The sequence below is a fragment of the Staurois parvus genome, unplaced genomic scaffold, assembly GCF_062004578.1.
Source record: "Staurois parvus isolate SC_StPar_1 unplaced genomic scaffold, SC_StPar_1.0 ptg000832l, whole genome shotgun sequence".
In the NCBI taxonomy this organism is placed as follows: domain Eukaryota; kingdom Metazoa; phylum Chordata; class Amphibia; order Anura; family Ranidae; genus Staurois; species Staurois parvus.
Genome location: NW_028318628.1, coordinates 2,337,304 through 2,481,482, shown reverse-complemented (window position 1 = coordinate 2,481,482; position 144,179 = coordinate 2,337,304). Strand labels below are relative to the sequence as shown.

The 144,179-nt window shown below is 42.1% G+C and overlaps 1 protein-coding gene across 2 annotated transcripts; it reads left to right on the top strand.

Moving 5' to 3' along the window:
* Window positions 1-52,181: 52,181 nt before the first annotated feature.
* UBE2Q2 (ubiquitin conjugating enzyme E2 Q2) lies at window positions 52,182-122,073 on the top strand. 2 transcript variants are annotated; one of them, XM_089655301.1, is made up of 13 exons: window positions 52,182-52,566; window positions 80,584-80,688; window positions 81,298-81,402; window positions 101,907-101,963; window positions 106,675-106,815; window positions 107,745-107,829; window positions 112,267-112,327; window positions 113,309-113,399; window positions 114,224-114,282; window positions 115,089-115,137; window positions 115,632-115,727; window positions 115,813-115,873; window positions 119,793-122,073. In XM_089655301.1, exons 1-13 carry the CDS (start codon window positions 52,408-52,410, stop codon window positions 119,822-119,824), a joined length of 1,101 nt encoding a protein of 366 aa, XP_089511427.1. In that variant the 5' UTR covers window positions 52,182-52,407; the 3' UTR covers window positions 119,825-122,073. The 2 variants fall into 2 exon arrangements, with proteins under 2 accessions (XP_089511427.1, XP_089511426.1); XM_089655300.1 differs by having other exon boundaries at window positions 52,184-52,566; window positions 115,807-115,873.
* The last annotated feature ends 22,106 nt before the right edge of the window (window positions 122,074-144,179 follow it).

The following is a 144,179-nucleotide window of genomic DNA, read 5'->3' as shown; positions in this document are numbered from 1 at the left end:
ATTTATCTCTCCACCCCCCACCTCACCCCCTCACTCTCCGCCCGCATCGCCCACCTCCTGAATGACATATCAGACTGGATGTCGCTCCATTTCCTCAAATTAAACCTGTCCAAAACCGAGCTCCTGGTCTTCCCCCCCAGCCTGCGTCCCCCCCCATCCTCTCCATCACTACTAGCAATGCGACCATCACTCCCACCCCACATGCCAAAGTCCTGGGTGTCACCCTGGACTCAAACCTTTCCTTCCAACCTCATGTCCAATCACTATCAAGGTCATGCAGGCTCCACCTCCACAACATCTCCAAGATACATACATTCCTCACCACAGACACTACTAAACAACTCGTACACTCCCTCATCATCTCACGCCTGGACTACTGCAACTCCCTTCTCACTGGCCTACCCAAACAAACGCTATCCCCACTCCAGTCGATCCTGAACTCTGCTGCGAGACTTATCCACCTCACCAACCGCTCCACATCCGCCACCCCCCTCTGCCAATCCCTTCACTGGCTCCCAATTGCCCAGCGCATCAAATTCAAATTGCTAACTCTGACCTACAAAGCCATTCACAACGCCGCCCCAAACTACCTAACCGACCTGATACCCAAATACTACCCTACCCGTGCCCTTTGCTCCTCACAGGACCTCCTACTCTCTAGCTCCCTAATCTCCTCCTTCCACGCCCGATTGCAGGACTTCTCCGGGACTTCCCCCATCCTCTGGAACTCCCTACCCCAATCCATCAGACTGTCACCTACCCTCCTCACCTTCAGGCGCACCCTGAAAACCCATCTCTTCAGGGAAGCCTACCCCACCCTCACCTAACAACTGATCTCCTCCACTTCTCCCACCACTCCATCCCCCACAGCCACTTCCTCCTGCACCACTTTCCCCTCCCTCCTAGATTGTAAGCTCAAAAGAGCAGGGCCCTCGAACCCCTCGTGTATTGTATTGTTACCGTCTTGTCTCATGTTCTGTCCCCCTTGCTACTGTACAGCGCTGAGCAAACCCTTTGGCGCTATTTAAATACTGTATAATAATAATAATAATCGTCTCTTCTCGTTGGCTCATTTGCTGTGATTCACAGCAATGGGAGCCAATGTCTCCCGCTGCTGTCTCAGCCAATGAATAAAGGAAGTCCCGGGACAGCCGAGGCACCCATGCACATCACTGGATCGAGAGGGGGCTCAGGTGAGCATTAAGGGGGGCTGTAGGGGAAGCAGCAGAAGGTTTTTTTTACCTTTATTCTTGGAATGCATGAAGGTAAAAAAACTTTCAACCTTTACAACCACTTTAAAAATAGGTCCCCAGCTATGCCACAGTTGGGGCTTGATGAACATCAGCTTGAATCAGAAGAACTGCTGTGGGGAGGGGGGGAGTAAAGTAGCCACCAACCCTCTGGGCAGGAGGAATCCCTTCAACAGGAAGACCCTGCTGGTCTAAAGAGCAGATTGTTTATGTGCCCCACAGCCATCTACTGGGTCACTGGGTCTTCCTCCCCAGAGATTGGCTGCAGTACAATAAAATTTCACGTTGCCCATTTGACTTGCTCAACCTTCTATGTTCTAGAAACCTCTAAAAGGCAGAGGAGAGCACTCAAACATGTAGCCTGTGAAATCCAGAACAGCCAAAAGAAATCAAAAGATGCTCCAATGATTACAGAGGAGCCAAAAAGAACTAAATTTACACAAAGTCCTAGCAACCTGTCTAGTAGGGTGCTACAAATGGTTTGTCTCATCTCTGTAACTGATACATTCTGCTGGAGAACTTGTTCTTTTGAAAAACAATGGACTTACTGGATTATCAGATGAAAATAGGAGAAAAAAGCCTAAAAAATAAAACCAATAAAGCAATCACATCTAAGAATTGGTAAGTGCATTATAGTAAATGTGTTTGCTTTTGGGTTTATTGCCACTGTAAGGTATTCAGGTCAAGTTTACTGTTTGAGAATTTGAGGTTTTGATCCCTGCATATTCTTTAAAGAGGAATAAAGGGAGCTAGAAAACCTTGTAATGGTTTTGCTATGGGATCCAGTTATTTATGGCTGCTCCTCTGATGTGTTTAATGTTATCCACAAAGGCAGTGCAGCACATGAAATAAATTATCTTTTGTATTCAATTCTCCAGATTAGATTGTGACTCAACTAAATCCAATACAAACCAGGCACTTGGACAGCTCCACTAAATCTTGCATGCTGTGTTCAGTGGGATGAGCACTAAATCACAAGAACAAGATGTTGTTATTCCTGTGTTCTAGGCATATTTTAATATGCAAATAATGTGTAAACATTAATTTAAAAATTAAAAAAAAAGGAATCATTTCTACACATGTGTATATACTAACACAGTAACAAGACATTGTCATTAAATTATTCAATCATAGGGCACTTTTATTAAATCAGATTCTTGTATTGTTGGTGTGCTGTTTCATTTGTTATGTTAAAACTGTCCTGGAAGAGCAGTTTGTGACTGTGCCAGATTTAATTCATGCCTGGTTTACTATCGGCTACTGAACCATTAGTGCTTGCAAACATCAGCACTTCCACAGCATCCATTAAATGCTCCACTGGTTTTAGCTTAGGTAAGGATGCATTGTTTGGGTACTGCCATTCACTGAGGTTATCAACATGTGGTATGCATGTCTCTAGGGGTACATGACACTCCGCTGGCGGTACACAGCACCACTAGAAAGTACTGAAGCTGAATAATAAGCAGAAAGCTGACAGCTGCAAGTGTCGCATTGTACCACTGTATTGTGTAGCCAGATACTGTAAGTAGCTTCCAGGGTGACTCCATAGGATGCTGCAAGAGAAAGGAGCCACCCTGAAGCAGAAACCTGAGACAGTGGGCATAACGCCTGCTTCAACTGGAACTGCATTCTCTGTAAATGATTAAAGGGTAACTCCACTTTCATGGGGAAATATATATGCAAATAAAAAAAATAATATACAGTTGCGACTCAAGTCCTATTGTAATTGAATATTAAAAATTACTTTTCCTTTTCAATTCTGCAGTGCTGTAATATTCTGTAAAATACAATGAAATATGGGTACCTGGAGAAGTTCCGTACACAGATGGTTTACAGAACACCCCCTGAAAATGTAGTTTCCTGCTTTAGGGATTGGCTTATTGATTTTCCCAGAAGTCTGCACTTAGAAAGTCAGTTTTTTTGCATCCTCTGTAAGAAAAATATTATTTTTGATGGGATACTCCCAAAGAGAAATCACATCTAAAGAGATGCAGACCCAGCAATGTTCCTTATTAGAGCCCTGCAGGTGCAGCAGCTGATACATAATTAAGTCACTCCCATACAGATTCATTTTGCACATGGACACAGACAGACAAACAACTATTTCTTCGGAATAACAAAAGGTAGGAATCTGCAACAACATTTTTTAAAATCCCTGCAATGTACATAGATCACCCAGAAGAATGTTTTTTTCCCAACAAAAGTGGAGTTAATCTTTAAAGCAGCTGCTGAAAGTGCTTAAAGCTTCATTTGTCTGTATTATTATTATACAGTATTTATATAGCGCCAACAGTTTGCTCAGCACTGTACATTATAATGGGAGACAATACATGAGACAGTACAATAACAATACAGTGCGATACACAAGGGGTTCAAGGGCCCTGCTCCTTGGAGCTTACAATCTAGGAGGGAGGGGATAGTGGTACGGGAGGAATAGCTTTGGGGGATGGAGTGCTAGGAAGAGTGGAGGAGATCGGCAATTAGCAGAGGGCGGGGTGGGCTTCCCTAAAGAGGTGGGTTTTCAGGGTGCGCCTAAAGGAGAGGAGAGTAGGTGATAGTCTGATGGATTGGGGTAGGGAGTTCCAGAGGATGGGTGAAGCCTTGGAGAAGTCCTGGAGGTGGGCATGGGAGGAGGTGAGCAGGGAACTAGAGAGAAGGAGGTCTTGTGAGGAGAGGAGAGTACGTTTTGGGTGGTATTTGGATATCAGGTCGGTGATGTAGTTTGGGGCAGTGTTATGGACAGCTTTGTACGTCAGTGTTAGCAATTTGAATTTGATCCGTTGGGGAATTGGTTTTAGGCTCCATTCACATTTCTGAGACTTGTCATGCCATTTTGAACATGACAAGTCGCATGACAAATCACAGCCCAGCTCTTTTAAATGGCACCTGTTCAGATTTATGGGATGCAGCAAGTCGAAGCAATTTTGAAAAGGTGCCTGCACTACTTTGATGCAATATTTGATGCAACTTAGGTCCAGAAAGTGTCAAATTGGTACAAAGTCGCACTCAAAGTCGAACTCCAAAGTCACACAAAGAAATTGTGTGACTTTGGAGTCGCACAAATGTGAATGGAACCTTAAAGCTACTTTGGGTATCTTTATGTTACTTAGCACACCTGCTGGCTTAAGGCAAATGTAGGGTAGGTATACTATCAAATAGGTATGTGCACACCGGATATTTTTGGTTCATTTCTTTTCAGATGCATTTGTTCATTGAAGAATTTCATTTTGTCATAGTTGTTACGTTGACCCAATTTGTTTTCGGATTTCATTTTGTATCTTCGGCATTCATTTTGTATATATTCATTGCTCCTGGTGGATTTGAAAAATGTAGCAGTTTTTTTTGGAAGATTGCTATATATTCAATATATTATTGATTCAAAACAGACAAATTCAATATTTTTTGCTGCTAGTCCCACCCACCAAGAGAAATGGCATGAGCTGATTGGACAATATCAACTAGCGTCATGAATGAAATTTGGATACATTTGTTTTCCGAACCCAAATTCTCGAACAAATTAAAAAATTGAATATGTTTCCCCATGGTTTGAACTACTATTGCATCATGTGACATCCTCCAAATGAAACAAATGCATTCATTAATTTCGTTATAACTTTTTTTTGGATTCGTTGCCATACATTTCTGTGTCCATTCAGAGATTCGGATACATCCAAATCTCTAATAATGAAATTTTCGTCCGAAAAATGAATCAAAACCAAATGATTCACACATGTCTACTATCAAATGATTGTCTATGTCTAAGCAACTTAGAGATAAAAAAGAATTCTTTATAAACCCAAGCAATAAGCAGCATCCCTCACCACACACTAGGCAGTGCTGCAATTAGACAGAAGCCGCAGTCTGCTTAGTATGGGTAAAGGGGGTGTATGCCATTGGCTTATGCTATGTATGACACTGCTAAGACATAATGTTAAGATCAACACTTGATGCCTACAGAAGTGACACTTGCAGCTTTACCCAGAGGTGCAGCACAGACACGTAGGTGCAGCACAGACACGTTGGAAAAGGCAGTACTAGGAAGAAAAATGTTAAAATATTAATATTTTAATTAATATTTATACTACTATAATACAATATTAATAAAAAGCAAGGATGTTATAAGGTACAAAAGCTATTGTGTGTACACGTGTTGTCTGACACAAGTGCAACTTACAACATGCATCAGACAACAGATATACTCACACTAGTTTTAATACAACAGTGATGTCTGAACCCCAACACATTGAGCACATAAAATATATATTCTCCACTAAACTATTTGTTAAAATTCTTATCTCAGCGCTTGCAGTTTACATATTTCAGTGCTGCTGGCTCCTGCTCTCTCAGTGCTGCTGGCTTCTGCTCTCAGTGCTGCTTCCCTGAACATCCAGTCTTCACAGGAAACAGTTAACAGTGGATAGATGGTTAGCACTTCTGCCTGGCAATACTAGGGTCATTGGTTCAAATCCCAACCATGGCACCACTAGCCTCAAATTTGCATGTTACCCCTATGCATGTGTGTTGTTTCCTCCAACACTCCAAAGACATGCTGGTAGGTTAATTGGACTCTGTCTAAATTGGCCCTAGCCCATGTATGTATGAATGTAAGTTAGGGACCTTAGATTGTACGCCCCTGCAGGGTTAGGGACTGATGTGAATGTACAATATACATGTAAAAGCGCTGTGTAAATTGATGGCTCTATATAAGTACCTGAAATAAATAAACAGTGGACAGTACAGTTTGGAGCTAGTCTGTTATCTTGAAGAAGGAAAGGGAAGGAGACTGGAGCAGGGTAATGCCTTGCCCTCCTAGGAGGCTATGGGGCTGTGTGTTTCTTTAAGTCATTCTCCCAGTGTGATACGCAGTGAGTTTCTGAGTATAGGGTAGAAAGTGCTATTTCCCACTAGGGGCTGTGAGTTTCTATTGATGCACACAGTGTAGGGACACAACTCTAGTCCCTGCATTCAAGGTGGCAACAAGAGAAAGGAGCTAGCCTGAAACAGGTAACCTGGGGCAATGGGCAATGGGCACAGCACCAGCTTAAACTGGACCATAGGTAAGGATTAAAAGCTAAAGAAACTGCATACAACTGCTGAAAGTGCATAAAAAAGATTAGCTAAAAAACATTTTTTCCTCTACAGCTTTAGTTACATTACATACCTGTGATGAAGGATGTCCTATAATGTACAGGCTGCTGGATCCTGGAGAAATCTTCACTGGAGGGTTGCCCTGTCCTCTTCCTCATGCTGACTGTCTAGCGCTGGGGGGGCTAACAGCATTGGGTCTTTGGGCTCAGCTGCACTAAAGATGATCCTACAGTGACCTGCCCCCTCTTGCCTTTTCTCCATTGGAAAACGTTCTTTCACTGATTACACAGCCTATAACACAATCTGTGAGTGGGGAAGAGTCTGATCAGTTTGAGGATTTTCTCCTCTAGTCAAGTCAATGAAATCCCATAAAGTCCTCATGCAAACCAAATTTGTGCCACAAAAACAGTCCAATATTCTCACCCCAGTGCAATATGTGCACAGATGCTGTTCTGTCCATCACTGCCAGAGATTCCTTATTGATACGGAAACAGACTCACTAACTTCCATTGACCCCCTATGTAAAATAAGCAGCCCATTTGATATCATGAAAGGATTGGTTCACTTTCTCTTCCTCACACCAGTTATAAACTCCCCATTATACAAGTACATGCACAAGAGAGTGATTCAAATAGTGAAGCTCCTTTTTAATAAAATTACTAATAACAAGACCTATAAAAATCACAGCATAGGAGTGCTCAGCCTAGCACTAACAATTAGACAGCAGATTCCTTTGTGAATAGTGTGCACTGCCAGCTCTGCTGAAGTCACGTCATTTTGCTCTGCTGACACATTACATCATAGGAAGACTTCATCAGGAACAGTCAATGTATTGTATACACTGTTTCCCGTAAGTACAACAATTAAAGTGCAATGCCACTTTTGTTGACAAAAAAGCAAGGATTTTAACAAACGTTGTTGTAGATTCCTACATGTTTCTGCTCTGAAGAAAAAGCTGTTTGTTAGACCATTTCCTTTGGATACTGATTGTGAATAGAAAGGTCTGTGTTCATTATAATCAGCTGTTGCGTTACAGTGTTTTGATGAGAAAAGTTGCAGTGTCCGCATCCCTTCAGACGTTATTAACCCTTAGGAAGTATCTCACCAGAAGTAAAATTTCTGTTACAGAGGATGCCTAAAATCTGACTTCTATCTTCAAGCACAAAATTACATTTTTGAAGGTTTTCTATACAATGAGGACATGCCAGATGCCAAGTAAAACACAATGGCAGTCCTACATGTCCCCACATGAATTCTAGCAGAGCTATAAAAAATGGCAACTGCTCCAACTTATAGCTAGCTTTTAAAGCAATGTTCCTATAGAAGGGATTTGCATAAACAAAACAAATGTGTTCCCAGCGCACTTACCAGCTAGCCAGTAAGAAAAAAAAACAAACTAATTAACAATTTGGGACTTTCCACTGTCAGAACAAACAGATTGGTGGCTTCAGCCAATTGGCAGCAGTGGAGCCGCTCATTGCCAAAAATCTTCCAACTTGTTCATTCAACAGAAATCACTCAAATGCTGGACACGATGGTAACACACTGTATGAAATTCATCCAGTACCTAGTGGACCAGCCAAATCCTAATCAATGTATGATCAGCTTAACTCTAACCGCCAGCCACTGCGTCCTTTACAACCACGACTCATCTGCTGTTAATGGGAATGTAAACAAAAGAAGTGCTGGTGAAAACAAATGAAGTGCCGGTGAAAACATTTTCTTTTAAAAACAGCGTGAAGGTCCTCCATCAATCCATAGCAGGCCCTTTGGGTCTGGTATTTATTTTGCAGGGAACCCCCCTCCAAAATCCATACCAGACCCACTCCATTTTTGCTTAATTTTGGTGTAGGGTCCCCCCAAAATCGTACGCTTATCTGAGCATGCTGTCTGGCAGGCCAGGAAAAGGGGGGGCATGGGGACAGGGTGCTTTGGCCTGACGTTCCTGGTATGGATTAAGGAGGACTCCCACACTGTTTAATTTTAATTTTTTTAACAGAATTTTTTTTGTTTACATTCTGCTGTCAGTAGGATGAGTCATGGTTGCTCAGGATGCGGCGGGCTGCCCGCTCCTTAACAACTGGCTATTAACAAATCAATTTGGATTATTCGTTATTTTATATGCTTCAGCCATCCAAATGAAACAAATGAATTTTGTTGTTTCGTTACAATCTTTTTCTGATTCGTTGAAATTTGCTGCTGTTGTTATTTGAAGATTCGGATACATCTGAATAACAAAACATTTGTCCGAATATAGACTTGTAACAAAAAGAATCACACATGTCTAAGGCCAAGTACTGGAACTTCCTGACAGCCGTGATTAGTCTTTCAAGTACGAAGGCTGCTCACACTCAATCACTTATGAATTGGTGATGTGGGATGCACAGAGATTGATAGTCAAGTACAAAAATTAAACTGCGGCACTGGATGGAGTTTATGTAGAGGCTTTCAAAAGTAGTTAACATCTTCAAGTAAACGTCATATTTAATAAGACTGATGAGCTGCTGCCTCTGCTGGAATTATCCAAATTATTCCACATCTGGAATATTACAGTTTTTTTTTTCAAATTAGCAAAACAATAATTTCCTATAAGGGATAGCAAATGAAACACTTTAGTGAAGTGGTGAAGGAAAGGAGATTTTTAACTCCTGGAGAAAGTCAAGATGTATGCTGTAGATGGATTTACTGGAGATATGGGGAAATCTAGTATATTTTACACAATCTCACAATATGTTTTCTGAAATACCTATAACACTCTAAAGGAGAGGTGCATATTATGTAATCAATAGATATTCTGTAACTATTAGGCATGTAATGCCCACACTGGAATATCAAGGAGGTACAAAGATAGTCGTTGACATATCTGGGGAGACTGATGTTTTTTATATTAGAAAATAATATTAATCTTTGGTTTTATGCTTAAACATCTAAAGTTTGGAAATTCTCTAATTTACATATATGATCATGCATTGCAAAACTCTAAAAAGATTTGATATTATGGGAACAAAATGGACTCAAAAATACCATAACTGTTTGGATACAGAAGACATCTTAATGGAATGAATATGTTGTAGAAGTTCCAGGAATCCAGAAGTACCTAAATATTCAAGTGTACTAGTCAGGGGCGGACTGACCATTGGGGAACTTGGGGACTGCCCAAGAGTAGGGGGCCCCATGAGATGTCCCTGGTACCTTTCATAGGCTTTTTTGGGTGTGGTTTGAGTGTGGGCGAGGACACAGGGGCCCCATGACCCCCTATTGACCGGGGGCCCCATGAGTTGTCAGTACGCCCCTGGTACTAGTATATCATTTTAAAGAAAGTTCTTTTTAATCAAACACATAGTTTGGTCCAATAAAAAAACAGTTCAGTGGAGGTTTTATCAGTCACTTAATAAATGTGTATAAACCCAATCATTACATTTCATATAAAATTAAACATGTTAATGAAACTTCAAAAGTAATTTGGAATATTTTTTAAAATCCGCATCTTTCAATAAAATAGTACTGACTGTCAGTAAAATAGACTGCGACAAAGATCCTTTTTAAGGCACTGCCGGTTGTGGGGTAATGTGCTCATGTGTCCTTGTCCTGTCACATGGGCTTTTGATGAAGACCATAAGTGACCATTTCTAGTTACAAAAATTTTTAGTGGTTTTCCACAAACGCAAAGTATAAACATAAAAGTACCATGAATATGGGGTACACAAGCAAAGTTGTAATCTTACCGAACTTGGTCTAGACAGAGAGGATTCAAGCTAATATTTAGGGAGTTAGATTTATATTCTTTGATGGTCAATCCTGATATCTTTGAAAACATTTTGAGTATACAAAGAAGGTTAGGGACGGAGGTTTGTGGGGAGGAGATATGGAGAAGATTATCATCTGCAAAGAGCATTATGTTGTGGTGTTAATTTGCGATTTGGAGACCTCGAATGGAAGAGTTAATGAGAATAGCAATCGTTAGAGGTTCCAATGCCAATATAAAGAGGAATCGGAGATAGGGGACACCCCTGTGTCATACCCAGGAGGATTGGGAAGGGTTTAGAGGAGAAACTTGCATATTTAAAGTGGTTGTAAAGGCTCAGGGTTTTCTACCTTCATGCATTCTATGCAAGGTAAAAAACCTTCCATGTGCAGCAGTGCCCTCAACCCCCCCCCCAATACTTACCTGAGCCCCGCCGAGATCCAGCAATGTGCACAACAGCCTCTGTTTCTGCCTCCTCATTGGCCAATGGCTCCCGCTGCTGTCAATCACAGCCAGTCAGCCAATGAGGAGAGAGGGAGCATGGCCAAGCCACAGCTCCGTATGTGAATGGACACACAAAGCAGCGGGTGTGGCAGGCGCAGCACCCTTTGGCGCCTAGTGCACTGTGGCATTAGAAAAATTATGCAATTGCTGTTTCTTTGTTTGATTAGACTGACTTTACTCTTTAATTCCTCCAATGCCGCTCTATGGATGCAGTAGGTTTAAAGAGCACACCGAATACTTTAGTTAACTTCTTTAATAACTTCAATCTTCTTCATATAACTGCTTACAATGGCTTGTTTTGTTTATCATACAGTGGTTTGATTCGATAGCTTATCTCGATAGGTTCAATAGATTCGATAAATTCGTTCTGTATATTTCAAAAGATTGATAAATTCACTTGGATTTATAAATTCGATTATGATTACTCTACAGTGATGATTCGTAAATTCGATAAGTTCGTAAGTTCGTAAATTCAATAAGTTCGGTAGAACTAAAGTAAACACATACAACATTTTTAGACACAGATCTGCCTGCACTGTTAAACAATAGAGGAACACACAAGTGCATTAAATACCTATTTGGCCTTCTCTGCTTCCATAAAGCTTTTCTGATTGGAACTGTCTGTTTCCTCTTCTGTCTGGTGAGCATGTGTCTCTAGAAAATCCTAGCAGGGAGTTTTACACAGGCATAAATGTGAAACTGGCTGGGATTGGTTAAGGCTCTGTACAGTGTGAGGCTGTCTGTGATTGTTTGGTGATAAGTGGACCGAAGCAATCCATTCCGCTATAAAGAAATGGTGTTGATGGGTTTACACGATCAGCTGGTAGATCAGCCATTCTTTGTTCTTCTGTAGGTCTACGTGCCTTTCTACAGATTACACATTTGCTTATGTACTTTGCTATAACTTTGCTTCCTTTCACTATCCAGTAACCACCTTCTCTCAAACAGCTTTGAGTAAAGCTTCTTCCTTGATGCAAGGATTTGTTGTGGTAGTGATTGATAATCAATCTTGTGAAGGTAGAATTTTTGGGTAGAATTGCTGGATGCTTAACTCTGTTAGGTAGCGATGCATTTTCCAGCCTCCCTCCCACCTTCAGTATACCATCCTGCAGAATAAGATTAGGCTTGTACAATGGGTGGTTGTTTGGAAGTCTCTTAGGTTCTTGACTAAGTCTCTTCAATTCTTCACTGTAGAATCTTTGATGAATGAGTCTTATAAACGTTTCTTCAGCTTTCACTCTTTCCTCTACATTCAACGATTCTTTCTTTCTGATTCCTTTTGCTAAGCGTTGAATTCGAGCTACTATGTTTATGACTGTATTCCACTTTGAACATCTGGCTAGTCGTTCAAGTATGTCATCTTGACACTTGGCGGCAGTGCTCAATGTTTGAACTACCTTTACTTCTGGATCACCCATAGACAGTTCTGTATAACCTTCACTGGGTTTGATTTCCCTTTCCCAAAGGCACTCTGGACCGGTGAACCAGTTTGAATTCTTCAATTCTGTAACATTTAGGCCTCTTGACGCATGATCTGCCGGGTTTTGCTTTGTGTCAACATAGTGCCAATGTTCTGGATTTGTTGCTTTTCGAATTTTTTGAACTCTGTTAGCGACAAAGGTGTGGAATCTTCGAGCTTCATTGTTTATGTAACCTAGGACAACTTGTGAGTTTGTCCAAAAATGCTCTTCATCTATTTTCAATTCCAATTCTTCTCTCAGAAACTGACTTACTGATGCTGAAACGACGGCTGCCGTTAGTTCGAGTCTTGGTATTGTCTGAATATTGTTGGGTGCGACTCTGGCCTTTCCCATAACCAGGGCACAGTGTATCTTTCCTTCTCCTATTGCTCTGATGTAGGAGCACTGACCATAACCATGACTACTGGCATCTGAAAAGTGATGAAGTTCTATTTTCTTGTACTTTCCGAAATCAGGAGGTACAAAACATCTGGGTATCCGAATTTCTTTCAAATTTTGTAAGTCTCTTATCCAACTCTCCCACCTTGGCCTCAAGCCTGCAGGTATGGGTTCGTCCCATCCCAACTTCTGTCTGCATAATTTTTGTAGTATTTCTTTTGCTCTGAGGATTATTGGTGCCAAGAATCCCAACGGATCATATATTGAGGCTACTGTGGAAAGAATGGTACGTCTAGTTAGAACTTTCTCTTCCATGGATATTTCAAAGTAAAAATTGTCATTTTCTACATTCCATCCCAATCCGAGTACATTCTGAACTGGAAGAGGATCATAGTTAAGATCCACATTCTTTATTGTTGATGCACGTTCGGAGTCACTGATGGATTCTAGTACCTCTCTGTCGTTTGAGATGAATTTGTGAAGACGCAGGTTTGCCTTTGCGCATAACTTTGGCTCTCTCTCACCAACTGAGGATTCTAGGCTTATAAGACCATCATCTACATAAAAGTTTTTCTTCAAAAAATTTGCTGCTGATGGACAATCCTTTTCATTCTGATTGGCCAGATACTTCATACCATAATTGGCACAACCTGGGGATGATGCTGCTCCAAACAAGTGTACTTTCATCCTGTATTCTGCTGGCTCTGTATCTGTATCTCCGTCTTCCCACCATAGGAACCTCAGGAAGTCTCTATCTTCTTCCTTCACATGAAATTGGTGGAACATCTTTTCAATGTCGCACATGACTGCTATGGGATACTTTCTGAATCTACAGAGTACTCCAGGTACAGTGTTTGTAAGATCTGGTCCCTTTAGTAGATGATCGTTCAATGCAACATCATTGTACCTTGCTGAGCAATCAAAAACTACTCTGATCTTATCTGGTTTCTTTGGGTGATAGACACCTTGATGTGGGATGTACCACACTTCTCCATTTTTAGGCTGACCATCAACTTTCTCTGCGTGCCCTTCTTTGAGGATTTCTTTCATGAATTTCAAATAATCGTCTTTGAATTTGGGATCTCTTCCCATCCTTTTCTTTAAGCTTTTCAATCTTGCCAGGGCAAGATCTCTGTTATTTGGCAGATGAGGTCGTTCTCTAAAAGGTAGGGGCATTTCAAGATGACCTTGTTGATTTTGCTGAATATTATCTTCTAAAACTTGTACAAACTTTATGTCCTCTTGGGATACGCTCTTTTCATTAGAACTTATGTCTGTAAAGTCGGATTCTAGGATTTTGAGTACTTTCGCTGGACTTACAGTTGGTAACTCTTGGACAGATATTCTATGACACAATCCTGTCAACTGTCCTGAATCTGCAATCTGTCATTTTCCTCCAACAACACCCCATCCTAGATCAGTTTGGACTGCATAGGGTTCACCCTTTCCTCCTGCGATTATCTTTCGTGGTACCAACGCCTCGGGACAGTCATAGCCTATCAAAAGTCCAACACCAAATTCCTTCAGCGGGGACATTTCATGAGATATGACAGATAGGTGTTCCCATTTGTTGGCTGTTTCACAGGTAGGTATGCGATCTCGATCCAGAGGTATGTCGTCTTTTGTATAAGCTGGAGGTAGATCTAATATGCAGTTTGAGTGGAGTCCTCTAACTCTCAGTCCTTTGACTCTTTGACTGTTCACCAATGTGTCTCTTCCTATCATTGTGGTGAGTTTGAGCTTCACTGGTTCTGTGGCCACTTGTAATTTCTTGCAGATTTCTTGATCAATGAAGGTGACGTCACTCTGGGCATCCAGTAGCGCATACCTTCTTGTTCTTCCTTTTAGGATTTGAAATACACACTGGTACAACCATTGACGTGCCATTGATTTCTCTTTCTCTCACTCTGCAAGAGAATACTGTTGCTTTATTTTCTTCCTCGGTGTCCTTGGGCATTAAGGGTTTCTCTTTCTTTGGACGTTCTTCATGTAGTGGTGTAGGATGACGTCCTTTACAAACGCTGCAAGTGCCCTTTTTCTTGCATTCTTTAGTAATATGGCCTTTTCTTAAACATCCAAAACACAGCTGATTATCAAACACAAACTTCTTCTTTTCATCTGGAGACCTTTCCTTCAATTGTTGGCACTTATGTATGGAGTGATTCTCTTCACAGAACATACACTTGAAGGTAGTCTGAAGACTTGTCGGTTCAAACTCTTTACTGATCCCAGTAGTGATGTTTAACTTGCTCTCCTGGGCATCTGGACCTTTAGTAGCTGTGTTGGTTGCAAAGCTAGTTGCTCTTGCACGTCTTATCTCTCTTGTAGGCCTTTCTTCTAAGGGTTTTAAGACATGAGATGCTGTTACTGGATTACACGCTATTCGTGTTTCCTCATTGACAAATTCAGAGAACTCTTTGAAACTTGGGAAGTTTTTGCCTTGATCTAACTGTTTAGTCACATAGCGATTCCATCCAGAAGCCACTTGTTCTGGTAGCTTGGCTAGCATCCTGTGGTTTTCTAGATAGTCGTTCAATACTTCTAGTCCTTGAACATGTGGGATAGCATTGCTGCATGCTTGCAGGAAGTCGCCATACTCTTGGAGCTTGAAGTGTTCTTTAGGACCTATTTTAGGCCAGTTTATCAACTTCTCTCTGAAAGCTCTTTGTACTAAGAAAGGATGACCATATCTTGCATTTAATTTTTCCCAAGCTTGCTTGTAGGCTTCTTCATCTTTCCTATAGAAGTTACCTTCAAGAACCTTTTTTGCTTCTCCGCCAGTATACCGCTGGAGGTAGAATAACATGTCCACTGGACGAGAGCAATGATGTTCAATGATCATTTCAAAACTTGCCTTCCACTCTATAAACTTCAGTATGTCTCCAGAGAATACAGTAGGTTCCGGAACAGGAAGTCTAGTGAGAAATATTCTCTGAAGTTTCGCCGGGTCAACAGTTGTAACATCCTTGTGACCACTGCCATGACATATGGGAGTTGAATTATCTGGTTCTCCTTTTCCACTTTGTCCTGAATCAAGTAAGTCTCTCTTCTTTTCTCTCTGAGCAGGGATGGAAGGACTATGACTTATTTCTTCACTAGATGCTGGAGATTTCCTTCCATTTTCCTGGGCGTATGAAAGAACGTAGGAGTCAGCTTCTCCACTTAGTACTGATTTGGATCTATGACTACCCTGATTCGTATCCTCTTCGTGCACCTTGAGTCTGGCTTCTATAATCTTAACTTCCTTCTGCCTTTCCAGACTTTCCATTTTATGGCGTTGAGCTTCCAGTTCGACTTCCATTTTATGGCTCTGAGCTGCCATTTTATGTCGCTGAGCTTCCATTTCGGATTCCATTTTATGACGCTGGGCCTCCATTTCGGCTTCCATTTTATGGCGCTGAGCATCCATTTCCTGGCGCTGAGCTTCTATTTCCTGGCGCTGAGCCTCAAGGGCAGATTCCATCTCATAATGGTAATGGTAAATAGTTAAAAAACTCCAACACAAGTGTTCTTGCGGTGCATCATGCAAAAATTGGAAGGCAAGGTGGTACACAAATTGTATTAGTGACTTCTGTGACCGTATTCCTCCCACGGAAATAAGTGTAGATTGCACTAACCAGAAAGCGCAATGGTAATGCGCATTTGAGTGTTAACCAACTCCTGGTCATCCGTCTATTGACACTGGATCACAGAGAGGGTCGTCAGGCCTACGTCAGCTGCGCAAGTTTTGCAACCTCATGGTCTCCAGATATCAGGGGATATACAATCGTCCCATCAGCAGGGGGGGTATAACCATTCCTTGTGTGGCCACCAGATCATCCTAAGTAAGCTTTGAAGGGGGGGGGGCTCGGAAGTGACGAGCCAGAACAACAGAAAGGTCTGATAGTGTAGTACTTTATTATCCACAGTGGTAAAAACATACAGAGTACTAGAACTAGGTACTCACATGCAGTAGTAGGCAATTAGTTTTGTGGAATTCCAAAATGGCCGACTAACGCGTTTCGTGCTCTTGCACGTTATCAAAGGGCTTGAGAGAGGTGCCCTACATCCTGTGACGTCACACCGCACGGCTCTTGTGGACGGACGGCGGCCATTTTGGAATTCCCCAACACTAATTGCCTACTACTGCATGTGAGTACCTAGTTCTAGTACTCTGTATGTTTTTACCACTGTGGATAATAAAGTACTACACTATCAGACCTTTCTGTTCTGGCTCGTCACTTCCGAACCCCCCCCCCTTCAAAGCTTACTTAGGATGATCTGGTGGCCACACAAGGCATGGTTATACCCCCCCTGCTGATGGGATGATTGTATATCCCCTGATATCTGGAGACCCTGAGGTTGCGAAACTTGCCCAGCTGACGTAGGCCTGACGACCCTCTCTGTGATCCAGTGTCAATAGACGGATGACCAGGAGTTGGTTAACACTCAAATGCGCATTACCATTGCGCTTTCTGGTTAGTGCAATCTACACTTATTTCCGTGGGAGGAATACGGTCACAGAAGTCACTAATACAATTTGTGTACCACCTTGCCTTCCAATTTTTGCACGATGCACCGCAAGAACACTTGTGTTGGAGTTTTTTAACCATTTACCATTACCATTATGTCTGGACGTTTAGATATGTTTAGATCAACCTTATGATTAGGTGGTGCTCACAATACCATCGTTTGATAATATGCAATATCAGTATATATGCATGTAAGATTGTATCTATTAGCGCTGCATGTTCTTTTGATTTATGTACTTTGGAGGCTCCAGGTGTTCGCCTTTTCATGCTAGTCGCTTTTTCATTTTCATCCAGCGCTTGTAGCATTTTTTCTTTTTAGATTCCATCTCAACTTCTGCTCTTTTGGCAGCGAGTTGTTCAGCTAATTCCTTTCTTTTGGCTGACGTACTTGAGAAGTCTGTTATGTGGCTGGCGCTTCTGCTAGTGATGGAAGTCAGACTTGAGATTGGGGTTCCTCCTAAGGACCTAGCATAGTCTTTCATGAAGAGCTCATTCATTCTCTTTCGTGCCTTGACTTCATCATAATTTGCTGCAGATGATAGTTCTCTCAAAAGCATCACTAAATCCCTAGTGACTGCGGTACATGTATCCATGTTCCTTACAATATCCTGGGAGGGTGTCAAGGACGACCGCAAGTTGACATATGCTGTCATAAGCTCTGACTCAGAATCTTCTACCGTCTCTATTATTTCACTCAAATTCTCCTTTATGCTTTCTTGTTTTAGCTTTCTGCGAATGCCTATAATGTATACTTTCCACCTCTCATACATTCGGGTGAACTTTTTTCCTTTCAGTGCTGCCTCTTGCTCCAAATTTTCTAGCACCTTTTGGGTTGGTTTTCTGTCCCGTGATGAATGTCTTAGTTCACCTGTTTCAGCTATATTTGTTTGGGGCGAGACTACCGTTACATTGCACCTTTCAGATTCAGACAGGTTCTCTTGCTCTTCTCCTTCTACCATATCTATCATTGCATCCGCTAACAGTGGGGTGGCAATGCTATGCTCAGCCATTTCTGAATGCTATAACAATTAATATGAATAATAAGGACCTGTCACTTTAAATGCAATACTAACAAATGCAAGAATAAATGACTTTCGCTTTACATGTGTCTTGGAAATTCGCTTTAACGAATTTCTCCTTACCGTGAGTACTCGCAGTTGGATGCGCAGAAATCCCCCATAAAGCTGTGCGAATCTCGCTTACCACGACTGCAGCTAAACTACACGATTCCTGCCCATCCAAATACTTTGGTTCTGTTGAAATGTGGGTGATTGGAGCTCCGTTACCCTAGAATGATCACACGACACTCTAAGGCTGGTGTTGCAACTCACATAAGGGCTGATTTTAGACCCAGCTCTCTGTTTTATTAAAAATACACACATGCCCCCCACATGAATAAAGTCAATCCCCTCCCACCAAACAATGCAATGGGGAGTACCTATACACAGGATGTACATTCCAATTGGAGCATAGCCTTTCCTATTATCTATCACTGGTCCTCCCCCATGAGTCTTCTGAGGTCAGCAGACTTCCTCCCCTTCCCCCCCATGAGCCATCTGAGGTCATATTTCCTGTCCTACTAGCTTCTATTGGTATGTAAATTCTCTGCACAAGCATCTCCTAAAAATATCAGTCTGTACCTGGATGGGCCCGATATGATCTTTATTAAAACACATCCATCCAAGATACAGTTCAGATTAGTAATGGGTTGTAAGATATGCATAAGCCTACACGCGGAGTTCACACCGCTTGCGCATTGCGTTATGAAGCCCATGTGGTACCATGCTGCTGATATGTGGATACAGGCCCACGGTCTACTGACAGCAGCATTCGCATCGAATGCCGTGGTGGTATACACGCCGGTCTATAAGCGCAGATCTGCCATCTCATCCATTACCAAGCTGAGTACTGTAATACATACATTGTACATGCGCATGGCCCAATTGCAGCCTTCAGAGCTTTAATTAAGCCACACGAGAGACATATGAATAACACGAATATATGACACATTTAAAGTTCGACCAACAATACAAAATTTCCATGACACATGTAATAGCACCAAAACACAGGCAATAAATGACTTTCACTTTAAATACATCAGAATTATATACTATAACTGTCTCTTTATTAAAAGTCTGTATTCTCTTGAGCACAAAAATGTCTCTTGCAGAAACCTATGTGCGTAAGTGAGTAATAAAGGAAAGCTCTGACCTTAATTGAAGAACAGGATACCGTGATCTGAAGGTTGCAGAAACAAATGTCAGTCTTAAAGGAGCCTTTTCTTGATGCGGTGACTTGCGATGTTCTGCGGTGACTTTGCGATGCTCTGCGGTAACTTGCGATGTTCTGCGGTGACTTGCGATGCTCTGCGGTGACTTTGCGATGCTCTGAGGTGACTTGCGATGCTCTGTGGTAACTTTGCGATGCTCTGCGGTGACTTTGCGATGCTCTGCGGTAACTTGCGATGCTCTGCGGTGACTTTGCGATGCTCTGCGTGAACTCTCTGGATGCAACACGTGGGCTCTTGATGGATAGCGGTGCGGGCACTCTAGCTCTAGACTCTGGCCCTCCCCCCATGCATCTCTTTCTCTCTCTAGGGGTGCAGGAGGTTTGGCGCTCTTTCTCTGACTGTCTTGCCTTTGCCGTTATGCCACTTTGAGAGTCGGCTGCAGTCTTACTAATGCGCACGTGCTATGGCCTGTACTGTTGTTCCGCTGAGGTGTCTCCGCGTGGCGGTATATGCTGGCGCTCTGTTTCTCTAGTGTACTCTTTACTGTGCAAGTTGAGGAGCGCTGTTGCTTGACCTCTGAGGGTAATAGTTCCACTGTGGCAGGCGCAGCACCCTTTGGTGCCTAGTGCACTGTGGCATTAGAAAAATTATGCAATTGCTGTTTCTTTGTTTGATTAGACTGACTTTACACTTTAATTCCTCCAATGCCGCTCTATGGATGCAGTAGGTTTAAAGAGCACACCGAATACTTTAGTTAACTTCTTTAATAACTTCAATCTTCTTCATATAACTGCTTACAATGGCTTGTTTTGTTTATCATACAGTGGTTTGATTCGATAGCTTATCTCGATAGGTTCAATAGATTCGATAAATTCGTTCTGTATATTTCGATAGATTGATAAATTCACTTGGATTTATAAATTCGATTATGATTACTCTACAGTGACGATTCGTAAATTCGATAAGTTCGTAAGTTCGTAAATTCGATAAGTTCGGTGGAACTAAAGTAAACACATACAACATTTTTAGACACAGATCTACCTGCACTGTTAAACAATAGAGGAACACACAAGTGCATTAAATACCTATTTGGCCTTCTCTGCTTCCATAAAGCTTTTCTGATTGGAACTGTCTGTTTCCTCTTCTGTCTGGTGAGCATGTGTCTCTAGAAAATCCTAGCAGGGAGTTTTACACAGGCATAAATGTGAAACTGGCTGGGATTGGTTAAGGCTCTGTACAGTATGAGGCTATCTGTGATTGGCTCAGCTTTAACTTTCTCTTATATTTTCCTTTTCTGCTTCTGCTAACACAATGAATATATAAATGTCATATAACAATCAAAGACATAAATTACAGCAATGATTTTGCTTTTGGCTTTAACATATGCACATATATACTGTACTGAAGTTATTGGCAGGTTTGGTATACACATATATGTGAACCATATTAACAACCTAGGACTGGTCTTAGCTGGCCAGCTACAGCGGGTGTCCCCATAACAAACTGTTTGATGTAGGGGGCACCCAACAGAAAGGAGGAGCCAGGAGAGCCTGCGGGGGACCCAAGAATGGGAGGATCCAGGCTGTTCTGTGCAAAACAACTACACACAGCAAGTAAGTATAGACATGTTTTTTTTAACGACAAAAAATTAACCTTTAGTATCGCTTTAACTGAGGTGGTTGGATTCATATATACAGCATTATTCTATGCAAGAAAATCTTCCCCAAAACCCCATTTGCAAAGTACAAAGAATAGGTAGGGCCAGGATAATGAGTGAATGCTTTACGGATATCGAAGGATAAAAACATTGATTCAAATGATTCGTTTTTGAAAGATGTATGAGTTGTACTCGACCTATATTATCACTAGCTTGTCTATTAGTTACGAATACCAAATACTATTTTAAAGTACATAATGTAGGCATGGTCCAATGTTAACACATCAGGTAACTTGCCCTCAAAAATGCTAGTCATTGCTGTAGTGTATGTATTTAGATTACAAGAGGCTGCACTGAAATGTAACAAAGGATGAAAAATGGCAAAACAAGTATTTTATTTATTTATTTAAAAAATTACAACTACAAAATGTTTTAGCAAACTAATTGTTATTCATTTATGGATTACTTTAACCATGTGGTTAGAGGCCTGGGAAAATATAGGGAGTAGGACATAAAGGCCACATAATTTGTGATGGGTATAATCCACCTCGATACACTGAAAGGAACTAATTACAATGGCTGAAGATTCAATGGATAACACATTAAATACAAGGGATAGAGGACATTCATGGCATGTTCCCATCTTAGTAGGGAAAGCTTTAGAATGAAAATCCATATATCAAACCTTGGCTGCAGAATGTAATCATATATATTATCTACATTGGAAAGAGAAGTCACATGACAAATGTCAGCATGAATTGTTCATTTAGTATATGGGGCAGGGTAGACATACAAGCTGGTGATCCCTTTAAGGAGGACCAATATGATCCCTTTTTCTTTTTCCTTTTTTTTGCACAGGGTGCTTTGGAATCTCAAGTGCATGTCAACAATTTACCAACATTATACTACAATGTTAAGTTTATGCTGTGATTACAGCTATATTACCATTTGCTGTGAAGAGAATTTACAGTAAACAACAAACCCACTCTTATGTAAACTTTAATTATTCATATTACTGTATAGACAGTTTAATTACATGCAGAATGTCCATGTAAAACCTCATCAACACACTTTCATTTCTCAGAGTCGGTCACCCGTGTCAATTGATTTCCCTACATTGACACATCCTCTGTTTAACACAATACCAAAGCTGCATGTGGTTTCAGGTAAAAGCAGTAGTTTGCATTAAGGAGCAGAATATAGAAGTTACCAACATTCAGTTAGTATAAGGTAGCAGAGCCTACCTTCAAGTAAAGTAGAAAAATTAGGAATGACAAGTGCCATCAAAGAAGTAGAAGGATGTACAGCTAAACTATACAGCATTGGAAAGGCTTCTGTAATGTTATTATATACAAATGACCTAGGCTAGCATGACTACCTCTTTTTATATGACAGTAGGTTTATGGGATTGCATTTCACTGGCCAAATTATGAAAAGTCAGAGACTGATGTCTAAGGTCTGTACTTCTATTACTCTTATGCCACCTGCTGACAGATTACTGTATACCATGAAGAAAATATATTTAAAATGAATGCAATAGTCAATTTAGACACTTGCATTTAAATCACACATGACCCAAAAAATAATCAGTAGCTAAACTTTAGCAATGATTCAGATGCTCAAAAGTTAGATTTTATTAGCGTATGATTGCAGAAGCCTGTCGAGTTCACACCACCCACATTCAGCGTCAGGAATTACCTGTGGTTTGTAGCACACAGGTAGCTTTTTTTTTGTATTCTTTATTTAGAAGAATAGGCTGTTTTCACACTGATCCATTTTTTTTCTGCTTTTGCGTTAAGTAAAGTGGAAGAAAAATGTGTGACCATGTAATCCTATGGAACTCTTCACAATGATACGTGTAGGTCCGCTGTGTTTAGTAAAATCCTGCTTGCTGCATTTTTGGTAAGCAGAAGAAAAGGAGGGCGCAAAGTCAGGAGGAGCAAATTCAGTGAAAAACTGTACAACAGAAGACTTACATCTGGGATTCCTTCAGTCAGCATGTAGAGTGGAAGGACCAGCAGAGGAGCGGGATGGTGGTGTAGTCAGGTGGATGGATAGGTGTCAGCAGTGGGACCATGCAGGGAGCTGCTCACAACTTGGCGATGTGTGTTTAAGGTTTCCGCCTGGCAGGGAAGAAGATGACAGGTGCCATGACAGGTGCCGTTGAAAGCAGAGGAAAGGAGGCACCAGGTGATAATTGTGTAAAAACAGTAAAGGCTTTAATGCAGAAGACTTACATATAAAAAGAACAGGCGGAGGAGTAGGATCATGGTCACTCAAGTGGATGGATCAGTAGTTGCAGGGGGACCAAGCAGGGAGCCGCTCGCTGGCTCAGTGGTGTCCATTCAAAATTCCCGCCAAGCGGTGGAGAGGTTGACAGGTAGCGTGACAGGTGCAGTGAATGGCCGGTGGGCAGGGCTGCAGTGTGTTTCAGAAGCTCCACCTCCTTTGTCAAGCAACTTCCCCACATCCTTGACAAGGAGCTGCTGGTCCCTTCCCAGGCGGCTGTCTTCTGGCCCATCCCTTCTTCTATCATCAGCCTCAGGACGCACTACCTGTGTTCACACTGCCACCACTTTGGTCACATAGGATCTCCACCATCCCCAACGAGGCTTGCCGGCTCCCATTCAGGTGCCCTGGTTCCTTGGTCTGCCTTCTCCTCCTATTGCCTGTCCTATGGACCATTCCACCCAGTGACTCTTCTCCATTATATTCTGTGTTCAGTCAGTTCCCAATTTTCCTTCCATTACACCCTATGTCACCATCCCATTCTATATCATGTGAGTGCTGAATTTTTGTTCATTATTTAATGATCATTGCATGTACCACTGCTGCATTTTTGGTGCATGTTTGTTGCGGTAAAAAAAGGCACCTCCCCATTGCAATTCATTAAAAACGTGGCAAAAAGGCATCAAAAATGCACTTGTTACATGTCATGTGTAAATGCACCGCAAGCACGGTAAAACTGTAGCAAAATCAAGGTAAAAACACGTTAAAACAGCATATGCATTTTTACCACCTTTTTTTGTTATGGATCGGTGTGAAAGTAGCCTAGCAGTTAGTTCACATATCTGATTCTACGAACATAACATACATATATGAAAGAGTAATAGAAACTAAAATAACTGGATCTCACATACCTTATGCATTTTCTGCAGGTATTCAACAATCTATCAAGTTGTCTATATCTACAGTAATAAACCTGTGTACAGGACTATATCTCTGAGCAGATTGATTAAAAATGGAATGCTACTTCCATTCCAGCTGTTCTTTTCACTGTATTTTTTTGGGAGAGGGGGGAATTAAGAAGTACATTTTTACAGTGTGATATTAAAGCGGAGTTCCAGTCAACCTATCAAAAAATAAAAGTCAGCAGCTACAAAAACTGTAGCTGCTGACCTTTAAAAAACAGCCACTTACCTGTCTCTGTCCCTCGCAGCTCGTTTCACCGTCTGTCCTGTATTCCAGGAGGCCAGCATCTTCAGACTGGGTACCCGGCTGTGATTTCTTGCGGCTTCACAGCCGAGTACCCACTGCGCATGCGCGAGTAGCACTGCGCTTCATGAATGGTCCTGTAGTCTTCTGGGACCTGTCATGTGTCCCAAAAGACTACAGGGAGGGAGGACACCTTCCGCTTCTGATTGCCTAGGCGATAGTACCGGAAGAGGGAGCAGGTACCTGTCAAATTTGGGTACCCGCTGCCCCCCCACTCCCCAAAGGTGCCAATCCTTAATGGGGAGCGGGGGAGCAGTCCTTAAAGTGGAACTTCCCTTTTTGGGTGGAGCTCCGCTTTAACATGGTTTAGCATGCAGTTTCCTGCCTGTGAAAATCTTAACTCCTTGCTGCAGTGCTTCTGCTAGACATGTTTTTATGCACACCTGTGTTTACCTATGGGTGATGCCTGCTCTACTGTGGATTTATATGCCTTTCCCTTCTATAAGTTCCTGTCCCCCTTCCAGTCTGCTTCCCTATATAAGACATGCTCAGAGAAGTCAACACTGCCAGAGCAACTTCCTAGTTTCTCTGAGCACCTGACAATGTTAATTTTGACATCAAATTTCTATTTAGTCATACTCTTTTGACTAAAATATCATTTTAGTTTTAATCATATTTTAGTCATCTGAATTGTTTTAGTTGTATTTTAGTCGACTAAATTTTCCAGTACATTTTAGTTGACTAAAATCTCCAGCAATCTTGGCAAGCTGTAGAGACGCAGGCTCCCTCCATCTGTCTGCTGCCTGGGAGTTCTGGAACAATGCCCTGAAAACCATAAAAGAGGAACCCCTCTATAGGATTTGTGTCACCTGGATGTGACGTGGTAAGTGTTTCCCCTTCAAGCAAGGTAGCAGTGCTTAGGATTGTGTAAAATAACAGCCTCCCCAGACCATCCAGTTCTCTGCCCTGCGCACTCCCTCACTCCCATTTACTTCTCCATCCCCACTTGCAGGTCAGCTCCCCATCCACAAAGTATAATGCACCCTGCTCTGTGCACTCACTCGCTCCCAATTACTTCCCCATCCCAACTTGCAGCCAGGCATTACAGCGAATAAAGTTTACAGGATTTTTTTTTTTAATTTTAAAGTTGCACTTCTTTTTGTCAAAAAGCAATGTTTTCGTTTGTTTATGAAACTTCATTTTATTTATAAAGATGTTATATATCACAAAGGCCAAATCTGTGTCAATAGTGAATGTTCAAACCTTAATACCATAAATAACAACATTTTACTAGATTCTTACTCCAGGAGTATATATTGATTTTGGACATTCTACAGAAATGCTTAAATAATGCATTACAATTTAACTAAACCCATTAGATTTTAATCAATTAAAATGTATTGGAAATTTTAGTCAACTAACTAAAAATTGGAATTGATTTTCGTCATTATGATGAAAATATTTTCCATGATGAAATTAACACTGAATCCTGGTTGGCTTGTAATCTGTGTCTGACTTCCCTTGTACTGACCCTGGCTTCATCCACTGATTTTGCTTGCCTGTCGCCTGCCTTGACCTTGACTCACTTCTTGGATCCTCTTCTGTCTCCTGAGATCAGTACGCTGCACACGCAAGTGGTCTGTGCATCGTTAGCTGGGTGTACCATGGGGCTGTGATTTGGTGCAAGCTTGCTGCAATTCCATTCCTGTCATGAGGGGCTCCTGGTTAAGAGGCAGACTTGGCTTAGACTCCATGCCTTGGGGAACCCCAAGCCGGTGATCTAGCAGGGCTCACTACCACAGAAACCTGACAGATATTGGGGGTATGATAATTTGTGGAAAAAGAGAGAGGAAAAATAGGGAGGGTGGGGGTTGGGCAGGATGGGAGTCTCTGTGTCACATACCTGATGGGAGACTGAGTTGACGAGGTCGGCCTCACTTGTGTCCCTTGCCCTGACCCCATTGAGGTTGGAACAGGGGGAATCTAGGGACCAGGGGGACAAGAGCGCCAGGAGTTGTTGCTTGTGGCTCTTGCAGATGATGGCCTTGGTAGACTGAGTATCCACTGATTTGGGGCACAGTAGCAATAGAGCAGGCAGCTTCCGTGGATTGCTGGATGTGCAGCAGAGCAAGGTAGGTAGCCAGGAACAGGGTCAGACAAGCCAGGGTCATAAACAGTTGGGCAGCGCAGTACCAAATCAGAAGAGAAAGCCAAGGTCAGGAACCAGGAGCAGGAGAGCAATCGGAGTCGGGTGAGGAACAAGCCGGGTCAGCAACAAAGGGAACATCAAGAAATAGCAGGACACGGGGGGAGCTAAAAGACCAGTCAGCACTGAATCAGCACCAAGGTGCTCTTTAAATAGCCCGCCCAGCGCCGACAGGCGCACCTGGGTCCTAGTGCCTGCCCGGCGCCGTCATCGGTGACAGGTGCACCTGGGTCCTAGTGCCCGCCTGCCTGTATGCCTTGTTGGAATCCAGCGCATGCGCAGATTCATGCGCTGTGGCGATCTTCTCGTTCCCTGATACTCTGCTTCTCCCTGGCTTGTCCCTGGAACCATTGTCTTTGTTGGTATGTTTTAGCCCATAGGAGTTTAGAGGCTGGGTAATTGGGTGTTCCTGTTGAGTTGGAGTTCGGGTGTCTTTGGATCCAAACCAAGGCGTCCATGTCCAAAAGAATTTTTCTTCCTGATTTCTCATGGTCAGTGTAAGGTTTCCTTTCAGTCAATTTTCACATACTATTGCGTCTTAGTGGGAGATGTCATTTGTTCCCACATTGCAGGTACACATTCCACATTTTGTATTTCTTTATCGCTAAGGGCGTGTCTTGAAATAGATAGGCTGAGGGTTTGTCCTCTAGAGATACCTCTGTCAGAGTAAATACATAATACAGTACTTTACCATATTCCAAAAATCCTGTAGTCAGGGGCACTACCCAAAGATGCACAGGTAGCTTTTACCCAATCTTCTTTTTTCTCCATAACAAATTTTTATTTGGTTTTACAAATATAGTTACAACAACAAAAAAACAAAAATAGGACAGTGAAAAGCTACACAATATCCCAGTATAGGTGCTCGAATGTTTATATAGTGAAGGTGCACTTAAAGCAGGACCTGGTGTTTGGCAGGAAGGTCCTGCAGGCAGTGGTCCCACCCTAAGGGAGGAGCCTCTCATCTCTCAGGTTTGCCGTCCTGGAAGGTTTGCAGAAATACAGTTACCAGAAAACGGGCAAGTGTGAATAGGTCCTTAGGATTCACCCTATACTACTGAAGGAGAAGAACAGAGCCCTCACCCGCAGAATCTGCACTATAAAGGGACCTTTGAACGTGTTTCACTTCTGATTACTACACCTAAGACATGACCAGAAGGCGTACAGGATGCTGACCCTTATATGAGTACTGATGACCTCGTACACACCTGGTGAGACAGGCAAATCTCAAAGGCGCATTTTTTTACGCACTTCTGGTGAGTGCGCAATTTACTCATTTATTTCACCTATTACTTTGGATCAAGTCCTTCACGCACCTTTTTTTAGATCACATTGGATCCTCACGTGGGCTTCTCATACCTTAGGACATTCATTTTATTTATTATTAGTCACCATTAGTGACATGTGACTTTATTTTATCCATTGATCCTTCATTATTATCTGTCACTTGTTTTTTAGCGCTGCACTTATTTTGTTATATGTCATTTTGAAGGTGTTGTTTGGTTACCTTTTAGTGTTCTAGCTGCTACATCCTACTTCTGATAGCGCTCGTATTACCGCTTTTTAACCAGGTGCTGCGTTAATGTTTAACCACTTACTGTCCAGCCCATGTATATAAACGGCCGGACGGGAGCAGTGCAGGGGCAGGTGGCCGTTTATAAACGTCCTCCCTGCTTCTCTGCTTGTACAGATCCGGTGCCCGCAGTGGAACACCGATCGTTGTACGGGACCTCTGTGTGAGGTCCCGATTATTGTACAGGACCTCTGTGTGAGGTCCTAACTATGTGATCACTGATTGGCCAATAAGTGATCACATGAATAGTAGTAAGCAAGATGTCACTTCTGACATCATTGCTTACTACATGTGAAATCTATGAATGATCACAGAGGTCACATGGTACAAGACTATTCACAACAGCCTTGTAACGTGTGACAACCTGTGATCAATCACAGCTCACACAGTATTTCTCAATGGCTGCAAGAATGCAGCCAGAGAGAAGGAGAAATGATTGCTTTTACAGCCTTTATGGGTGTAAGAGCAATCAGTGTAAGAAAAAAAATCTTCATCACCACCCACAAGTAGTACAGTGTCACTATTGACACTGTACTACTAGGGTGACCATATGATTAGAAATAAATAAATAAATAATATAAACAAATAAAATAAAAATGTAAAAATAAATGTTAAAAAATTATAATTTTTATTTATAAACTAATTTGGGTTATTTTTTTTTTTTTACTAAAAAGATAACTGAATACATTTTGGCCAAGATTTATGAAGAAAGATTATTTATTTGCAAAATTTTATAAGAAAAACACTTTTTTTCAAAATTTTTGGACTTTTTTCTTTATATAGCAAAAAAATAAAAATCCCAGTGGTGAATAAATACCATCAAAATAAAGTTTTATCTGTCTCAAAAAAATGCTAAAAAAATTCATATGGGTACAGTGTTGCATGACCGCGCAATTGTCATTCAAAGTGTGATAGCACTGAAAGCTGAAAATTGGCCTGGACAGGAAGGGGGTGAAAGTGTCCAGACTTGAAGTGGTTAATGTGTATTTAAGAAAAAAAATTGCATCTGATAAAAAGCTGCACAAATATTGTGTGACATAAAAAATTGCAACACCTACCATTTTATTTTCTAGGGCCTCCGTTTAAAAATATATATATATGTTTGGGGGGGTTCTAAATACTTTTCTAGCAAAAAAATGCAGATTTGTACATGTATGACAGGCATGTCAATACTGACAAAGAGAAAAAAGGAAGTATTGAATAATTCCTAACAATCCTACTAGTTCCACAAAATAATCATTTTAGAGTATCCAAAAAAAAAAAGGTGAAACATAATAATATCTTAGGTTACAGTTCTGAACCTGTCGGACCAGGGTTTCCAAGCTTTGTCAAATTTGCTAATTCTATCGTTTAGGTAAGCTAAAGATTTCTCATAGATGAAGTGGGTCTGGACTAGCTCAATGACTTCTTTTAGAGAAGGGCTAAGTCTTTTTTGCAGTGTCGAGTAATGGTAAGTCTTGATGCTAGAAGAATATGTGTCACTAAGAGTTGATAATGGATTGGATATGTATCTATATTTATACTCAAAATGACTAGGATTTACTCAATATTCTTCATTCTTGCCATGTCAGCATTTATTTCTCTTGTCCACATGTACTGGTCTTCAATGTTCCTGTCATCTAGTGTTCTTTATGCAAACAGTGGCTAAGTAACATTCAAAATGTGCCTTTGCCACATCCCTATTGTCTATGCCAGTGGTGGGCAACCTTTTTTTTCAACTGAGCCAAATCTCACCAAAACCACGATTGAAATTTATTTGAGAGCCACATTTTTAAAACTGAAAATACATCCCCCATATAGTAATTCATCCCCCATAGTAATTCATCCCCCATAGTAATTCATCCCCCATATAGTAATTCATCCCCCATAGTAATTCATCCCCCCTATAGTAATTCATCCCCCCTATAGTAATTCACCCCCCATATAGTAATTCATCCCCCATAGTAATTCATCCCCCATATAGTAATTCATCCCCCATAGTAATTCATCCCCCATAGTAATTCATCCCCCATATAGTAATTCATCCCCCATAGTAATTCATCCCCCATAGTAATTCATCCCCCATAGTAATTCATCCCCCATATAGTAATTCATCCCCCATAGTAATTCATCCCCCATATAGTAATTCATCCCCCCTATAGTAATTCATCCCCCATATAGTAATTCATCCCCCATATAGTAATTCATCCCCCATAGTAATTCATCCCCCATATAGTAATTCATCCCCCATAGTAATTCATCCCCCATATAGTAATTCATCCCCCATAGTATTTCATCCCCCATAGTAATTCATCCCCCATATAGTAATTCATCCCCCATAGTAATTCATCCCCCATATAGTAATTCATCCCCCATAGTAATTAATCCCCCATATAGTAATTCATCCCCCATAGTAATTCATCCCCCATATAGTAATTCATCCCCCATATAGTAATTCATCCCCCCTATAGTAATACATCCCCCCTATAGTAATTCACCCCCATATAGTAATTCATCCCCCATAGTAATTCATCCCCCATATAGTAATTCATCCCCCATAGTAATTCATCCCCCATAGTAATTCATCCCCCATATAGTAATTCATCCCCCATAGTAATTCACCCCCCATATAGTAATTCATCCTCCATAGTAATTCATCCCCCATATAGTAATTCACCCCCCATAGTAATTTATCCCCCATAGTAATTCATCCCCCATATAGTAAATCATCCCCCATAGTAATTCATCCCCCATATAGTAATTCATCCCCCATAGTAATTCATCCCCCATATAGTAATTCATCCCCCCTATAGTAATTCATCCCCCCTATAGTAATTCATCCCCCATATAGTAATTCATCCCCCATATAGTAATTCATCCCCCATATAGTAATTAATCCCCCATAGTAATTCATCCCCCATATAGTAATTCATCCCCCATAGTAATTCATCCCCCATATAGTAATTCATCCCCCATAGTAATTCATCCCCCATATAGTAATTCATCCCCCATAGTAATTCATCCCCCATATAGTAATTCATCCTCCATAGTAATTCATCCCCCATATAGTAATTCATCCCCCATAGTAATTAATCCCCCATATAGTACTTCATCCCCTATAGTAATTCATCCCCCATATAGTAATTCATCCCCCATAGTAATTCATCCCCCCTATAGTAATTCATCCCCCATATAGTAATTCATTCCCCATATTGTGTCAATTCACTTACCTTTGCTCCGCGCGTTCCTCTCGCCGTGTTCCCGCGCCGTTCCGGTCTTCAGGGCGGACTGTGAGAGGACAGGAGTTCGTCACGCTGCCCCACCTACATCCTGACAGCCAATGTTTGCCACGCTCCGCGGGCCGGATTAAAAGGTCCGCCGGGCCGTATGCGGGCCGTAGTTTGCCCATTGCTGGGCTAGCTGCAGAGTCCTGACTTTTGGGGCGGCCACCCGAGAGGAGGGAGGGGAGCGGGCGCCCGGCACACAGAAGAGCTGCATTAATGTGTGTAAAGAGCCGCATGTGGCTCGCGAGCCGCGGCTTGCCGACCACTGGTCTATGCTATTATGATAAATGTCTAGTAATTGTAGCAGTAAGGAAAAAAACAGACAAATATTCTATTCACCTTTGCAATAGGCAACATGAAATTGAAGCACTGTACACATGTGTAGGGAACAAGTCAAAGTCTAATTGGTAATGCATACAAAATCAGTACAAAGGTTGGCAGCAGATGTAAGGAGCATGGCCGTAGAGCTATCCATAAGGGTACCCTAATACAAGATTAATACACATGATGGCAACACATTTAAGAAGCAACCATAGAAGCAGTCATCAGGCATTCTGAGCCTGGTATATTATTTGGAATTTAAAGTAGTCTGGGGGCAACAAAGAGCAGTGACAAGCAACATGCCATCCAGGATCCCAGGTATCTCAGTAAGAAGACTTGCTGTCTGAAACAGTTGATATTTGGAGTTTGAATTCTGGCAGCAGACCATATTAATTATACACAATGCACAGAAGTGATTCCGTACATCAAAATCTACCTTGCCCCCCTCCTGGGTTTTATAGTACTACAAAATAATTTGAAATACTTTTCATTCTATTTTTCATCTTTATTTATTATATGTATATGTATTTATAAAGCACTGACAATTTATTCAGTGATTTACATACTGTATATTCACATCAGTCCTCGCTCCCAAGGAGCGTAAACTCTTAGGTCCCTATCTTACATATCATATGCATACTAGGACCAATTTAGACAGGAGCCAGTTAACCTACCAGCATGTCTTTGGAGTGTGGGATAAAAACAGGTTCCCAGAGGAAACCCAAACAAAATACAGGAAGAACATGCAAACCACACACAGATAGTGTCCTGGTCAGGTTTCAAACAGTGCTGCAAGGCAACTGTGCTCCACTTAGTTTATTTTCAGAAAAGACTGTCAGAGACTACTTACAAGATACAAATGACTGTCATAGAAGGCTAGCATTCTACTGTCAGAGATTGCATGTTGCAGAGGACCATCAAGAACTGCTTACATTTTATAAAAGACTTCAGACCCCTTACAATGTTGCAAAACCGTATTAAAGTGTTACCAAACCCACAGTAAAATCAGTCTGTATATGCAGTAAAGGATGCTTGTTATACTCACTGTGTAACCTAAGGTGTTAATCCTCCACATTGTGTAAAAAGGCTGTTTGATCTTGTCTTCTCTGATCCTTCCCTTCTTCCACAGTCCCCGATCCATCTGCTGATAGCTCTAGAGGGGCACTCTGCACATACTCAAGTTGGTGTGTTTTGCTAGAGAGCTTCTTTCTTTTTTGGGGAGAGAGAGTGTATGTGATTGGCAGTGGGCCAATCAGCACTGTACTGACAGAGTGTCAGGGGTCATGCAGCCTCATAGGACAGTCAGAGGAGAATGAAAACTCCTCCTACAAGCTTTAACCAGTGCTCGGCCAGACAAAGAGAGAATTCACAAGACTGCTATATACAGTTGTGTTCAAAATAATATCAGTCAGACATCACTAACCTGATCAATCACTGTTTTTGGTAGAAATGATATTTATACATGGCAAATAATTTACTAGCAGGTGTAGCAGAGTAATAGAAATCCAACAGACCCAACAGTAATGAACATGCATGCTGTTGATTCTGTGTAATTGAATCACTAATTGAAAGGGGCATGTTCAAAATAATAGAAGTGTGGAGTTCTATTAGTGAGGTCATTCATTCTTTGAAAAACAGGTGGCATTTATTGCCCTTATTTAAGGAAGGAAGGCAGCAAATGTTGTACATGCTGGTTACAGTGCATTTCTCTGAAATTCTGAGGAAAATCGGTCGTTCCAGATATTGTTCAGAAGAACAGTGCACCTTGATTAAAAAGTTGATTGGAGAGGGGAAAACATATAAAGAAGTGCAGAAAATGATAGGCTGCTCAGCAAAAATGATCGCAAATGCTTTAAAATGGCAACCAAAACCTGAAAGACGTGGAAGAAAGCGAAAAACTACCATTCGAATGGATAGAAGAATAGCCAAAATGGCAAGGACTCAGCCAACAATCAGCTCCAGAAAGATCAAAGAAGGTCTAAAGTTACCTGTGAGTACTGTTACAATTAGTAGACGCCTATGTGAAGCCAAGCTATCTGCAAGAAGCCCCCGCAAAGTCCCACTGTTGAAAAAAAGACATGTGCTGAAGAGGTTACAATTTGCCAAAGAGCACATTGACTGGCCTAAAGAAAAATGGCGCAACATTTTGTGGACTGATGAAAGTAAGCTTGTTCTTTTTGGGTCTAGTGGCCGGGGACAGTTTGTCAGACGACCCCCAAACACTGAATTCAAGCCACAGTACACTGTGAAGACAGTGAAGCATGGTTGCGCAAGCATCATGATATGGGGATGTTTCTCATACTACGGTGTTGGGCCTATTCTTTCACATACCAGGGATCATGGATCAGTTTGAACACATCAGAATACTTAAAGAGGTCATGCTGCCTTATGCTAAAGAGGAAATGCCCTAGAAATGGGTGTTCCAACAAGACAACGACCCCAAACAGACCAGTAAACGTGCAACATCTTGGTTCCAGACCAACAAGATTGACGTTATGGAGTGGCCAGCCCAATCCCCGAATCTTAACCCAATAGAAAACTTGTGGGGTGACATCAAATATGCAGTTTCTGAGGCAAAACCAAGAAATAGAAAAGAACTGTGGAATGTAGTCCAATCATCCTGGGCTGGAATACCTGTTCACAGGTGCCAGAAGTTGGTTGACTCCATGCAACACAGATGTACAGCAGTTCTCAGAAACAGTGCTTATACAACTAAATATTAATACTGTAACTCCCTCCTAGATTGTAAGCTCCAAGGAGCAGGGCCCTCAAATCCCTGTTGAATTGAACTGTATTGTTACTGTATTGTCTCCCGTTTTATATTGTAAAGCGCTGAGCAAACTGTTGGCGCTATATAAATCCTGTATAATAATAATAATAATTAAGTGATTCAAAGGAAAGCAAAATCTTCAAACATTTTTCAGTTTATATAGTGAATGTTTGAGTTTGTAAAGAAGAATACAAACACTGCTATTTTTTTGAACAGTCTAATATTCACTTTTCTTCAATTTTTTTAGAGGAACAACACAAATTTGATATATTTTTCTTCATGTTTTTATTTGGAATAGAATGTGTAGTGTTCTCAATGCATTTGTGTGTATGGAAATAAAAGCTATTAGAAGGATTTTGAGCTTTATTCACTTTTTTCAACACACTGCTATTATTTTGAACACAACTGTACTTCTCATAAGAAAAGGTATTTAGCAGTTTATATTTACTAAAATAATTGCATTTCCATGTCTGTGTACTGGGGGAGACTGGATATAGTGAATGCAGGGTCCTGGGTTTAGTAACACTTCAAATATTGATTGCATGTTAAAAAACAAATGTACCTGAGATGTTAAAGCGGAGTTCCACTCACTCTGTAAAAAAAGAAAAGTCGGCAGCTACAAAAACTGTAGCTGCTGACTTTTATAAAACAGCCACTCACCTGTCCCACAATCCCGCGTTGCCCCTGGCGCAGCTCGTTTCACTGGTCATCCTGTATTCCAGGCGCCAGCATCTTCAGCTTGTGGCTTCACAGCCAGGTGCCCACTGCAGATGCGCGAGTAGCACTGCGCTTCCTGAATGGCCCTGTCATATTCTGGGATCTGTTACGTGTCCCTCAAGACTTTGGGAGGAAGGGTAGGAGGACAACTTTCGTTTCCGATTGCCTAGGTGATCGCAGCGGAAGTGGGAGCAGGTACCTGTCAAATTCGGGTACCCGTTTCCCCCCCACTCCCCAAAGGTGCCAATCCTTAATGGGGAGCGGGGGACCAATCTTTAAAGCGGAAAAGTGGAACTTCCCCATTTGGGTGGAACTCCGCTTTAATACCTTTGTATAAAGTTTTTCTAGACAGTCACATGACCACAAAGTTCCAGCTTCATCTCCTTTCTGTGCAACTGGAGGTTGTGAATTTCTCCCCCACCAGGAGCATCTAGAGATATGGACACCAGTGGTGACATCTCTGCTCTATATGATTTAGTTCCATTGTCATTCCTCCACATTTAAACAGACAAGCCGGCGCTTTGTGGTCATGTGACTGCATAGAAAAACATTTTAAAAAGATTAATATTTCAATTTGCTATAAAATGTTTGCAGGGCAATATGGAGCAATGGGGAATCTACATTTTAAAGTCGCTTTATTGTATGGCCCTTCATTCTACTTTACGATTAAGCTTGCTAAAACATCTAAAAGCATGTTAAACACATTCTGCTGCTAGTGCATTTAATAGAAAAGGGGTCTCCAAGCTTTCTTAATAAAGGGCCATTGTACTGTCCTTCAGACTTGATCGAGGCTGGACTGTGACCAGTGGGAGTAGAAAATTCCCCTGTGACAGTTGGAGAAAACAATGCCTCAGGCTTGGTTTTCAGTAGGAGTAAGAAAATTACATAACCCCTGTGGTCAGTAGGAGAAAGAATAGTTCCCCATCTATGGTATAGGTGGGAGGAATAGTGCCAATTGTTCATATCAGTGGAAGGAATAGTGCCCCATTGTTGGTGTCAATGGAAGTTATAGTGCCCCATCATTGGTGTCAGTGTAAGGAATAGAGCCCTATAGTTAGTAACTGTGGAAGAAATGGTGCTTCAATGTTGGTGTCAATTGGAGGAATAATGCCCCATTATTGGTGTTAGAAGGAAGAACGGTGACCCAGTGTTGGCGTCAGTGGAGGTAACAGTGTTGGTGTCAGTGGGACGAATATTGCTCTGTCATTGGTGTCAGTGGAAGAAATAGTGCTTCATTGTTGGTGTCAATGGGAGGAATAGTGCCCTATAGTTGGTGTCATTGGGAGGAATAGTGCCCTATTGTTGGTGTCAATGGGAGGAATAGTGCCCTATTGTTGGTGTCATTGGGAGGAATAGTGCCCCATTGTTGAGCGGAGAGTAAATGGTGAGGGGACCCTCTCCTATGGTGACACTTTAATGGATCACTGAATGCAGTACAATATTTCATAATGTCTCCTAGTCCATTTATATAATTATATATAATGTTTATATATTGACTTATTTCTATGGACTTGCTATGTGCATTGATGTATATTATGCTTAAAAAGTGTTTTTGAGACACTATTTTTCACTTTGATTTGTTATCTATTCAGTAAGTGTATCTGTTGGTATAATTACACTGGTTTAGGTACAATGAGGTGCAGTGAGGTTATATTGTGTTCATTTTCACATTACATGTGTTGCAGTGTGTCAATTTTCTGCTGGTTGGTGCTGCACTGTTTATGTTAATAGTGCACCATTGTTGGTGTCAATGGGCAGAATAGTGCCACAGGGGTAAGATAAAGGCAAATAAAGGGCTGCATTTGGCTCAGTTTGAAGACCACTGTCATAGAAGGTGCATTTGTGTTTGTGTGTGTATGTTCAGCACAAATCACTAAATAACTAAAGTTTATCTAAACAAATGACCGTAAAAGTATCAACCACGTGTTGCTGTTAGTGTCTGTCATGGCTAGCGTCATACTTGCCATGTGATCTAGGTTTGGCGGGACAGTTCGGCTTTTTATTCAGCTGTTGTGAATAGGCCATGTCCAATGTTGTGTCCTGGGATCCTGAGTCTGTCTGTCATTACCTCTGCACATTACATTGTGCCCACAGATCATTCACTTGCAAAGCACATATCATTTGAATGAATCATTGCATTATTTTCATATAAATTATCTGCAGTCAGTGGCGTCCCGAGGCAGACACAGGGGGTGCGTGCCACACCAGGTGACATCTACTTCACAGGATGACACCGGACCCGCTCCACAAAAGGGTAATTTATAAAGCAAGCCGACGATCCCCATAGGATGGATCTGATCCATCCTGCGGGGATCGTTGGCTTGATTTACAACTTACCTTTTCGTGGTTGCATGCCAACAATACCCGCAGGTTGGATCAGATCTGCAGATTGGGGAGCATAATGGATCGGACTTTGATCCATTATGCTCAATCCGCAGATCCGATCCATTCTGCAGGGATCATTGGAGGGGGTGTCACCAAGTGTTATCGCACCAGGTGACACCAACCCTAGGGATGTCCCTGTCTGCAGTAGCTCATTCATATGGCATGGGGTAGAAAATACCTTTCCCTGACTGCTGGATATGCCCTCCAAGAGACACATCTACCATCTGCTATCAGAAGGAAAGCTGCTTGGCAACACCAGTCATTACTGTTAGGATCACCTTTACCCCCTCCCACATGTACAGCTTATTTAAGGATTGTTTATACCTGGGTTGGTCTTTGAAAAGCAATTTGCAGAGGATCGCTTTTCAGAGAGTGGCAGAGGGTGGCTGACAGCCATTCAGAAGTCCATATTGCTACCTCCTGAATAACTGCTTTTTTTTTTTTTTTAATAACCGAACATGGTGTTTGAATGGTATTTGCAGTTAGGAATTTTGAGGTATGTATTTTTTTTATTAACAATAGTAAAAATTTAGCCAGCTTACTCTTACAGTTAAAAAAGAAAATACTGAATGTATTCACATTCCAGGAGAAGCACCAGTGGTAGCACTAGACAGTTTTCATATAAACTACATTTTGAAAGTATAGCATAGTTCCTGTTCCTTTCCCAGCAAAACCTTGGCCACCTTTTAAATGGAAAAATACTCTCAATGCAAAGCTCACAAAGAGAAAGAAAAGCAGCAACTTTATTTGAATGGGTAAATACAGAGGCAGGTTGTGTCTGTCTCTCTCTAAATTCCTACACACCATTACGCACATGGTGTAGTTGCAGCAACAACCACAAAGCCCTGTTCTCACTGAAAGAAAGCCAACTTCTCCTTAACATGTTACGCAGGAATCTGAGCCTTCTTAGAGGTTGCCCCTGAGAGGAGGGGCTGGTGTAAGGGCCAGTTCACACTACATGCGTTTCAATTGCGTTTTTTTCTGCATCCAAAATGCACAGAAAGTAGGTTATATGGTTGACGCAGTCGCGCGCTGGAGCTCTTATGGCGCAAAACCAGATCCCCTTGCGCGTTCTCCCTCTACAAAGCTGCCTTCCTCACCTACACCACCTCCCTCCACGCCGCCAAGCAAGCCTGTTTCGTAACCCTTATCAACACCCTCTCCACCTGTCCTCGCCGGCTCTTCTCCACTTTCAAATCCCTGCTCTCTCCCCCCCCCCCCCCACCTCCACTCAGCACCTCTCTCACCGCTCACGAGATTGCCAATGATTTCCAAAATAAGATTGACGCACTCCGTAAGGACATTGTCAACTCACAATCTACCTCTCCACCCAGCCCCCCGCCCTCCATCATCCCCTCAACCCTCCCCTCCTCCAACCTCATAGCCACACTACCCCCCGCTATGCCCAACGCCCCGCACACTATCACCTCCCCAACGCTCCGCTCCTTCAGCCCAGCTACCCCTGAGGAGGTCTCTAAGGTCTTCACCGAAGCCTGCCTCACCACCTGCCACCTGGACCCTATCCCCTCACAGCTCCTCCAGCCCCCCCCCCCCCCCCCTCCATCATTCACTCCCTCACCCACATCTTCAATCTCTCCCTCTCCACTGGCACTTTCCCCTCCCCTCTAAAGCACGTGCACATCACCCCCATACTCAAAAAACCCTCCCTTGACCCCACTGACCTGAACAACCTTATCTCCCTGGTACCATTCACTTCCAAGCTCCTTGAGCGCTTAGCCTACAATCGCCTAAGCGGTCACCTCACTGATAACAACCTCCTTGATCCTCTACAGTCTGGCTTCCGTCCCCTGCACTCCACCGAAACCGCCCTACTTAAAATCACCAACGACCTGCTAAACGCCAAAGCTAATGGCCATTACTCAGTCCTCCTGCTCCTTGACCTCTCCGCGGCCTTCGACACTGTCGACCACCCTCTCCTTCTTACTAAACTGCACTCCCTTGGCATCAGGGACGCTGCTCTCTCCTGGTTCTCCTCCTACCTATCCCAACGCTCCTTCAGCGTCACCTATAACACTCCCACCTCCCCCTCTCTCCCCCTCTCTGTCGGAGTCCCCCAAGGCTCTGTCCTCGGGCCCCTTCTCTTCTCCATCTACACCTCCTCCCTTGGCAAACTAATACACTCCCACGGCTTCAATTACCACCTCTATGCCGACGACACACAAATTTACCTCTCCACCCCCCATCTCACCCCCTCTCTCTCCGCCCGCATCGCCCACCTCCTGAACGACATATCAGACTGGATGTCGCTCCATTTCCTCAAATTAAACCTGTCCAAAACCGAGCTCCTGGTCTTCCCCCCACCCCACGTCCCCCCCCCCCATCCTCTCCATCACTACTAACAATGCCACCATCACTCCCACCCCACATGCCAAAGTCCTGGGTGTCACCCTGGACTCGAACCTTTCCTTCCTACCTCACGTCCAATTACTATCAAGATCATGCAGGCTCCACCTTCGCAACATCTCCAAAATACCTACATTCCTCACCCCAGACACTACTAAACAACTCGTACACTCCCTCATCATCTCACGCCTGGACTACTGCAACTCTCTTCTCACTGGCCTACCCAAACAAATGCTATCCCCACTCCAGTCTATCCTGAACTCAGCGGCTAGACTCATCCACCTCACCAACTGCTCCACATCTGCCTCCCCCCTCTGCCAATCCCTTCACTGGCTCCCGATTGCCCAACGCATTAAATTCAAATTACTAACTCTGACCTACAAAGCCATTCACAACGCCGCCCCAAACTACCTAACCGACCTGATACCCAAATACTACCCTATCCTTGCCCTTCGCTCCTCACAGGACCTCCTACTCTCTAGCTCCCTGATCTCCTCCTCCCACGCAGGATTTCTCCAGGACTTCCCCCATCTTCTGGAACTCCCTACCCCAATCCATCAGACTGTCACCTACCCTCCTCACCTTCAGGCGCACCCTGAAAACCCACCTCTTCAGGGAAGCCTACCCCACCCTCACCTAACAACTGACCTCCTCCACTCCTCCCACCACTCCATCCCCCACAGCCATTTCCTCCTGTACCACTATCCCCTCCCTCCTAGATTGTAAGCTCGAAAAAGCACGGCCCTCGGACCCCTCGTGTATTGTATTGTTTCTGTCTTGTCTCATGTTCTGCCCCTCTTGCTATTGTACAGCGCTGAGCAAACCCTTTGGCGCTATATAAATACTGTATAATAATAATAATAATAATAGTTCACATCAGGGTTTGCAGTTCCAGTGTGTTCTGGTTGCAGAAAAAAAAGCAGAACAGGCTGCATTTTTCCTGCGCAGAACTGTACTGGAACGCGGTAAAATGCACCAAAAACGCACTGGAACACACATGTCCCTATTCAAATTGAAGAAATAGAGAGAGGAAAAAATTAGCTGGAATGCATAAAAAAACGCACTGGAACGTGCCAAAAATTTATCAAAAATGCACCGGAACGTGCCAAAAACGTGCATGCAAACAAGTATCCAGAACGCATCTGTACTGCGTTTCTATAGTGTGAACCAGGCCTAAGTGTCACTCTCTAATACTGTGCATTTTAGATTCCTGGTGCCACTGTGGCTCAACGGTTCCTCATATACAGAGATAGGTGGACACGAAGGTGGGCAAAATGAGTGAAGTCAGTGACAAGTATTTGAATACTAAGAGGAGAATGCGGGGAGGCTAACCAAAACATAATTGAACTGGGCTCACTGGCTAATACTCCAGTCTTCTGGTGGCCTATGTAAACACTTTTTTTGTGCTAAAAGTATGCTCTAGGCACGCTCCCAGCACAGTTACCACCAGTACCTGGAAAACTCCCGATGTACACTTGAAATTAGGAGCTTTCTGATCATGTGACCACTGTGACAGCCAATCACAGCTTTCACGTGACCGGAATGTCGACTTCACCTCCTGGCATTTAGAAGGGCCAGGAAGCGCCAGCAGGAAAGAGTTAAACTTTAGTTATCATGCATGTGTAGCCCTGTTTTGGGAGGAGGGATTATAACAAATGGCCCTCCCCAAAGAGGATATTGCACTAAGGTGTCCGTTTATGACACAGAGAATAGCTGAGATTCAGAGGATCGCAGCTATTCTCTGGTCATTCACAGTTTATGACACTCAGGAGATCAGCGGAGAACATGTTCAGCCTTTCACTGTAGATCTGTGTTCTCCCTCCAGATTCTCCAGCCCAGAGCTGGAGAATCGGAGGGACCGCAAACTAAGCAGCGATAATTTACCTCTATTTAGTAAACTGATATTTTACTGTAATCCCGCGAGATTATAGTAAAATCAGCCGTTTTCCAGCATTTGTAGACCGTTCTCCAGCGTTTGTAGACCGTTCTCCCTTCGTTCGGAGAACTGCTTCATAAAAGGCATTCACAGGAGAACTCTGTTCTCCGAGAATGCCGGAGAACTGAGCATTTACCTCTGGTTCATAAACGGACACTTATACCTGTAGGTAAATAAGAGAACCAGAACCTTTGTTAAGTGGAAGAGTAGGTTTGATAATAAAGTTGGCAGTGCCTCCACCCAGGACAAGGCCTCTGTGAACAAAAGGGATTTCCTTCCTAGGAAATGAACCAATATCTAATCAAAGTAATTGAGAGAAGTGGAAATGCAGCAACCAGCATTAACCATAAATATATACAGTAGATGCACACTAGTATGGAAATAATACAAGCGTTATATACAGTAAGAAAAGGTTAATAATAATGCATACATCCAATGTACAAACAGGTATTATCAACAAAGAGCCAACAAAAGTCCTGGTGGGATTGTGCACATATAGCCGTATACATAAAATTATTTATAGAGGTACCTTCAGATGAATGTTGTAGCAAAGTCCAGCTGCAGAGGTCCCAGAAGATGATTGTGATGTGGAATCCATCTTTGTGTCATAGACTTGAGGTCAAGATCTTCAATAATGAGGAGACCCTCCAGCCATTGTCCAACCAGCCTGGAACACAGATATTCATCAGCAGAAACCATGGTTTGGAACTGGAGCTCAGAGTTATCCTATCCACTCTACGCTTAGTCCCTAGTAGCATCTATGCTGTCATGCAACCAGACCTATCACTACCAGAAGTGGCTGTTGAATGACTAACATGGCTCTAGCCTATGCTGGTTATTAAGCCCTAAACTAAAACTAGCAATAGAATCCCAGACCAGAAAGAGCAGAGTTAACTAAAATAACAGGAGCTGCATAAAAACTGTAATGCAATAAATAGCTTCACCTACTAATATACTGGAAGGTGACCATTACACACATACAGTAGCACAGACCAAGATATCTTGTACTGTGCACGTGAGATAATAAATAACAATAGGAAAAGATACATCTCTCATCAGTCTTTGGAGTATATATACAGTGCCTTGAAAAAGTATTCATACCCCTTGAAATTTTCCCCAGTTCGTCATGTTACAACCAAAAACGTACATGTGTTTTATTGGGATTTTATGTGATAGACCAGGGGTCTCCAAACTTTCTAAGCAAAGGGCCAGTCTACAATCCTTCAGACTTTAGGGGGGCTGGACTGTGACCAGTGGGAGTAGAAGATGCTCCAGCATCAGTGGGCATAAACAATGCTCTATTATTGGTTTGAAAGGAAGAAATGGTGCCCGACCATTGATTTGAATGGAAGGAATAGTGCCCCATTGTTGGTATCAATGGGAAATAGTGCCCCATCAACATTGTCAATTGGTGGAATAGTGCCCCAAGAACCATATAAAGGCAAGCCAAGGGCCACATCAGGCCCCTGGGCCGCAGTTTGGAGACGAAAGTGATAGACCAACACAAAGTAGCACATAATTGTGAAGTGGAAGGAAAATGATAAATGGTTTTCAAAATTTTTTACAAATAAATATCTGAAAAGTGTGGCGTGCATTTATATTCACTCCACTGAGTCAATACTTTGTAGAACCACCTTTCGCTGCAATTATAGCTGCAAGTCTTTTTGGGGAGGTCTCTACCAGCTTTGCACATCTAGAGAGTGAAATGTTTGCCCATTCTTCTTTGCAAAACAGCTCAAGCTCTGTTAGATTGGATGGAGAGCGTCTGTGAACAGCAATTTTCAAGTCTTGACGCGGATTCTCAATTGGATTTAGGTCTGGACTTTGACTGGGCCATTCTAACACATGAAGATGCTTTGATCTAAACCATTCCATTGTAACTCTGGCTGTATGTTTAGGGTCATTGTTCTGCTGGAAGGTGAACCTCTGCCCCAGTCTCAAGTCTTTTGCAGACTCTAACAGGCTTTCTTCTAAGATTGCCCTGTATTTGGTTCCATCCTTCTTCCCATCAACTCTGACCAGCTTCCCTGTTACTGCTGAAGAAAAGCATCCCACCACCATACTGCCACCACCATGTTTCACGGTGGGGGTGGTTTGTTCAGGGTGATGTGCAGTGTTAATTTTCCGTCACACATAGTGTTTTGCTTCTAGGCCAAAAAGTTCAAATTTGGTCTCATCTGATCAGAGCACCTTCTTCCACACGATTGCTGTGTCCCCCACATGGCTTTTTGCAAACTGCAAACAAGACTTCTTATGGCTTTCTTTCAACAATGGCTTTCTTCTTGCCACTCTTCTATAAAGGCCAGATTTGTGGAGTGCATGACTAATAGTTGTCCTGTGGACAGATTCTCCCACCTGAGCTGTAGATCTCTGCAGCTCCTCCAGAGTAACCATGGGCATCTAACAAATCTCTGAGGGCTTCACAGAACAGCTGTATTTATACTGAGATTACATTACACACAGGTGGACTCTATTTACTAATTAGGTGACTTCTGAAGGCAGTTGGTTCCACTAGATTTTATTTAGGGGTGTCAGACTAAAGGGGCTGAATACAAATGCATGCCACACTTTTCACATATGTTTCACATATTTGTAAAAATATTTTGAAAACCGTTTATCATCTTCCTTCCACTTCACAATTATGTGACACTTTGTGTTGGTCTATCACCTAAACTCCCAATAAAATACACCTATGTTTTTGGTTTTAACATGACAAAATGTGGAAAATTTCAAAGGGTATGCATACTTTTTCAAGGGACTGTATATATATATATATATATATATATATATATATATATATATATATATTGTGTGCTATGGGCAACATTTGTAAACTATTAACCTCTTGCCGACCGCGCATAGCCAAATGACGGCTTCACCGCGGCCGGCCAGTTCTGAGTGGACGTCATATGACGTCCTCCCAGAACGCGCTCTCCTGCGCGCCCCAGGGGGCGCGCATCCGGCGATCTCCGTGATCGCTGTGTCCTACGGACACAGCTGATCACGTGATGTGGTGAAAGGCCGATCCCACCGGCCTTTTACCACGTGATCAGCGGTGTCCAATGACACGCTGATCACAGGGAAATGCAAGTGCCGTTTCTCGGCTGCACTTTCCTCACGCTGTCAGATCGTGAGGAAAGTACTGCCGAGAACCGGCAGTTGTCAGAGCGGGGATCGGCACCGATCATCAGGGCACTGATGATCAGTGCCCTGATGATCGGTGCCCAGCAGTGACACCCGCAAGTTCCGCCCAGCAGTGCGCCCACTAGCCCCGCCCACCCGTTCCCAGCAGTGCACCCACCTGTGCCCAGCAGTGCACCCACCTGTGCCACTCTGCAGTGCCACCTACCTGTGCCCAGAAGTGCCACCTACATGTGCCCAGCAGTGCCACCCACCTGTGCCCACCCACCTGTGCCCACCTGTGCCCACCAGTGCCACCCACCTGTGCCCACCCACCAGTGCTGCCCACCAGTGCCACCCACCAGTGCAGCCCAGCAGTGCTGCCAGTCAGTGCCACCAGTCAGTGCCCAGGGGTTGTGCCAGTCAGTGCCGCCAGTCAGTGCCCAGAAGTGATGCCAGTCAGTGCCGTCTATCAGTACCCATCATCAGTGTCACCTATCAGTGCCGCCTATCAGTGCTGCATATCAGTGCCGCCTATCCGTGACCCCTAATTAGTGCTGTCTATCAGTGCCGCCTATCCGTGCCACCTCATTAGTACTGCCTATCAGTGTCCTTTAGTGCTGCCTATCAGTGCCCATCAGTGCCGCCTATCAGTGCCCATCAGTGCCGCCTCATCAACGCAAATCAGTGAAGGAGAAAAAATACCTGTTTGAAAAATTTTATAAAAGATACAAATAAACTTTTTTTTTTTTTTCAAATTTTTTGCACTTTTTTTAATTTATAGCGCAAAAAGTAAAGCGCCCAGTGGCGATTAAATACCACCAAAAGAAAGCTCTATTTGTGAGAAAAAAATGATCAAAATTTCATATGGGTACAATGTTGCATGACCGCGCAATTGTCAATCAAAGTGCGGCAGCGCTGAAAGCTGAAAATTGGCCTGGTAAGGAAGGGGGTATAAGTGCCTGGTAGGCAAGTGGTTAAACGTGTGATCACTTGCCTATTAATTAATTCTGGTCTAGGTTTAGCAGCAGCTGTTCCATGAACAGACAATGTGGTCTCAGACTCTCTCTCCACTTCACATCCTTGTTCTGGGTTTTTTAACCCAGCCCCACAGAGACAGAAAGTGATGTACAAAAATGACTCACAGCACAGCCATTTGCAAAGACAAATAGTAGAGGGCATCAGATCTATTACTGTGAACGGGCAGCACAACCAAGCACAGCAACAAACTGTTATGTCGCCTGGCACATGTGCACTAGCATGTTTGAGATGTGCAGTGGTGTGATCCTGTGACTGCTGTGTTGGTGGACACAGTGGATCATGGCACTCGGTGCCCCGCTGCTGTGAGTGGCTGGGGTATCATGTGATCACTATTACCAATCATAGCGATCACATGATTACAATTTAAACAAAACAGTCATAAATGTTTTCCATTCATGAATAAATTGCTTGCTGTAGTGAAGTTGTAACTGATCCACAGCTATCACATGGTACCTGACAGGGGCGGACTGACAACTCATGGGGCCCCCGGCAATAGGGGATCATGGGGGCCCTGTGTCTTTGCCCAAACTCAAAAAAAGCCTATGAAAAAGGTACCAGGGGCATCTCATGGGGCCCCCTACTGACCCCGGGCCCTCGGGCAGTGCACAAGTTTCCAAATGGTCAGTCCGCCCCTGGTACCTGACACCCTGTACCATATGATTAGCTGTAATCAATCACAGCAAGTCAACTGGAAGTAAGCTGTCATAAATGGAAAGCCATTCATGACAGTTGATTGTTGCTTATAACAGTGATACTTTGAAGACAGTATGTAATAGTAAAAAATAATTTAAAAAAAGTTAAAAAAGAAAGGTTTAAACATTTTACATTTTTGTTTTACATACTTTCACCAGTCAGTATCCCTGATCACCACCACACCAGTCATATGACTATCATTATGATGCTGTACTGCACTGGTGACGGTATGCAAAACAAATTGTGAAAAAATAAATAATTTTATTTATTTCTATTTCCAAAAAATTACAACTTCAAAAAACTTGCCATGCCTCTTACTAAATACCTAGGACAGTCTACTTTCCAAAAAAGGGTCACTTGGGGGGTATATGTACTGTCTTGGCATTTTAAGAAATGAGAGGCTGTCAGAATTGATCAATTTTCAAATATACTACATACCATAGTTTGTAGACTCAATAACTTTCACACAGATAAAATAATATACACTAATTTGGGCTATTTTTACCAAAGAAACGCAAATAAATACATTTTGGCCTAAATTTATGAAGAAAGACTATTTATTTGCAAAATCTTAAAACAGTAACTAAGAAAATAAATGCTGTTTTTTTTTCATTTATATAGCCAAAAAATAAAAAAAAATGGTGATTAAATACCACCAAAAGATAGTGAAAAGTATACCTTATGGCGCCGCTTCAAGCTATGGATGGAAGGAAAAGGATCACCCCACCGGCAAGTGAAAACAGGACAGCATAAGTCTGAGCGATTACAGTATCAGCCAATACAAGTGAAAGGATGGACGGTGCTCAACTGACCGCAGGAGTCCAATGTAGAGGAATGGCCTCTTCCACCGTACTGGCCACGCCTTCTGGCACGTTTCACCTGCCAATCGGGGCTTGGTCACAGAGGTCTGGTGGGTGGGATGAAACACGTCAGAGGGCGGGGCCAGTATGGCTGCTGAGGCCATTCCTCTACATTGGACTCCTGGGGTCGGTTGAGCAGCGTCCAAATCCCTTCACCACCAAAAGGCAGCGCTATTCGCGTGAAAAAAAGATAGAAATTTCATTTGTGTACAGCATTGCATGACAATGCCAGTTAAAGCAGAACAGTGCTGAATAGCAAAAATGCCCTGATCGTGAAGGGGTAAAACCTTCCGGAGGTCAAGTGGTTAATTTACCATTTGACACCAGATCACCAATGCCAGAAGTCTGCCTGTCAAAATAGGAGAGTTGGAAGCTTTGGTGCTTCATTCTTCTGCACTCTTTCAGAAAAAGTGAAGAGAAGAGAAAATATCTCAAAGTGAGTGTGAAAGAGGACCTTGTTGGTGGAAATTGTGATGATGCTGAGGCATTATAGTGGAGCTCCACCACAAAAGGGGAAGTTCCGCTTTAAGCCTTTGTCCCCCGCTCCCCATTAAGGATTGGCACCTTTGGGGAGCAGGGGGGGGGGGCGGATACCCGAATTTGACAGGTACCCACTCCCACTTCAAATGACTAGGCGATCGGAAGCAGAAGTTGTCCTCCTACACTCCCTCCCTGTAGTCTTCTGGGATATGTGACAGGTCCCAGAAGACTATGGGGCCATTCACAAAACGCAGCGCTTCTCGCGCATGCGCAGTGGGCACTCGGCTGTGAATCTGCAAACTGTCACAGCGGGGTGCCCACACTGAAGATGCCGGTGCCAGGGAAAGAAGACAGCCGGTGAAACCAGCGGTGGTGAGGACACCGCTGGACCGAGGGACAGGTAAGTGTCTGTATTTTAAAAGTCAACAGCTATAGTTTTTGTGGATGCTGACTTTTATTTTTTATTTTTCCAGGTGGAACTCCGCTTTAAGAAAGGAGATGCACATGGGTGTATGTACTTCAAAGTTAGAGTTTGTTACAGGCTCCCTGTGTAAATGAGGATAGACTAGGTTGCAAGGGCTGGGTAATAATAGAAGATTTTACCTACCCTTAAATTGAGAGGAGTAATGGCAGCGCTGGATCAGTAAAAGGGCTGAAATCAGCTGCTTAACAGTGTCAGCCACCTTAGGGATGTGTTAGCCATTTTAGAGTTGTTCATATAAACGGTTTCCTAGGAATATGTCTGGACATGTCTGATACTCAGTAAACCTGTTTATGAGAAGTACTGCAGTCATGGCCTCATGACTTATAGACTTGTTTATGAGTTATAAGGGGAATTTCCAGAACATCGAGAGGATTACAGCCTTATATTGGGCGACATATGATGGACATGGTTGGATAGAGATGAAGCCATTAGTTGCTGTTAAAGGAGAAGTTTTGGGTACCAAAAAAGCAAACATACATATTCACCTCCATGTTGCAGCATCGGTGTGATACTGCAGCTGTCCCCACCGGCTCTAAAGCTGGCCATACACGTGTAGATTCTCAGACGGGTATATTCGTATGAAAATTCTTTGAACACTTGGTGAATGAGCGAATGTTATTTGAAAATTGTCTTCTGCTTTTAACATTTGAGTTTAAAATCCATGTAATTTCTGAATGATAACCACATACATTGGCCGAAAATTTGTTTGATCGAGTAAAGTTTGCCTTCCTGCCCCTTCAAATTTTCCTGTTACTGCTGTCAAAAACAAACATCGGTTTGACTCCACTAGCGATTAGAAAATCAAACTAATATTCTTGAAATGAAAATTCTCGAACGAAAATCTATAAGTGTATGGCCAGCTTAAGACTGAGAAATGAGCAATTACATGCCCATGAATCATCCAGTTCTTGTATTCTCCAGAGCAGGGAGTGGTGACTGTCAACTCCACAGTTAAAGTGTTATTAAACCCAGGACTCTTCATTCACTATATCTGGTCTCCCATAGTACACAGATAATGGTAATGTGATTATTTTAGTAAATATAAACTGCTAAATACCTTTTCCCATCAGCAGTATATAGTAGTCTTGTGACGTCTATCAGTGTCCAGCCAGCACTAGCTAAAGCTTGTAGGAAGAGTTTTCTTTCTACTCTAGGAGGATGCAGAACCCCTGATCTCTGACTGACCCAGGCCCGAACTGGCCATAGGGCACACCGGCTTTTGCCTGGTGGGCCAGTACCGCCTGGATAGGAGAGGCGGCCAGGTGGCGCATAGAGGAAGCTTCCTTCTTTCTTTCCCTCCTTCTTTATTTTCCTCTTTCCCCCTTTCTTTCTTTCCCTCCTTCCTTTCCCCCCCCCCCCCCCCCGTTGTTTCTTTCCCTCCTTCCTTCTTTCCCTCCTTCCTTTCCCTCCTTCCTTCTTTCTTTCCCTCCTTCTATACATCTCTCTTTCTTTTCATCCTTTTTTTCCTTCCTTTCTTCCTTCTTTCCTTGTCTCCCTCCTTCCTTCTTTCCCTCTTTCTTTCCCTTCTTTCTTTCCCTCCGTCCTTCTTTCCCTCTTTCCTTCTATAACCCTTTCCTTCTTTCTTTCTTTCTTTCCTTCCCTCCCCCTTTCTTTCCCTCTTTCTCTTCTTCTATGTCCCTCTTTCTTTCTCTCTCTGTCTCCTGTTTCCCTCCTTCCTTCTTTCCCGCCTTTCTTTCTTTCTTTCTTTCTCTTTCCTTGTCTCCCTCCTTATTTCTTTCACTCCTTCCTTCTTTCTTTCTTTCTCTCCTTCCTTCTTTCCCTCCTTCCTTCCTTCCCTCTTTCTTTCCCTCCTTCCTTCTTTCCCTCCTTCCTCCTTTGTTTATTTCCCTCCTTCCTTCGTTCCCTCCTTCCTTCGTTCCCTTTCTTTCCCTCCTTCATTCCTTCTTTCTTTCTATACAGCTCTTTCTTTCTTTCTTTCTCTCTGTCTCCTGTTTCTCTTCTTTCCCTCCTTCTATACGTCTCTCTTTCTTTATCTCTCTGTCTGTCCCGTTTCCCTCCTTGCTTCTTTCTTTCCCTCTTTCTTTCCCTCCTTCTTTCTTTCCCTCTTTCCTTCCTTCCCCTCCTTCCTTTCTTTCTTTCCCTCCTTCCTTACGTCTCTCTTTCTTTCTCTGTCTCCCGTTATCCTCCTTCTTTCTTTCTTTCTTTCTTTCCCTCTTTCTTTCTTTCCCTCCTTCCTTCTTTCCCTCTTTCTTTCTTTCCCTCCTTCTTTCCTTCCCTCTTTTCCTCCTTCCTTCTTTTCTTCTTTCTTTCCCTCCTTCCTTCTTTCCCTCATTCCTTCCTTCTTTCCCTCCTTCCTTCTTTCTTTTTATATGTTTCTCTTTCTCCTCTTTCCCTCCCTCTTTCTTTCTTTCCCTCCTTCTTTCTTTCCTTCCTTTCCTTCTTTCCCTGTCTCTTTCCCTCATTCCTTCCTTCTTCCCTCCTTCCTTCTTTCTCTCTCTCTCTCCTGTTTCTCTTTCTTTCTTTCTCTCTTTGTTGTTTCCCTCCTTCTTTCCTTCCTTCTTTTGTTCCCTCCTTCTATATGTCTCTCTTTCTTTCTTTCTCTCTCTGTCTCCCGTTTCCCTCCCTCCTTCCTTCTTTCTTTCCGTTTCTTTCTTTACCTCCTTCTTTATTCTCCTCTTTCCCTCCTTCCTTTTTTCCCTTTTCGCTTCTTTCCCTCCTTCCTTCTTTCCCGCCTTCCTTTCTTTCTTTCCCTTCTTCTTTCTTTCTTTACCTCCTTCTATACGTCTCTCTTTCTTTCTCTCGGTCTCCTGTTATCCTCCTTCTTTCTTTCCCTCCTTCCTTCGTTCCATCGTTCTTTCTTTCCTTCCCTTTCACTTTTTCCTTCTTTCTTTCCCTCCTTCTATACGTCTTTCTCTCCCTGTCTCTGTCTCCTTCCTTTCCCTCCTTCCTTCTTTCCCTCTTTCTTTCTCTCCTTTGGAGTGTGGGAGGTGGAGATGTGGGAGATGGAGTACCCGGAGGAAACCCACGCAGGCACAGGGAGAACATGAAAACTCCAGGCAGGTGGTACCGATTTGAACCAACAACCCTAGTACTGCCAGATGGAAGAGCTAACCATTTCGCCACTGTTATGCAACACTGTGCCCATATGACATTTTTATCATTTCTTTGAGACAGATACAGCTTTCTTTTGGTGGCATTTGATCACCACTGGGTTTCTTATTTTTTGCTGTGTAAATGAAAAATTACCAAAAATTTAGAAAAATAATTTTTGCTTCGTTTTATAACATTTTGCAAATTCATAAATTTAGGCCAAAGTGTATTCTGCTACATTTTTGGGGTACAAATAACCCCTGCTCTGTGAGCCGATGTGTGACTGATGTACAGGTATGTTAGCCCGCATCAGCAAAGCTACCCATCCACCGTCTATAGGCAATGGGTGGGCGGGAAGAGGTTAACGGTGTCAGTGACTATTGTGCTATCATTTTCCACAATTGGTAGAGGAGTTTGTGCTTTACAGAAATATTATGTGGTACAAGGTGACCCTCTTCCTCATGGGACACTGTAACACAATTGTGTGAAGTGACCCTCTTCCTCATGGGACACAATTGTGTGAAGTAACTCTGGAGGGAGTCCAGCTCACACCAGCCACAGTGCCAGCAGAAGCCCATCCCGCGCCTGCGCACTGCCTTCTCCGGTCCGCCATTCGCTTCACGCATGCACACTGGCCAGCGGCGCTTTATCAACAGTGCGCAAGTGTGCTTCCTCTCGGTAGTGCCCCCCGTCCGTGACGTCATTGCGCCGGAAGCCTCCCGATCCGTGGCCCTTCGGTAGCGTCGCTCCGCACACACAAAGCCAGGCCGTCGCCATCTTATGTACAGGCCGGGCGGAGAGCTCGGGCCCCGGGCATGACCCCGCTGTCTCCTCGGGCCTCCGCCGGGCGGAAATGAGGCCAAGATGTCGGTCTCTGGGCTAAAGGCCGAGCTGCGGCTCCTCGAGTCTATCTTCGGGAAGGAGCACGAGAGGTTCCGGATCATCAGCTGGAGGCTGGACGAGCTGCACTGTGTGTTCATCCAGAGCACCGGGGGGGCCCTGACCATCCACTGCAACATCACGGTGAGTGTGAGGAGCGGACAGGCCTCACTATAGGGACCTCCGCACCTCGTCTCTGCCTCGTAGGGGGGACCCGGATGGAGGGGCTCTGGGTGTGCTCAGTACTGGGGGGACAGGCCCGGTATGGTCTGTCTATGGTGTGCATTGCCAGTATAGTCCTATGGGGGCGCCATGTCTGCCTCTCACCACAACACAAGTCAGCTGACCAGAGTGGGGGCTCCACATGTAAGGTGTATGTGATGGCACACATCTCCTCTATGGCTGCTCATTAGTCTGCAGACATGCTGGCTGCTTTCCTTTGCTGTGTTTTCATTATTTATGCTAGCTACACACCTGTGCGACCGGTGCTTCACAGGTAGGTGGCCCATTCATTGCAATGCACTGCTGTCCCTGCCGAAACACAGGGAAAAAAAATTGCAGACTTTTTTTTTTTTTAATTGCCCTGTGCCAAGTCACATGGTGCTGCGTTATCATGTGACTTGGTGCCCACAAAGATGTGCCACATTTTTTGATGTGTGGGGTGCCATTATTACAGGAACTTGTATAGCGCCATCAATCTACACAGCGCTTTACATATATATGTTGTATGTTCACATCAGTCCCTAACCCTCAAGGGGCATGATTTTGCACATAGTGTGACCAAACCCTAACTCTTAAAAGCTTGCAGTCGCATGAGTGGGTCGCAATTGGCTGTGGTACTTGCCCGCCAAACTCATCAGGGGTCGCTGTGGTCACACATCAGGGGTCGCTGTGGTCACACATCAGGGGTCGCTGTGGTCACAAGTTTAGTTTGTTAGTCGTGTAAAGTCCATCTAACAATGCCCCTACCAGACAGTGCTGCTTGTTATTTATTTCAGGTACTTGTATAGCGCCATCAATTTACGCAGTGCTTTACACATATATATTGAACATTCACATCAGTCCCTAACCCTCAAGAGGCGTAAAATCTAAGGTCCCTAATTCACATTCATATACAAGGGCCAATTTAGACAGGATCCAATTAACCTACCAGCATGTATTTGGAGTGTAGGAGGAAACCAGAGTACCCAGAGGAAACCCACGCAGGCACAGGGAGAACAAGCAAACTCCAGGCAGGAGGTGCCGTGGCAGGGATTTGAACCAACAACCGTGGTACTGCCAGGCGGAAGTGCTAACCAATTAGCCACTGTGCTGCCCATAGCCACTGTGCTTGTTCAACCATAACATCCCCGAGATAGAAGTATTGCTGGCCATATCACCAGAGGAATCTAGATGTACGCCTATATTCACACTTGTGCAGGTTAGAATGCTTCCCCCCCCCCCCCCAACACTTGCTTGACAACACTCTTAAATCTAGGAGCTGTCCCTTCTCTGCTCTCTTCCTGGATTCAAGGGCTTTGCCGAGAGCAGTGGAAGCCATTGGCTCCTGCTGTTGTCAGTCAAATCCAGTGAGGGAGTGGGGCCAAGTCAGGCTGTGTGCGTCTATAGGAACGCACCTGCAGCTTTCTATGGGGGCACTCGGTGAAAAGGGGGAATCTAGAATGCAAGTAGGGGACCCCGGAAGAGGTGGTTTGAGGCTGCTCTGTGCAATGCTATTGCACAGAGCTGGCAAGTGTAACATGTTCGTTAAAAAAAATAAAAACACACCACACGTAAGCCTTTACAATCACAGTAATTTGACTGACAGCAGCAGGAGCCAAAGCTTGTCTGAGTGGGTAGAGCAGCTACAGATGGGCACAGTGCTGACCCAATGAAGAGTTCTGAGGAAGAAGATGCATCCCCTGAAGCGCATCAGCATGCCAGTGCAGTGGTATTGCATTTCTGGCTACGCAATTCTGGTACTGGATTGTGTATGGTGTTATACTATTCTCACATATCTTCTATTTTTGTGAGCATTCTTTTTGCCATTTAAAACATAATAAATCCATGGTAATGCACTAAGCGTTCGTGCCTCCCTATGCACTTTTTTTTACAGGTGTTCAGTAGATTCCCCCAATCAGCGGAGCATGCCTAAACGATAACTATCAATTGCACATTGGGACTTTACGGAAGAACCAAGTGCTGGAAGTGATTGTATTTGTGCTTTTGAGTTGAAGGGGAGGGGAGCATACTACTAACTAGGCATTTTTACTTTAATGCAAGGAATACATTAAAGTAAAATAAGCAAAACCTTTTTTTCTTCCCCACTATGCCATCTCTGTCCTATTGGGGAGATTTCCCTTCACTTTCTTTCCTATAGCCAAACAGCAAGTGAACGGAAACCCCTGCAAATTAAGGGAATCTCTTGGGGAGCCCCAGGTCACCAGAACTAGTGTCTCCATTGGAAGATTTCCCCACTATTCCTTTCCTGGGGACAACCCAAAAATGTTGTTTTCTTTCACTTTCAACAAGTATGGTAAGCAGGACAAATAGAGAGGGTGAATCTATGGGGTGGGGGGGGGGGTGCAGTCAGCAATAAAAGCTGACCGGTGCTGTAATCCATCTCCGCTCTATCCAAAATTTTTGCCTTTTAGTTATACATTAAGTTAAAAAATATGTAGGCTTTAGAACCACCGAAAATATTTATTTTCCTTTTTGGGATTAGTTTTATATCAATAAAAGTTGATTATTGTAAGAATCAGTGGTAAATAGTTTGTCTGAACCCCTTACCCTGCTAACTTTCTGGACAGCTTTGAGTTGCTATAGTTGGCAAACAACAAACTTATTGTTACAGTATGGACTCAGAAAAACAGACTAAGGCTGGCCATACACTACAATTATCTGGAGAATTTTGCTTTAGATTTACCAAAAACCATATAATATGAGGTCAGTCCTAAATGACCCTTTCAATTGTATCCAATCAGGCCCTTGCACTACATACTTGAAGGTAAATCTAAAGGAAATTGGACAGAAAGTTGTATAGTGTATGGACAGCCTAAGTGTTAATACTAGTGACAGACTATATCATATACATCCTTTTTGTTTTCTTTTAGTTTTTTTTTTCCATTTTGTCCGTATCGCATTAACTACTAGCTTCCCAAGCCAATTCTGACGATTCTGTTTTATAGATGTAAAAATCCGCTTTTTTCTCTTTGCTAGAAAATTACTTAGAACCCCCAAACATGGTATATAGATGTACTTCTTTTTTTTTTTTTTTTTTTTTCTTTTTTTTGAGGCCCTAGAGAATAAACTGGTAGGTTTTGCAAATTTTCATGTCATATGGTAGATTTTGATTGTGTGGGTTTTTTTTTTTTTTTTTGGGAAAATGCATTTTAGTAAATGTAAACACAATACAATATAATACTCCCATTTTTGGAAAAATATAAAAGCTGATGTTAACGCCAAATAGATACCAAACATGTCACGCTTTAAAATTGTGCATGCACATGGAATAGTGACTCTTTAAAAGCCTTTACAGACTACCAGTTTAGAGTAACACAGGTGGTCTGGTGCAAGAATTATTTCCCTCTAGCGTTCTTTCATGGAGATACCTCGCGTGTAGTGTAATTGCTTTTTACGTGTGTGGGGACAGGAGGCGCTTTATTTTTTCAAAAGGTTTAATTTACTTTTTTTCTTTTTTCTTTACATTATTCTTTTTATCACTTTTATTGATATCACAAGGGATGAACAACATCTGTTGTGATAGCCTGGGATGTGACAGGTCCTCTTTATGGAGATATCTGGACTCTTAGACCCCAAATCTGTCCCCTAGCTCCAAAGCAGATCAAATCAGAATTGGTTTGACCTGCTGCTTCACCAGTTGGCAACGGCTTGTAAACGAAAAACAAAACCAGAAGTGACTAAAAGTCTTGTCCCTTGGGAGGAGCAACATCCGTTCTCACTGTGTCCAGGGAGGCCAATGCTGCTGGTAACACCCTTACCGGGCTCCCCTATCTGACAGGAGAAACCAGTAGAGGCGGGAAGGGGGTGGGATCACCATCCATCTCCTGTAAGAGTAATCCAGTGACTGTATAGCAGCAAGGATTACTTTTACAATATAGGGAATCTCTGTAAAAATTGATACCAGGATCATGATTGTAGTCTCAATTAGTGGTGCACCGAAATGAAAATTCTGGTGCCAAAACCGAAAATTCAGGATGCACTTGGCCAAAAACCGAAATTAACAGTTTTTAAAAATATATTTTGCAAATGCAATTTTTTTGGCAAAAGATACTTTAATGAATAAAAAACACAACGTATACACCAAATGTTTTATAAAATATGGAAGATGTTACGCCGAGTAAATAGATACCCAACATGTCTTGCTTTAAAATTGTGCAGACTCGTGGAATGGCGTCAAACTACGGTACTTAAAAATCTCCATTCGTGACGATTTAAACATTTCTACAGGTTACCTGTGTAAAGTTAGAGGCAGTCTTGTGCTAGAATTATTGCTCTGACGTTCATGGCGATACCTCACGTGTTTTTGAACACAGTTTACAAATGTGGGTGTGGCCATGTATGCGTTCATCACTACGCGCAAGCACAGGGGGACGGGGACTCTTTAAACTTTTTTTTCTTTTTACTGTCCCTTTTTTAAAAAAAATAAATAAATTGTACTTTTGCATGCATCCCTTGTGATAGAGATAAGTAGTGACAGGTCCTCTTTATGGAGAGATATGGGGTCTATAAGACCCCACATCTCTCCTCTACAATGTAAAGCATTCATCTAGTTCTTTTAAAAAAAAAAAACAAGGCACCGGAAACCGAAAGTGACGTTGCTCCAGTCTTCCAAGTGCATAAAGATGAGTGGAGCCCATCTTTCCTTCATCTCTATTCCCAGCACTGGGATCGTTTGGTGGTTTCTCAGGTAAGGCTGAGAACCACTGAGCGGCATGGTTTTTTTGGTACCTGTATCTGAGGCTGAAATTTTTCATCTAAAAACACCCCTATTGGATTTGATTGATATGCAAATAAGAACTTTTTTTCATATCGGCCAAAAAATTTCAGCCACCAAAATTTCGGTGCATCTCTAGTTTCAGTGGCAGTATTAAAGAACCTGTTGCTATGTCACTGGGAGATTCTTAAAGTGGTTCTATAGGCTGAAGGTCTGACCTTGCTGTGGGTTGCATACAGTTTCAACTTTTGGAATAAAGGATTTTTTTCCCAAGCCTCAATTCTCACAAATGATATCAATTTAAGGTTTTTCTCAGCGGGACTGGCATGAACCCAGGTGGGCTTCCATTCCATTGATAGAGATGGATGTTGTCAATAACACTGGGTTCCAGTGGCTTTCTGACGTGCCATTTGATCCACACTCAGTCATCTGATTTGGATTCTATGAAGAACTGAAACAGTTGGATAGAACATATTAGAGTAGATTAGCATGAGATGTCTTAATTGTTGGCCAAAATATGGTCCTGTCTTGGGTGTCCCCCACAAATAAAATCTCATACAGGACATCTCGTTCAGTTGCTTAGTAGTTCGTGCAGAATGTAGGTCTGTTTGGAAGGCTCTAACCATCTTTTTCCTGTTTGAGCTTTTTAATTTTTGCACATGTTTTTTAAAATTAGAACTTTACCTCTGTTTTGTGGGTGATAAGTATGGAAACACACTTACAAAAATAGTGCTAATACGTGCAAAAATCACTCCGTGTGTGCACCTCTAACCATCCGCCATCCTTATTTTTACCCTCTCAACAATATAAAAAAAGCTTCCACAAAATCCACCTTCCTTCGTGGTTAGGCTCCTAGATCCTTCCACTTTCGTTTTGACATCGGACGTAAACCAGAAGTTACGGAGCGGCCATTTTGTAAAAGGTGTTTCATACTACATGCTGAGACACCTTGTTTTTCTTGTAAGTGCAATTTTATCATTAAAGAGTCATATCCCTATCATTGCCTACTACACTATTTTGGTTGTACTTTGCTACATGTTATGATGCCATTGGAACTTGATGCTTTGTAGAGAGAGGAGCCCTCTTTTCTATGCGAGTGGACTTTATCGTCTGGTAAGGTGCATGGGGTAGGAGGTGGCGGTCAGTGTGTTCACTAGCACTGGAAATTTGATGAGGGGAGCACGAATAAAGTGAAAGATATATATATATAGATAGATAGATAGATAGATAGAGAGATATATATATATATATATATATATATATATATATGTGTGTATGTATGTGCAGCGCTTATAAATACACAAAATGGCAAATATTGGATCAAATAAAATAGATAAAAAGTCCTGCAAATCAATAAAAGAGTATAGGTGCTCAGGTGTCTTTAATGATCCTGGTATCCCTGTGAATATATGATAAAGCAATGCGCACTCACCGGACGCGCATAAAGTATGCGCCTTTGTATATAAGTAATCCAGATGTCATCCGGTAATGGGTGGTCCTCCCTCTATTGTGTATGAGGCTGTTGGTCCTCTCCTACTGGGGGTCCACCTGATGATTACTGGTGAGTGGTTGGACCAGGGTCCCTTCAGTAAATCCAGGAGTGTCTGTGAATTAGAATGCTCCCCCAAGGGGTAACAAAGGTACTCCCATAGTGTAGTAGTTGGTAAAAACGAAATTTATTAGAGGTACATCAGGTGCACAAAATCGTTGCAGACAGTTATCAGTGCATAACTAACCGTCTGGCACATCTTCAGGGGGGGTTGCCAATAGGTTTTGGCAACCCCCCTCTGAAGACGTGCCGGAGCACGATACGCGTAAGGAGGAGCCACACCACGCCGTGAAGTCACGCCGCCAGAGCAACGCGGAGCTCTGGCGGCCATCTTAACATTCCAGACGGTTAGTTATGCACTGATAACTGTCTGCAACGATTTTATTTATATATATATATATTACTGACTTTTAGGGGTTATTGGTACCTCATTTGTGCATAGCAGCTTATCAACTTAGTACTAAGGCGCTTCTTTCAAATATCTTTATAAAGTGAAAGTATTGTTTTGAAGATTTCACACTAAATGCAATTGCTTTGGAGGTACATTTCCCATACAAAAATGGACGGATCTAGGAGCCTAACCACAAAGGAAAGTGGACTTTGTGGAAGCTTTTTTACATTTTTGAGGGTAAGAGTAAGGATGACCGACGTTTATAGGTGCGCACACGGAGTGATCTTTGCACGTATTGGCACTATTTTTGTAAGTGCATTTTTTTTTTTGTGTTGGATACCATGTGTTCGTAGATAATGCACTATATGCGATTTTATGTTTTTTTTGAGGGCATTAAGTGGAACAAGAAGAATTTATCACTTGTGGAGGAAGAATATTCATTAACCTCCCTGGCGGTATTCCCGAGTGTAGCTTGGGGTAAAATTTCAGTACCAAAAGTGGTAACCCTAAGCTACACTCGGGAATGCCATGCAGTGTTGCTCAGGGATTCCCTGCAGCGTCCCTGGCCATCTCCTCTAGCCGATGTCGGCACCCATGTTCTGGTCCCATCGGGAAGTACAGGGGCCGGAACCGGCGGGAAGTTTGAAAATTTTAAAAACTGACATTCACTAATACACTACAATCACATAGTAAAACATTCCTGTTTCAAAGCATTTCACATACACTTGTCCCGAGTGCTTTGTCCTGTGCCCTGCCTGCATTTTTACTGTTATTTATTATTACAACTATTATACAGGATTTATATGGCGCCAACAGTTTGCTCAGCGCTTTACAATATAACCGGAGACAATACAGCAACAATACAGTTCAATACAAGAGGGATAGGAGGGCCCTGCTCCTTGGAGCTTACCGTTCTTTTTGCCTGGAAACTTAGAAAAGTTCATGGCATCCAAAAAGCGTCCCTTTAGGTCAAAAGCTATTATTTTTTTTTTTTTTTGTAAATCGGAACCACTTGCAGAATTGTGTGATTTGTGGGGAAATTCATCATCAGACACTGATAACGATTTTGCGACTGAGCTCAACGTTGTGCAAACTTGGCGCTATATTTCAAATTTCAGTGTTTTTAGTTTGATTGTTATTGAATTAAATAATATTTTTAATGATTATTATATTATAATTTTATGATGGAAAGCTTGCTGTATGTTAAAGTGTTTCCATTACCTTTTTCATCACTTATCCTGTAAAATGGGTTCTTTTATAGTTTCAGGATCTCCATAACTGCAAACTATTTGTTTTAAAATGTTGTTTGCTGTTTTTTTTTGTATTTGCCCTAGACCACTGGAAAGGTCTCCCTTTATTGTACAGACCACAAGTGAGACAAGAGGAACAACCTGGCTGCAAATGCACTAAATCCAAGTGGTATCCAATAGCAGTTAGTAAGTGCCACTGTTCCATCCTTACCCAGATGACTGAAGCCTTGTGCCAGTTATGCTAAAACTGGATACAAACTGCTGAGTAGAAAGCACTTCTATTTGATCCACTTATCTTTCTCATCATGCTCCTGGTTCTGCAACTGAAAGTCTTTATAGCTCACTGCTGTTGCTGAAGGGAATCTTTCCCCATTACCTGGGCGACCCCTGCCGTGGATGAGACGTCAGGTGTAATAATGGCAGCATCCTTGGCTGCTAGCTCTGCTAAATATTTCCTCTAGCTGTTTTTTCCTTCAAGATGGCAACTTCTGCTGTTTTGTAAAGGCCTCAAATAGCTGCTTTATATGTTTTTAATTGTCTCACTGGCTTCCCTGCACGGATCAGAAAGTTCCATGCTTTCCAAATGGGCACAAAATCATGACCTATTCAGGGGTGTGGAAATATTTTTAAAAAAAAACTACTTGTCAGGGACTAAATCAGTGCCCCGATCTAATTGTCCCTCATGATAATCTACTTGTCCAGATAAAAAAATAAATACATTTTGAACCAAAATCGTATTTAAATCTGAGGTGATTTTAGGATTATCTATTGCTTTTAAAATCAAAAGGGGCTTTAATAGCGACTTAAATGTGTAATAATTTTAACATTGCGCTGTTTATCTCCTCCCCTCCCTGCCTCTCTGCAGCACTGAACCCATTGACTAGCAGGGAGGGAAGAGACCTTGCAGTGTAATGAGCACTGATTGGGTGCTTGTCAGGATAGGGTAGTGTCAGGCTTACCCTTTATCCCTTTTGCTGCCAAAGCCGTTTTTGCATTTTTTTTCACGTTTAAAAATCAGTTTAGGCCTAAAGATTGCCCAAAACCCCCAAACATTATATATTTTCTGAAAGCAGACACCACACCCTAAAGAATAAAATTAGTGTTCCATTTTTCCAAAATTTCAGTAAAAAATACAAGTAAATTGATTTTAGGGCACAAAAAAGCAATAAATTACCCTATTTTTCTCTAAAATATAAAAGATGAGGTTGTACCAAGTAAATAGATACCCAACACGTCAGAATTTTAATTTTCATGTGCTTGTGAAATAGTGACCAACTTCAGTACCCTGTATTTTCTATAGGCAACACTTTTAAAGCCCCTTTTAGGTCATCCGTATAGTGTTATGGAGGAGGTTTGATGCTGGAATTATTGCTCTTGTTCTGGCGTGTGCAGCGATGCATAGCGTGTATTGCAATCGACATTTACATGCGTAGGCACCCCAGCATGTGCTTTTATGTTTGTGCATGTGTGTATATGTTCAGGGGTGTGGAAATTTTTTAAAGAACTACTTGTCCAGGGACTAAATTAGTGTCCCAATCTACTTGTCCCTCATGACAATCTATTTGTCCTGATAAAAAAAATAAAATAATTTACCCAAAACCGTATTTAAATTGGAGGTGCTTTATGGAATGTCTGGGGCTTTTAAAAACAAAAGGGGCTTTATGGCGACTTAAACGTGTCATATTTTTAACATTGCGCTGTTTATCCTCTCCTACCCTCCCTACCTGTCTCCAACACCGCATCCAGGGACTAGCAGGGAGGGTAGAGACCTTGCAGCGTAATGAGCACCGATTGGCTGCTCGTCAGGAAAGGGGAGTGTCGGGCTTATCCTTTATCCTTTTCGCTGACAGAGAAATTTGTGTTTTTTTTTTGTTTTTTTTTTGTACACTTTAAAAATCCTGATGATTACACTACTCCAAAACAGAATATATTTTCTGAAATCGGAGACCCTAGAGAATAAAATAGTGGTAGTTCCAATTTTTTTATGTCACGCGATATCACAGAATTTCAGTAAAAAATACACTTGCATTAATTTTAGGGCACAAAAAAGCAATAAATCATCCAATTATTTTGTAAAATATAAAAGACGAGGTTGCATCGAGTAAATAGATATCAAACATGTAAAACCTAAAATTTGCATGCACTCGTGAAACCGCAACAAACTTAAGTACCCTATATTTTCTATAGGTGACGCTTTTAAAGACTCTTATAGGTCATCAGTTTAGCGTTACGGAGGAGGTCTGGTGCTAGAATTATTGCTCTTGTTCTGGCGTGCGTGGTGATTTGTAACGTGTATCTCAATTTGCGTGCTTTTAAGTTTGTGCGTGCATATGTGGGGGAGGGGGGCCTTGAAAAAACTGGGGGGGTTAAATCCTTGGATGTAACTTGCATTCTTTAAAAAATGAAAATTTAAATTTTTTTTTTTTTTTTTGAGACATCCAGGATCTAAAAGACATTGCATGTCTTCCCTGTGCTCCTCTGAATGTAATGCCGTGCACATCATTCTTTCCTGGCCTCAATGGCCAGGAATCTGTCAACGGGGACCCGGAAGTGATGTGACCACTTCCGGGTCAGGACAAGAAGGGGAGGGGAGCGGACGTGTCCACTCTCCTCCCTCTATACCCACATCCTGACATACCGCTGGCACCCACTGACTGGTCCTGGGCCCACAGATGGGTAAGCGGAGCCCAGGACATATAGCGGGGGGGGGGGGGGGCGGCAGCTGGCGCTGTGGGGAAAAAAAATTGGTTTGCAGCGCTTCCACCTGACAGATGAGCCCTGCTGCTTGCCCTCAGTAGGGCTAAAGGCAAAAAAAACCTACCTGCCCGGAACTGCATGTGTCGGGTGATATGTATTGCACATCGCTGATGTGAGGGGGCCTCAATTTATTTGGGGAGTGGGGATGTTATGGTCTTGGGTGTAACAAAAAAAAAAAAACAATCTCTCTTTATTGAGACATCCAGGGTCTCAATAAAGGCCTCTCTGAATGTAATGCAGTCCACATCGCACCGCATTACATTCTTTCCTGGCCTCGATGGCTGAGAAATCTTTTACCGAGGACCCGGAAGTGACATAACATCACTTTAGGATCAGGATAAGAAGGGGAGGGGAGCGGATATGTTCATCTCCTCCCTCCCCTATAGCCGATGGCGGTGAGCCGGGCCCGCAGATGGTCAAGTGGCGCCCAGGAGACCGTTGGCAGTTCATGTGGGGGGAAGTGGAGGCTGGCACTGTGTGGAAGCAATTGGCGGCAGCTGGAACTTTGGGCCCCCCTTCTTCCCCTTGCAGCCTTCTGGTACACTTCGCAGTTCCCAGAAGACGGCAGGACCATTCACAAAGTGTAGAAGGAAACCGCTGTGAAGCCGCAAGGCTTCACTACTGGTTTCCCTTATTTAAGATGGCAGTGCCTGTACTCCAAAGCCAATTGAAGAATCGGCTCAGGTGAGGATATTGCTGGATCCCTGAACAGGCAAGTGTCCTTATGCAAAGTCAGCAGCTACAGGATTTTAGCTAAGGACTTTTTATTTTTTGGGGGGGGGAGGCTGGAGCTCTGCTTTTAGTTACTTTTGACTCAACCAAATCAGCAGAGACCCTGGTTAGTGTTTCTCTTGAACTGAACATTTTCTGAGGGTCTCTTACCCTTCTTTCCCTTAATTAATTGAATGCCTATAATAACTGGCCAGTCCAGGGATGTTCAAATCCTATCGCATGGGACATGTAGTTCCAGGCACCGGGCAGGAGGGTTTTTTTTTTTTTTTTTTTTTTTTTGTTTTTTAACAAGCTGCAGGTCTTACTGAGCTGACTGTCGGCTCCCTGTTAAGAGCAATCCAAATGGCTACCAGTCAAGCCGAGGGCGTCCCTCCTCTTCCACACTGGAATAGTCCTGCACTCCCAGGCGTCATTGGCGGATTGAGCTCAGGCCGCACTGTGTGCCCCCCCAGCCCCGCCTCCACACAGTCATTGCCGGATCTAGCTGACTGTGCTCCGTCCTCCTCCTCCACACCAAGATAGTCCTGCACTTCCAAGCATCATTGGCAGATTAAGCTACGGCCACGCCGCCTCCTCTTCCTCCACAGTCATTGTTGGCTCTAGCTGAAGAAAAGGGAAAACAGTAAGTGACAGGCACCAGTTGCCACCTCATCCCTTTAAAAAGATGCCTATTTATACAGATTCTGTGGCTGAATAAGGTGGTCTTGAACTCACTTAGTGTCTTATCTGCATCAAATTAGCCCCAGAGCCTGTTTAATGTGTTGTTTTTAAAGGGATGCTGTCACAACCAAAGCTCCCACCAGCTATCTCTCTCTGCTTGATGGATTCTCACTTTTGTGTGATACTCAACCGCAGCCCACCCATCCCTCTAGCTACGTTACTGATTGGCAGGTGTAGAAAAGCATGATGAGGGCATGATCCTTCATGTGGAAGCTGTTTAGAAGCAAAATGTGGGGGGGGGGGGGGTGAGCGGGTGGCATGCAAGGACATGCCAGGGGGCACCCAGTGTGACTCAACCTGAGTTCTAATTGTAAGAAAAGACCCTGTGGCCCTGTAAACTGCATACTGTTTGGGCCACTATTGCCACTTTGGAGAGGGGCTCTGCCGTCCTCTACATACCGATATGTGTATGCACTCCCAAATGTTCCCATTCACCATGTAAGAGCACATGTCATCTGTCTGCCCCCCGCTAGAAGAAATCTGATGGGAAGGCAGGAGATTGCCCTACAAAAAGGAGCTGGTAACCCCCCTCTTATATCATCAGATCACACTGCAACATCTAATATGGTACTCACCATGACATTTATAGTGACAAATCATTACTTCCTCCTTGATCAGTTATCTCTCTTGTAAAAGCAATCCGAGCAGCTAAGTAGCTGTACCCCCCCCGCCACCTTTTAATACAGATGTACTCTCATTTCACCCCCCCCCCCCCCCCCCCACCCCCACCCAGAGTTGAGTAGGAGATAAAACAGCCCAATATTGAAAACATTAAAAGTTAGTCACCATAAAACCCCTTTTCCTTTTTAAAAGCCCCAGACATTCAGAAAAGTACCTATGCCTAATAAAAAAAATATCAACCCTTCAAATTTTTCCATTCTGGGGAAAAAATGATTTCTTTTTAACAGGACCGTTCGATTGGAATCCTGATTTGGTCCCTTGAACAAGTAGTTTTTTGTTTTTTTTGTTTCCACACCCCTTCCAGTCTTTCTCTCTGCATATGCCCTCTTGCCTGTAAAGCAAATATGCAGATTTGCAAGTGTAGTCTCTACTTGCGTATGTATCTGGATAGATGGGGTTTATAACAATAGACAAAACAGGTGCTCAAGAGACCCTCGTCAACTTGTCTCTGGGTTTTATTCTGACTATCGTGTGTCTCTGAAACATAGCCCTGAAGGGTCAGAGGATTAACCATATCAACACAAGGTCCAGCCTGGGAAAGGGGACACAAGCATATTCACACAAATTACCCAGCCAGAATAGTTCAAAAGTGGGTATAATTTCTTTGTGAGCAACAGAACACAAACAAAAAGCAGAAATATAAACAAGCTTAAAGTGTTACTAAACCCACAACAGTAAAATCAGTCTGTATATGCAGTAAAGCATGCTTGTTATACTCACTGTGGAACCTAAGGGGTTAATCTGCATTGTGTAAAAAGGTTGTTTGATCCTTTTCTTCTCTGTCCCTCCTTGTTCAAATGTCCACGTCTTCTCTCCTGATGAGACTGAACCCATAGCCCTTCTGCACATATTCAGTTTAGTGTGTATTGCTAGGTTTTTTGTTTTGTTTTTTTCTTGGGAAAGTGCAGGTGATCATCACAGTCCAGACAGAGGACAGGGGTTCTGCATCCTCCTAGAGCAGAAAGAAAACTCTTCCTAAAAGCTTTAAACAGTACTCGGATGAAGTCACAAGACTGCTCTAACTGCTGATGATTATATTTAGCAGTTTTATATTTACTAAAATAATTGCACTCCCATGTTCTGTGGACGGTGGGAGACCAGATAAAGTGAATGCAGGGTCCTGGGTTTAGTAACACTTTAAGGGCAGCTTACCTACCTGGTTCACTATGGTTCCGATCAAGATGCAGTTCCTTCTGGAGTCACCATCCACTCCGGATGGCTCGCCAAAAATGGTTTTGGATTTTACTGGTTGAGAAAACCACTAAGTATGCAATTTCAGAGAACAGATAAAAGTCTGGACCCTGGATTCTGTCAAACATCTGTACTACCGAGATTTATTACATTCTATTTTGTACACAAGATAAGAAAGGAGATGTTAAAAACCAGGAAATACAACGTAACATTTCATATGTCCACAGCTGTCTCTAAAAGTTGTGAAACTAAAACCTTGGAGGGAGAGAAGTTAGAGAGAATACATTCTAGAAAACATTTAGTCTGTGTAAAATTAACTTTGTACACAATGGATTATCATGTGCTTTAGCCCTAGTGCACACTGTCACATCGCATGTGATTCGCACAGAAATCACACCACATTCTTGTGCAAATTGCATGTGATTCTGTGTGGTGCAGTTTGAGCCCATCATTTTGTATGGCTCGGATCGCACCACATCCACATGAAAAATTTGCAGGCACTTTTTTTTTTTTTTTTTTTTTTTGTGCAATGCATGAAACCCTGTTCACACCTGAGCATTTTTTTTGCACGTTTACTGACGTTTGTGCACGATTTGTTCAGGCGTTTTTGGCCTTTTGCGTTCTGGTGTTTTTTTGTTTGTTTTTTTTTAATTGGCCAATAGAGAAGAAATTAATCTGACAATTGTTGCCACGCTCTTGGTTGCGTGATAAACACGCTAAAGCGCACAAAAATGCAGGATTTGCGTGCTTCCATGTATTTCTATGGGAATGAAAATGTGCAAAACTCATCAATCTGCCCCAATGGCGCTACAAAAGTAGCTCTAAAACTTTTTTGATCTTCAGATGTTTTGCTTCAGGAGACCTGGAGTGGAGATGTGAACCATCTCCATATGAGTATTTCCCCCCCCCCGAGTGTTATGGAGCTTTAAATTTTGCGCTTCAGAGCGCTCAGGTGTGAATGGGACCTAAGAAGAGACCAGAAAACAAAGGGAAATATCTGAAAAAAAGTAGCATTTATGTTTAGCTAGCTAAAAAAGTTTTTTTTTTTTTTTTTTATATTTTTTTTAAAAAATAAAATATACAGAGCATATTTTTCTTTGAGATAAATGGAGCTTCCTTTGGTGGTATTGAACCACCACTGGTTTGTTTTGTTTTTTTTTGTTCTTTTTATAAAGGAAAAAAGACTGACTATTTAGAAAGGGGAAAAAAATTCTTAGTTTCTCAATTTTGCTATATCTTTTTTCATCAATGTAGGCCAAAATGTATGCTGCTATATTTCTTTGGTAAAAAATACACTATATTGCCAAAAGTATTGGGCCACCTGCCTTTACAAACACATGAACTTTAATGTCATCCCAGTCCTAGTCTGTAGGGTTCAATATTGAGTTGGCCCACCCTTTGCAGCTGTAACAGCTTCAACTCTTCTGGGAAGGCTGTCCAAAAGGTTTAGGAGTGTCTATGGGATTGTCTGACCATTCTTCCAGAAGCGCATTTATGAAGTCGGGCACTGATGTGGGACGAGAGACGGTCTGGCTCGCAGTCTCTGCTGTAATTCATCCCAAAGTTGTTCTGTCAGGTTGAGATCAGGACTCTGTGCAGGCCAGTCAAGTTCCTCTACCCCAAACTTGTCTTGCTAGTCTGAAAAACACAAAGTTTGGAGGTCTTTAGCCATTGACTGCGGACAGTTGGCAACTTCTGGGCTTCAGCGTTGTTTTTAATCTCAGGAAGTGCCAAAGCTTTGCCTATCAGTATGTTCTGGGATTAAGATTGAAAGGGCAGAGTTTTGGCACTTGGTACCTGCAGTGGCCCCCTCTCTTTAACCACTTCAATACTGGGAACTTCCACCCCCTTCCTGCCCAGACCAGTTAGCTTTTAGTGCTGTTGGTCAGTAATGCAACACTGACCACCACTTTGGTGGTAATTAATCACCACTGGGTTTTATTTTTTGCTAAGCAAATGAAAAAAGACCAAAAACTTTGAAAAAAATGTTTGTTTATAAAATTTAGCAAACGTTTTTTTTTTTTCTTCACTGATGGGCACTGATAAGTGCAAATGTCCCCGTCACAAAGCCACAGTGCTGAGGAAAGGCAATGCTGATAACTGGCATTTTACGTGTGATCAGCTATGATTGGACACATTTTTAAGGGGAGATGAGATTTCAGTAAACTTTTTTGCATTTCCCAGGCCCAAACCAATAAAAAAAAAAAAAAAAAAAAAAGTTATCAAGGTCAGAATTTGCTTCCAGCACCATAAGGTAGGGGATTTTGAGATTTGTGTATCCAGTGAGATTTATTTGTTTTTAAATCTACTACATTGGTTTCTATTCTCATTGAACTGAGCAAAAGAACCCACCAAGTTGCGCTTTAGGTATTTTGTTTTATGGAATGGGTGGCTAGTTTAAATGTTGAAATCCCCCTTTAGACCTTAGTGCTCTCCATATACCTGTGTGTTGCAGAAGCCTCATTCTTGTAAAGCAGTGTTTATTAACTTATGAGGTATAAGAAAACTCAGGTGTACATGACCTTCAGTATTTGTAAAATTACAGAAGACTTTTGGAATCGGGAGATCTACTGAAGACATACTATGTGTTGGAGACTGAAAACTAGCTTCAGAAGACAGAGAATGCTAGGAAACACTGCCGTTACACTTCCTTTGCAAATCAATTCTCCTACTACTGGGATCTTCGAAAAGGGCCACACTGCAAGTGCTAACGGGTCCCAGGTTAGGCACCAGGGATGTAAACTAATGCCTAAAAGTGTATATATAAGCCAATAAACAAAAATGTCACGCTACACAGCTTACCAGTCCCTGTGACTGTATTTGTGGTGGTGTTTAGACATTGCCTAGAATACGTTAAAGTGATCGTAAAGAGAGAGAATATATTATACTTACCTGCTCTGTGCAGTGGAATTATACAGACTGGCTCTTCCTCTCCATCCAGTGCCTCCATAGGAAACTTATTCCTATGGGGACATTTTTTGTGTGCTCACTCCCTAGCCCTGCTGTCTGCATCCATTGACACAGGTAGAGGGACTTGGGCCCCACTCCCCTCGTCACTGGCTTTTACAGCAGCTGGAGGCAGTGGCTCCTGATGCCCTAGCAAAGCGTGAGACCTGGCACTGAAGGGAGAGAAGAGCTGCAAATGTCTTCAGAGCTAGATCGAATGAGGACTCGGATAAGTAGAGGTGGAAGGAGGGGTGAGAGGGGATACTGATGCCTAAACATTTTTTACCTTAAGGCAAGGAATGCATTAGGACAGGGCTTGACAAATTTGGTTTGATTCTAGGAGCCAGCTAAAAAAGTTATGGGTGTGGCCAAACTTTGCAGTGGGAGAGGCTTAAGGACCATGGTTAAACCAAACCCAGGCTTTGAGTGTGGCTGGGGGGGGGGGTCACTTTGGGAGGTAGAGGACATGTGCTAGAATGTGGGGTAGAGTGGAGGACAAATATATACTGGGGGGAGGGGTTCTTTGGGAGGGGACCTGGCGCCTGGGATTTGTCAAGCCCTGCATTAAGGTTTTTAAGAAAAAAAAAAAAAAAAGTCGGGCTTTATAACCACTTTAAAGTGGAGTTACACCCAAAGTGGAAGCTACTCTTGTGTGCCTTCTTGTGGCACCTTTTGGGTGGAGCAGGTACCTGCTCCCACTTCTGGCAGAGTTTGTGCCCCTTCCTTCCCCACAAGGCTTTACTGCCGCTTTCCCTTAGTCAGGGTAGTGGCGCCAGCACCCCGACAGCTGATTGAAGAGTTGGCGTGGGGTGAGGACACCACTGGATCCTTGGACAGGATAGTGCCCTTATATTAAAAGTCAGCGCTGACTTGTAATTTGTGGGAGGAGGGGGGGGGGGGGGCTGGCACTCCTCTTTAAGGTAAGAAAAAACAAAACTCTAGAACCACTTTGAAAAAAGCATCAAAGTCTTTACCAAGTATCTACAGACCAATTCGTTTAATTTCTATAGTCTGGAAGATCCGTGCATCTGCTTGCAACTGTTGCATGTTTAAATCCCAAAGATTGATGTAACATGGTCTCAAAGGTGGAGTTTCTTTTAAGCACTAAGCTTTTGCCACTAGAGTTCTTCGATCTAAGATATTCTCCGATATCTATGAAATACTAAAGTTGCCAAACTATCTGGCCAGTTACACTCAGATTGGCAAATATATGTGCATCTTCAAAAACTTTAGAATATCATAAAAAAAATTTATTTATTTCAGTAATTCAGTTCAAAAAGTGAAACTCCTATTTTATATAGATTAATTACACACACAGTGATCTATATTTCAAGCATTTTTCTCTTAATTTTGGCTTACAGCTAGTGAAAACCCAAAATCATCAGAGAATTAGAATATTGTGAAAAAGTTCAATATTGTACACTCATGGTGTCACACTCTAATCAGTGAATTCAAAACACCTGTAAAGGTTTCCTGAGCTTTTAAATGGTCTCTTATGCAGGCCATAGACTGTTCGTTTATCGGCCGATTTTTCATCCGAAAGAATAATCAGCTGATTATCGTGGTTCTTTATTTCGTTTATCGGTCATGCTGGAAAGTTCGTGCAAAATGGCCGATTTTCGCAGTCATTGGTGGCAACATCAGTTTACAGAACGAACGATGTTTTGTTTTTCAGACGAAAAATCGGCCGATAAACGAATGTCTATGGCCTGCATTAGTCTGGTTTAGTAGGTTGCACAATCTTGGGGGAAAACTGCTGACTTGACAGTTGTCCAGAAGAGTCATTGACACCCTCCACAAGGAGAGTAAGTCACAAAAGGTCTTTTTTAAAGAAGCTGGCTGTTCATGAAGTACTGTATCAAAGCATGTTAAAGAGGAGCTCCACCCAAAAGGGGGAAGTTCCGCTTTAAGCTTTTGTCCCCCGCTCCCCATCAAGGATTGGCACCTTTTGGACAAGGTGCACAAGAAACCGGGATAACCGCAGCCTTGAGAGGATTGTGAAGCAACGGCCATTCAAGAATTTGGGGGAGATTCACAAGGAGTGGACTACAGCTGGTGTCAGTGCTTCAAGAGCCACCACACAGACATATCCAGGACATGGGCTACAACTGTCAAATTCCTTGTGTCAAGATACTCCTGAACCAGAGACAATATCAGAAGAGTCTTACCTGGGCTAGGGAGAAAAAGGACTGGACTGTTGCTTGGTGGTCCAAAGTCCTCTATTCAGGTGAAAGTACATTTTGCATGTCATTTGGAAATCAAGACCCCAGAGTCTGGAGGAAGAGTGGAGAGACACAAAATCAAAGTTGCATGAGGTCCAGTGTGAAGTGTCTGTAGTCAGTGATGATTTGGGAGCCATGTCATCTACTGGTGTTGGTCCACTGTGTTTTATCAATTCCAAAGTCAGCACAGCCCTCCACCAGGAAATTCTAAAGCAGTTAATGCTTCCCTCTTTATGGACCAGCTTTATGGAGATTCTGATTTCATTTTCTAGCAGGACTTGGCACCTGCCCACACTTCCAAAAGTATCAATACCTGGTATAATGATCATGGTGTCGCTGTGCTTGATTGGCCAGCAAATTCGTCTGACCTGTACCCCATAGAGAATCTGTGGGGCATTGTCAAGAGGAAGATGAGAAACCAGACCCAACAATGCAGACGAGCTTAAGGCCACTATCAAAGCAACCTGGGCTTCTAGAACACCTCAGTAGTGCCACAGGCTGATCACCTCCATGCCATGCCGCATTGATGCAGTAATTCATGCAAAAGGAGCCCTGACCAGTTATTGAGTGCATACTATACTCCTGTACATGGGCATACTTTGAGTAAGCCAACATGTCTGTATTAAGTCCTTCCCCTTTTTTTTTTTTTTTTTTTTTTATTGGTCTTCTGTAACATTCTCCTTTTTTCTGAGATACTGAGTTCTGGGTTTTCACTAGCTGTGAACCATAAACATCAAAATTTATGAGAAATTTTTGAAATATACCACCCAATTATGTAATCTATATAATAGTTTTTTACTTTTTGAATTACTGAAATTAACTTTGATGATATTCTAATTAAGATGCACCTGTATGTGTGGGATTAAAGGGCTGCAGTGTTGCTGCTATGGGTGCTTTAAGTTCTCCTTAAGTGACTACTCCAGGAGCTGGGTAGCTGTCCGCATGATATTCACACCAGGTACAGTGGGACTGCTTGGGTGGCTATTACTGTGCAGTCCCACCACAAGATTGGGCAAAATGCCTTGTCTCCAGTGTGGCCAGTTCACACCACTACATTGTAATTTTTTAATTTTTTTTCAGTGCAGTCACCACATGCCGGATCATAACGTTTAACAAAAAAAGTGATACTGCAACGCACACCAGCCACTTTATTGTAACACAGTGGCTGGTGTGAATGGACCCTAAGATTTAAAGAGTCCATGAAACAGACTGTATTTTAAGGAGCAGCTCATCCAGGTTGCTTTCACTGTTTATTTTTTTTTTATTTTTTTTTTTTCTTGGGGGATATTACCAGACACTCTGCCAGACAATAATCCTCTAAGAGCCCTGTAGCAGAGTAAAGAATACTTACCACTTACTGTGCAGTATTGTGTAGGGAGTGTTAAGGCCCTGGTATTCTATAATTAAACATATTCTGTACCTTGGGTATCCACATATGCATCAGAGCTAAAATAATCATCTTGGGGCCATGTAATGAGATATATATAATTATATAATATAATTTTTTTTTTTTTTTTTTTTTATGTCACCTGCTTACTATTGGGGTTAGTTTTCTTGCTGTTTCAAAATGCCAATTTTTTTTTAATCGATTTTGTGTTTTGAGAATTGCAGAGATTATATTGTGTTTGTGCTAGTTACTACAGTCAGCTTGCCAAATGAAAATGTCATTCTATAGGCGTTTGAGAAATGCTTTCATTTCTGTAATTTTGGCTCGTGCTGGGATTCCATTATTTACGTGTGTATGTCAGTCATGGCCAAAAATATTGGCACTCCTGCATTTGTCAGATAATGCACCACTTCACCCAGAAAATTGTTGTACTTACAGATGTTTAGGCCTTAATGTTTTTCTTTTGTTTGTATTGATATGACGCAAAAAAAGTGTAGAAGCAAAAAGCTAAATCTGACTCATTCCACGCAAAACCCCAAAAATGGACTGTACTGAACTTGCATTCCAAATTTGTGATGCTCCTGTAAGTTTGTAATCTCACCTGTATCATTTAGCAGATCTTAATGTTCCTGTGTCCACTGTGCGCAACATTGTCCAGAAGTTTGTCCAGTCCATTTTTGAGGTTTTGCATGGAATGTGTCAGATTTGGCTTTTTGTTTCTCCACTTTGTGTCATACCAATACAATCAAAAGAAACATATTTTTAGGTCTTAATGTTTTTATAACTGCAACAATTTCAGGGCATTTTCAGTGGTGCATTATCTGACAAATGTATGGGTGCCATCATTTTTGGACCGTGTGTGTGTGTGTGTGTGTGTGTGTGTGTGTGTGTGTGTGTGTGTGTGTGTGTGTGTGTGTGTGTATACATATACACACACACAATTATAGCGGAGGTCAGCAACCAGTAGATCTCTGCTATGTGAGTGGTAGATCAATGTCAGGGCTTGCCGACCCACCATCCCAGAGCATCAGAGTGCAATGCAGAGGGACTACTTATAAAGTTGGAGCTGTAATTAGGAGCAAGAGCCGCATAAGTTGATGTTTCCTCTGTAGTGCTGGCTCCTACACCCTATCAGTTTGTGGGTGTAGCACCTGCCAAACATGACCCAGTCAAATGAATGAGGCCACTGCAAGTTCTCTGCAACTTTGTTCAATACAGCAAGCAAGGGGTTAAGCAGGCAGCAGTGTTGCTTTCTAAAGCTTTAACCCCTTGGACCCTGCAGAAGCATGCAGTTGTAGGGTACTTGCAGAGTGGCCCCATTTACTTGAATGGATCTCGAATGACAGGCAGTAGCACCTACCAAAAGCAACAGGGGGTGTAATTCCTGCTGTGGCATGTGTGTACCATTTTATTGGCTGCTTCCTCAGCAGCTAAAGCGGGTAGGGATTTGAGGCGGTAAAACCTTGACTCAACTGCAGTGTTTTTCCACCCCTTAACTTTACATGTGAACGAGCCATGAGAGTGCCGTTGCCAGATGCAACTAAGAGCTCAGTCACAACTGCAGCAGACACTACTCTGAAAAGCAATCCAAGTATGTTTGACAGGTGGTAAGGAGGCGATATGTTGCCTGATTTAAATCCATGCAAAGCATGTGATTGTGACACTGTAGTACTGCAATTAGAAGTTTGAGTTAGGTGTGAGGAGGTGACTCCGGCCAACACTGTGCCTGGTGATCTTTGACTTTTCTCATGTTCAGATCTCCACTTTTTTAAGGTTGTCTACTGCAATATCGCTTAGGATGTAATTAGAATCACATCACTTTTGGACCCGTGTTGCCTTGCTGTCCATGTGCATTCTGGGTGTCATCAGGTTTCCTCACTCTTCAAGCAGAACTAAACCCTCCTATTCTTGACATCCAAGGAAGTTTCCATCTTGGCCTCTATTTGATTTTCAATTGCCATGATGTCATACTGCACATGTGGTCAGTTATGAAACCAGATGGATGTGCAGTTTGGTTAAGGCCAAAAGCAAATGGGACAATTGCCATTCACCGCATGCCTTGAATGTAAGGCCAAAGTTCAAATCTGAGCTATGCTTTTGCGTCACTTTATTTTTCACGTTTCTGGAGCTGCATCATTCATTTGAATGAGCATTCTTCCGCTCCAGAAACACACCAAAGAAGCTCATGTACCAAATTTTGGCACTGAGCCAAGCTAATTTTTGCACATTTTTTAGAATGGGGAAAATGCATGACTGCTACCTGCATTTGGGGTGCCATTAAGAATTTATGGCACTTCAAGCGTGTTGCACATGTTAGCATGGTTTTTTGCTCATTTACACTTGAGGTGATTTGTAGCCATATTAGTGCACTTGTGACAAACAATTGAGTACTGACATGATACTTTTTTTATATGCACTAACATACAATCTTGAGGACCAGCTTTCGGGGTATGTCCCCTTCTTCAAGGTCTAAGCAGTACTATCATGTTTTAGCAGAATGTTAGGAGAGAGGGGGGGAAAAAAAAAAACCTGAAAGAAACACAAGCCTAGGGTTAGCCTAGAGATGAGACAAAGCAAAGACTGGGGGGGGGGGAACAACACTCACAGAGGGAGTCAAACTGTTGGATAATGATTGAGGACTCCCATGTCCAAATTTAAGACCGTTATCTCTTGTGTCAAATAGAATCCTCCTTCTTAGATAAAATTGTTTTCTTTCCTGAATGGATTTGAAATTTCCTTTTTAAGAACTAAAACATTGAGGTCTTCCATAATGTGGTCTGGTTGTGCGAAATGGTGTCCCACAGGTGTGCAAAGGTCATCTTCTTTATGTTCCTTGATGGTATGTCTGTGCAAATTCATCCTTGTTTGCAACTTCTGTCCTGTTTCGCCAACATAAAATCCTTTGCTACATTTTCTGCACTAGATAAGGTACACAACATTACTGGAGGTGCAGCGGTATGATCCGGAGATATTAAAGATCCCTTTTGAGTGTCTGACACTTTTTGATGGATTGATTTGGTTGCACAGTTTGCAGCGTTTTTATTGCAGGGTTTGCTTCCAACTGTGCAACCAAATCAATCCCCCCCAGGTCTTTGCTTTTGCTTTGCTGTGTCCTATCTCTAGGCTAACCCTAGGCTTGTTTCTTTCTGCTCTTTTTTTTTTTCTTTTTTTTTTCTCATCCCCCACATATCTTCTAACATTCTGCTAAAACGTAATAGTACTGCTTGGACCTTGAAGAAGGGGACATACCCCGAAAGCTTGTCCTCAAAATTTGTACGTTGGTGCAAATAAAAAAAAAAAAGTATCGCGTCAGTACTCAATTGTTTGTTGCTCATTTACAGAAATTCGTTTTTCTGCCCATGTTTCCGCTAGGCCCAGATGTGAATGGAGCCAGACTGTTTTGGGAGATGGTTAAAGCAAAACTAAACCCTTGTATTTAACTATTTAGGGAAAACGCAATGCATCTGAACAGCTAATGCAACTGGAAAGTACTGTGAATTTAATGTTTTATGGGGTTTAAAATATCTGCAGGACTATGCATTGTGTGTGTTTTTAGACTTTAAATCTTAATTTTTAAGAGTGGCAGCATGAGCCTTAAAACAGATGTTCACTTAGGAGATTACATGATTGACTTTCTATCAAGTACTGGGGTTATGGGAATTTTGAATGTAAATGGAGGGGAGCATGACATAGCTTGCAATATTTGTATAGACATTAACACATTTTAAAACTCTCTCTAATGCAGTATGAATTAGACACTTGTCTTCATTTTCTTGGGATTAGCTGCCAATTCACGAGCATGAACTTTTTATCTTGTTGAAACACCTCTACACCGCACCCACTAAATGATAAGAATAGTAGCTTGCACTTGTCAGTTTAGGATTGGTGGCATGTTAGAATGTTAGCCTGCATAATGCAGGCACAGTTTGTTGTCTTTGGAATGATGCATTGGCTTTGTGGACCCTAAGGGCTCGTTCACACTTGACTGTTTTACCAACTCTTGCCAAACGCCCCTATAGCATTTGGCAAGCGTTGGTCCGGCGCTTGCGGAGCGTTTTTTAACGCACGGCAAACGCTGCATGCGCGGTTCAGCGGCGGTTGCTAGGCGTTTGCCGAGCATTAAAAACGCCTCACAAATGCTTATAATGAAGTTTGAATGGTGTTACCGCCGGCGTTTGCGGAGCGGCACCATGGACTAGAATAGGAGGCTTCAACGCCTCCTGACTCGACCAGAGGCGTCCGTTTTTACCGTGCCGCTAGCGCTCCCGTTAGAACAGCACCATGTGCTGCAAAGTGCAGAATTGTCCGAGGCGTTTGGGGAGCTGTAAAAACGCTTCCCAAACACCTTTTTGCTGCCTACACACAACGCTAGTGTGAACGTAGCCTAAGCGAGAATACAGGTTTTTGGCCGTCTTGGGCTACACGCAAACTGGAACACGACTACATGTTGACTCCCCTGGCAGTGGAAAAGCACTAAACATAGCAAAAACAGATGAATAAACGTTCAAATATTAAATGTGGTTTAAATATATACCCAAGCGCTAAATGTAGCTAGCCCGTAGGTTCATTTACACATGTTATTGCCACACTTGGCTTTTTATGCCAAAATGTTCCTCTCCTGAATGCTATTCTTCTGTGTTTGGGAGAGGAACGTTTAACTGCCTCTGAACTCTGGTAAAAGCCTAGGTGTGCATGGACACAAGTTTTTATTGAATTGAGATTGAGGGCTTTGGGGGGAAAAAAAAAAAACACCAAAAGCTCCTATATATCAGGTGGAGATGCCAAAATTAGCTATAGAAAAACTAGAGGCCCTAAAGAGAACTCACCCCGGAGGAAATAATTTTAGCCCTAAAGAATATGTCCAGAGGAAAAAGCCCGGGTCCGGATGGATATACCATGGAAAACTTTAAAAATTTAGAGATCTTCTTGTTCCTAAGATATGTGGCTATGTGAATGGAATTGGGGAGGGGTTGGAAATGAGGGAGGAGTCATCGCAAGATTATATAGCAATCATCCTTAAAGATGGGAAGGATAGCTCAGTGTGCCAGTTGTAGGTCTATATCCTTATTGACCACTTACCGTCCGGCCCATGTATATAAATGGCCGGATGGGAGCAGTGCAGGGGCGGGTGGCCATTTATAAACTTCTTCCTGCCTGTGTACGCTCCCTAGGAACACTGATCGCTGTACGGGACCTCTGTGTGAGGTCCCGATCATGTGATCACTGATTGGCCAATCGGTGATCACATGAATAGTAGCAAGATGTCACTTCTGACTTCATTGCTTACTACGTGTCAAATCTGTGAATTATCAGATCACATGGTACAAGGCTATTCACAACAGCCTTGTACCATGTGCCAACCTGTGACCAATCACAGCTCGCACAGTATTTCTCAATGGCTGCAAGAATGCAGCCAGAGAAGGATAAATAATTTTACAGCTTTTATGGGTGTAAAAGCAATTGGTTTAAAAAAACTATGATGACACTGTACTGCTAGGGTGATGGTATGTTAAAAACATAAATATAAACAAAAATAATGTAAAAATATTTTGAAATTATAATTTTTGGTTATAAACTAATTTTTTTTTTTTTTTTTGTACGAAGATAGCAGAATACATTTTGGCCAACATTTTATGAAAGATTTATTTGCAGAAATGTATTTATTTATATTTTTTTTCAAAATGTTTGGACTTTTTCATTTATATAGCAAAAAAATAAAAATCCCAGTGGTGAATAAATGCCACCAAAATAAAGTTTTTTTGTTTTTGTTTTTTTTTATCTGTCTCATAAAATGCTAAAAAATTCATTTGGGTACAATGTTGCATGACCGCATTGTCATTCAAAGTGTGGTGGCACTGAGAGCTGAAAATTGGCCTGGACAGGAAGGGGTAAAAGTGTCCGGTCTTGAAGTGGTTAAACATCGACACAATTATATGCTAAGGTTTTGGCAATGGGAAGGAGGAGGTAATGCCAGATTTGGATATACCTGGATCAGGTGGGTTTCATTCCTGGAAGAGAAGGAAGGGTCAATGGCCAGAGATCTTTGATCCTCTTACAAAAAAGTCGAGAGAGAAATTGCTGCCAATATTCCTATCGATTGATGCTGAAAGGGCTTTTTATAGGGTTAATTGGATTTATGTTTGATACATTAGAGGCATTAGGAATAGGGCCTAAAATGGATAAAAGGGTTGTATAATGGCCTATCAGTGGCAGTCAAGGTCAATGGATCCCTATTTTTTTTAGAATGTATAATGGTACTAGATAAGGATGCCCACTCTCTCATTTGTTTGTATTGTCGCAGATTATATGTTTTATATTGCTAATCCTTGAATAACGCCGAACTAAATGAGGTGATGAATATGAGCACAGTGGAAACTAACTATAAATGTTTTGCAAGATGGTCTATTACACAGTGTGGCACATAAGCAACAAGTAGCGCACCTTTTTGTGTTTGGAGAGGTTGTGGAGAATAGGGAACTATGTCACACATATGGTGGGATTGCCCGAAAATACAGGATTACTGGACTAACCCATTTTATATTCAGGAAATAAGCGGGATCACCATACAGAAAGACCTGTTGATATGTCTATTCTATATTTTTGAGCCTTCGCTGAAACCACATAAAAACAGGGTACTATATCACGTAATCAGTGCGGCTATGGGTTTGATTCCCAAGCTCTGGCAGGTACTGGAGCCACCAAGAATGAATGAATGGATAAACTGAGTGGAAAACATTTTATCAGATGGAGAAGTTATATCACATAGAGGAAAACGTGGAGTAGTTGGTTAAAATTTAAAATGTCTGAAAGATACCCAGAACTGGTCAGAGCTGAAGGGGGAAGGCAAGAGTTTAAATGGCATACCTGAGAGACCGTGTGGAGGAGGGATGGAAGGGTTATAGATACAGATGGGCAATAATGAGAGAAGATAGAAACTAGGTAATAGGATGTGGATAGGGGTATTGGGTTGGGGGGAGGGTGGATGGGGTAGGGGATAAAGTGGGGCAAAATGGAAGTATGTATATGTGAAATGTTTTTGTTTTGGAAAATTTAAAGATACAAAAAAAAAAAACTAGTTGCAATTGGTTAGCTGATGCATCATCTTCTAACCAAAGCTATACTTTTCAGAATAAATTTGAATTGGATATTGTGCTTTTGTTGTGGAGCAGGGAGGAAAACTGAAAGATTAGTTTCTGGAAATTAATGTAGCATTCTGGTTATGTGGAGATGTGGACCAGTTAGGCAATGCAGAAGAAACTGGTAGGTATATGTACCCACATGGTGGTATTGAAGGCTAGAGAGGCAGTGCAACATAGGTTTAGTATCAATATGTTTTGCTTTTGATCCTTGAAAATGTATTTAGTCAAAAACTGACTTTTTTTTTTTTCCCTCTCTATAGGAGTCTTACCCTTCCTCTGCACCAATATGGTTTGTAGAATCAGATGACCCAAATCTGACATCGGTTTTGGAACGCTTGGAAGACATTAAAAAAAGCAACACATTGGTGAGTTGGAGCTTGCCAATTTGTAGTAAGCCATCATGTAAGGGCACCAACTATTTTTGAATTTCCCATTGGCAGTTTGGCAAATGGCAGTCTGAAGGCTGACTTTCTGCATTTTGACAGTTGTCTCTAACAATTGGTAAACCCGTTTTCTTTTAAACCTATGTTTTTAAGGCCCATATCACAATAGCAATCCTGTTGTTGGCAAGAACTCTCCAGAGGTAGAATTACGAAAATATAAATTCATATTTAAAGTGAATCATTCACCTGCTTGTGTTGATCCCTAGCAAGTCATTCCTTTTATAGATTAGCTTATTATCCATTTTAAACTTGCTGCACTCCTTGCAAGTGTCTAATGTCAAACACTCATGATAAATACTTTGCTGGAAAATACATGGATTCCCTGAAACTGCTACTTGTACCTTGATCCAAAGCCCCATACAGACATCTGTTGTAGGCAATGAGCCAATTGCTGGAGCATGCAGTTGGGGTACTGGGAATCCTGTTCAGCTTTTCATTTTATGGCCTGCATTCTGAGTAATATGATTTGCAGTAACTACATTACAGAAAAGCTTTTGGTAACCTGGTTATTTGTGTTCTTGTTCTCTGTAGCTCTTGCAGCAACTGAAGCGACTGATTTGTGACCTGTGTAGATTGTACAACCTCCCACAGCATCCTGATGTTGAAATGCTGGATCAGCCTCTGCCTACAGGACAGGTATTCTTTATAGTTCCCTAGACACTTTCAATAGATCTTAGCAAAATGTGTAAGAATGAATCCTAGTTCAAAAGGAAAAGTCACAGTGCTGTGAAAATTCTCTACATAATTTTGAAAGATTTTGGAATGGACATGCTTGGCACCATGCTTTTGGAATGGACATGCTTGGCACCATGCTTTCATATATGATATGCTATTCAATGTCTATTCCGTTTTCAGTGTCACTTAAAAGCTTCTAAGGCCTTACTTGGGTCACTTTGGTGGTCACTTCTTCTTCTTTTTTTTTTTTTTTTTTTTTTTTTTTTATAAAAGCAGTGTTCGGCAATCTCTCTCCACAAAAAAACGCACCAAGCACATTGAAAGACCACACATTATCCAATTTTCTTGAAGCCACTCTTTCTCAGTTGAAGACTTTTTTTTTTTTTTTTTTTTTTTTTTTCTGTGAACATTACCACTTGCGTAACCTCAGTGTCCAGGAGTAATAGCTGGCTAAAGAGGTGACTGCAGAATACAAATACATTCATTCAGCTTTTAATGTTATCCAGGAAATGCTGCAGAGGTGCTCATCTAGAAATTCCTTTCAGCTAACCCAAAGGATTGAGTTTCATGTAGCCTTCCTGTTGCAAGTGTGAGTGACTTTGAGTACATCACTGGGCAGATCTGAAGCTTTCTGCCTGTCATTTAATGTGCCTTATAACCTCCCAGCTTTCTAGAGACTGGGATGAATCAAGGATGTAAAACACTTTTTACTGAATCATCAGGGGTCTGTATAACTTGAGGGGATGTGTGTGTGTGTGTGTGTGTGTGTGTGTGTGTGTGTGTGTGTGTGTGTTTTGTTGTTCTCCTTTTTCCTGACCTGAGTATTGGTAGACTTTGTTCATTCCAACGGGTCAACAGCCTACATTCAATGACTGTCTCATTCAGGGATCTGTGGGTTGTGGTGCTGAAATGTCAGACACAAAATTAACTAGCGTTTAAAATAATTGGCCAAAATTTGTTATAGATACTATTTAACCTCCCTGGAGGTATTCCTGAGTGTAGCTCGGGGTAAAGTTTCAGCGCCACAAGCGGTAACCACGAGCTACACTCGGGAATACTCTGCAGCGTTGCTCCGGTATCCCTTCTGCACTTGCCTAGTCCTGCGGTCCCGCGATGTCCCCCCTGCAGCGTCTTCAGCAATGTCCTCCGGCCGATGCCGGCATCTGTCTTCCGGGTTCCATTCCCTGCGACGTCAGGACGTACGGGGACGGAACTGGCGGGAAATTTAAAAATGTCAAAAAGTGACATTCACTAAATACACTAAAATCACATAGTAAGATTACTGTATCAAACCACTTCACATACATTTTGTCCCGAGTGCTTTGTCCTGTGCACTGCCTGCATGTTTACTGTTCTTTCTGCCTGGAAACTGAGAGATGTCCATGGCGTCTATCACGATCACGGCGTCAGACCCCAGACCTTCTCACCTAAACTCGTGACCGAAGGGCTAGCCAATCTAAAACCGCGATGTGACGTGCGTAACTATGCCACACCCAGCTGCACCCTGCACAACGATTTTCCAGCTAATCGATACAGATCGATGTACCGGCAGCCTGAGCGATTGTTACTGGGTCAGGTTAATTATGCAATTAACTCTTTACACTGCCACCACCTCTTTTTTGTACAGAGAGGTAACTCGGTGTTATCAGCTATAACACTATAATGATTGAGATAATTGTCTGTATAAAACGGTCCGCAGGCCAGTTTATACAGAGGTTTAAACAACCACAGTAGCGTCTCTTTAGAGGCAGGAATTCGTAAGTCGCAATACAGAGCTATAGAAACAGTTCAACACTTTCAGAAAGAGATTTATTACTAAAAGGTCAAACAGGAGCAATAAAAATATTTACAGAACAAAGATGTAACATAGATCGATATATACAAAGAACCACAGCACAGCAAAGAGGTATCAGAGAGGTGAAAGGGTTAAAGTACTTGCCAAAGCCCTGGGTTAGCAGATCCAAGTTTCAGAGCAGAAGGGTGCTTTGATCTCCCTATGTTACAATGGAAAAAATGGGAGAATTCTTCAACTTCTTCCTCTGAGGCCTGACAGCCTGTTTAAAGTCCCCAGCAGGGGGGTAGCTCTGCAGTCAAGGGCCAATCTCCACTTAGGGCGTGGAAATATGGGTGGATGCCTCAACTAGAGCAAAAATCTCCCATAACTCATATTTGCCTATAACTTTTCATCTGCACAAGTGACAGTCCACCCGCAGGTAGATTATGCAGACAAGTCTGAGGATTAATTAGATATGAATTAGGAAATGATATACTGCATGGTTCATGAGATCTATGTTTCTGCTTCCCTAAGTGTCCGAGACAAGGCGAGTGACCCATCAAACTGTTTGTCTTCTCATTGGCCATCTGACGAGGTGTCCGGTTTTTTTGTACGTCTCTCATATTCCGAGATATGAGACATAGGGAAAAAATGGATTTACCAGAAGTTATCTTATTCTGTCATCTACATAGAATTGGGTTTTATGAGGTTAGAATCTTTCAACTCCTGAGAAAGCTTGCCTTATCTCTTAGGAGGTGTTAGAATTGGCAGGTTCTGTGGGCAGAGAGACTCAAACTCTCTTGAGGGCTTTTACAGCTCCTATGACCCTCTTGTGACATTCCTAACTCACACACATACTGGCCACATGTCACTGGACCTCTCAGGAAGGGAGGGGGAAGGAGAATAAGGGAGAAATGGACACTCTTAACAAAATGGACTCTGCGTCCTTCACTGTGTGTTGCGCACGTTTGCAAAAGCATCCCTTTTATGCCAAAAGAGGTTTTAGACCAGCTAGAGAACAGCGATCGTAAATCAGAACTACTTGCAGAATTGAGTGATAATGATTCGTGGGGAAATTCGTCATCGGACACTGAAAACGATTTTGCGACTTTGCTCAGTGATGTGTGAACTTGGCGCTATATTTCAAATTTCAGTGTTTTTGGTTTGATTATATTAAATATATTATAATTTTTTTTATGATTTTGCGTTTCAAATTTTAACATACCCGGGATGTTTACTAGACTCTTGTACGGACAGATTTCAGTGAGTTATTCCTAAAAATTACAGGCCTACGATAAAAAAACTACATATTTCCATGCAAAAAAAATGTACCACTTGGAGCACTGAAATACTGCCATAATCAGACCGCTAGGGAGGTTAAAAAAAAAAAAAAAAGAAAAAAATTCTATTTGTGTTTTGGTCCTCTTTAAATGACAGTTACAGCTGGTATATCTTGTTTGTGAGACTGCAGTTTTATAGGTTAATCCCTTGACTTTCACCTGGGTTGTAGGACCAGTATACCGAGCGGCAAATTGCATCTTTACCCAAAGCCCAATCCTATGCAATATACTTGATTTAAATACCCAGTCTATGCAGTCGAAAGCTTTCTCTGCGTCTGACGAAAAGACCAAGCAGGGGGGTTTTTGAAGCAGAGATCCAGTGGAAAAGGGAATTGGCTCTTTGGGAGTTATCTCTACATTCTCATTCAGGGATAGGTCCCACTTGGTCGGCATGAACCAACTCTTCTAAAAACTCAAACGATTAGCCTTAATTTTCACCATAATTTTTATATCTAAATTAAGGAGATAGGGCTGTAATTCTGGGTCTATCTCTTCTTTGGGATGACAGTTCTGTGGTATCACAATGCATCAGTAGTATACGTCCTGTCTTTTTGTTAAAGCAGAGTTCCATTCACACTTTAAAAAAAAGTCAGCAGCTACAAAAACTAAAGCTGCTAACTTTTAAAAAAACTAGCCACTCGCCTGTCCCATGATCCCGCAGTGTCTTCCCCGCAGCCCATTACACCAGCCAACCTGTGTTCCAGGCATCTTCAGAGTGGGCACCCGGCTGTGACAGCTTGCGTCTTCACAGCCGGGTGCCCACTGTGCATGATCGAGCAGCGCTGCCTGAATGGCCCCATAGTCTTCTGGGAACCGTCACGTGTCCCAGAAGACTACTGGGAGCGAGGGTAGGAGGACAACTTCCGCTTCCGACCGCCTAGGCGGTCGCAGCAGAAGTGGGAGCAGGTACCTGTCCATTTCAGATACCCGCTCCCCAATGGTGCCAATCCTTAATGGGGAGCGGGGGAACTAGTCTTTAAAGCAGAACCTCCCCTCTTTGGGTGGAACTCCGCTTTAAGGAATTTAAAGTATGCCGTCATATGCGGTAGAAAGAGGTCTGAGTATTGAAGAAAGTATTGACGAGAAAACCTATCCAGGCCAGGGCTTTTCCCAGAGGGCATAGCTTTGATTGTAGAAAGCATTTCCGCCAGGGAGATGTCCCTCTCCAAGTCTGAGATCACTTCTGGAGTTACTCGTGTCGCAAACGTGCACACCAGAGACTGACGCAGTCCTCCATTTTGTTAAGAATCTCCATGTTGTCCTTTTTTTCTTTTTTTTTTTTCTTCTTCCCCCCCCCCCCCCTTTCCTCTCTCTAAATCCACAGGGAGATGTGTGTTGGAAGGGTCACAGGCAGGCTAGAGCAAGGCAGGGAGCCCACCGTTATAAAACACCTCTCTGAGCAAGATGCCTGGCTGTCTAAGTGACCTGTGCCATTTAACACCCCGTAAAAAGATAATGGAGCCTTCCCAGGAGGTCAAGTACCACCTGGGGAGATCCGTGCCCTTTCGCTCTGTAACTTGGATCTGCTAACCCAGGACTTTGGCAAGTACCTTAACCCTGTCACCTCTCTAATATCTCTTTGCTGTGCTGTTGGTCTCTGTATATATATCTATATCTATCTTAGTTGCATCTTTTTCTGTAAATATTTTTATTGCATCCGTTTTGACCTTTTTTAGTAATACATTTTTTCTTCTGAAAGTGTTAAACTGTTTCTCTAGCACTTTATTGCAATTTACGAATTCCTGCCTCTAAAGAGAACGCTACTGTGTTTGTTTAACCCTCTGTATAACCATGTTATACGGAAGATTACCGCAACCATTCTAGTGTTATTGCTGATATCGCCGAGTTTCCTCTCTCTGTACAAAAATGAGGTGGTGGCAGTGTGAAGGGTTAATTGCATAATTAACCTGACCCGGTAACAATCGATTCAGGCTGCTGGTGCATCAATTCTGGTCCAATTAGCTGGAAAATCGTTGTGCAGGGTGCAGCTGAGTGGCATTGTTACGCACGTGACATCGCGGTTTTGGATCGGCTAGTCCTTCAGTCACTGGTTTGGTGAGAAGGTCTGGGGTCTGACGCCGCAATCGTGACAAGTCGTGGGTAATCAATCTCGTCAAGGTAAGTGTCTATGGACGTGCAGTGTCTGGACTTGGCCTCCCCACTCTTTAAGGTTGTAAAGCATGGGTGTCAAACTGGAAGCCCTCCAGCTGTTGCCAAACTACAAATCCCATGAGGCATTGCAAGATTGCCATTTACAAGCATGATTCCCAAAGGGAGAAGCATGATGGGACTTGTAGTTTCGCAACAGCTGGAGGCTGCTAGTTTGACACCCCTACTGTAAAGGGATTGGTAGAAATCTCAAACTGTTGGCAATCTGGGATGGATAGTGCATTTTATCACCCAAAGCAGAACATACATGGGAAACCTAGGAACAGGAAGAACGTTTCTTGACCACTCTTGCCAGCATTCTCCCACACTTGTGGCCTTGGTCATAGAATTTATGGGCTAAATGTCTTAAGTTTGTTTTGACTGGGCGTCTAAGAGGTGTTTTCAGTTGTGTCCTCAGATCAGCGAGTTGGGCTCCTATCTGAGGGTCATTCCTCCTTTTTGTGTCTAAAGGGGAGATCTGAAATCTGGCATAGCGTGTGTGTGTGGTTTTTGTTTTTTTGTTTTGTTTTTTTAGCTGGGTGGCCTGTGCACCCTTTTTATATGCTTCCCAAACCACCCACTCGGAAATCTCCCCCCACTGTGTTTTCAACAAAATATTGCTATTTAACCTTGCGTACCTCTCCAGCCACTACAACATCCTCCTAAGAGGTTTTCATTTAGTCGCCATGACCAGGACTGTTGTAATTTTAGGTCGCGGCTGGAGGACAAGTTCTATTGGGGTGTGATCCAAGAACTTGATGGGATGGATCTTAGTGGAAGAAACATTATGCTGGTCAATTAGGAGGGGATCTATCCGAGAATATGACTGGTGCATTGAGGAGTATCAAGTGAAATCTTTATCATTGGCATGTAAAATCCTCCAGCAGTCCACCAGCCACATATCTCACCGGTATCTAGAAACATGTTTCCTAGCTGGGAAAGATATTGAGTATTTTCCTGAGGAAGAGTCCAAACTGGGGTCCAGACAGACATTAAAATCTCAACCCAGGATTACAGAGCCTGAGGAGAGGTCCTGCAAGATACCAAGCACTCTATAAATAAGACACCTGGCCAGAGTTCGGTGCTTAAATATTTGCTAATGTTAAGGGGCTTACCATAAAAGGAACTCTTTATCACATACCTGCCCTCAGGGTTCTCCAGGTTGGACTCCAGGACGTAGGGGCAGTTCTTGTGAAAAGCTATTGCCACTCAACTGGGGATGTGCCCATAAAGCAGCATTCAAAAGGGTACAGAGGTAGTTTAGGTATACAGGTGAAACTCGAAAAATTTGAATATCGTGCAAAAGTTTATTTCAGTAATGCAACTTAAAAGGTGAAACTAATATATGAGACTCATTACATGCAAAGCAAGATAGTTCAAGCCATGATTTATCATAATTGTGATGACTATGGCTTACAGCTCATGAAAACCCCAAAGCCACAATCTCAGAAAAGTAGAATATTACATGCAATCAATAAAACAAGGATTGTACATAGAACAGTATCGGACCTCTGAAAAGTATAAGCATGCATATGTATTCAGTACTTGGTTTGGGCCCCTTTTGCAGCAATTACTGCCTCAGTGCGGCGTGGCTGAGGTGTTATGGAAGACCAGGATGCTTCAATAGCGGCCTTCAGCTCTTCTGCATTATCATCTCATCTTTCTCTTGGCAATGCCCCATAGATTCTCTATGGGGTTCAGGTGAGTTTGCTGGCCAATCAAGCACAGTAATCCCACGGTCATTGAACCAAGTTTTGGTGCTTTTGGCAGTGTGGGCAGGTGCCAAGTCCTGCTGGAAAAATAAAGTCTGCATCCCCATAAAGCATGAAGTGCTCCAAAATCTCCTGGTAGACTGCTGTGTTGACCCTGGACTTAATGAAGCACAGTGGACCAACACCAGCAGATGACATGGCTCCCCAAATCAACACAGACTGTGGAAACTTCACACTGGACTTCAAGCATCTTGCAGTGTGTGCCTCTCTATTCTTCCTCCATACTCTAGGTCCTTGTTTTCCAAATGAAATGCAAAAGTTGCTCTCATCAGAAAAGAGGACTTTGGACCACTGAGCAGCAGACCAGGTCTGTTTTTCTTTAGCCCAGGTAAGACGCTTCTGACATTTTGTTGTTCAGGAGCGGCTTGACAAGAGGAATACAACATTTGAAGCCCATGTCCAGGATCCGTGTGTGTGTGTGTGTGTGTGTGTGTGTGTGTGTTGGCTCTTGATGCACGAACTCCAGCCTCAGTCCACTCCTTGTGAAAGTCCTTAACACTTTCGAATGGCCTTTTCCTGACAATCCTCTCCAGGCTGTGGTCATCTCTAGTGCTTGTGCACCTTTTTTCTTCCACACTTTTCCCTTCCACATAACTTTTCTATTAATGTGCTTTGATACAGCACTTTGGGAACATCCAACTTCTTTTGCAATTATCTTTTGAGGCTATCCCTCCTTATGGAGGGTGTCAATGATGGTTTTCTGCACAACTGTCAGGTCAGCAGTCTTTCCCATGATTTTGATTCCTACTGAACCAGACTGAGAGACCATTTAAAGGCTCAGGAACCCTTTGCAGGTGTTATGGCTTAATTAGCTGATTAGAGTTGGACACTTTGAGCCTAGATTATTGCACCTTTTCACAATATTCTAATTTTCTGAGATTGTGGATTTGGGGTTTTCACGAGCTGTAAGCCATAATCATCACAATTATGACAAATCACGGCTTGAACTATCTTGCTTTGCGTGTAATGAGTCTCTCATATATTTCACCTTTAAGTTGCATTACTGAAATAAATGAACTTTTGCACTATATTCTAATATTTTGAGTTTCACCTGTAGATCCCATCTCAAAATGTGTCTCCTGCAACATCAGGACCTGAGGTTTGAGAGCCTTTACCTCTTGCCACACTCTACTGCGTTAAAATGGAGAGAGTTTTCACTTGTCTCTTTAAAAGCAGTCATTGAAAAGAAGAGCAAAACCCTTTTTTGAGGCAGATAATCATTTTGATATATCTCTCCTGATCAACTGTTTGAGGACCTTACAAAAACAAGAGGGGGGGGGGGATAAATCAGAACCTAACCGTGGACAACAGACTGCCGAGCAGTTGCGGGGGCAAGTAGTCCACAACCCCTGAAGGGTGGGCACCCTGTGAAAAATATGTAAAGGGGTGGACCTATGGGTATGGCTTACACGCTTCCCCACTAAATGGGCAGCGCCACCCAGAGCTGCCCACCTCCTACAGAAATGTATAAATATAGAGCATTGAAAAGATTTCACAACCAAATGACAATGATATACATTCCAAACCGTATGTCCCGAATCCTCTGTCCTTTTTGTTTTCTTCTGCTTATAAATACCTATTTCTAATGCTGATGGCCAAATAGATTACATAGTACTAGGGGATCAGCAACTAGAAAGATAAAAACTGTCCTGATGGTAGGGGCATGCACAAAATGGAGATGCGTCATCTGAAAGTCTCATTAGGATAGTTCAAGGGAGACCAACGGTAAGTGGTCAGAGGCACCGACCCAAAATGAGTTGGAAATTGAGCCAACAGGAGCAGATGTTCAGGTGTTTACTTTGGCATTGGATGAGCCTGGAGGGTTTTGCTCTACATTTCCGGCGTGGTTCCTACCAGTTACATTGCTGCTGAGTGTGAGGTGATGGTCCACCACCCCTCCAGCCAGGAAGGTCATCCGTGTCACGGAGGGTAGCCGAGGTTCCATCTTTAGAAGCTGTAAGTTGGAATGGAACGCCCCACCGTTATGTAGCTTCTGCATTACGCAGGGTGTCCAGTAGAGGGCATAGGGTTTTCCGCAGCTTCAAGGTGCGGCGGGACAAATCGGGAAAATAAGTATAGTTTTTCACCCTCTAATTCCAAATGTGTGTTTGCGCATACCCCTCATGATAGCTTCTCTGGCCCCAGGGCACACTATTTCAATGGGTAGCGCGGGGGGTTTTCACAAAATTTTTTTGCAAAAGCAGTAAGCAAAGTTGGAATCGGAGCGGCTGCTTTAACAGATTCAGGAAACCCACGGATCCTCAGGTTTTTCCTGTGACTCCTATTCTCATAATCCTCAGACAAAATTGCAAGATCAAGGTATTGCTTTCTCAGCTTAACGGGTTTTGCAGAGAATGGAGTACAGCTATGGACTCGCTGTATAGGGTTTCAAGGGTAGCAACCCATGTGCCTACATGTATAATATCTGCTATAACTTCCTGAAAACAAGCTCTGTATGTGTCCTCCAGTTGTTTGAGAGTCTGCAAAATCGGCTTTTGTGGGAAGCTTGCTCTGTAGAAAACTTGCTCATCAAAGTTGGATGCGGAGTTCCCCTTTTTTTTTTTTTTTTCTTATTAGAGTATTCCTCAATCCTTCATTCCCTACCCCCTCCCTTCCTGAGAGGCACAGTGACAGATGGTGTGGGTCAGCCGCAAGTTAAGGCCTCCTTAGTCCGGTGCAGAGCAGTCTGCAAAAGTGTAGCCTTCCTCACCTAAGTCCTGATAAGGCCAGTGTTCATCAGAGCATTGGGAAGCACTGACCCCAGAACTGTGTAGGCTCACCCATCATAAAACGGATAAGGTAGCTTCTCCCAGGAATTGAAAGATTGTAACCTCACAAATCCTAACAGTTAAAGATGACAGAATGAAATGAACATTCTGTTTTTTTCCCCTATGTTTCATGTCATGGATTATGACCGATGTTGGTTCTAATTCAGAGTTCTCCCGACTGACCCCTCCCAAAACAGCCTAGTGGCCAGTATTCAGAGCCACCCCCCCCCTTGCAGGGGGATTTTAAAAAGACAGGCTGACACAAGCCTAAGGGAAGAAAAACACATCTCCTGATTTTAACATCGTAACAGCAGGAGATCAAAGACCCTTTCCGCTCTGCAACTTGGATCTGCTTACAAACCAAGGCATATTGGCAAGTAACTTAACCCTTTAACTTCCTTCCTATTATCTCTTTGCTGTGTTGTGGGGGGGATATATATATATATATATATATATATATATATATATATAATATGTGTGTGTGTGTTCTTACATCTTTTGGTAAATATTTTATTGCACCTGTTTGACACTTTCAGAAAGAAAGTTTATTACTAAAAGAGTCAAACTGTTTTTAAGTGCTTACTTGCAATTCACGAATTCCTGCCTTTTGAAGAGACGCTACTGTTTGTTATCTCTGTATGACAGGTCTGCGGACTGTGTTATATAGATCAATATTTCAATCATTCTAGTGTATATTTGATAACGGGAGTTTCCCAGTCTCCGACAAAAAGGGGGTGGTGGCAGTGAAGGGTTAGTTGCGTAATTAACCCAACCCAGTAATAAGCGCATTCAGGCTGCCGGTGCGTCGATTGCGTTCCATTAGCTGGACAATCATTGTGCAGGGCGCAGCTGAGTGTGGCCTTGTTACGCGCGTCACACCGCGGCTTTAGATCGGCTGGTCCTTCGGTCACGAGTTTGGTGAGAAGGTTTGGGGTCTGACGCTGCAGGGCGTGACGTATTATTGTTGGTCGCTTTCGTGCGATTGTCGCATGTTGGTGGCGGCGATCGTGACACGCTCAGGTAGTGTTTAATATCCCAATGGGAATTTGAGGGAGTGAGGAATGTGGCATGTTAGGTTGCAAGCTCCCTGGAGTTGAAGGGGAGGATGTAGAGGGAGATTTAGACTCGCCCTGCATTGTGGCTTCCATATGAAGATCCTCCCTGGGGAGCGCCTGTATGTTCCTGGACAGAGGAAGAGTCCGCCATGATGGCGCCGGCTGGGTCTCCCACCCGCGGACCGGCAAGGAATGGGACAATGCTGCCCTGTTGGCGCTCTTTAGCGGGTTCTGCTGGAGGCTGTGTTTCTCCCCCCCCTTCTTCCGCAGCATCACCTCAGTCAAGCATGGTAGGCTGTGTCAGTGCTGTCCAAAGCTTAACAGCGGTGGGCAGCAGGAGCTCCAGAATCAGCCTCCTTCCTCTGTGGCTATGGTTTAGCCACGCCCCTCTTTAAAGCCTATTGTAACTATCCTGGTGGGGGGGGGGGATTTCTGTGCGCTTGAAGTATGCCAAACAGCACCATGGAAAACCACAACACTATTTGGGTAAAGTTTTGTTGACTAATAAAATAAAAATGTAATTGTTCAGAAAGAATACTCAGAACTATGTATAGCGCTAAATACGCACAATTTACCAACATCATCTCAACAGATTAAGCCTATTCTCATGTGAAAGGAAAGATGTCTATATTTGCCTATTCTGAGAGCGTTCTAGTCCGGTAACGTGATCTCTCCAGTGGCTGGCTTCAGTGAAGAAAAAAGATCGCTGACAACGTCTGCAGAGCCTATGCAGTTATGTCACCCTTAGACTTGCTATCGGGCATCCATTGTTGGCTGTTCCTTCTCTACACTGAAGCTGGCGCCTGGAGCTGATTATGTGACTGGACCTTAGCTCCCTCAGCATAAGTAAGTATAGACCTCTTTCCTCCTTACAAGGTAGTTAGAATAAGCTTAAAATGGAGGGTGGGATAAGGTTTAAGTATAGTTAGGATTTGACTGGACTTTTACTTTAAGTTGACTAAAGAGGTCTGGTGGTAACCATATACTGCACCAATGACAAAAGAGGTGTGGTTGCAATTTGGTGGTAATGTATTCACGAAGGACCCTGGTACCCAGTCTGCAGACCTGAGATTCTGGCAATCGGTAGTCAAGAGTCAGAACATTGATTTGTAAAGGGGCTGTAATGTCAGTGATCTGTCTTGTGGTGCATACCTCTACTGTCTTTCACTATGCCTCCAGTTCCCAACCACACCTGTAGTATGTCCAGTTCGACCATCTTATTGTAGTATGTCTAAACTTCTCTAACTGTTCCCTTTGCATACAGTGGCAAGAAAGTATGTGAACCCATTGGAATTAAAATGTGATCTGATCCTCATCTAAGTCACAATAGACAAACCCAATGTGCTTAAGTGGTTAACACACAAACTATTCTAATTTTGTCTTTATTGAACACCCTCCTCAAACATTCACAGCGATGGAGGAAAAAGTAAATGAACCCATGGACTTATTACTTTAACCACTCTTTTTGTTCTGGGTGGACGTCATAGCTGTGTGGTGATCAGTGGTCCGCGAGGGACACAGCTGATCACATGGTAGTCTAAGTCATCGGCTCTTTACAGCAGTGTCCAATCACAGCTGATCACATGCAAACAGGAAATGCTGGTTATCAGCAGTCCTCTCCTCACACTGACAGTGTGAGAGGAGAGCCGGTAAGTGGCATTCCTCAGAGGGGACATGTACACTGAATCAGGGCACTGATCATTAGTGCCCTGATTTTCAGTGCCCATCAATGCCAGATATCCATGCCCATCAGAGCTGCTTTTCAGTGTCCTTTAGTTATGCCTGTCAATGTCCATCAGTGCTGCCTTGCGGTGCCTATAAATGATGCCCATCAGTGCAGCCTCATTAGCACAGGGTGATGGAGAAAAATTACTTATTTACAAAATTTTATAAGGGAAACTAAAACTTCCCCAAAACACCCCCCCCCCCCCCAAAAAAAAAGTTGTCTTTAGTTTAGCAAAAAATAAAAAGACCCAGTGGTGATTAAATACCACCAAAAGAGCTCTGTTTTAAAAAAAAAAAAAAAATCTAGTTTGGGTACATTGTTGTATGACTGCGCAATTGTCATGCAGCACTGTACTGAAAGCTGAAAATTGGCCTGGGCAGGAAGGCGGTGAAAGTGCCTGGTAGGCAAGTGGTTAGAGAAAGCTAATTGAAGTCAATTTGCTTAAGCCCAAATAATGAAATGACTTTGGAGCTGTGTTTTCGACCTACTTTGATAAGACTCTCAATCACTTCCTGTCCTTAGGCTATTTTATTAATTGCCTATGGTTGAGGTGGTTATACCGGGATGAGGGTTGCCATTACCACCATTATCCCGGTATAGGGGTTTTTTGTGTTTTACTTTTTTTTTTTTTTTCCCCCCATAGGATGATTCCCTACAATGTAAATGTAATCTTGGTGGTTCTGGAGCCACTGGATTACCTTTACAGGTAGTGGAACGGGTCCCTTCCTCATGTTCATCCTTTTGTGATAGCAAAAAAGTTCATCCAAAAAAATTAAAGGTACAATGTTAAAATAAATTTTAGGTCCCGCACATGTAGGTCTCGCACGCATATGTCACACCTGAGGCATTGCCACAAACAGAGTGAGAGCGCTGGACCTTCTGTGTAACTCTAAACTGGTAACCTGTAAAGGCTTTTAAAGATTTTGATTTTTTTTTTTTTTTTTTTTTTTTAGGTATCGATTTACTTGGCATAACATCTTTTATATCTTCTTTTACAAAGGTTTTATTAATGTTCAGTCAGAGCTATTAATAGGACAGTTACAATCATTATTTATTATTATTATTATTATACAGGATTTATATACGGCTAATGGTTTGCTCAGCGCTTTACAATATAAAGGGAGACAATACAGCAACAATACAGTTCAATACAAGAGGGTTAGGAGGGCCCTGCTCCTTGGAGCTTACAATCTAAGAGGGAGGGGCTGGTGGCACAAAAGGTAATAACTGTGGGGGATGAACTGATAGGAGGAATAGATGTAGGCATAGAAAGCACATGAAAGAGCCATACTGTGTAAAGATCAAAAATACAAGCAAATACATGTAGCTGTTGGTAGCAATAGAGTATTAAACTATGTGTCAGATGATATGCATAAACTGTGGAATATTATGCAAGGATTGTACTTCTTGTAATCGTCTAGGCCACAGGGACGCTTGGCAGCTAGGAAGTCTTTTAACTGATCAAAAAGTAAGGAAGTGAACAGAAAGAAAAGTGAAAGAGGAGTCCCAGGGGTCTGCAACACGGGGCTACTCGATCGACAAGAGTATTGTCAAATCGAGGTGGCTGCGCTTGGGCAATCCAGGGTTGCCACATCCGGAGAAATTTCTCATGGGTGTCTGACAGTATAGCCATTTTTCATTGACCATAATATTGTTTTCCAGGCTATGGCTATAATCAATTTGGTAGTAGTATAGCAATGTAATGCCAATATTCATTCCAGGTGAAGTAATTCTACAATTGGTTTACAGAGAAGGGCCTCTTATGGATTCTTCTTGAGGTCAGTGTGCATCAAGGTGCAGAGTAGCACATACAGCACTGGCCAAAAATTGAGAAACACAAATTTACCTGCTAGGAAACGTGCAGTCGTCATTGAATTGCACAAAAAAGGATTCATAGGCAAGGATATTGCTGCTATTAAGATTGCACGTAAATTAACCATTTATTGGATCAGGAAGAACTTCAAGGAGAGTGGTTCAATTGTTGTGAAGAAGGCTTCAGAGCACCCAGGAAAGTCTAGCAAGTGCCAGGACCATCTCCTAAAGCTGATTCAGCTGCGGGATCGGGGCACCACCAGTGCAGAGTTTGCTCAGGAATGGCAGCAGGCAGGTGTGAGTGCATCTGCATGCAAAGTGAGGCAAAGACTTTTCGAGGATGGGTTAGTGTCAAGAAGGGCAGCAAAGAAGCCACATATCTCCAGGAAAATAATCGGGGAGAGACTGATATTCTGCAAAAGGTACAGGGATTGGACTGCTGAGGACTGGGGTAGTAATTTTTTTTTTCTCTGAATCCCCTTTCCGATTGTTTGGGGCATCCGGGGAAAAAACCTTGTCCGGAGAAGAAAAGGCGCGCACTTCAATCAGTCTTGTGCCATGCCAACAGTAAAGCATCCTGAGATCATTCATGTGTGGGGTTGCTTCTCAGGCAAAATTGTGAGTGAGCCCAGTCCCTTGGCTAAGAACACAGCAATGAATAAAGAATGGTACAAAAATATCTTCAGAGTGCAACTTCTCCCAAGTGTCCAAGAACAGTTTGGTGACTAACGATGCCTTTTCCAGCATGATGGAGCACCTTGCCATAAGGCAAAAGTGATCACTAAGTGGCTTTGGGAACAAAACATTGAAATTTTGGGTCCTTGGCCAGGGAACTCCCCAGACCTTAATCCCATTGAGAACTTGTGGTCAATCCTCAAGAGGTGGGTGAACTATAAAACCCCAACAAATTCTTACTCCAAGCATTGATTAAACAAAAATGGGCTGCCATCAGTCAGGATGTGTCCCGGAGGTTGATTGGGGGGATCAACACTGCAAATATTGTCTCTTTTCATAAACTTAATGTAATTGTCTAAAGCCTTTTGAAACTTATGAAATGCTTGTATACTTTAGTATACAATAGTAACACCTGACAAATGGTGAGATAGATATATATAATACATATACTGTAAAAACACTGAAGCTGCAGACTTTGTGCAAATTAATATTTTGTGTCATTCCCAAAACTTTTGGCCAGGGCTGTAGACCCAAAGTCTACACACCTTCAGACAGGACCACCAGATGTCATTTTGTCCACCTGTGAGCATCCTCGGAAACAGTAGAAGTGAGCAGGAATAAAATGTGTGTGCCTAGCTGGCATATAGTACCATCTGTACAAGATCTCCATAAGAATTTTCCAATAGAAGTACATTCTTGGATAGTGTTAATGTCATGATCTGCCAGTCCTCTGGGTCCAGCTGTATCCCCAGGTCGCTTTCCCACTGAAGATAGTATGACCCCAGTAGAGGTTTTCTGGAGGTTATTTTAGAGTAGATCAGTGAAATAAGGCCAGAGGAATGAGGTTGAGCTCTATAGAGTAACTCTCAAATGGGGTTGGTGTATAGGTACAGTAATGGGCTGAGATCTGTGAAGTGGAGATATAAAATGGCGGAGTTGAAGACACTCATAATGCTCCTGCAATGGGAAGTCAAGTGAGGCTCTAAGGGCATCAAATGTTAGAAGCCTAGTAGGGGTAAGAAGCAAATTTTATATTAAAAAAAAAAACCCCCATGGTCAGCTCACTGGGAAAATGGTCTTGGATTTTCAAGTCCCGGAGGAAACAGTGGGCACTGAAGTATATCCAAGAATGGGAGATGAGGTGAGATCAGGCCAGCTAAGAATTTGACCCCACATTCAGAAGGTGTGTAGCCAGATTGGGCAAACTGTTGGCGAAGGGCCACAGGAAACCACGGTAGAGGAGATAAAGGTAGGGGATGGGAGTCTACAACATCTATAGTGGCCCACAGCAAAAGGCAGTGTGTCTCATGTAGATGACACGGGAGCAACGGTGGCCACTAAATAACAAGCCTGAAGATTCGGGACCGAGAGGCAGCCATTGATCTTAAAAGCAAACATGACCTGTTTGTTGATTCTAGGTCTAGAAGATCCCCAAATAAATTTCAAGAGTTTTTGTTGGTTTATGTGAAGAACATGAGGGAACTGACTCGAAAGACATATAACCATTTCAGAAAGTGGAACATGCGGACTGTGACCATCCTGCCAAACCAGGAGAGTGGAAATTAGGTCCAGGAGGACAATAGCTCAGTCCAGTTCTTGGAGGGGGCAAATTAGCCTGATGGAGTTCCTTGTAGAATGAGGTGAGCCTGATTCCTAAGTATGGTAAGGCATTGGACCATTGCAAGAGAGAGAAGTTTTTCAAATCTATTTAGTTGGTGAAAAATGTATGGACATTGCCCTAGACTTGGCAGGATTAAACATCCTTTTATATTTTATCAACAATTTGGGTATTTGTTTTTGTGCATTTAAAATTCTTTAATGTGCATTTTTTTTTCCCCAAAAAATTTTTTGTCTGAAAAACTGCCTTACAGTTATTGTGTGACATAAAAATATCTAACACCCACCATTTTTTTTTTCTCTCTATGGACTCTGCTTACAAATGTTTGGGATGGGGGGGCTCTATTTTTCTACCAAAAAAAGCTGATTTTTACATATTGGAAAGGAATGTCAGAATTGGCCCAGACTGGAACTGGCTAAGATTACTGGTCATAAAAGGCATCAGTTGATGTGAACCGTGCCTTGCAAAATGGAGTTCTCTAAAGATAAAGTTCACGAGTAGTTGATCTGCATAAGGCTGAAAAAGGATACAAAGCAATCTCAGTGTTTTAAGCATCCATCAATCGACAGACAAATTGTCTATAAATGTACACTGTTTATCACTGTGCCTATTCTTCCTAGAAGAGGACACCCAGCTAAGATGACTCCCAAGGCACAACGGAGAATCCTCAATTAGGTACAGAAGAACCCACAAATAACAGCTGAAGACATCACTGGAACTGGAAAGCATCCCTGTTCATGAGTCTACCATATGTAAGTCTTTGAACAGGCAGGGTGTCCATGGCAGAACACCACAGAAGAAGTCACTGCTCTCCAAAAAAAAAAAAAAAAAAACATTGCTGCGTGCCTGAAGTTTGCCAAAGAGCACCTTGGCAAACCACAACACTACTGGGAAAATGTTTTGTGGACTAATGAAACAAAAATGTAATTGTTCAAGAAGAATACTCAGCACTGTATATAGTGCATAAAAGGCATAACTTACAAACATCTCAACAGTGGCACATGGTGGAGGGAATATCATGATTTGGACTTGCTTTGTTACCGCAGGGCCTGAACCACTTGCCCTCATTGGAGTGTGGGGGGGGGGGGGTGATGGATGGAATTCCCAAGTTTAACAAAAGGATGTCAGGGTGGCTATCATCCAGCTGAAGCATAGCAGAAGTTGGGTGATGCAGCTGGACCGTGACCCTAAGCATAGCAGTAAATCCACCACAGACTGGCTTAAGGAAAAATAAATTTGGCATGTAGAATGGCCCAATCAGAGCCCACTTTAACCCCATAGATGCTGTTGAATGACCTCAGAGCTATTCTCACCAGACATCCTGCAAATATGTAGCTGAAGCAGTTTTTTTAAATAGGAATGGTCAAAAAATGGTCGTTCCTCCTGAACGTTGTGCAGGTCTGATCCAGAACTACATAAAGCACTTGTTTGAACCCATGGAGTAATTTTGCAAACCACCTTTGGTTCAGTTACTTTATCCTCCACCTCTGTGAATGTATAATGGGTGTGTTCAATAAAGGCACAAGAAATTAGAATGGATTGTGTTATCTTCTTAAAATGGTTGTAAAGGTGGTGTTTTTTTTTTTTTTTGTTTTTTCCTTCATGCATTTTATGCATAAAGCTAAAAACCTTCAGTGTGCAGCTCCCTCCTCTGCCCCTAATGGTTGCCTGAGCCAGATCTCGATCCAGTGTTGGGCACGAGAGTAGTAGCTCCTTCAGGTGTCTTCTCCTTAATTTGCTCAGACACAGCAGCGGGAGCCATTGGCTCCCCCTGCCGCCAATCGCAGCTAGTGAGGTGATGGAGAGGCGGGGCCGAGACACACAAAGGTGGCTTGTGAGCAAGCATGCACTAGTGCCCTTAGAGCAAGCTGCTTGCTCTGGGGGGAATTCAGCAGAGGGGAGAAGCCAGAAGTGCCAGCAGGGGACCCAAAAAAGGGATTGGGACTGCTTTGGGCAGAGCAGGTAAGTATGACCTGTTTGTATCTTATAAACAAAACATCTGAAATTTTAGTATCACTTTTAGGTGGTTCTATGCATTAAGGTTAAAAACCTTCTGCACTTGGAAGGGACAGGGGGAGCCAGGAGCGCCAGTGGGAAGCGTTGGGCTGCTTTGTGCAAAACCCTTTTTTTTTTTTTTTTTTTTTTTTTTTAGAATCCCTTTAACCACATTTGTGTTTTTGTCTATTGTGATTTTAGATGGGGATCAGATCACATATGATGGCAAATTACTGCAGAAAACCAGTTTAAAGTGATTCTATAGGCTTACTTTAAAAAAGTCTATATTTACCTGCTGTGTGCAGTGGTTTTGCACAGAGCAGCCCAGATCCTCCTCTTCTTGGGTTCCCCACCAGCACTTCTGGCCCCTCCCTTCCTGTTGGGTGCTCCCACAGAAAGCAGCTTGCAATGGGAGCACTCGAGCATGCCCACTCCCCAGCCACTGCTCCGTGTGCCCCGCCTCCCTGTTTTAATTGGCTCACTGGCTGTGATTGACAGCAACGGGAGCCAATGGCTCCAACTGCTATCTCAGTCAATGAGGAGAGGGAGTTCTGGGACAGTTGAGACTAGTGCACATCGCTGGATCAAGAGGGGGGCTTAGGTGAGTATTGGGGGGGGGGGGGGGCTGCTCAGAAAAGGTTTCTTGCCTTCAAGCATAGAATGCATGAAGGTTAAACCCTTTAACCTTTTCAACCTCTTTAAAGTTTAGTTAGAAAAGTAAGTCCTGCTAGGTCACTTCAGGCTGGCCCCTTTTACAGGTATAGGTATGTAAAACATAGGAGTAATACACTGTCTCACTCTGGTCTGCACATGCTTAGTTGCTCAATATTTTTAGGCACTGTGCCAAAAATGTAGGGGCCGATCTGCTGACAGCCTAAAGTTTTACTGCTGGTCAGGGGCTATCGGTTTCAGCTAAATAGCAGCGTCCAGCAAGAAGAAACAGGAACAATGCTGGAGGCAATTTATAGCACACTCATTTTGGTAGCATAGTTATTGTGGAATTTATGTTCTTTGCCAAGAACACTTTTTGGTTGTGAGGTTTTTATGGTTAAAGTTTATCACTTTTAACTCTAAGGGATTTACTTATTCTTACTACTGTATACTGAATATTATAAATTCCCGTGGCAGTTAAGGATCCCATACCTTGAATGATGACCAAAACGTCTCTAAGCATTGGCATTGTCTAAAGAAGTTCACCTTTTAAACAAAAATGATAAATGTACCACCCCCCCTTGCTGATGCCATGCAGGTCTCCTGCAGACTTGTCAATATCTGCTAGCCGTATGGGATGTACGGTCAAACGGATATACTGAAAGGAAGCTTGAATGAACTACCACGGCATTCTACAGCACCCTGGTAGTTCTTTGCAAACTACAAGCTGACGACCGCTAAGGCTGCTGGGACTTGTAGGCACTCATTCACAGAACTTTGTGAATGAGTGACACGGCCGTGTGGGCGGACCCCCCACACAGCCCCGCGGTTTTCAAATCTTACAGTAAGGGGAGAAGTTTCCCTGTGCTATCTGTCAGAGGGAGGGGGTGGCGGGCACTGCTGCGGCTATGGGAACATGTTCCAAAGGTGAACTTTATCCTTTAATGAGTTTAACCATTGAGGCCGTTTTAATAAGAATGCATTTTTATTTATTGCAGAGATTTAGCTTTGGAGGCCCTGTACATTAAAACTATTACAGAAAGTATTGTGTGAGCTACAGGATTTTTACCTGTTTGCTTTTTCTATGCCAGCTTAAAAAACTTGCTCAGTTTTAGTGACTTTTTTTTGCAGAATGGCACAACAGAAGAAGTCACATCTGAAGAGGAAGAGGAGGAAGACATGGGAGAGGTAAGAAATACAAACATTGGTAATGTCCACTTTGGGTAAATTTGTGTGACTATCTCCAAAGAACCTCTTATGATGCCAAAATAATCTTATGCATCCAACACACTTCCTGGTGCATGTGATGCCTGGACCTCCACTGCACATTATTTCTTCTGATGACCTGTGTCTTGTGATGAAGGGGTGGGCGGTTGTAGCCAGAGCAGTTTTAGCTTTTAATAAGTGGAGATGGGACTCGCCAACCTCTGGAGTGATAAGTGTTGGTCGTCTTCTGCAGGGATCACTTTAAACGTTATTTTAATTAAAGGTTAAGTTCACCTTTTAGGGGCACATTACACCAATATTTAGGGAGTAACCTGTCCTTAGAATTCACTCCTGGCGCCAGTACTCCCTTCTCTTTGACAGTGGGAAGGGTATCTTCTCCCTGTACCTGCTGTCATGTTGAAAACGGCATGGCCGTGAGAATCTTCACCCACAAGGCCGTGTCATTCGTTCGTTTGCAGTGAATGAACCAGGCTACAAGTACGGTCAGCCATTGTGGTTGAAGGCTTGTATCTCTTAATGAACTACAAGAGTGATGATGAGTAATCTCATAGATCATTGATTGCAGGTACAATGCTTTACAGGCTGCAATGTAAAAGGTTAACTTCTCCTTTTGTTTTTGTTTTTTTTAAATTCAGGCACTGGTTGCAGTGAAAAAAGACTAGCATAGAAAGTGTAGTTGTATGTATTCTGTTTTTTTGAGATATGTAAAATTTGTCTGTCCACAATTTTTTTTTTTTTTTTTTTTTTTTTTTTTTTTTTAAATTCTCCCCTCATTCAGACTGTTTTGGTGAAAGAAATGCCAAGTGGAGGGCAATTGAAATAAACCCTGCATAAAAAATATACTACAAGCAAATAAGTTTAACTGTAAATAGGAAAGCAGTGCAACATTGCAAAAAAAAAAAAAAGGGGTTAGTCCTAGATCAATATAGATAAACTGATGTAGCGCTACTCACATACACATAATTAACATTTTCATTATTATAGTCAAAGAAGTGAAGACTAAATTAGTAGTAACACAATGTGCAAATAATACCAAGTGATAAGATCCTAATGTGGTCTACCAAATAACTAAATCGTGCTGTGATCCAAATGGATCAACAAGTGAAAGAAAGGTGAAACAACGCACATCTACATAATGTGTGAGACCATGTAATAAATTAAATAAGTGAAAATATCCTAAACAGGATAAAACTGTGATGGTGGATAATAGTCCAACTGGGACTTGAAAGTGGTGAGTCTATATCAATATAGACTCCACTAGAGAGATAAACACATAAACATGCAAGACTAATGAACGTGCATTAAAGATGCGATTTCAGATAAACTGATCATATATCCAGTAGTGCAACTGTCAAAAAAATTGCAACTCCAAAGGAAAAAAAAAAAAAAATATATATATATATATATATATATATATATATATATATATATGTATGTGTATATGTACGCACACAACTTCAATTCTGCGGCGAACCGCACAATACACGGCTTATTTGTGAACCAAAGTCCAGAGTGGCGCTAACCTCGCCACTTAATCCAAAACCAAATGAACACTCGTTCCTGTGTATGGTGACTGTGGGTAACCACGACCAAGATCCAAAAGTGGCGAGATTGGCCTCTCGCCTTATAACTTCGACCCGTAGGGATCAAAGCATATTTGGGATCACAATATCAGATCCTCCAAGCATATGATTCCTCTGCTGCTCAGACCTCTCTCCACAAATGGTCTCCCTCTCTGGGGTTGCGCAATGGTGGTGGCTTCCTCTCCAGGTAAAGATATGGGGTGTGTGCCAATATCTGAAGATGTTATTTTATGGAGATTCATTCCCCAGCCAAAACTCATTCAGGCGACTGCCAAACCCTTCCTTGTAAGCCTGCCCGAAAGAAGCTCACTGATCCATCCCAACGATGCTGGAACACTAGTCATCCACCTCCATCTCTATGCATATCACACAGGACTTTCAGCAGCTGTGTGCCATCCGGGTATATTGTGTACCAGTCACTCGGCACTTCTCCATAAGTCTGAAGATCTCTGCAATTTCTGGCAACATATAATGGGCCAGGTTTGCTCCTGTCTCCTTTCTCCCCTCTCTGCCCAGGTAGACCTCTTTCTACTTTTTGGTTGGTTTACCAACATCACTATCAGGACAAGTCGGAAAGCCAGGGATAGCCGGTCTACCTGGGCAGAAAGGGGAGAAAGGAGACCGGAGCGAACCTGGTCCATTATATGTTGCCAGAAATTGCAAAGATCTTAGACTTATGGAGAGGTGCTGAGTGACTGCTACACAATATACCCGGATGGCACACAGCCGTTTGAAAGTCCTGTGTGATATGCATACAGATGGATCACAGCACGATTTAGTTATTTGGTATAGACCACATTAGGATCTTATCACTTGGTATTATTTGCACATTGTGTCACTACTAATTTAGTCTTCACTTCTTTAACTATAATAATGAAAATATGTTAATTATGTGTATGTGAGTAGCGCTACATCAGTTTATCTATATTGCATGTATTTGATCATTGGTATGATTTAGATGTTAGCAGCTTCTCTGCGAATATTTGTACTCAGTTGGTAGCTTAAGCGCAGGAGGTTCACACCACTACTCCTTAGTCCTAGATCAGCCCTGGCAATCTGTTACAGTCCAAGGAACTTGGGGCACTTGCTATATAACCTTTGTCTAGTGGCTGCCAGGTAGTCATCTGTCCTGTACTGTGCATTAGCAGCATTTTGTTACTTAATACTAGTTTTATATTGCTAGTGTATGGATCAGCTTATGGCTTCCAATGGCCTGCTTTCTCAACCAATAAATGTGACTTTTTCAATACATTTAACCACTTCAGCCCCAAGCCATTTTTGTTAAAATTTTAAAATCAATACATTTTGCTAAAAAATGTCTTAGAACTGCCAAACCTTATATATTTTTAAAGAAGAGATCTTAAAAAAATTGCAATAAAACACCAATTTATTCTTTTATTTCCCTGAACATAATTTTTGGGAAAAAAAAATACTTTTTGAATCTGATTGCAAAAAGCACAAAAAATTACCCAACTTTTTTGTAAAATATAAGATGTTATGCACAATAAATAGATACCAAACATGTAACATGTTAAAATGTACGCCTAGTAATAGCAACAAACATAAATTTTACTATTCACAGGCAATTCTTTTAAAAGCCTTTACAGGTTACCACTTTAGATTTACAGAAGAGGTCTAGAGCTAGAAGTACTGCCCATGATCTGACATTTGCGGCAATACCTCATATGTGGTGAGCATGTAAGCATCCCCTGTAACAGCAATAGATACATGACTGTTTTTTTCGGTTTTTTGTTTTTTATGGCAGGATCGGCGGTCTGACACACCAAATCCCTCCTCTGCACTTGAAAGCATTCAGAATACCAAGAGCGGTGTTTTTGAATGCTTTCAGATTTTTAAAAATGGCAGTGATGGTTTCAGATTAAACTAATAGTGATGCCCTGTGCAGGAGAGCTTGTACAAGCAATCGAGCGGCTAGTTAGCTACTCCGATTGCTTGTACAAGAGAGCCGACTGCTGGCTCTTAAGCGGAAAAAAAAAATACTGTGATTATAAGCAGCAAAAGTCCAGCGACATGCAGGTACATTGGTGGTCCGAAAGTGGTTAATGAAACCATAACTCAGAAATGCAGATGGGCAGAGGTTCTCCAATCTGTGAAAAGCTGTGCCTAAAAATTGTTGAACAATTTCAGAATGACTCATTGAAAAATTGCAAAGACTGGATGCAAGGGACAAGGCTGAAACACAATGTTGGATGCCCCTGATTTTTGAGCCCACAGGTGGAAGTGCATTCTAAACCGGCATGATTCTGTGATGGATGTCACTGCATGGATTTAGGAATACTTCCAAAAATCACTGTGAACACAGTTTGCTGTGGTATCCAAAAATGCAAGGTAAAGCTCTATCCTGCAATGAAGCAATATCTGAACATGATTCAGAAATGCCGCTGTCTTCTGTAGGCCAAAGATCATTTACAATAATCTTTTGCTATGTTCTGTATTATGGAGGTTCTCGCTGCCCGGTCCCTCTGACTGTCTCTGTATGCCTCCTCGACCTGGTGGACGAGGTGTTTCCGATCAATACCCTTCTCAACATATTCTATGCTCATGTGGCTTTGGCTGGTCATTGAGAGGTACAGGACACTGCAGACACACTGCATGCCATGCCTATATTGGGTAGTTTGTTCAGCCGCCATGCATGTCCCTTTACTAATCAGTTTGCCTCTGGCACCCAACACCCACATCACAGCCTGCCTCCTAAACGCACCCCTGCACTAGCACAGCCTGCATCTTGTGTCAGGCTGACAGACTATGGAATGCAGGCACACTGACACAACTTTTTAACCTTGTGAAAAGTAAGATCATTTCTGAAAGTAAGAAAAACCAGTCATGGTGCCTGCATAGTTATAGCTGTATTACAAAATGTTAAACACGCTTTCTATGTTCTCACCTACTTTTACCTACCTCCAAAAAAAGGTTTGTGCACAGATCATTTTTAGATCATGTTTACAAGTATACAGCCATATTTCGTATAGTATTGCCCAGTAAAAAAGCCCATAATGCAGTTCTTCACAGTATGTGCATTTGTGTCGAGGCCTGTTGTAGGCAGCCTGTTCAAAATTTTTCTTTTTTAGGACATTGAAGATCTGGATCATTATGACATGAAGGAGGAAGAACCAGTCGATGGTAAGAAGTCAGAGGATGAAGGCATTGAAAAAGAAAATCTTGCCATTTTGGAGAAGATCCGAAAGAATCAAAGGCAGGACCACCTTAATGTGAGTAACCGTATTGGATGTCAAAACGTATAACACTTGTTACCCTTTTACAAAATGTATTCATGAAATTTTAAATTTAAAACATAACTAGATGGCGAAGTTATGATGACATTAAAGCATCGTGAATTCTTAAAGAAAAGTGCACGGAATTGGGAAAAACAATGTGGCCAATCAATGACTGTTATAACTACCTTAATAGGGTTCTCTCCTTGTAATGTCCCTTAGGTGATGGGATCCTGACCTGCTAGAAATAAGTAGCCCCTGGAAAAGGTTTTAGCCAAAGTGTAGAGTGCATTTATTTCCAAATCATGAACAAAAGGGGCTTCCTGTATTGAGGGACACACAGCTGCTTGGCAGCATAGAAATCGGTGAAAACTTTTTATCAAGCTGATATATAGACCTCCCCTTTCTTGTTTTTGTCCTTCTCTACAGTTGTAGTTCCGTGTAGACCAAGCATGTAGGCACTGGTCTGAGTTGAACATGTAAGGGAGGGGTCATCTTTACAAACAGTCAAAACTGCAGCCCATCTGTGCCAAAAATGATTTTTCATTAAACTAAAACTTACACAAACTTTCTAGTAACAGAGGCTTTTGCTTTTCTCGTATTCCACGTTATCAAAGTTTTTGCCTCAGTTTCAGTAGACCTGTAAAAATGTACAGAACTTTTTTTCATGCTTGCACTGCTGTGAATGTGACAGTCTCCTAGATTGTCTTGTTTAGAGTATAGTCAGGCTTGTACTAGAGGATTATGGGAAATACTGATGTATATCTTTTTCAAACCATGCAGGAAGTGGAGCTTGTTTTTTGTGTTGTGTCTCAAGCTCCATAATTTTTTACTAAAATAAGATTTCTTGAGTAATTTTTGAAGAAGGGAGGTGGATAATCTCAAATTAACTTTTTTTTTTTTCACCTTCCTTTTCCTTGCATTAGGGTGCAGTGTCCGGATCCGTACAAGCTTCTGATCGTCTTATGAAAGAGCTCAGGGATATATACAGATCACAGAGTTATAAAACAGGTTTGTGTTTGGTTTTTTTTTTTTAATATTTTGAATTGCTTCCTTTTAACACTCTTATCAAGTCCCTTTTTATTGTCATTACCTTCTGTGCCTTTTATAGGTCCACAAAAGCTAATACAGATTGGCCTGCTTAAAAAGCCAATAAAGAACCAGTAAACAGACTCTTATGTAAATGAACTACTTAAAGTGAGAGTGCAGTTTATTTTCAGTAAATTCTTATTTTAATTTAAGATACTACTGAAACTGTCACTCTTTCCCTCTTCTTCTTCCTTTTTTTTTTTTTTTTTTAAATAGGCTTGCTTTTCCAGTTCTTTTGTTGCAGTAATATGCAGCCTAGAGTGGGCCCTGTCACTGCAATCTTTTCCTCCTTGGCTGTTCAGATATTTGTTGTAATTTCATTGGTATATTTGGGGGGGGAGACTAGTGAGATGCATAGATTCTTCTTGAGAGAGACCAGTAACGCTTTGCTGTACGGTGCAGGAAGAAAAGCCTTCATATGTAATGAGCAAGTATGTCTGTCCCTCATACACACTGTATGATTACGAATTGTAGGTAGAAACGTGTTTTTTTTTGGTTTTTTTTTTGTTGGTTTTTTTTTTTGGGGGGTTTTTTTAAAGACGTTAATTTAAAAATGCATGGTCAGCTTTTTATGTAAATAATCTTGCCCATACTTATTAACCACTTGCCTTCCTGAGGATTTACCCCCTTCCTGACCAGACCATTTTTTGCGTTACAGCACTGCGTTACTTTAACTGACATTTGCGCGGTAATGCTACGCTGCACCCAAATGAAATTTACGTTTTCTTTTTTCTCCCACGAATTGATCTTTCTTTCAGTGGTATTTGATTGCCTGTACATTTTTTTTTTTAATTTTTTGCGCTATAAAAAAGTGACCATTTTGAGAGAAAAACATTTTTTACTTTTTGCTATTATGTAAAAAAATCAAATTTCGTCATAAATTAGGGCCAAAATGTAATCCGCTGCATGTCTTTGCCTACATGTGAGGGGGAAAAAAAAAAAAAAAATCCCAATATGTGTAAATTAATTGGTTTACGTGAAAGTTATAGCATTTACAAATGGCAGTGTAAATTTTTGCGCTATAAAAAACCCGACAATTTTGAGAAAAAAACAATATTTTTGACTTTGCTATTAAACATATCCAGTAAAAAAAATTAAAAAAATCTAATTTTGTCATAAATTTAGGCCAAAACGTATTCTGCTACATGTCTTAAAAAAAAAAAAAAAAAATCCTGATACGTGTAAATTTAATTGGTTTACATTACATGTTACATGGGAACATTATAGCGTTTACAAATGGCGGTGTATATATACTGCAATTTTTATTTTTACTAGTAATGGTGGCGATCAGCGATTTTATAGCGGGACTGTGGCGGGCATTCTGGCACTGGCGGAGACTGACTGTGTCACTGACATCCCCAGTGACACCAATACAGAGTACAGTGTCAAGTTTTTGTTTTTTTCTTTTTTAGCACTGATCAAATGGCACTAGGCAGGAAGGAGTTAACATGAGGGGCGATCAAAGGGTTAACTGTGTGCTGGGTGTGTTTTACTATGGGGCCATGTGTTTGTGCTTTATTGTAAGCACACTACTTTGCATGGCTGTGTTGTGCACAGCCATGCAAAGCAGTGTCCCCGAGCTGACAGGGAGGTGAACTGCTTTGTTTACAAACAGTTCTCCCCGTTTGGAGATCCTCGGCAACCAAAATTGCGTATATATCCGTGATTTTTCACACCTGTGCCACCCTGTAGTAGTAGTTCTGCTATAGGGCGGATGGGAAGCGGTTAAAGAAGAAACCAATTTAATACAATTCCTACTTGGCAAACACAATCTCTATAACTTGGTGAAGGATGGAATATCACATGTTTTATGTATGTTGATGTTTGTATGCACTCAGAAACTGAAAGTGGTTTTTAACCACTTGCCTTCCAGAGGATTTAAACCCCAACCCCCTTTTCTGACCAAGCCATTTTTGCGATACGGCGCTGCGTTACTTTAACTGACAGTTGTGCGGTCATGCAACGCTGAACCCAAGTGTAATTTTACTTTCTCCCCCCCACAAATAGCTTTCTTTTGGTGCATTTGTTTTTTGTTTTTTTTGTTTGTTTGTTTATTGGGCTTTTTTTTTGTTTGTTTATAGCGCAGAAAACACAAAAAAATTTTGAAAATAAATTTTTTTACTTTTTGCTATAAACAAACCTATCCAGTAAAAACATTTAAAATCAAATTTCATAATAAATTTAGGCCAAAATGTATTCTGCTACTCATTTTGCTAATGAAAAAAAATCCCAATACGTGTAAATGAATTGGTTTATGTGAAAGTTATAGCGTTTGCAAATGGCATATATACTGGATTTTTTTTTTTTTTTTTTTTGGCGGCAATCAGCAATTTATAGCGGGACTGTGGCAGGCATTCTGACACTGGGGGGAACTAACTTGGTGTCACTAACATCCCCCAGTAACACCAGTACAGTGATCAGTGATAAAAACCATGGGCACTTTACGAATGGCACTGGGCAGGAAGGGGTTAACATGTGGGGCGATCAAAGGGTTATCTGTGTTTTACTCTGTGGGCTGTGTGTGCTTTACACTATAAGCACACTGTTTTGCATGACTCTGCTATGCAGGGCCATACAAAGCAGTGTTCAGGAGCTGATGGGAGAGATCTGTATTGTTTGCATACAGGTCTCTTCCCCGTCGGAAATCCTCGGAGATCGCCAAGTGCCGGTGGAGAATCACCAGTTTTGACCTGGTTGACAGCCAAGGCTGCGGATGGCTGCGCGGTTAGGGCACGCGCCCCCTACCCAGAGCTGCAAAATCGTGTGTGTGTGTGATTTTTTTTTTTTGCCCACCCGTGCCTCCCTGTAGCAGTATTTCTGCCATTGGGCGTCGCAAAAGCGGTTAAAGGGATGATCAGTAAGACTCTTCTACAGCAGAAAAGTATAGGAAAAAGGAGAAATAGAGCTTGTTAAAAGTGGAACAGGGCATACAGCACTACAAAAAGGACTGCCTTGGCATGCATTTGGTGTCCAAATGGAAATACTGCTTGAATCTCTTTGCAAAAAGCTTTAGTTGTTCAAGGGTAACTTCATCATGTAGCTATAGCCCTACATTTGCAAATGATGGCTGGCTACCATTCCATCCTATGGCAAGTCCCACCTTTGCCCGGAAGCATGTCCATCTTTCTGTTTCAAACTTCATGTACTGGTGTGTGGACCCCAACTACTTTCTCTGGCTTGACTACTTTGAATCACTGACCTGAAACAAGCCTGCAGCAGGTAAAGTCAGAAGTGCAGTGTATTTAGTCTCGGTTATTGACTGAAGGTATCTACACCAGCGTCCAATTGACAGCCAGGTAAATGAACGCGCTGCAATCTTGAGCACCTTCTTTTTCACTATTGTCCAGGTGTATTGGTGACCAATTTCATCACATGTCTTTATATAATTTGTCTTTTTTTCCTCCATATATCTGTTCATATGCTTCATCCCAGGTGTCCTGTGTCCATTTGCTGTGCAGGTGTCAAAGTACATTTTAACCACTTGCCTACTGGGCACTTTTACCCCTTCCTGCCCAGGCCAGTTTTTAGCTTTCAGTGCTGTTGCACTTTGAATAACAATTGCGCAGTCATGCGACATGTGATTTTTTTTTTTTTTTCCCACACATAGCTTTCTTTTGGTATTTACCCCACTTGCCTACCAGGCACTTATACCCCCTTCCTGCCCAGGCCAATTTTCAGCTTTCAACGCTGTCACACTTTGACAATTGCGCGGTCATGCAACATTGTACCCATATGAATTTATTTTATTATTTTTTTTCACACAAAGCGAGCTTTTTTTGGTGGTATTTAATTGCCGCTGGGTGTTTCAAATTTTTTGCAATTTGTTTATAGCGCAAAAAGTGTTTTCTATTATAAAATTTTGAAAACTAGTAATTTTTCTCCACTGATGATGCTGCACTGCTGGGCGGCACGGATGATGCTGCACTGATGGGGCAACACTGATAATCAGGGCACTTATACTCTCCCCGTCACATTTGCCGGTTATTGGCAGTACTTTTCTCACGCTGTGACAGCGTGAGCAAAGTGCAGCCGATAACCGGCAGTTGTATTTACATTGTGATCTGTGTCATTGGACGCAGCTGATCACGTGGTAAAAGGCCACTGTGATTGACCTTTTACCTTTTTTATCACGTGATCAGCTCTGACACAGCAATCACGGACAGCGCCAGGGGCACGTTTTGGGATGACGTCCTCCCAGAACTGGACAACCACACTGTAGCCGTCTTTCGACTATAGCGCGGTTGGGAAGTGGTTAAAGCAAAAACATACAGAAAGGGTAAGGTGGTTTTTGAGCACTAAAAAAAAAAACGATTTACTGATTCCTATGTAACCTTTTTTTTTTTATTTTTCATTTTGCAGGAATTTATTCAGTGGAACTTGTAAATGACAGCCTGTACGAGTGGCATGTTAAGCTGCTTAAGTAAGTGTTTTCCTAAACTTTTTCATTGAACTCCTCTGATCTTCTTGGTTGGATGCACCTCTTTGCATTAGGATATGTTATGAAGTAACTATGTTAAAGCAGTAGTAAACTTTTGTAAAAAATAGAAATCAAAAGGGTCCCGGGTTGTTAAAACCAAAATATGCTAGTATGCACCCTGTACTAGCACATTATGGCATGTTTGCCTTTAAAATGAACTCCCACCTCTCCTCCCAGCAGCACATTATCACTGCTGACAGGGCTTTCATCTTCACCCAGTTTTTTTTTTTTTTTTTTTTTTCTTTTCAAGGTTCATGGGCTGTGAGTGCTTGATTGGCCAAGCCGCGATGACGTCACAGCCATGGCAGAGAGCTCTGAAGCAACGGCATGAGTATGCTATCCCTTCAGAACGCATGTGCTGGTGATGTCACCGACTGCATCCCGTGTGAATATTTCTTAAACACTGCAAGTTTAGGAGATATCCACTGACCTACATGTAAGCCTTATTATAGCCTTACCTCTAGGGATAAGTTCAAAAGCGGCACTTACTACCGCTTTAATATTTGGAACATTTTGTAGTAAGTTTCAGCAACAGAATGTGGATCGTTTCATTACTAAAAAGTTATATGGACATGTACAGCGTATCTGTTGGATTTATTGGCTATTTGGTATAAGTGTAAACATTGGAAAGGTGCGTTATAAATATTTTTAAAATTATTTTAGTTACAATATGTTGTAATTTCCCTCATTCTCCTCCTTTCAGCATTCCAGCTGACTTTATGAACTTAGGGATGTTTCATGGTGCCAAACTTCTGATTGGCTAACATGGCAATATCCATTGTGTTTTATTTCTATATAATTTATAAATTCCTATCTTTGGAATAAATTATTGCTAATAAGGGTACATTCTAAAGATTTTTGCAGTTATAAAATAACTAGTTTTAAAGGATATTGTTTTTTTTTTTTTTTTGTTTTTTCTTCCAGGGTTGACCCGGACAGCCCATTACATAGTGACCTTTTGGTCTTAAAAGAAAAGGAAGGTGTAGACTGCATTTTACTGAATTTTTCCTTTAAGGTAAAGCATGTATAAAGGTCAAAAAGGTGTGTTATTTAGTCTTTAACCTGCACAAAGTCTGTTTTTTATAGTTCATGGGTAACCGAAAATGGTGTTTAACCACTTAAGATTCGGAAGGTTTTACCCCCTTCATGACCAGGCCATTTTTTTGCTATTCAGCTCTGTGCTACTGTAACTGGCAATTGTGCGGTTATGCAACACTGTACCCAAATTACATTTATAAAAAAAATCACACATGATTTTTTTCATTTTTTTTTTTTTTTTTTAAAGAAAAAAAAAGGAATGGTTTATAAAACTATAAACCATTCCTTTCCTTTCTTCTTTTTTTTTTTTTTTTTTTTTTTTTTTTTTTTTTTTTTTCTTTAAAAAAAAAAAAAAAAAAAATTCTTCATAAATTGAAACCAAAGTGTATTCTACTATGTGTCTTTGGTTAAAAAAAAAAGCCATCAAGTGTATATTGGTTTGTGCCAAAGTTTTATAGCATCTACAAATTATGGTTTATATATTAGAAAATTGATCAATACTGATGGCTGATCTGTTTCTCCTCTTCGCCCTCCCTCTTCCTCCTCTTCGCCCACAGCTATCGCATGGTACCTGGGCCACTCACAGCTCACTGGTATAGAAAGCAGAGCCGTTCATCACAGCTTTGTTGACATCCCCAGGCCACTTTGCATCGGGAGCCGCAGTCTGCTGTGTCCAGTGGACACGGCAGTCTCGGAGTGGGGATGAGGAACCTTGGGGAAGCCAATTGGTGTTACAAGTGTTTGATACTTCCTATGTAAGATTTGGTCAATTTATTTTTTGGCATTTGTTTTATACTACAGGATAATTTTCCATTTGACCCTCCTTTTGTGAGAGTGGTGTCTCCAGTACTCTCTGGAGGGTGAGTATTAAGGCAGAGTATGGCTTTACTTTTGATTATCAAACTGTAATGCTTATGTTTTTGTCTGTGTCCAGTTCTCCTGATTTTGTTGCTAAAAACCCAGAAATGGCTGATCACCAAAAGGGATTATATTTTAGTCTTTTAGTGTGCTGGAAGGGATCCCCTTTCTGGAGTTTCAGATTAACCCTGTACATAGGATGTTACAAATATGCAGGTCAGATTTTTAAGTTCTGTTTTGAAAGTCAGACAGCCAGGCAACTAGCATTTTCAAGAGACTAGCAGTGGGTGCCTGTTATGTTAAAGCTCTTAAAGACCCTAGGAAATTTCTCTCTCCATCTGCCGCAGCGCAATGGTTGCATATTCTGTTTGGCCTCTGTTCAGCAATGAGGTGGTGGTGGAAAGTTATGTCACCTGTATTACATAAGTGTATGGTTCCTAAGTGTACGCATTACAGCATCTGTATGTTGTAAGCACTAAATTTTCTTCCTTGCTGTTTTAATTTAAGCATCCCATATTTTACAAGGTATTTCAGTTGGTTGTTAACCTATCTTTCATGTAGTGTAGAAATTGATCTGAAAAATGAAATACTTCAAGATAGTTTGGAGTCATTGTAGCCATGATGTGTACCATGCAGCCAGAGTAGGCTAATCTATGATGAAGATATACCAGAGGGTGACAAAGTAACATAATACATTGTAAAAAATCAATGATCTTGTATATCTGAGCCATATCTGTTAGACAGAAATGAAAAACCAAAAACTGTTTACAACCTGGATGATGAGCAAAGTATTCTTTCCTATTTTTAGCTATGTGCTGGGTGGAGGTGCCCTCTGTATGGAGCTTCTTACTAAACAGGTAGGTAATGTAAAGTAGAATTTGCCTTTTTTTTTTTTTTTTTTTTTTTTTTTTTTTTTTTTTTTTTTTTTTTTTTTTTTTTTTAATTCTCACGTTTCCATATGGCACCACTTGCCAATCGGCTTGAAAGACTGGGAGCTACACCACTAGCAGCATAGCTTAACTCATTTCCTAAATAATTAAAATTAAATATTTAAATGGTCACATTTTTATTTGTATGTTGCTACATATTTTTATGTACTAACTTTTTTTTTTTTATTCTACTGTGTGTTGAAATTCAGCTCCTAAATTGTTAAGCTGTCCCTAAATGCCCATGAAAAGTAAGCAAGGCTTGCTAACAAGTACTGCTACAGAATTTAAGCAGTACTCATGATTATTAGACCTTTATTGTCCCCACCCCTTTTTTTTTTTTTTTTTTTTTTTTTTTTTTTTTCTAAAGGTTGTGATTTTGGTTGATGGTATATGTAGCCCATATGCCCTTATGTCTCCTTTAGGGCTGGAGCAGTGCCTATTCAATAGAATCTGTTATCATGCAAATCAATGCTACCCTGGTAAAAGGAAAAGCACGTGTGCAATTTGGAGCCAACAAGGTGGGTCTTTAATCCTGTATGTAAATGGTGTGTGTGTTTTTTAAAAATGTGTAATTTTTTTTTTTTTTACTCTTTTTAGAATCAGTATAACCTTGCTCGAGCACAGCAATCCTACAAATCCCTAGTACAGATCCACGAGAAGAATGGTATTGCTCTGAAAAAAAATATTTTAAGTTACATGTTCCTGGTTAGGAAAAATGTAGTAGCATAAAGGAAAGCTATGTTTGTAGTGTTTTTGTTAAACCGTTTTGTCAGATTAAAAAATTAAAAATATATATATTTTCCTTGGATTAAGAGGAAAGAACATTCACATGCAGGGTTTTATACTAATCTCAAAGTTGTGTTTTTTTTTTTTTTGTTTTTTTTTTTTTGTTTTTTTTACAAATGGAAATTAATAGAATAACTATCAAACCCTTATATAGAACCTTTTAATCACATAGATTTGCAGACATCTCCTGTATTTCCATGTTGATACCAAACCCAATACTTTGGCTTAAAAACAGATGTTTACTTGTCTGCATCAAAGAACTAAACAATCTGAGGCATATGTAGGTGCTATAAGAGAAGTGCAAGAAACTAGCGTGCTACTGTGGCTATTTAACATTTAAGGATTTGTAAGAAAATGATTTGGCCATCACTCCTCAGCATAGCCATGTATGCTTATGACTGATGATAATGCGCACATTGCCCTCTAACCATACAAAAAAAGTTGTGAATATCCATTCACTTGAAATTCTGTAGAAAAGCATCATCTTTGCAGAGGGTAATTTGTTACAGGTATTTGTCACCAGCATTTTACATAGCTTTACTTATTGTGCATTCACAATTTCTGCCCTCAAGTAGTTTTTACAATATAAGGTCCATATCTCGCATGCATACATTATTATATTATTATACAGTATTTATAAAGCGCCAGTAGTTCGCTCAGCGCTGTACATTACAAAGGGGGACAGAACATGTGACAGAACAATACCAATACAATGCAAAACATGAGGGGATCGAGGGCCCTGCTCTTTCGAGCTTACAATCTAGAAGGGACGGGATAGTGGTACAGGAGGAGATAGCTGTGGGGGATGGAGTGGTAGGAAGAGTGGAGGAGGTCAGCAAGTTAGCAGGGGGTGAGGTAGGCTTCCCTGAAGAGATGGGTTTTCAGGGTACGCCTAAAGGAGAGGAGAGTAGGTGATCTGATGGGTTGGGGAAGGGAGTTCCAGAGGATGGGTGACACCCTGGAGAAGTCCTGGAGGCGGGCATGGGAGGAGGAGACCAGGGAACTAGAGAGAAGGAGGTCTTGTGAGGAGCGGAGTGTGCGTGCTGGGCGGTACTTGGATATTAGGTCAGTGATGTAGTTCGGGGCAGTATGGTGGACAGCTTTGTACGTCAGTGTTAGGATTTTAAATTTGATCCGTTGCGCAATCGGAAGCCAGTGGAGGGATTGGCAGAGGGGGGTGGTGGAAATGGAGCGGTTGGAAAGGTGAATGAGTCTGGCAGCCGTATTCAGGATCGACTGAAGCGGGGATAGCCAGCGGCGAGGCAGGCCAGTGAGGAGGGAGTTGCAGTAGTCGAGTCGTGATATGATGAGGGAGTGGATGAGCTGTTTAGTGGTTTCTGGGGTTAGGAACGTGCGGATTTTGGCGATGTTGCGGAGGTGGAGTCTGCACGAGTTTGTTAAAGATTGGACTTGGGGCTGGAAGGATAGGTTAGAGTCCAGAATGACACCAAGTACTCTGGCCTGCAGAGCGGGTTTGATATTGGCGTTGTTGGATGTGATGTAGAAGTCAATGGGGGGTGGGGTTCGGGCTGGGGGGAAGACAAGGAGCTTGGTTTCGGAGAGATTCAGTTTAAGGAAGTGGAGCGACATCCAATCTGATATGTTGCTCAGTAGGTGTGTGATTTGGGCAGAGACCGAGGGGGTGAGGTGGGGGGTTGAGAGATTTGTGTGTCGTCAGCATAGAGGTGGTAGTTGAAGCTGTGAGAGTGTATGAGTTGGCCAAGGGAGGAGGTGTAGATGGAGAAGAGAAGGGGCCCAAGGACAGAGCCTTGAGGGACCCCAACAGAGAGGGGGAGTGAGGGGGAGGTGGTAGCATTATAGGTAACGCTGAAAGAGCGTTGTGACAGGTAGGATGAGAGCCAGGAGAGAGCAGAATCTCTGAGGCCGAGGGAGTGTAGTATTTTGAGGAGGAGGGGGTGGTCAACTGTGTCGAAGGCCGCAGAGAGGTCAAGGAGTAGGAGCACTGAATAGTGGCCATTAGCTTTGGCGGTTAGAAGGTCGTTGGAGAGTTTCAGTAAGGCGGTTTCGGTGGAGTGTAGGGGGCGGAAGCCAGACTGTAGGGGATCGAGGAGGTTGTTGTTGTTGAGGTGAGAGCATAGGCGGGTGTAGACGAGGCGCTCGAGGAGTTTAGATGTAAGTGGGAGCAGGGAGATGGGTCTGAGGTTGTTCGGGTCATTGGGGTCCAGGGAGGGCTTTTTAAGTATGGGGGTGATGTGTGCATGCTTCAGTGGGGAGGGGAAAGTGCCGGAGGAGAGGGAGAGATTAAAGATGTGGGTGAGGGAGCGTAGGATGGAGGGGGAGGGAGGTCGTAGGAATTGTGAGGGGATAGGGTCGAGGGGGCAGGTGGTGAGGCGGGCATCAGAGAGGATCTTGGAGACTTCCTCGATGGTAGTAAGGTCAAAGGTGTGGAGTGTTGGGGGAGCTTCAGTATGAGGAATGTAGGGTGGGGTGGGAGTGGAGGTCAGAGCAGTGGTGGGGCCGTGGGAGAGGGGTGATGAGGGGGAACGGGGTTGGAGGGAGTTTGAGCAGTGACGAAGTCCCTGCGGGTAATGTCGAGGGGGAGGGGGGATGAGGGGGTAGCTGTGTGAGAGGGGACGGGTTGAGAGGGCGTGTGAGTTGCGGCAATGTCCTTGCGAATTGTCAATCTTGTTTTTGAAGTGATTGGCAATCTCAAGGGCGGTGAGTGAGGTGCTGGGTGGAGAGAGTAGAGAGTTGAAGGTGGAGAAGAGTCGGCGAGGATTGGAGGAGAGGGCCTTGATGAGGGTCAGGAAGTAGGCTTGTTTGGCTGCGTGGAGGGAGGAGGTGTAGGTGCGGAAGGCAGATTTGTAGCAGGTGAAAGCTTGTTGGGATTTTGTTTTGCGCCATAGTCGCTCCAGGACACGACTGCGTCGTTTGAGGGTTTTGGTGTGATCAGTCTGCCAGGGCTGGAGCGGTCGGAGTCTGATGTTGCGTGTGGTTAAAGGCGCTAGTGAGTCAAGGGCTGCTGACAGCGCGTTGTTGTAGGCAGTCATAGCCAAGTCGGGGCTGGACAGGGGGAGGATGCGGTTGTGGAGTTGATCAGCTGCAGAGTGGAGGGGGGCAGGGTTAAGGTTGCGGAGGTTACGGCTGGTAGTAGTGTGACATTTGGCGGGGTAGGCGTTGGAGGACGAGGAGATAGAGAAGGTGATCAGGTTGTGGTCAGAGAGAGGGAAGGGGGTGTTAGTGAGGTTGTGGGGAGTGCAGCGGTTGGAGAAGACAAGATCAAGGATATTACCATCGGAGTGGGTGGTGGATTGTATGCACTGTGCAAGTGCAAAGGAGGAGGTTAAGTGGAGGAGACGGGCTGTGTCCGGGTTGTCAAGGTTGACAGGGATGTTGAAATCCCCAAGAATGATGGTGGGTAGCTCAGAGGAGAGGAAGAAGGGTAGCCAGGAGGAGAAGTCATCCAGGAAGCGGGGTATGGATCCAGGAGGCCGGTATATCACAGCAATCTTCATCTTCTACATATGCACACTAGGGCCAATTTTGACAGGTGCCATAGTTCATCACACAGTTAAGCAATCTGAGCCCTTAATGTGGCCAATTTGAGTTCTGCCTCTGCTAAAGAAGCATGCGGATTTGTAAGTTCTGTACAGGATATGGCAGCTGCATTTTTTTTTTTTTTTTTTTCTTAGTTGGAGGGTATAAATCTGATAATTGACTGGGTGTGTGTGTGTCCCAAAATAGCTCTTGGGATATGGCTTAAATTCTGTTTTCAAAATGGAATAAAATTTGTTACAATTTTAATGTCTTGTTTGTTTTTTTTTTTTAATTTTTAGGCTGGTACACTCCTCCAAAAGAAGATGGGTAACTCCAAATTCAAATTGGACCAAGATTTAAACAAACTCTTATTTTCTACTACTTTCCAACACAGATCCAATATTGCCCTTGGGTCCTCTGTACAGCATATGTTAGCTATTAGATAAAGGAACTGTCAGACCTGTATATTAGACCACATCTGCTTCTCTGGGACTGAGAGCAGCTGCCTTTACTGAAGAGGCCACTCCAGATATTTTATCATCCTATTTAAATCAGATGATCTAGCTTAGTGCATCCATTCCTCTTTTATTAGACTTGTAAATTGCTTTCATTTCATTTGTTCATGTGTTTTTGGTTTTTTTTTTTTTTTTTTTAGTTTTTTGCTTTAATTTTTTTTTCTTTTGCAGAATATGCTCTGCAAAAATAAATTTACTTTTGTATAGTATCATTTAAAGCCAAACTAATGTTTCATACATTTAAAACATGTTTTAAGAAATGGTTAGAAAGAAATGACTTGGGCTCTCCAACCAAAATTCAATTTGGAAACAAATTGCCAAATGTTGCAAGGGAGGGTAGATTGCAAAAGCCATGAAACATATATGCCTACTGGTCTGGGAAATATACACTGCAAAAGAATACTGGGGAATACTGGGCCTTCCAAACACCTAAATTGAATTGCTAAAACATTGCAAAAAAGTAAGAGACAAAAACATCTATTGTTAGATTTATTTCTTTTTTCCTTAACCTTTTCAATTTCATATTTGAAATGGCTACAATGCTCGAAGTTATAATTCCCTTATTGGAAATCAACATGGTTTAAATTCTGTTTATGCTGCCATCATTTTTTGCCTGATCCTGGGCTGTATATTCACTTTGGTGAAGTCCTCCCATAGGACTAAATTTTCAGACTACGCTCAGAATTGTGTCCCACCCACCCCCAGCCCCACCTCTTCCTTTCCCAATAACATCACTATGAGGTTTGAAGTCATTGAATACTAAGGTTTTTTTATTGTTTTTGTTTGTTTTTTTTTTTTCCTAGCATTGCATTTTTATTAACGGGTTGTTGCAATTGAATTCTGTGAACTAAGAATTGGCACATAAAGATTAGGCAACTGTGTGTACATTTTTGAATAAAGATGCATCATTTCTGAATTGTATAATTCCGTAGAACTTGGGTTACCAAGCACAGTGGGCTTTGAAGACATTGTGACCTTGAAGAAAACACTTTTGTCAGCCCTTTTTTTTTGTTTTATGGTTTTTTTGGTTTTTTTTGGTTTTTAATTTTTTATTTTTTCCCTGCCAAATTTGTTTAGTTTGTAAGTAAACGTTACTCCTATTGTTGATTAGTAAGGATTAAAGATGAGGTTTTGCTTGATCTGATGCCTTTTTGTGTTTAATGGGGTGAACCAAGAGTCATTATTATTTTTTAATTTTTTTTTTTTTTTAACCTAGAGCAAAATTTTTAACTTCCCATTGCTCTAGAACAATATATACATATTCAAGGGAAAATGCTCCCTCTGGTAGTTGCTGACATTTCAAATCTAAAGCTGTGAAAGGTAGAATAGAACCATTATCTACTAAAGCTTGCATCCATGTGTGTCTGCCTTACAATATAGCTGGTTGTACCTTCTATGTTCTTGTACCCAGGTTTATTTTGTAGCATTCTACAATGAGTTTATATACTGGGCCCTTTAGGATAATCACATGCCCTGTAACTTGTATACGTTTACCTCTTGAAAAGTTGGCATACAGAACAGGTTGGCTCAAAACTGTGTTCTGGCCTTAACTTTCAATGTGACACACAGCTCCCATCAATACTGTTCTGTTCTATTTTTTGGGGGTAAAACCCAGGAAGTTTGGGAATCTCCAGCTTCTCTGAAAATATCTATACCTTTCAGCGTTTGACTAGAAAACCCCCTCTGTCCCATACACACACCCCAATGTTCAATTTATATTTAGTGCCTCTTAAATTTGTTTTTCACAAGGCCCTTGTTTTAACATCTTTCATAGAACCACACACAAAAGGCAGGAACCAGCAAACCGGTATGGTATTGACTTTTAGAGTTTAGAAGGTTGCTGACTTGGCATGCTTTTTGTTTTTTTGATTTTTTTTTTTTTTTTTTTTTTTTTTTTTCCATTGCAGACTTATTTGGCAATGTACAGTAATCTGTAAACTTGCATCAAGTTTATGATTAAACCATTTTAAGATTTAACCTGTTGAATCTGAGTTCTGAATTATTTCCCTCTTGCTTGTTTTAACAATCTTTTTAGCATTCGTCAAATAAAAGCGTTTGAAAGAAATGTCTGAGTTTTTTACAGGACTGAAACTGGAAAGTGGTTATGCATGAAAAAAGTCGTATTGGGTGAAAGTCATGTTTTTATAGCAATGCTTTGAAAATTTTTCATATTCCGTGACTTTCAAATTGGAGAGGTTTTCTTAATGTCTGTAAGGTTGACTCCATACCTTTGCCACAGCAACACTCCTTAAACTGTGTGTTAGAGTGGTAAATGTGCATTAACATTTGTTTTGTAGGTGTGAATAGAGCCTTAGTGGGAAAACTTCACTCAATACGTATTCAGCTATACAAATTTCACCTTATGTTGGTGCCAAATAAAAATGGCTGTAACCAGCACAATATAGTTATAAGCTTTGCACTTATTTGTCATTCTCTATGTAGTTTTGCCTGTTTATCTACAATGAAATCTAGAGGTCATTGCAGAGCCATTTATCTTTTGTCAAAATTTTAAGAGATTTTTGCGTTTTTTTTTTTCTAAATGTTCCCACTTGCATTCTGTAACTGGCCACAAAATGATTCATATAGTGTAAGAAGCGAGGTTACTTGGTTTATAAATTACAGTTGTAAAGTGGTAGACTATCCACCTGGTTTTCACTACACCAGTGGTGGGCAACCTTTTTTTTCAACTGAGCCAAATCTCGCCAAAACCACGATTGAAATTTATTTTGAGAGCCACATTTTTAAAACTGAAAATACATAGGATGGTACACTGTTTTCAGTTTCAATAAGTTTTTATAGTAATTCATCCCCCATAGTGTAATTCATCCCCCATAGTGTAATTCATCCCCCATAGTGTAATTCATCCCCCATATTAATTCATCCCTCATATAGTAGTAGCAAGTAGTAAGCCAAGTCCCTCCTGTGTCAATTCACTTACCTTTGCTCCGCGTGTTCCTCTCGCCATGTTCCCCGCGCCGTTCCGGTCTTCAGGGCGGACTGTGAGAGGAGCCTAGCTCCCCTCACGTTCGTCACGCTGCCCCGCCTACACACATCCTGACAGCCAATCACTAGCTATCAGGATGTGAGTGGCAGCGAGACTGGCCAATCATTGTTGGGCTAGCTGCAGAGTCCTCGGCCGCCCGAGAGGAGGGAGGGGAGCGGGCGCCCGGCACACAGAAGAGCCGCATTAAAATGTGTAAAGAGCCGCATGTGGCTCGCGAGCCGCGGCTTGCCGACCACTGCACTACACCTATGCATTTTCTGTCCTAGTGCTACACCAATTTGTAATAAGACCTAAAGCTGGGTACACACTATAAGAAAATTTGGTGACTGATCATCCAGTTTCGCTTGATTTCACTGCAAGCTGAACCTTGAGGGTGGTACAAATTGTACATAAATTCTCAAACAAGTCACACAGTCTTTCGTATCCGATATTTACCGTACAAAAACAGTACACATTAAACAAAAATTGTTCTGTTCACCTACGAGAAACATTTTTGAGTTTTTTGTCCTTTTCGTAAAATTTTTGTTTGGAAAGTCTGAATCAGATGTTGAAAGTTGCGTTAACACTCTTAAGAAAAGCGAACAATTGTTTCTTGTATGGAATTTTTCTTCCAACTTTTTCATAGTGTGTACTGGACTTAACAGGGGCTTTTGTCTTTTTTGCCTACCATGGAATGATTTTAGGTTCAAGTATTCTAATACATTTTAGGGACCATTCAGGAGCCATTGTTGCAAGGATGAAGGAAACTTTTACTGAGAGGCCATCATTGCTATTTTGGAAATGCTTGGCTACTTCAAATGCTTGTATTCATTTTGATTTTATTAATTCAATTGGGTTGATTAAAGGCAACTATTTTTTGTTTAATTTTGCAAGGTAATCTTTTCCTTGGTTACGAAAAACTATTTTTGCTTGCAAACGATTGGGTAACGAAAGTCAGCAAAGCTTTACCTAATTCACTAAGCTAAGAAAATTCCCTTGCAAAAGGAACAGCTGGCTTCCTTTTTAGTAAATTAACCCCACAATTTAAACTATGCAAGTGTCCACAGTGGCAGCCTCCATTCTTAGTGCAAGTGTATGAAGGATGCGCACGTTCTGGATTCCCTAATGAACTCATAAGTATTAATGTATGTATATAGAGCAGGTTTACATCCTTGTAAGTCATGCTTAATAGACACATTTGGCAACAGCCTAGATTACCTCCTTAAAAAAAAACGTGTCTACCTCGACTATGGCTATCGGACACGTCAGGGAGTGTTGGATGCCTGGGTCCCCACTGTGTGGTCTGGTTCTGGTAAGCCACTAAAGAACAGAGAAGTGATGGTGGGAAGGACTGCAGTTGAGGATGTGGCATCTTGCACACTAGAAGGTGTTTGGTAGAAGTAGTTCTTTACAAATATGATGTTTGAACTTCCTGGCCACAGAAGAGATGTTTCCCTTGTCTTGTTTTTTGTTCCTCAGGATTGGCTTATCTTTAGGTGACTGAACACTGGGGGGGGGGAGCTTAATGCCAACCCTGCTTCACCCCTCCCACTCCAAACTTACCTTTTTAAAGTTTTTACTGGTTTCCTTAAAGCTGAACTTCTTTTGGTGAAGTTCCGCTTTATGTCCTTTTTTGTTTTGTTTCTTTTGAGTCTTCTTTCATATAGGCAATCCTGGAGGTTGCATCTCAGCTTAACCATGCCTTGAGGGACTGTACAAAGACCTTGCAGAGTCTGAGATGCCCTGTAAGGTTAACTGCCACTGGACTCTAGCAATTGGCTGCTAGAGTTGAGCACTGTCATGTGGGAGACGGTAACATGCCTCCCTCCCCCAACTTAGATATGTACAATTTTTTTTTTCCTTCATTTCCTGGCTAACTAAAGTTTATAGAGTGCCAGTAAGGGGAGTGCAACTGTAGCTTAGTTCTTTAAGATAGTAAGATTTACTCCTAAAACGGGTGCACACAGAATCAGAAACAGCTGTGTATAGTAACCAATCAGCTTCTAGGTTTTATTGTCAAAGCTTTATTGGACAAGCTGAAGTTAGAAGCTGGTTACTATGCACAGCTGCACCAGATTTTGCGTGCACAAGTTTTAGTAAATCTCCATCATACTGCCACTTTTCTCTGAGCAAGGACAGCAGAAAGTTGAACTAGTTTGTTTTGTGTGGGTTTAGGCTGCTCCAGCAGTTTGTTTGTTTTTTTTTTTTTTTTTATTTTATGTTTTGATTTTAGTGTGGAGACAGCAAGGATGTGTTCACATGGGTCTTGTTTTGATGTGTTGTGTGGTTTGTTTGTTTTTATGCAGTAGCACCTACAGGTATCACCTCATAATTTCCTATATAATGTATGCTTTGATTTTATTGTACAATGAGTGATCTGGTACACTCAAAGGTTAAGATAGTGTGGAATATTAGGGGGGATTAAAGGACCCTGATGTTTCAATATGTGACAATGGGAGGTAGTCATGTCTTTAACCACTAGCCCTACCGGGCACTTATACCCCCTTCCTGCCCAGGCCAATTTCCAGCTTTCAGCGCTGTTGCACTTTGAATGACAATTGCGCGGTCATGCAACACTGTTCCCATATGAAATTTTTATCTTTTTTGTGACAGCTTTATTTTGGTGGTATTTAATCACCTCCTGGGTTTTTTATTTTTTCTTAAACCAGAAACCGCTGAATTTTGAAAAAATAAAAAGTTTCTTACTGTTTTGTTATAAAATTTAGTAAATAAGTGATTTTTCTCCTTCACTGATGTGCACTAATGAGGCTGCACTGATGGGCATTGACAGGCATCACTGATGGGCACTGAAAGGCAGCACTCATATGGCATTGTTAGGTGGCATGGATGAGCACTGAGAGCTGGCACTGATGGACACTGACAGGTGGCGCTGCTGGGACTACACAGATCATCAGGGCAAACTGATCATCAGTGCTCTGATCAGTGTACATGTCCCCTCCAAGGAATGCCGATTACCGGCTCTCCTCTCCTCAAGAGCTGTCAGCGTGACAGCTCGTGGGGAGAGAAATGCCGATAACAGGCATTTCCCCGTTTTTACATGTGATCAGCTGTGATTGGACACAGCTGATCACTTGAATGAGCCGACGTCTTCGGCTCTTTCCGCAGTTAGAATGGGAGGATGTCATATGATGTCCTCCCAGAACAAGAGAACCACCTTGCGTTCTGTCGTCATATGGCGGGTGGGCGGGAGGTGGTTAAAATGCTCCTGAGTTCAAGACATCTCAACCCCCCCCCCCCCCCCCATTCTACCTACTCTGCATATTCCAGTAAATGGGATATTCTCTGTTATCAGTAAAACCCTTGCTTGTATGGATGATGCAGTACACCGGGACCCTAATGATATATATTGGTACCCCCTTCCCCACCACCACAGTTTTGGCCTTAGAAATATGTGAAGGTGAATGCATTTATCCATTTTGCATTCCATCCACAACTTTATACATTGTATGATCCATCCACTGCTCTGCAAAAAATGTTGATCTAGCAAACATTTTTGTTTGATAGAATTAAATACAAACATTTTTGTTTGATAGAATTAAATGCGTTATTGTTCATAGATCCAAATAGATCTCACTCCCCTACCCCCCCCCTTCCCCAAATCTATCTCTGCTGAGCTGGCTACCAAACTGCCTTTCTGAGATTTGTAGATGAAAGCACTCCTCAATCAAAGCCTTCTTATGTTGCTTCTTCATGTAGAAGTCAACCTTTCATACAGTACTTGACATCTGGCAAACCAAATCTCCTGCCTGATCTTTCTGCATGCTGTCTCCTGTCTCCCACCTGGCCTTTCAGACCACTCTCTACTACAGTCTACTTTCCACCCCCCCCCCCCCCCCCCCCCCCCGTAAACCAATAAAGTCCTTTTCTGGCATCTGGGGCGTCACGCTGGATTAAGATCCTAGTAGCACAAATATATATATATTGCTCCAAAAAAAATAAAGGCGCACTTTTTAATCAAAGTATAGAATCAAGTCAAACCCCTTGGATATTGATCTGGTCAGTCAAATAGTAGAGGGGGGATTGTTAATCCGTTTCAGCTGCTTTTGGTGTTAATGAAATTAACAGGTGCGCTAGATGGACAACAATGAGATGACCCCCAAAACAGGAGTGGTTTTACAGGTGGGCATTGTTTCCCTACTCATCTTTTCTGACTGTTTTTGCTAGTTTTGCATTTGGCTAGTCAGTCGCTACTGGTAGCATTAGGCGATACCTGGATCCTACAGAGGTTGCACAGGCAGTCCAGCTCCTCCAAGATGGCTCATCAATACTTGCCATTGCCAGAAGGTTTGCTGTGTCTCCCAGCACAGTCTCAAGAGCATGGAGGAGATTCCAGGAGACAGGCAGTTACTCTAAGAGCTGGACAGGGCCGTAGAAGGTCCTTAACCCATCACCAGGACCAGTATATGCTCCTCTGTGCAAGGAGGAACATGAGCACTGCCAGAGCCCTACAAAATGGCCTCCAGCAGGCCATTGGTGTGAATGTCTCTGACCAATCAGAAACAGACTTCATGAGGGTGGCCTAAGGGCCCAAACTTCCTCTAGTGGGGCCTGTGCTCTAGGCCTGGCACCATAGAGCTTGATTGGCATTTGCCATTGAACACTAGAATTGAAAGGTCCGCCACTGGTGCTTTTCACAGATGAGCAGGTTCACCCTGAGCACATGTGACAGACGTTACAGGCAGCATAATGTTCTCTACACCCTTTCACATTGTTCAGCATGATTGTTTTTGGTGGTGGTTCAGTGATGGTCTGGGGAGGCATATCTGAAGAGGGATGCACAGACCTCTACAGGCTAGACAATGGCACCCTGATTGCTATTAGGTATTGGGATGAAATCCTTGGACCCATTATCAGACCCTGCACAGGTGCAGTGGGTCCTGGGTTCCTCCTGCTGCACAACAATGTCTGGCATCATGTGGAGAGAGTATGCAGGCAGTTCCTGGAGGATGAAGGAATTGATACTCGCCTGACCTAAATCCAATAGAACACCTCTGTGATATGTTTCGGTCCATCAGACGCTGCCAGGTTACACCTTAGACTGTCCAGCAGGTCAGTGATGCCCTGGTCCATTTTTGGGAGGAAATACCCCAGGGCACCATCCGTCATCTCATTAGGAGCACGCCCCGACGTCAGGCATGCATACAAGCATGTGGGTGCCATACAACCTACTGCGTACCATTTTGAGTTGCTGCAATGAAATTTCAGCAAAATGGACTAGTCTGCTGCATTATTTTTTGGGGTGTCTTTGAATTTAGTCCTCTGTAGGTTGATAATTTTCATTTCTGTCAAACAATGGGGCATTCTTACGTTCCTAACACATTACCAAGGCTATATCTGTATAGAGATCCAGCATGATATTTTTCCCCATTGAGATCTGATGTGTTTTCAAATTGTTCCTTTAATTTGTTTGAGCAGTGTATAAAAAGTCTTCTTTCCAGTTTCCCTGGCATGGTATGTAGTTGGGTAGCACACAATTCTGATGTCATTTCTTTGAGCAGAGTGCCAAGCTTGTCAGGTTCTTGGCACTACTTGCCCATAATAACTGCCTAGACAACACCCAGGGTCCTCCCACCCACCCAGAAATACAGGAGGCTATGGATTCCCCTGCAGTCCTTGCTGCATTTTATACAGAATTATATACTATGTTGCTTTACCAATATGATTCCTCCACCCTCAAACCCTGCTAGATGACGTTGCATTGGGCTACATTGTACAAAGACATGCAACAGAACTCGCTGTCAAATTTTTTTTTTAAAGCTTTTCTCCATATTTAATTTTAACCTTGGATAGTTTGGCAGCAGCTGGGTAAACTGTGTAGCCTCAGCTGCCTACAGTACACAGTGATGTATTTTGGCAGTGGGATGAAAATTTTGTCCTGTTCCTGGATCAAAATCAAGTCCAGCTGAGTACGGCTCAGCCAATCAGAGGAAGCTTTGGGAGTGTGTGAGGAGCTTGTATTCAAAGAATGAATACAATTAGCTGAGGTGGACTGATTCTATCACAAACTCCACCTCAGCCAATCAGAGGAAGCTTTCTATTCATTTTTTAAAAAAATATTGTTAAATGAAACCTGGAAACTATTAAGTCTCTATTCCTCTTTTGCTTCAATGGGCAGGTTCTGCTTCCATCAATGACCAAAGCACATACAGTATTGTCTTCATATACAGTACTGTAGTCTTGGGCAGCTGTGAAAAATGCAGTAAATAAGAATGCTTGCAGAAATAGACTTGTTAATAGTTTTTTTTTTTATCAATTAAAATGGACCTTATATGAATAGAGCAGAAGATCAAATCAATATTTGGGGTGACTACCCTTGCCTTCAAAACAGCATCAGTTCTTCTAGGTACACTTGAAAATAGCTTTTGACGGAACTCGGCAGGTAGATTGTTCAAATATCGTGGAGAACTAACCACTGCTCTGTGGATGTAGGCTGCCTAAAATTTTTCTGTCTCTCCGTGTAATCCTAGACAGACTTGAGGTTGTTCAGATTAGGGATCTGTGAGGGCCAAACCATCACTTTTAAGACTCCTTGTTCTTTGCACAAAATATAGTTCTTATAGACATTGGCTGCATTTTTGGGGTCGTTGTCCTGCTGCAGAATAAATTTGGGACCAGGCTCCTGTCTCTATGATGGATAAGTATCTGCCTGTATTTCTCAGCAATAAGGACACCATTGATCCTGACCAAATTTCCAGTTCTGTTTGCAGAAATGCAGCCCCAAACTTGCAAGAAACCTCCACCATGATTCAATGCAGCCTGCAGACACTCATTATTGTATGGCTGTCCGTGCCTTGGCTGTAGCAGTAGGTAGTTTATTCGTAAAATATTTAAAATTTGACTCCAGTCCAGAGCACCTGCTGCTTTTTTTTTTTTTTTTTTTTTTTTTGTGTGTGTGTGCGCTAAAGTTCCTGTTTTTGTGCATAGTTGAGTCTATTCGCCTTCTTTCCATGTCTTATGTACAAAAACATAGGAAATGGGGTGTAGAAAAATGGCAGCAGGTGCTCTGTACAGAGTCAAAATCTGAAATATTTGGCTATGATAAAAAGCAATTTTAAACTCTACACTAGGTTGGCTGAATGGGTGTGTGGCGCTACTTTAATTTTATTCAGTTAAAAAAAAAAAAAATATATGGAAGCTGAATGGTTTCTATGCACAGCCACTCCATATTTTGCACTCACCAGTTTTAGTAAATCAACCTCTTATATATTTCATTTGTAAAAACCTAAACTATCCTCATAAAAAACAGCTGTTCTGGCAAAGTGGTACATCTTACAAATGAGTGATGCTAGATCATTGTGATACTCAGATACTAACTGCCAGGGGTTAATCATATAGCCATATGCAATGTTAGAATTTCTTCATAAAATGCCACACACGAGAAATCCAAGGTCTTTTCATTTGTTCCACAGATTTTCTTCAAATGGTGCAATTAAAATATTTATAGAAAGGGATGTTACAAAGAAATAAAGAGAACAATAATGAAACAGAGAAATAAAGGAAAGGAGTTAAGAAGGCAGAATACTTGCACTTCCTTGGTTTTAGCAGAGTTCGAATGTCCAAGCAAAAATGTTGCCTTGGCTCTCAAGTCCGTTAAGATGTTCCTTGGTTAATATTAAACGAGAGCTCTTTTACTAGATCCGGTCAGTCCCTTTTCTACGATATCAAAGTGGTGTCGCCAGAGACCAACTGACCAATAATCCAGTTCAAGGGATGGGTGCTAGGAGGTCACCAAATCTATGACCAAGTCCCAACTACAGTTTTACACTAATATTAATAACCTCCAATACATGCAGGTGGTATTCTAGTAACTCCCTGATTAATATTCTGAATTATATTTCGAACCCAGGGATACCAAACACAGTGTACCTTGTCACCTAGGAGGCAGGAGACTGCTTTCTCCCCTTTCGTACGTGCTAATATAGTCATGCATGACCTTGATTTTTTTGGTGGGATATTCCCTATTCAAATATATACCTAATAATGTGTCCTGTTCCTGTTGAATTCTATGAATTGTATTTGGAATTGTTAAGTTGTGGAATAGACATTTTATGATATGCTCTGCATTCCTAGAGCCTTACAGGTCATGTGTGACAGCTTGACTGAGTTATTATTGTTTTACGATAGGGCAGAGGAAAGTGTTTTCCATGGTTAGTGAAAACAGGCATCCTGCCAAGATTAATTAGCTGATTACAGCCTGGCCAGCCCTGTGTTTTAATTAAGATAAGAGGTTCTTTTAAAGTTTGTTAAAAGCTACAGCTACAAATTCCATAGCTTTCAGGAGTGGGGAGGGGAGGAAGATCATTGCTCCTGAAAAAAAAAAATGGCTGTCACGTACACGTTCCATGTCTCTATTGTGCACAATCGTTACAGGCAGGTGTTCACAACCCTTATAATCTAGGACCTGACACTAGTTCAGTACTTCACTCAAGAGACAAAAGGACCCCAATCCTTCCCCAGGAGTCAAAGAGGCTGCATGGGGCAGCCAGAGAATGTACAGTATGTCTGTAGAGTGCAGGAGCAGATAGGAATTGGGAGAGAGCTGATGTACAAAGTGTATACAGAAGCACCGAGGTGCTTTGTTTTATGGTCTGGAGCACCAAGGCAACAAGCCAGGGCAGCTGCGCTGCCGGAGGAAACCACAAGGCTGAAGTTATTATTATATTACAAGATTTATAAGTTATTTATGTTAATGTGTATGGTGGAAACGGATCTTTCTGAATGGAACGTTTTCCATTTTATTAATAAGTGAGCCAGCAAGCCCTTAACAAGCACTTCTGGACTGAACTCAATGGAAAGCACTATTATTGACCTAACAACCCCCAAACATCACATTATGTATAAAAGAAACAGTGACTGGTGGGCCAATTGATATAGAAACATACAATTTAGGAATTAACAATAAATAACACAGATATCATTATCATAATGGATAAAGAAATACTTAACTCATGGTCTGCAATAAAAAATGACCACCACTTCACAATATCCGGGACCTTACTACCAACAATAGTCTTCCTCCAACATATTCCATGTTAACGTACATCAAGATTTCAGTGTCCTTGCATCAAACAGCAATCCAGGCATACACCTTCAAAGAGTTCTAACATGTCATCCTGAGCTATAGATATAACACCAACATGTCAGAAAAACAATATAAAACATTCAAAAACAGAATCACTGAGGATCACCCCTTCCTAGAATGACTTGTAAACTCAATCAGGTGTAAATAATAGGGTTGCCACCTTTTCTTCAAGCCAAACCTGAACACATTGGCGGCATACAAGGATTGTAAAAGACCTGGGACACCTTTCGGCGCCCAAAGGAAAGTAATAATGCGGCACGCTCGGCATGCTGCGGCGAACAGTGGGTGTGGCCAAATTGCATTAACAGAGGGAGGAGCTTAAAGGGTCATGGCAAAAAAAAAAACAAAAGCATCCTTGCATAAAATATGGTTAGATTGCTGTGCCACAAGTAAGAGTCTCTGACAAGTATAAACTTCAGCACAATCGTTTTTTTTAAAGAAAAAAAAAAAAACCTCTTACATTTCATATGATTTGCATACACTGAAAGTAGTCAGAGAGCTAACATTTGATCTGAGCCTACCTTAAAGTGGAACTTCTTTAAAATAGGAAATGCTTAGCAACCAGTAACTGTTAAGATAATGAACACTTGTATAATACAGTGTGTGTGTATATGTATACATAACAGGATATTACCCAGGGGTGTATTTACCACAAGGCAAACAAGGCATTTGCCTAGGGCGGAATTTTTCAGGGGGGACACACACGGCATGGGGACCTGGTGGGTTCCGAGAGATGCTGTGGGTTTCATGACGGTGTATGCACAGCCCGATTCTCGTTCCTGGGGATGTCTGGAGCTGTAAAGGTGAGTGTCTTTCTTTCTCTCACCATGGGGGATGTTGGCCGGTGTATGGGGGGCAGTGGTAGTGGAAGGCTTGGGTGGAGGGAAGGGGTGTTCTTGGTCAATGTCAGGCTCTTTCTGTGGGGGGGGGGGCCAATTGTGTTGCCTAGGGCAGCACAAAACCTAAATACACCACTGATATTATCAGCTCCATGCTTTACTGTAGGAATGGTGTTATTTGCATGGTAAACTGTGTTGGATTTCTGTCATATATCGTTTAGTGTTGAGGCCAAATAATTAAATTTTAGTCTCATCTGATCATAACACCTTTTTCTATGTGGCCTCAGAATCTTCAAGCTGCGATTTGGCAAAGCTCAGTAATGAATGCATATGATCTTTCTTGAGGAGTGGCTTTTTTCTTGCAAGCCTCCCACATAAGCCACATTTATGAAGAATTTGTGATATTGTTGTCACATGAAAACAATGACCACTCTTTGTCATAAATTCCAGCAACTGCTTCAGAGTTGCTGTAGGCCTCTTGGTAGCCTCCCATACCAGTTTCCTCCTGGCTTTTTCATCCAGTTGGGAGCAACGTCCTGATCCAGGGAGGGTCTGTGTTGTGCCAAATACCTTCCAGTTCTTAATAATAGACTTCACTGTGCTTCTAGGCATTGATAAAGCCTTTGAAAATTTTTTGGATCCATCTCCTGACTTGTGCCTGACCACAACTTTATCCTGAAGAACGTTTGACAGTGCCTTGCCACCCATTCTTGATTGTTTGCTTCAGTTTCACTACCGGGGACTGAAATGCTTCAGGAAAGCTCTTTTCATGCTTAGCTAATCAAAATGACCACAGCTGATCACAGTTGAAAGTCAAATGGCTTTGTGTGCCATTAAGAAGGTGATTAGGTACTAGGGTTGCCACCTGTTCGGGATTCACGCGGACAGTTCAGGTTTTGAATCATGTATTGGGGGAGGGGAGCTGAACATAGTGTAGTGATGTGATAATTTTTTTGCCTTTTTTCTAGTGTATACTTCTATTATGCAGTGTTTGTTTTGCCCTTTTCCAATATGGCTGCTATGTTCTCTGGGCACTGAGGATGAGGTCATAAGAGAGAGACTTGTGAAAAAGAGGAAAGTGTGGTTTCTCCTGGGAGAAAGAGAACTCAGACTGTAAGTGTTGCAGCCTCCCCTCACTGAGACATAAAAAAAAAAAGACTGTTAATGCTTTAATGTTCCTGTTTGGAAGATACTTTATGTTGGATGGTTCACTGAATGTGATTTCTTCAATACATGGACTTTCATATACAATGCTGTGTGGATTACTGTCTATGTGGATGATACATTTCTCAGTTGGGATTTCACTTGTTTTCCACAAGCCCCAATTGAGTGGAGGCACTAGCGCTTGTTAGAGATCTTGTCCTGATCACACATATTATAAGGACTCTGCTCCTATTACTATACAGGTGGCGCCATCATACCCCAGTAGCCACAAAGAGTGTACAAATAGCGCTACATTTGGAGGCACTGCTGAGATCTATCTTGGATCAGGACATTAAGGAACTACCATGTCATTGTTATCAACATAAGCTGTGAGGCAGTGGGCCCTAGAAGAGGGGCTGCCACCTAAAAGGACATTTGCTATTTCATATGTGCCTATCACTGTGATGTGAGTTCCCACAGACTGCAGGAGGCACTAAAAGCAAATGAAACCTTGCAGTATGCCGCTCTTGTGGATAAAAGAGAAGAAGATGAGAGTTTTGAACTTTATACCCATTATCTCTGTCTCAGTGAGGTGGATTTAAATCCAGTTAAAGGTCCCTTTTGCATAAATCCAAAGGGGGCTGAAGCAATTGGTTGTGCTGTAGTATTTCCAGTGATTTCACCTCCAGTAAGGTGAAAGTTACCAGCCCTGCCTGTAAAGTGTGAACCATGAATACAACGGCTTCATCAGGAGAGACTGGAATGTTGCCTCCTACAGCCACTAAGCAGGAAACAAATATTGAGCATCTGCTGCTAAAAGTCACTGAAGTCATTGCTCAGAATTTACATGCTGATTCTTACCGCAAATTAAAGGCTTTTTCAGGAGTGCTACCTGTCAATGCTGGTGAAGAAAGCTTTGAAGTGTGGAAAGATTTTGCACAACAAGTGATAGAGGAATGGAACTGCTCAGAGGAAAAGAAAAAACAGCGCATCATGTGTAAGCCGTGTACCGGGATGGGCTCCCCAGGATACAGTGAAGTCACGAACGAGGAAAGCAACCCCAACACCAGCTTTTGCCACAACAGAATTTTACTTAGATGTGGCAAATAAACACAACCACAAATGCTGGAAACATACAATAAATTTACATACACCCAGCCCAAAGGCTGATACCCTTGTGCTGCACGGCGCCTCCTGATGGATGAAGGTGTAGTAATTTACCTACTGGCAGGCACAACTAAGCTGCCACACCTTACCCATTATTACCCTAAAAGAGCAGGAATCAGTGTATGGGTGTACGGTATGGGCTAGCCTGCGGTGCAGCACAACAGCTTACAATCTTACACAAATCTACAGTATTCCCTCTCCCATAACTGGTCCTGTAGCACGTGCCTGAGTATTCTTTCTGAGCAAAACGCCAGTCTGGCTTGAGTTTGTAGGATTTTATCAGCTCTCCAATGTGAAATGTCACTTTAAGTTGTGAAGTCCTTCCAATAATCAGTAACAACACTTGTGGCCTGACACAAACAGAGACCCTAACTAACTATAGGCCTGGACTTAGTCTCAAGGCGCCAACACTGAAATGAGGTGCGTGCACAATCTTACCGACCCGGGTCTGCTTTGTATCCGCTGGTGACTCTGAACAGAACAAACATCTCTCCAACAAGCATGCGGTCTCACCGTATATGTTGCTTAGTTCCTCTGCTCTCATCAGCCTTCCTGGCAGAAATCTCATTAGCATTCCTGGCAGCAATTTCATCAGCTTCCTGGCAGCAATCTCATCAGCTTCACTTAGCTGCAGCTCTGGTTACGGAGGGACGCTTTCACACCTGGATGTCATCAGATTCTCAGCTCACAGGGCCCCTTATTCACCATGCTCCAAAACATGACTTCTCTCTCTCCTTCCTGTTCTCTCCAACTCTGTGTGAAAAAACCCCACCTCTTCATGAATATATAAATATCTATGCAGTCTGAGGCTGTGTTAGAAAAACAGTGACATCTTGTAGCTAAACCGCAGAATGTCAGTCAAAACATTAATTTACTTCCAAACAAACAGTGTTCAAACAATGAGAGCTGTTTCCCCATCTCACACATGGAAAGCTTAAGACCACCAGCATCCATTATTGTTAGAGCTTACAAGGACACACATGTGAGTACCAGTGCTCAAGAATATATTGATATTTTGACAGATGCTTATGGACTGCACCGTGACCCGGATCAGATGCTTGCTGATTTTAACCAGACAAAGCATAAAGAGGGAGAGGATGTTTCTGTGTTTCTGAGGAGGCTAGAAGTGCTTATAGGAAGATTGCTCACTGAAAAGGTCATCTCTCCTACAGATGTTGATAAATTAAGGACTGCTCAAATCATAAAGGGGTTACTGTCGCATTACCCAATGTCACCGGTCCTAAGAGTTGTTTTGAGAGAGAGAAACTTTACTTTTACTGAAACTATGACTGAAGTAAAGAAACAGGAGGCTGATATCCTTTTTAGTACCCCTTCTAAAAGCAAAGTTTATCAGAGTTCTTCGGGTGAGCACAAAAATGAGACTGTAGCTAAAAACAAAGAAGTTGGTAGACTTCCACAGCCTAGAGCTCTATCTGCTGATAAAACCTCCACTGATAAGCCTCTTTTCCACATTAAATGTTTCCGCTGTGGACATAGTTCGTCAGTGTCCACTGCTTGCTGATAGTTCTGAAATTCACAGTAAAGCTGGACAAATGTATAAAAGAAAACAGGGAAAATCAAGAAAACAAATGTTCACTAAACCGCTTGGAATAGGCCACAGATGTACTTTCAATTTGTTAATGATATACCCACTACTGCTCTGTTTGACACTGGCTCTCAGCTGACTATTATCTACAGACCCTTCTATCAGCAACACTTAAGCCACCTCCCTTTGAAACCTATGGACACTATGCCTGTTTATGGTGTGGGAGAAAATCCTGTTTTTATGGATGGTTGTCTGGAAGTTGAGCTTTGCATTCCTGGTGTGACAGCTGATGAGGATCCCCCACTTAAAGTCATTGCCTATGTGAGCCCTCCACCCGGGGGTAGTGAGTATGCTCCTATGATTGTAGGTTCCAATGTTGAAGCCGTTGAGGCTGCTTTTATAAGGTTTCTTCAGGAACAACAGGGTACTCCTCTACCTTCACTGCCTGTTGCTCCAGAACTTCACAACATCTGCCAAACTTTTTCTCCTGATCTTCCTGGAGGATGTGTGGGGAATCCATGGCATCCCATAGAGCTTCCAGCCGGGGGAGTGAGAGTGTTGCGGGTTTATGTGGAAATTTCACCGGGTGCAAATGGTAGTTTTTTTGCTGCTAGAGACTGATCCAAAAGAGGCTGCAAAGAATGGCTGGGAGATAGTACCAGAAAGGAAAGACTATCGTTTAAAATGTCCAAGAATGGATGTTGTTACTGTTCAGAATGTTACCACATACCCAGTTATAATACCAGCCTGGCAGGAGGTAGCCTATTGTTACCCAGTGGAAACCATTAGCTCTTACCCTGCCAAGCTCGAGGAGAAAGAAATCAAATTAGACTTTCACCTTAATGATGCTGATAGTCCTGTAGAGCACAAACAAGTACTAGAAGAGCAACTAATGGAATACAATGATGTTTTCTTTACTGATGACATGGATGTCGGGTGTGCTAAAAGTATTCAACACAGTATTCGCCTAACAGATAGCACCCCCTTTAGAGAAAGATCCAGGCGCATACCTCCTAAAGATCTGGATGATGTTCGAGAGTGCTTGCACAAAATGAAAGATCAAAACATCATTGTTGAGTCTAAAAGCCTGTATGCATCCCCAATAGTGGTGGTCAGAAAGAAAAATGGTGGAGTGCAAATACGTGTTGATTACAGGACTCTAAATCGGTGAACGGTCCCAGATCAATACACGCTACCTCGCATTGAGGATGCTCTTGATGCCCTGCAAGGCAGCAAATGGTTCACAGTAATGGACTTAATATCCGGGTATTACCACATACCATTGAGTGAGGAAGATCAAGAAAAGACAGCTTTTATTTGCCCCCTGGGGTTTTTCCAGTTTGCTAGAATGCCTCAGGGAATTAGAGGTGCACCTGCAACTTTCCAGCATCTAATGGATCAGACACTGGGAGACCTTTAATAAAATTCAAAATGAAATCAAAAAAAAGTCCAATGCAAAGTGTCCCAAAAAATGTCCCACTACAAACAAAAATAGTGTCCAAAAAATTGTCCAAATATCCAAATTTGTTCATCCAGTAGGAAGAAATTCCCTTTCATCCCGTAGTACCTCAAAAAAAACAAATTCAAAAATCTAGTGCATTACCTTTATAAATAATATATTCACTCCGTGCAAAAACAAAAACACAAAAAACACAAAATTGTGCAATAACTATATATGTATCTCTTCCGTGCACATATGAGTAAACTGTGACCACTCTGTGAACACTGCAACACTGTGTATCCACCAACACCAATAGTATTAAATACTATTACCCTTTGTATCCATATACCAGCATCCAAATGAGATCTTCTAAAATGCTCCAAAGAAATTATTCCAAGGTCCTGCACAGCTGTCCGGAGAGGTGATCAGGATCCCGTCCTTGCAGTGAGTCCTTGCAGTGAGTGCACTCACTGCAAGGACGGGATCCTGATCACCTCTCCGGACAGCTGTGCAGGACCTTGGAATAATTTCTTTGGAGCATTTTAGAAGATCTCATTTGGATGCTGGTATATGGATACAAAGGGTAATAGTATTTAATACTATTGGTGTTGGTGGATACACAGTGTTGCAGTGTTCACAGAGTGGTCACAGTTTACTCATATGTGCACGGAAGAGATACATATATAGTTATTGCACAATTTTGTGTTTTTTGTGTTTTTGTTTTTGCACGGAGTGAATATATTATTTATAAAGGTAATGCACTAGATTTTTGAATTTGTTTTTTTTGAGGTACTACGGGATGAAAGGGAATTTCTTCCTACTGGATGAACAAATTTGGATATTTGGACAATTTTTTGGACACTATTTTTGTTTGTAGTGGGACATTTTTTGGGACACTTTGCATTGGACTTTTTTTGATTTCATTTTGAATTTTATTATATTCATTTATTTGAATTTGTTTAGGTAATTTCAAAAAGGTTATAATACTATTGCTTTCTGGGGAGAAAGTGTGACTTTTTGAAGGGTTTGGGGATAGGTGGTTATACACATACTGAATCACTGGGAGACCTTTGTCCCACTCAATGTATTGTCTACCTAGATGACATAATTGTTTTTGGCTGCACTCTGGAGGAACATGATCAGAGACTGTTTAAAGTGCTTGATCGTTTGAGGAGAGAAGGTCTGAAACTCTCCCTGGACGAATGTAAGTTTGCCCGTTCTTCAGTAAATTTTGTGGGCCACATCGTATCTGCAGAAGGGGTAGCAACTGATCCTGCTAAAGTGGAGGCTGTGATAACCTGGCCCCGTCCCACAAATCTGACAGAACTGAGGTCCTTCTTGGGGTTTTGTGGCTATTATCGCCGCTTCATTAAAGACTATTCCAAGACTGCTCGGACTCTTAATTACTTGCTTAAAGAAACACCTGGCATTGACACAACCAGCAAAACTCCTTTCAGTGAGAGGTGGACTTCTGCTTGTGAGGAAGCTTTTCTACAGCTTAAGAAAAGCCTTACAGAAGCATCAGTGTTGGCTTATGTAGACCCACAAAAGCCATACGTTCTGCATGTAGATGCCAGCTACGATGGGTTAGAAGGAGTCCTCTATCAGGAGTACCGAGGAGGACTAAGCCCAGGAGAAAAGAATTATCCTGTTCACAAACTGGAATTTCTTGCCCTGAAGTGGGCTATTGTTGAAAAGCTGCATGATTACTTGTATGGGGCTCAGTTTGAGGTGAGAACTGACAATAACCCCCTCACTTATGTTTTGACTACAGCCAAGCTGGATGCCACTGGTCATAGGTGGCTTACTGCCTTGTCTAATTACCAATTCACTCTCAAGTACAAGCCAGGACCCAAAAATATTGGGGCTGATGCTCTCTCCAGGCATCCTGAATTGCCAATGAACTTAGAAGAAAGTGAATGGGAGGAAGTACCTGGGCCTGCTGTGGCTGCCTACCGTGCTACAGCTGCTGTACAAGGAGACAATATTGTTTTCTCTTACTCACGAGTTATTGACTCATTGGGAGCTGGTGAAGAGTGTATCCCAGACATGTATTGCTGCCACACTGCTCTAGGGGTACCAGAAAACATCCAGCTGCAAAAGAAAGATATGATTCTTCTACAAATGAGGGATCCAGTAATCAGACATGTTAGAGATTCTGTTTTCCGCAAAGATCCTAATTACATGAGAAAAACCCTACCTGAGCAGAGTACCTACTATCTTAAGGAATGGGATGAACTCAAAATAATCAATGGACTTTTGTGTAGGGTACATTTGTTCCACGATCATCCTGGAAGGAGACAGCTAGTGCTCCCTTAAGTCTACAGAAAATCTGTTTTGAGAAGTTTGCGTGACCAACATGGGCATCTAGGAGTTGAAAAAACATATGAATTAATCCGAGACCGTTTCCTTTGGCCACGAATGAGGGGAGCTGTTGAGGACTATTGCCGCCGTTGTGTGAGATGTCTGCAATGGAAAACTCTGCCTACTCGAGCTGCTCCTATGGAACACTTGAAAAGTTCTGGTCCAATGGACTTAGTGTGTGTCGCAAAAACTGCGCAAAACACAGTGAAGTATGCAGTTCAACCATTTTGCAGGCACCTCCATCTTGGTACGGAGTATATATTGTGTCTCTTATCCTCTTATCCCTTATTCTCCTTCCCCCTCCCTTCCTGAGAGGCACAGTGACAGATGTGTGTGTGTTAAAAGTGTCACTCGCAGGCAGAGCAGCAGGGGGCCCAGAGCTACAAAGCCCCCCAAGAGAGACAGAGACTAGCTGCCCAAGAACATGTGTAATTTCTCACTTTGTAACCGAGATAAGGCAGCTTTTCCCAGGAATTAAACGAGTTTTTAACCTCAAAAAACCTAGCAGCATAGGTGACAGAATTAAATGAACATTCCTCAAGTCAGTTTGTCCCCTATGTTTCATATCAAGGATTATGACAGATGTTGGCTCTAATTCAGAGTCCTCCCGACGATCCCTCCCTAAACAGAGTATTGGTAAGTTACTCAGAGCCACCCCCCTGCTGGGGGACTTTAAAACACAGGCTAGCAGGCCTAAAAAGCGAAGTTGAAGACATCTCCCAATTGTAACATCAATATACCACCTGGGGAGACCCTTTGCTCTGAAACTTGGATCTGCTTACGGCTAAGGCTTAATTGCCAAGTAAATTAACCCTTTAACTTCCTCTCTGATATCTCTTTGCTGTCCTATGGTTCTTTGTATGTATATATATATATATATCTTAGTTACATCTTTTTCTGTAAATATTTTATTGCACCTGTTTGACTCTTTTAGTAATAAATCTTTCTTTCTGAAAGTGTTAAACTGTTTCTAAAGCGCTTAATTGCAATTTACAAATTCCTGCCTCTAAAGAGACGCTACTGTGTTTGTTTAATCCTCTGCCCAATCGGACTGCGGTGACCGTATTGGACAGACGACTTTTCAACCATTACAGTGTATATTTGATAAAGAGAGTTTCCCCTTTCTCTGTACCAAAAAGGGGTGGTGGCAGTGTAAGGGTCAGTTGCGTAATTAACTTGACCCAGTAACAAGCGCATCCAGGCTGCAGGCACAGATTGAAATCCATTAGGTGGAAAATCGCTGTGTAGGGTGCAGCTGGGTGTGGCATTGTTACGCAACTCACATCGCGGTCTGGATCGGCCGGTCCTTCGGTCACGAGTTTGGTGGAAGGTCTGGGGTCTGATGACGCGATCGTGACATATTGGTGGCAGTGGTTGTGAGATTGTTGCATGTTGGTGGCAGCGATCTTGCGATCGTGACAGTGTGCATGGACTTTTTGTGTATTGATAATGACAGCAGTGGTGTGGGAAATGTTTTGATTGTGACTGATCACTACACTCGATATGCTCAAGCCTATCCCACCAAAGATCAAAAAGCAGTAACTGTGGCCAAAGTGTTGTGGGAGAAGTTTTTTGTTCATTATGGATAGAGATGAGCGAATCGAACCAGGCGAAGTGGAATTCGTTTCGAATTTCAGGAAAAATTCGATTCGCGTCAAATCCGAATATTAGCATACTTTCGGGTGCGCGAATTGGATTTTTCCCAATCAGCCGGCAAAAGTGTCCCTGCAGAGAGCTCCACTATTTCTGACAGTTCTCTGACAGTTCCTTCACATGTACAGCGGTTGAAACATTGTATCTATTTGTTTACATATAGGATACAGATGTTTTTATTCGGAAACAGATACAATGTTTCAACCGCTGTAAATGTGAAGGAACTGTCAGAAAACTGTCAGAAATAGCAGATACACTTTTTGCTGTACTGGAATACTTCTTCTTTTCATTCTTCTTTTCATTCTTCTCATTCTTCTTTTCATTCTTCTTTTTATTCTTCTTCTTCTTTTCATTCTTCTTTTCATTCTTCTCATTCTTCTTTTCTTCTTCATGAAAAGAAGAATGAGAAGAAGAATGAAAAGAAGAATGAGAAGAATGAAAAGAAGAAGAAGAATGAAAAGAAGAATGAGAAGAAGAATGAAAAGAAGAATGAGAAGAAGAATGAGAAGAATGAAAAGAAGAATGAAAAGAAGAAGAAGAAGAATGAAAAGAAGAAGAAGAATGAAAAGAAGAATGAAAAGAAGAAGAAGAAGAATCTTTTCATTCTTCTCATTCTTCTTTTCATTCTTCTTTTCATTCTTCTTCTTCTTTTCATTCTTCTTCTTCTTTTCATTCTTCTTTTCATTCTTCTTCTTCTTCTTTTCATTCTTCTTCTTCTTTTCATTCTTCTTCTTTTCATTCTTCTTCTTCTTCTTTTCATTCTTCTTTTCATTCTTCTTCTTCTTTTCATTCTTCTTCTTCTTCTTTTCATTCTTCTTTTCATTCTTCTCATTCTTCTTTTCATTCTTCTCATTCTTCTTTTCATTCTTCTTTTCATTCTTCTTCTCATTCTTCTTTTCATTCTTCTTCTTCTTCTTTTCATTCTTCTTTTCATTCTTCTTTTCTTCTTCATGAAAAGAAGAATGAGAAGAAGAATGAAAAGAAGAATGAGAAGAAGAAGAAGAATGAAAAGAAGAATGAGAAGAAGAATGAAAAGAAGAATGAAAAGAATGAAAAGAAGAATGAAAAGAAGAAGAAGAATGAGAAGAAGAATGAAAAGAAGAATGAGAAGAAGAATGAGAAGAATGAAAAGAAGAATGAGAAGAATGAAAAGAAGAATGAAAAGAAGAAGAAGAATGAATGAAAAGAAGAAGAATGAGAAGAATGAAAAGAAGAATGAAAAGAAGAATGAAAAGAAGAAGAAGAATGAAAAGAAGAATGAGAAGAAGAATGAAAAGAAGAATGAGAAGAAGAATGAGAAGAATGAAAAGAAGAATGAGAAGAATGAAAAGAAGAATGAAAAGAAGAATGAAAAGAAGAAGAAGAAGAATGAAAAGAAGAAGAAGAATGAAAAGAAGAAGAATCTTTTCATTCTTCTCATTCTTCTTTTCATTCTTCTTCTTCTTCTTTTCATTCTTCTTCTTCTTTTCATTCTTATTCTTCTTCTGAGGATGAGGATGAGGATGAAGAAGAAGAAGAAGAAGTAGGATGAAAATAAGAAGAATTCCAAGCCGGCAAAAAGTGTATCTGCAGAGCTCCGCTAAGTGTATCTGCAGAGCTCCGCTAAGTGTATCTGCAGAGCTCAGCGGTTGAAACATTGTATCTATTTGTTTCCATTTATGGAATGGATACAATGTTTCAACCGCTGTAAATGTGAATGTCAGAGAACTGTCAGAAATAGAGGAGCTCTGCAGATACACTTAGCGGAGCTCTGCAGATACACTTTTTGCCGGTTTGGAATTCTTCTTATTTTCATCCAACTTCTTTTTCATCCTCGTCCTCGGAAGAAGAAGAAGAGGATGAGGATGAAGAAGAAGAAGTAGGATGAAAATAAGAAGAATTCCAAGCCGGCAAAAAGTGTATCTGCAGAGCTCCTCTATTTCTGACAGTTCT

What these genes read in the sequence shown, in the direction of transcription:
- UBE2Q2 (XM_089655300.1), top strand. Translation starts at nt 52,408, where the DNA reads ATGTCGGTCTCTGGGCTAAAGGCCGAGCTGCGGCTCCTCGAGTCTATC. An exon ending in CCATCCACTGCAACATCACG is followed by an intron (nt 52,567 to 80,583) that starts GTGAGTGTGAGG and finishes CCCTCTCTATAG; the next exon opens with GAGTCTTACCCTTCCTCTGC. An exon ending in TGGCATGTTAAGCTGCTTAA is followed by an intron (nt 112,328 to 113,308) that starts GTAAGTGTTTTC and finishes TTTTTCTTCCAG; the next exon opens with GGTTGACCCGGACAGCCCAT.